Below are 144,179 nucleotides of genomic sequence, written 5' to 3'. Positions count from 1 at the left end.
CTATCAAACTTTACACAGATGAAAAAAATGGCGCATATAGTCGCCGGCACTAAGCGCCGAAAAAAAATTTTCTGTATACTACACATCGACACCCTGCGCTACACGGGGAATGGTAACCTCCCCGCTAGTTACAACAGATGGCGGTGAGATAAAGTCTCTCAAGAGTGTCTCACACCAAGCTTCTTTCTTAACCCCATTGGCTTCATATCGAGTGCTTCGAACAGGGCACCTTCCAAGGTGACACCACTGCTCTAACTTTGATGCAATGAACGCTCTCGCCTGCCACTCTATTAAACAGGCTTGACTCTCGTCACAGCAGCCTCATAGAGGGCGCAGCTGTTCCTTAAAGGACATTTTATCACGCAATCCATACAGATGTTTTGCAACGTAGGCCTACGTAGTGTTAACTGCGAGCGAACTGCAGCCCTGAGCTGTAAGCTGCGTTCACGTTCACAGCATCAACTTAAGTAGAAAGAGAAGTAATAGGTAATTACTATTGCGTTTTTACGAAACACAGTCCAAATGTAAACAACAAAGGAAGGCCCGATCCATTAAAATAACCCATCATCACCGAAGGCGTTATTCTCTTTCGAAAGAACAGGGGGCAACTGCTGGCTGTACGCGCCGGGTACTAGCACAGCGGTAGACGGCCTGAGTCATCCATTATTCATGCCCAGAAAAAATGGGCTATGCCCTATTCAAACCAAAGAAACGGCAACAAGTCACAACGGCATAAGAAAGAGACAATGTTTTGTCTTTTTTGAGTGTTACATCCGGTAGGAGAAATGCGAAACGGCGAATTCTTTGCCCTGCTTTTCGGTTGTGGTGCTTGTTATTTTTAAGTGATAGCAGAATCGTCGTTGTATTTATTTGGGCGTTGCTGCGATGGTTCGTATGGCTGTGGTGATGTCTCTATGAGAACGTGCAACGGATTCCCCTAATTTAGGTGGGGCGCTGAGCCCGATGAAGTCCACGAAAGAAAAATAAAAAAACAGGGAAAGACAGAAAGGTCAACCAACGGCTGTTGCACCCGGGCAACTTTTTAGCTTCGTTTCGAAAGAGTAAGCTTCTCTCGTTGCGTGAGTTCGTTGAAATACGAGCGGAGTAAAATAACTCACAGCGAGGGCAATCACGGCCGCTCAGATAACAAGCGCTGGCTTAGTTTTTTTTCACTGCTGTAACCGTTGACGTTTGTGGCCGAGTGATATATGAGTGAGATAAAAGAGTTTCTTTGAGAAGGGCAATTGAAGAGGCGTCAGTTGTGGAGATCGCCCGTTGCCAGTAAGGAGTCATATAGTGAAGGACGTGTATGACTTCTTACTATATTTTTCGCATGTTATATATCATTTCATGTCCTTCGAACTCCCGAGCAGCCATCCTTATCCTCTGGGTCTATTCGAGGCTCGAGAGACGCTGACAGTCTTTAAACTATTCCTTCACCTTATCGATTCGTTATTGTTGCTTATATTGATTTACGGCTGGATATGCTTATGTGTTCTCTGTAGATGCAATACGAAGAGGCTTGTATCGTATTTGATCATTCAGATTTATCGATAAAGATCGATCACGTCTCGCTCAGAGTATCTAATACCGCACGTCAGCTATTCGTACAATATGGTACACACACCTAGACCGCTATTGTTAATAAAGGTACAAATATCTGGCAAGCTCTGATCAATAAACGGACAGCATATGTCAGAGGGCATTTCTATCGTTTGCAACGCCCATCGTTTCTACCTCAAACTGATCAAATACAATACAGTCTAGCTGAAATTCCAAAGAAATGAATGGGTGGATCTTCACTGCTACTTCCGAGAGTTTCCGGCCTCTTCCAACACGAAACGAACCGTGCGTCTGCGCTGGGTTTCGAATCTACATTACCTTGCTAGGTATCCAGCGGAAGACAAACTCATTGCCATTGCACCGTTAGGAGGGGAAAACAATTCCGCGGCACATCTGTCTTCTCTTACCTCAAATCATTACTCTAATTATTATTAACTTCTGGTAAGGATTAAACGGGAAACCCTTAATTGACATCTATTTATGTCCATTGATGTCCTTCAAAGCCTTACTGTTTAGACAGTCAAGTTACCCTAATATCATAGTGGTCCAATAATAACCTGTTACATTAATCCAATATAGTAGTACAGGATCCACTGAGCAACAAAGTGAAGAAAATCTGTACTCACAATTCTGATAATCAATGACGTATCGATAAATCGGCAAGCGATTACAAGTGACTTTATGTGACATATTGTTATAATAACTATCCTTATGGACTCGATGTCCCGTTCTCTTTGACGCTTCCTGCTTCCAGCGTCTTTGCGGATAAGCGGCGTGAAGGGTCACTATCAGACCCCATCACAGACGGACTGGCTAGCTTTAACAGAAGATATTGGCCCATTTATATTGCTCAACATAAGCGTGATAATTCTATTAATATTTATTGATTAATCACTGACCGATTTTGGTCATGTGACAATGTTACTTAACAGGAAACCCAGCTAAGAAAAACATTTTTTTATTTCTTCTGCAGCGATTTAGGGCTAGTACTGCTACGATTAGGGACGAAATAAACGTACTATCAAGATTAGAAACGAGGCTAGATAAACCGGCAACGTCTTCCTTAACGTGAATCGACCCGATACACACATGCTAAACAGAGTACATTATTTTTCCAAATGCTAGGATGTTCTATCTTTGCATGTAACTCTGTAAGCTACGCGATACCTACACCGATTTCGCCTAATGCACTTTCTTTATTCAGAGCTGTCAGGAAGGTTTGTCAGTCGAACTTCCTCAACAACGATAATAGACATTCGTTCGAAGTACAGTCACCGTCGTTTGAGCCGCCGGGCTTTCTATGGTTTCTAACCCGATCAAACCCAAACCCGATCCCAATGAAACTAAACGCTTACAAACCAACTGTTGTTCATTGGCAGGACGAGTTTTTAACGTAGCAATGGCAGAAGTGCTGACTGAGTGTTTACTGATTGTTGTATCATTTTGTCCTGTTTTCGTTGTAATCCATGAGAAAACTCTGAATTCAGTTGGAGATCGGTCAGCTTCTAATGTGCAAACTGTTGCTGGCCTCAAATCCTAGTCAATCTAAATAAATAAACCGTTCAAACTGCTGTACAATGTGACGTTGTAAGAAATAAACACCTATTCAAGCCACTAACGTAATCACCGGGAGCGTTCTGCGGGTCCTTGTTAGGTACCTAGCGTGCACATAAGTAAGCCATACCAGCAAACTATATGCATTTCCATTAATCCGCCTATATCAAAAATAAATGCTTCCCGAGCAAAATTGCTCTTCGGCGCTTCTTAACACTACTGGAATATCCCGTTAGTTTGACGTCCATTGTTTGTCTACTGTTACAATGTTATGCACCATGTTTTTCAATCTTCCGGCTACTTTTCCACGGGTATTCAATTAAAACGTAGACGGCAATATCGTTATAATTATCATTGCTATCATCTAGAACATCTCTATCAGTTATCGATACAGAATTAGATAACTACGGTGGCGCCGTATAGACGCATACTTTTAAATAGAGACTGTTTCAGAACGGGGTGCTCCTCTGTCGTTTCGATGACGATACTCTGCTGCCGTCTATGTGTTCGTTAATTCGTAGACACAATTAACTTCAGAACCGCGTTCTTCAGGTCAGTTTCACTCTTGTCTACCTCCACCCTGTAACATGAACTCACACGCATTTTCCACGCGACCATGGTACCGTTTACAGTGCCAGAAGCCCGCTATTACAGCTAGTGGTCATCGCATGACAACAACGCTCTCGGCTACTCAGATTGTGGCAAACCAAGGCCGGCTCACGCCACTTACTCCATTGACCGTAACGGCGGCAGTGACAGTTAAAAACGTAAAGGGAAGAAGAGCTGTTGTTGTTGCTATTGCTGCTTTCTTTAGTGAGTTAACCGCTGTTAGTCCGCTACTGTTGACTAGCAAACTGTGTTGGTGAATGCGCGCAGCCACTATTAGGACATTATTAGGCCACGGGGGGGAGGGGGTGGGTCGCCGCCGCTGCCATCACGTTATCGGCAACGTGCCACGACAGTAAAGCATCCACTATCCTACCATCATGGTGGCAGGTCTCTTGGTCTTTAGCCAGTGTTGAACTCGTTTACCAGTTCCTACAGCAGTCCCGAAGTCAAACACTGCACTATCGATGGTCGCAGTTTCTGCTACGATTTTCCCCTCTCTGTACCTTTCACTTTTTCTCGATTTTGTCATCATCAAATAGAAACGAAAAAAAAAAAATGACCGCGAACTCCAGCGCCTCAGGATGGGATTGAAGTTTGGAAGCTGGTAGAAGCGAAAAGTCAAACTACTCTTAACATACTCTACCTAAAATATGGTTGACATAGCGCTGAATCTGCGTACTACATAAATCTACTATGAGAGCATAACCGAAAGGAGTAGCGACGAAAAGAGTGCTATGTTGAACACAGCGGTCTAATTCCACTGCTTCTGTGCCTGCTACAAGCTGAAAGGCCTACAGACCGACTATTATTCGGCCTGTGGTCGTCTGCCATACTGTTCGCCGCGGTGTCATCGCCTGTCTGCGCCAATAGCTAGTTCCATTCTGATAATCTTCATTAGACTTCGAATTTTTCTTCCTATTGAATGGAAACGTTGTTTGGCTAGTCAATGAACTCCAACATCGTTGTACACTGCTATAACAACAGAAAGATTAGCAGAAGCAAGAGCGCCAACAGTATAATCCAAGAGGATTCTTTTTTGTGAGAGCCGAATTTGAATAGTTTCAAAGACTCTCTCTTTTCAGCTGAAACTCTACCGCAACTTCAGAACTACGCGCCTAGTAAACAGGATGCAGAAGCTTACAAGATTAGGAGTAAGCACCATTTCAAGAAAATGCTCCGGACGCTCACGAGTGTGGGAAAATCCAATGTATTCGTATCGACGTTTCAATGGATCTCTGGCACCCGACAATCCAGCGTTGTAATCTGTATCAAATCAAATCAAATCACTGTTTCATGCTTCCCAGCAATTCTCCGGAGTGATCGTTTGACTATCTGTATATGTTGTGGCCCTGTCAATATCTTCAGTTGTTAACAAGTCGTCTTGCAATCTCACCCGTCTCGTTTCATAGAAATACAGACACTGCTCGCTTACGCCCATTTCTCTGATCTCTCTCTTAAAAGGTATGGGGTCCAGGAGGTCCTTCTTGTCAACATCATTCTTTTTAAGAGGTTTTCGGGGGCAGGTAAAGGGTTTTCAAAGCTGAGTTATTAAACGCCAGGTGAATCTATGTACAACGTTATATTAAAACAAAAGAGTCATTTACTACAGCTAGAAGGACCCAGCAGAGCTTATTCAGTGCGGCACCAAAAAGGTCGGCGTTAGCTGATGCTCTATGGGGCTGTCAGCGATCTAGCAAAGTAACGTAATTATGTATAACGCGTATGCGTCTGAGGGCGTTTTCCTTTTGTTAAATGATGAATGACTATAGGAATACGTCGGTGAATCGTTCGGTGCGAACGTCGTTTGTTTTTTTATGAAATAATTTCTAGTTACCACGTTAATTCCACGACTCTGCTGGTGTCTCTCACTTTTGTCTATTCGAACTTCGTATTCAGCGGGCAGCAATCAATAATAATGGGATTTGTGTGTAAGCGACACGTAAGCACAAAGAACAGCAATATTCTGATGCTCAGTAAGTTTTTCACGTTATAAAAATACAATTTACAGTTAATAACAGGACAATACCATTAGTTCAGAAATGAACGTAACGTCACTTAGTTAAACTTCCGCCGGAGTAACGGAATACAGGCACCGAAAGCATTTGTTGCCTGCTCAGTGATCCGATGCAAGGGAAATACTTTAACATCCAGTAGCACTACAGATGTTCTGTAGACTTTGCATTTTCTACAACTTACTGCAACATCGGAATCGTCTCTTTCTAACACTCCTTGTTGATCCACACGACGGCCTCGGCCACTGATATTCAGCGCTATTGATTTGCATATCTTTTCATGTGTGACCCTTGCGCTTTCAGCGAAAAGAGGTAAAACTCTTCTCTTCGGGGCATTGTCTTCTTGAGTTTAACCTACACCTAGCTAAACAGGCATCTGAACGAGTGAAAGCACATGCTAACGTGACAATAGCCGCCACGCAGACGACAAAGATCATACAGATCGCTGCCGAACGTTATCACGGAGCGCGGACTACGTGAATACCTGTTGGGCACGATATAGCTGCGTTATAGCGAAGCGTGATTGTGTCGCTCAGTGAGACGGTGCGGTGGAAACGTGCGTGCCTGTTACACCTAGGGAACGTGGTGGTCTGGGCTCGAAACCAGGCGTAGATGTATGATTTGTTTGCTGCTAGATTGGAGTCAGCCGTTTGAAGCAATGCTTAAAGGCGGTACCGGACGTGAGACTCGATATTTTTGTTTTTTTAACCAAACGTAATTGTATGCTTAAGCACTATCTCAAAACCACCAAAAGCAAATTCAAACAAATATGAGCAAAGCTCGAACTAGATGCACAATGTTTCAGCTATCGTTGTCTCAATTATAACAATAACTGAATCGTGTTTTGTCTGAACGATTTATCATGGAGCATCACACTGATGCAGCGTACTTCTATGTTATTACAAAGGATTACTGGGCCCTCAGATCTAATGAAAGAAACAATGGTCACTAATGGTTTTTTCAACAATAGTAGCTCGGAATACGATAAAAGCGCAACTGCGTTGAGAAGAACCAAAGGTCGTTGTTTCAAGTCATGCTATAGAGACATACTGTTCAGCTTGTGTGAATAAATCCATTTAATGTTATTTATTTACTAACATTATTTATTCTTTATTTACTAGCATTTATATACAATACGATTAGTACTGTTTCCCGTGGCAGGGGACCCCTCCTGACCAGCATTCTATGCAGAAAACGTCCGAGGCCAAGGCTGTATCTGGAAGGTGTCCATTATCGTTACGTGCTTCGATTCGAAGCTGCTGTTCGTGTTCAATACAGATGGCGATGCGAGGTAGCAACAGTCGATAGGTCTGGCGATTTTCGTGGGGATTGGGAGGCGACATCAAGCAGTACGTAAATTACATATTTTTCTGGTGGGCTAAAACTTTTGAAGCGAAAGTCTTAATAAACGTCATGAACGAGATGACGATCAGGCTCCAAAGGTCAATAAAGCAACGATACACAAAACGTAGAAAACACGAAGATACGAGGCATATTAATGTTTAGTGAAATAATTACGTACAGAAAAAAAAAAAAAACATTTTGCAAAATGTCTATACTTTCCTTACAGCACGTTGGTCCTATTTAAGGAGCTTTTTTTTTTTTTATTTTTGGCACATCTGCTACCACTAACAACATTTTGCTAGAAATAGAACACCTATATTGAAATGTCCGTTATTGTTACGCGCGTGTCTTAACATTATGTTAAGTTATTTATTATTATATATATTATTATATTGGTCTTGTTAGATGGGAAAATCAATCTAAATGGTCGCGGCATTGTGCCAGCCTATCTCATTTCGTCAAGTAAGACTCTTCGCTTGACATACGAAAACAGGGTGACTCCGCTCGCCTTTACATATGTCCAGTTGCCATCGTTTCCATGGAGCCTCGTTTGTTTCTGTCAGAGAACAACATAACAATACCTACGCCATTATAGCCGCTAATCTTTCCTTAGCCTCACCTTTTCTTTGCTTCTAGACATGAGCAACAGTGGCGGCTATACCGGCAACAGCAGCAGCAGCAGACACAGCGTCTCAACGAAGGTGGCATTGTAACAGTGATGACACAGAACCTGTCTGCTGTATATCGATTTGAATAGGCATGTCCATACTACTTGCGTCAAATCATACCATAGCATGACAAAACATTCGTCTGACTTGCTGGCCAGACAGGATACTGCAGGAAGCGTAGAACACTTCTTATGCACATTCGTGCATGTCTGCATGTCGTCTGATCGGGATAATTCGCCCAGCCTGCTGTTGAACATCGGCGTCCGACTGCAAACGGGTTCTTCGTATTAGCGAGTGCTGACTACTGTGGAAGGTGTATGGCCTTTCAAAATAAGGATCCGTCCTTTGTGGTGTGTGAATGAGCCAAGTTTAAACCAAAAAAAAACGTCAGTTCTGTTGATTCTGCCGTCGTGGCAATACACTTACTTATGTCTATCAAAGAGCCAAACATTCATGATTGGTTTTTCCTTCACTGACTTTGCGTGGACAATGGTTTCTATTCGTGCGCGTAGCTCCGCATCTTACTTGGCTGCTCCCACTTAACAGAATCTAGCCCAACGTCGTCGAAGTTTCCCCCTTTTCCCGAACGTCTTCCATCCCGTCTGTTTTTTAAGTTATTTATAATTCAACGTTTAATCCCCTCTCAGCGAGGCCCTGGCCTCGCTCTAGGACAACAACGGTAGCAACATTCACCCCCGCCTGTCGCATTGATCATCAATTCTGTTAATTTCGTCAACACTGCACTGCCACCATCGATCAAGCAATGACTACCTAACTTTTGATATCGTTTTCACTGAGACAATAACAGCTGGACGATTAATCGTGTCAACTCAGTACCGCAGTCCCTTTCTCTCTGTTCCCTTTGGTATTATCTTTTCTTTTTGTTCAAGTTGTTGTCATTATAATGTTACGGCAACCCTTATTCAAAATCGACGAAATCTCCAACATACTTGATTGCCTCGCAATGTGTCCTTGATAGGATACGGCAAGGAAACTGACAAACTCATCATTCAGATCGAATGGACATGACAAATAATAGCCGACATAGTCAACTGGTGGTTGTAAAGGCACCGCTCACCAAGGACAACACATTGCGTACTGCAACATCCTGTTACTTTGTGTAAAGATGACTAAGTTTTTATAGCAAACTTTTCTCTCCCACACTTTTTTTAATACTTTCTCTTTTGTCTTCTTTGTGCTTTCGTGTACATTACCTAGGTATAATCGTCAGCCTTCTGTGTAGCAGACATCTTTTCCGCAGAGAAAAACTGAGTGAGCTGCACGTGCTAGCGTAAGATGTTTTTTACGTGTGATTCTGTTGTCGTCCTTTCTTTAAATGGCACCTCGAATAGCGCGGGTGCTATGTGAAGTTTTTTTCCTTATAACAATCTCTTGCCTTTTCACCTAGGTTGCTTTGCAACATAAGTTTTGACTAGGTTCGCAGACACGTATTCTCCGAGGTAAATCATTGGGCCCCGTATGAAGCCCCACGGTGCCCATATGGTGCAAGAGTGGTTGATACGCATGCTTGATTACGCAGCCGTACAGGTAGAAAAGGCTTTAAATAATAACGTTTTGCCTGAACGCCATAGGGCGTGTGCCCGATTACCAACATAGTCAAATGTATTGTGGATCTTCTTTGTTTTATTCTTATGATATTTATTTGTATCGTACTTAAAATGACGGTCATGACCGTGACGATAATGATTGGTATAACAGGTTCATCTTTTTCTAAATCCATATTTTGGGGAACAGGAAGGGATAGAACGTTGTGAACTGTGTTCGATATATAATGTCTGTCAACAGTAGCCTTAATAGAAGCTAAATTTTTTCATTATCAGGTTCGGATAACCGGTCTGTGAGGATGCGACATGAGGTTCCACTTAGCGTTTGCCTGGCAGTTACTTCTTCGAAAATTCGAAAACGAAAGAAATTCGTACCGCCGCGGCTGTAATTGTGTTCCTTTAATTTTCCTACACTGCCGCTACCTGAGGCAATGGTGCCATCGTCCTGCTGACGCCAGAGCTTGCTGCTCTCGCGCGACCTATGGCACATCTACAATCTCAATGATGAGAACAGATCGGCCGACAGCATCAAGGCCCAAGACAACAGAAGTTTTTTTAAGCAGCCATTAACGCTAGCACCAGACCTCGCAGCCTAGCAAGGCTAATCGTACGAGCAATGGCAATACTGGTCGTAAAACTCGACACATCTAGATACCACAGCGAATAGCGAGATATGGTTGAAAATTTCTGATGACTGTCAAGAAAGAGAAGCAGCCTAGGAGCGTGGAAGATGTGAGAAAAGCCTACGCAAATTGAGGTAAATTTAACGTGAGGTCCTTTTTCCGGCTACTATTACGTAATGGCTCCGATTCTAGAGAGGTAAGCATTTCTAGAAAAAAAATACTTATGTACAAATGGAAGAGCTTAGTACAATTAGACTACACGGTGTATATCATTATCGCTGTTAAAGCTGTTCCGTTAAACAATCGGTGAAACCACAAACGAAATCCTCATGCTCTTAAGCCTTAACATCAGTCCACTCATATAAAATATAAAAACATACACGAAAATGTAATTCGGTTGGATTTGATTATTCATGTAAGAAACGAAACGTTCACTATGAGAACGCTCAACAGAAAAGGGCAAACTTAAAACATAACCCCGATGAGAATTTCTCTTTAATGCTGCACAATCCGTATCTATAAATACGAAGAACTTATAATAAAATTACTAGATACAAAATCCTGACGGCCAATAAAGAACACCGGCTTAAATATTTTGCCCTTGTACGAGACAAAGCAAATTCGACCCTGCGCTTTTTCTGTGATTGCCATCCGCTACGGGACGGGGACATGGGATGGGGATAGTGGTTTGCCGCGTGACAAATTTTGTGCTAAAATGTCTATTAATAAAGGTGACGGCCGGCAGTGATGAAGAGCAAATCATGAGGAGAGCCTAGGGTAGGAAAAAGTAAACGAACCTAGCACCAGAAATGTTTAGCCAACGAATCTAGCAAGGGACCCTGCACCACGCTGGGCTACGAAACAAAGCTGTAGCCTTTCCAGCGCAGTAATTCGAACACTGCTGGCCCTTATGTTGCAGACCAGAAAAGGCCTTCACTGTAGTTTTGTTTGCTTGCAACGCTACCGCCGGTATCCCTGGATTGATTCCGCCCTGAACCTTTTCCATCGTCAGCAGTACTGTCCCGTAACGCGAGCACTGACAACGACATGATTAGCGAGCGGACAGCTTCCACTGAAAGAGACCTCCATTGGGAAGGCAGTATGGTGTCCCGAAAAGAGCCTTGCCGACTAGTCCATCTGTACATCCATCAACGAGAAACCTAACTAATGCGACTGCTGGTATTACGACGCGTACAGCTCAGTTCGGCTTTTTTATGGCGTTGTCGTGCGTATGCGCGTGCACGTCCAATGGTGCTTTTAGTGCGGTGACAACGGCCGCAAGGAACTTTGTGTCATCTGGATCTATATTTGACTCTGGTTTTCGTTTGGCCAATATTATGGCTGTGTGGCTTCTCGTCATTCAGTGTTTCGTTCCTGGTGGAACAGAATGGAACAACACAATGCGACAGCAACCGTTTCTACAGCTGCTGAAACAGCGACGTCAGACAAACCGTCGGGGCAGTCATACCAAAAGACAAGAAACATAGGTTTCTTGTCTTTTGGTATGACTGCCATACTGCCCGATCCCGAGCTGATGGAATTTCGCAACAAATACGGAATTGCATCTACTGCTGATTTTTCAAGACGAACACCTGTAGACGACAATGCAGATCTAGCTTAGAAGAGAAGCCGCTCCCATTACAGCCGACTTGCTGAGGCCAGACACAACAGCAATGCTACTCGCCTTTACCGCAGCCACAATCTAGAGCAGTTCAATTCTTGCTATTTAATTTTTATAATATGGCTAAGTAAGGATAGCTATGTTGTTCCGTATTACTGCCACCATGTGGCGCCGTTCGTCGTTTGACTCTGTCTGTCTGTCTGTCTGCGTGTCCGCATTATATCACGACGAGAGGACATTCGGATTAAATCTCGTAATCGACCTAATAAACCGAATGATACTACCAGTAGCGAAAGAATGGCCGTTTATAGACGCAGAGGGAATTAATCGTGAAACATTTCCAGATCATATCACTAAGAAGCCCATGTTGTTTTGCTGCAAAAACAAAAAAATGGAAAGATAATGGAGAAATGAAATGATGTCAGAGAGATAACAGCGGAATTACGACAATATATTGTGTAGCGATAGTGAAAAGACTTCCTTCAACGGTTCGAGCGTTTACAAAAAAAAACAATCTTTATATAAAACTGTATAGAACAGTATAACATATCGCCATTTTGCATAAACGTTCCCTCTAGGTAGCACGCGCCGTTCTGAGCTGAGCAGAAATGGTCAATAAGGAGGAAATCGCCAGGCACAACTGAATCTCCCTTCAGGTTATTTCCTATTTTTGATCGACGAATCGAGATCACCGGCCGCAGTAAACACCAGATATCGTAATAGTCAAATGAAGGGGGAAGCCAACGATTTCCTTGAGTCCAATGACAACTGACCGTGTTTTCGATAAGGAAATCTAAAAATTCTATGCACTTAGTTAACCATCGGTGAATCGCTAGTAAATGCAACATCAGATCCAATCAATACTCTCGCTAGGTTAGTAGCAGTGGTAGATCTCATCGATCGTCACATCATAGCGACATTGCACACCAAACGCACTACTGGTATCGGCTTCAGAATCGTCTCTGAAACACTAAAAGGCGTTGCTAGCGTCTGCTTGCTCATCTCCATTTACCAGCCTTTCGAACAGCGTAGAACTTTCTCGCCCGGAGGGGGCTGCACCCGCCAGTTTCAAACGATCCCCCGTGACGAAGACACATACATGGCTGGCCCCGAATTCTTTCATTTGCTTTGCTTCACAGAATCACGAGTTCTAAGGGTTGTTTATAGGTGAGTTGATGATGGCATGAAGTTTTCCTGGTTGCGGTAAAGGCAAAGCAGGTAGCAGGACTCAAACCATTAATAAAACTGATACTAACGACACGGTTCCGGTTATTGTTATCATGCAGATAGGAGAGGCCGCTGTAGCATAACCTGATTTTAGTTCTAAACGACAACGTCGCAGGTCTTGGAAAATGTATAATATGTGCTATTCCGCCGCAAGAGAAACGATCACCAAAGACTGAACGTTCCACGATGCACGGCCCCAGTGATAATATCGCGTAATGTACCCTGTATGGGGAGAAGACATAGCTGTAAGTATCCGCCCCTTGCTATAATGTACATACAGAATGAAATTGTCTTTCATATAGATGCGGGGTAATACGATTGAATGTCGAATTATACATACGTACACTTGGCAATTATGTAACGCTTCCGACAGTTCCTACTAACGCTAAGAGCTACAGAGATGGTATAACTTTTTTTATAGCCTTTTGAATGGAAGCAGTGGCACGTCCCGAAAGCCAGCATAATGTGATAATTTGTCTCTTGCCGTATAATCGCTTGAATATAGTTGAACTTACATTTAGAAACCTATGGTTTGTAAGAAACAGATAGTAACGGACCAAAAATCAAACGTGTTCGATTCTATTTAAATCGCAAACAACAGCATCTATAGCACGAAACTCCTCTTTTTCTGCTATATACAAGCATACTAAAGATAGCTTAATCTCTGATTTCACTAGCGATTGACACAATCTGTCGTTGGGGAACGTCGGCAACGGCGACGGCGAAAACGTCTACATCGGCAAACATTAGACAGGACTACGGTCCAAGCAACAATTTAGCTGTCGAGGCCAGTGGCGAGTCGACGGATGTCATCGCTATGGTGGTAATACAAATATTAAGCGACCACATATATTCAAATAGGCAGCTTGGTTCATCGACATGTAAGGAATTGCATCTCTTCGTATAGGTTGGGCATCTGTCGTTGGCCAACGTGTATGTTGCCACACGAAAAGGAACAAGCGGACGCGACCCACTGCAGCGAAAGCAATCTCAGCTCTATCTTGAGATCGTTAGACGAACAACGTCTGCCCTTTTGGGTTTTCTCTTCTTTGGTTTCTATTTGTAACCAGTGGCAAATTCTCCTGGTGCAGGAACAACACACAAGCCGCGCGCTGTATCGGCGATTCCCTCAGCAGCAGAGCACGGGGTAGTCACTACGACTCCGCGCTAGGCAGCAGCAACGAAAGCCCTTGAGCCAACGTTGTCGTCAGGCCGCATAGGGATTAGAAGGAAAGCAAAGGATAACTCTGAAAAGCCAATTGAGAGACACATCGCTAATTACAGCGGACATGTCTATTCTACGATACAAGCTAGTAGCCGTTAATAGTGACGAGTATTAGAGAGAGATAGTGCTATTGTGAAACACTGCAACGAGTAGAAGTACCGAAGAAATAGCTAAACGCAATAGGAGAGAGAGACGTCTTGAATCTTGAAGGTACCATTTCCTTCAAGAATTCCTTACTATCATAAATAGCACTCACGTACCAGTAACCTTAGTAGACGCTGATAGGCATCGTGCACGCAAGCGCAGGAACGCAATTCACTCGATGATCACTTTATTTATTAGCGTCTTATATATCGTGCGCATTAGACATTACCTTGATAACACTGTCGTACCACTGGCTAGCCTATGCAACGCTGCATGGTCTAATCTGCAAGCCATGGACGGAACCTCCGGCGTTTATCCCGTAGCATACAACAATGCATTTTCCGTTTCGCGTGGCGCGAGACCGAAAAAGGTCCTTAGCAGTCGGAAACCCGATAAGTGGGCGACATTACGATACCGCAAAAATTATTACAAGTGTTAGTAAAAAAAAATAGAAGCTGAACTAGTCACGTCTAGCCATTTCGCTCGCTATGACTCTTTGGACAGCACTTGGAAACGGCAGGGGCGCTCCCTGGCTAGACATAGTCGAGCAAGAGCACCCGTAAAGGTGAGATAAATAGGGCTGACGCCGACGGAATCGTACGCGTGGCGCCCTGATAGTAAAAACGCTCACCTTTATCTCCGATTATTACTGGCGGCAGCATTGGCTATTCGAATCAACATATGCGTGCCATCTCGACGCTGCACGACGACATTCTACCCGATCAATCGTCGTTCGGCTATCGTTGATACGACGCCATGTGTGCGAAACACGAGATCGAAGTGCTTAACAAAACTGTGATAATTATTAAGCGTTTATCACAGTAGTTCAGCTGCTGTTTCGGTATCAATGTTCCACGGTTAATGTTGAGTAGCGGGGGGGATGATGGGCATGGCCTTTACCGAGCAAACAATACTGTCTGTCCTTGTACCCGCCGTTGCCGGAGAAGATCGACGCTTGAATTCTACGAGAGCGATCCATTAGCAGGAGGCGGTACGATAGCTTGAAAGGGGGATCGCTTCATAACGGTCGGGATACCGGTTCGCCCGCTATATGCTTTTACGAACGTTGATTATTTTCCTTTAATTGTTATTATAGGCTATAAGCGTGGTCTAACCGGATTTCGTGTGGACAGATACTCAAGACATCTGTACCAAACCAACACTAACGCGATTTAGCTACTCGATAACCCCAGCTCCGTCATCGTCACAAAGGCTCATGATAGACACTACTAGTCGCCTGCGTTTTCGTATTCGACGCGAGCGGCCCATTAATATGAAACGTGCAGGAAGTGCGCTTAGAACTCAAGTCAATGGGGGGGCAGCCGAGTAGTAAATTCCGTCATCACCGTTATCGGGTCTTCTGGCCCGGGATTACGATCGAACGATCAATTGTCAACATCTTTTTCGGTTGCGAGATTTACGTTGACAAAAGAGCAGAATTGCGATCGCTAGCGACAGCGGCACGGGACAACGGCGAGAAATAATGGCTTATGGATAGTGCGGCTAAGCTCGAAAAACAAGGATATCAGCTTCGACTATAGGTTGATTTGGCAAATAGAGTTAAATTCGTATCATCTAATCAAATCGATATCGTCTGAGAACTGGGGGGAAGATGCGTAACGGGTGTAGGGTCACGTTCGGTAGCATAAAACATTGTTTTCGATGTACTGCAAAGCGCACTGAGTTGCCGTTTACCCTGTATCTCTTGTAAGACGTAGTAACTACCTGGTGAGTAATGCGGACAGAAAACAGCGACCCCTTATCCGCGATCACGTGTACTGGTTCAAATAGTTGCTATTGCGGTACGTATATACCAACAAACAATAGCCAAATGACAAATATAATAGTTGGAATCATTTCGCACAGTAATTATGACACACGTCGTGGAGGCAACTCCGAATCAGAAACTCGTTTGGCTTAGGAGAGCAGCTTTTCCTTTCGAAAACGCGCTTACTCAGTGTGCGTGCCCATAAGAACGATGACGAAACAGCCGACGTCGCTGCTGCTGCCGCCGCCGCCGCCGCTCTAGCTCATTTCGAGTGAAGACTATACTTCGACTAAACAGAGTACTAGCAATACTGACTCGTTCAATAGCCGACCTATTCATTTTACTAAGCCTGGGCGTTTGCGGCAAGCAACTTTTGCGCCAATGAACTTCTAAAAGAATCCTTTCTTTGCCACTACATTGCTGCAGGAACCCCACGGCAATAAGGCGCTGCTGATGGCAACAGTGGCGATAACCACACCTACGATAATGGTGATTGTTGCTACTGCCTCTGGTACACCGGTGAAGTAGAGATGCACCAGGATGGCTGACTGGCAGCGACTTAGCAGACGATGTCGGCAAACCTAGATTAGGCCAAGCTTCGTTTCATTCACGAACAAGAGGCCGCTACCAGTCATGACTCGACAAGACGGTCAGAACGGCCAAGAAAATAACCCGCTAAGCAGACAGTGGACTGCAGCGGCCATGAAGCCTTTCGTCTAACCTCGCTTGGCAGTGTTTCACGCCCGAAAAAAGGTGCCAACAGATCGCGCGTCGGCAACGTGCTTGGGGAAGTAGTTAGAAATGATGCGTTTTAACCTAGTAAAGTCAACATCGGTGACGATGCTAGTCAACAGTCGCGTTACTATCTCAGTTGTTGTGGTCGTTCTGGCACAGTAAATGTTCCAGTAACATCCACGCTCGTTGAGCCTTGTTTCCCTCTCTATCAGACGCGCGACGACCCAGGTGTTTCGTTAATACCAGGGCGACATGAAGAGTCTGTAGCCGGCTGCGTAATCCGACTGAGATCATCGCGGTTAGATGTAAAAAATTGACTTTCAATCCACTATTAGTCGAATATACTGGTACTGCGAAACAATAAAACGAAGAGCCCGCTTGGTTCGAACGCTTCAGGTTAAAAGGTTTCATCGGGAGGGGGAGTTTTGCAAAAAGCAACGTGTTCGCTTGCGACCACATGGTAGGTGCCGGTGATTCTGTACGACAATCATTTCGATTGGGTTTTCTTTTTAATCAGATCGGGGATACAAGAGTCCTGAATAATATCGCGGTATTGATATATTACTAACCTTTCTTGCCCTGGCAAACGAAACGGAATATCATAAGCCCTCAACCTTTATGACGTATAGAAAGCGACACGATTAGGAGTCCCAGATCAGGCAGCTTTGAGGTGATATCGCGGTTTATTAGATCGGAGGAAAAGTAGTTGCTAGTCGTCTAGGTTAAGGTGCTAAGTGACACTTATAGGGTATGGGCCATATTTAATCATTATTCTGCAAAGGAAGAAACAGCAAATAACTGTGAACTGGGATTGCGGTACTTGATTCTATTTGACATACAACGTTAAACACAGTTGCGCTCGGGCTGTGTTTATAGTTGTATAGTAACAAAGTAAATTCGGAAATGCTGGTAATATAGTCGATTATCAGGAAATGTCGGTTTCACAATACGTCCAGCAAACTCGAGATTAAATCGCTTTATCTTACACAGTATTAAACAAAGAAGACTGATGATAAGATAGAGCATTTCCTGAGGAAGTATAAGCATGCCAAATGAGACAACGTCCTTTTCAAGAAAACGACGATAACAAGCATCTCTTTCCCTGAAGAGAATTCGACTTCAGGGAAATCTCTTCATTCGTCTTCAGACCATCAAAAGATAGAGGGCTGCTAGCAACAAACCTAATAAAGCAATCATATATTTAATCGATAATGCCCGTTCATTGGGTGACTCAAGGTTGGACTGCTCAAAGCACCAGTAATTTATTCGCTCAGATTCACACATGTCTGAACGTCTCATACAATTAGCTGACTAGGCAAACACAAACCTAAATAGGTTTAACAGCCATCCATGACTGACTTCCACATATTTCAAGAGTTTCTGGCTCCACCCCCCAATCGACGAGAGTCCCGTGCGATACAACGGTGACCCATTCAATACACAACCTTTTAGTATTACTAGACGTAGAAGCCTGGCATAAATAAACAAGGGCTCGCATCACCGGGTCAGGCTAACAACGGCCCTTATCTGTTTTTAGATCATGACGCTTCTAAATTCCAATCCAATGAATATAACTTGTAAGCGAGATATACCGCCGTCCGACCTTTCCTTAGCTGTGTTTCTTTTCTCTCTGTGAGAGTTTGTAAGAATTGTTGAGTGTTCGTGCATGTTTTCCCTTCTTGCCAATATCGTTGGTTGACATAGAAACAAAAATGGCGTCTCATATAATCCCTAAATCAATGTCTGATAAAATATACACGTATAACTCGACATACTTGGCATGGGTTATGATGTCAATGTGACAATGACGCCGACTCGACGCGACCCAGGCTACCTGAGACATGTGACTCCGGAGCCATCTAGCTAGAAAAGGCGTCAATAATTTTTCGGTCATCCAATATGATGATTAAATAAGGAGCTAATAACAGGTTTATGCTTAACTTTACTCCTTTTTCCTTGTATATATGCAGTTGACGTTGGACCGCTATTCAGGAACTCTATTACCTGCCACCTTCCCCACTTGGACATCGGCCGTATAATTGCAGCATGATTCAAAAGAAAGGGAAGGTGGACAATGTCACACCTACATGTGTCGCTAATCTCGCATCTGTATACTGTAGTAACACGCGTTCTTCAGTATAAATTGTCGCTACACTATATTGTGCCCCGCCATATCGTGGGATATTTCCTTTTTGTTATAAACGTCAAGAACGACCCTGGTCTCCAGTCTGTTTTTGGCTGTTCTGAAGATTGCCCAGACTCTACTAGCGGTGCTGCGACTGCGGCTACGACAGCTTATTACTCAATTCGTTCAACCTAACGTAAGCGACCAACCCAGGCTTCCCCGTCGGGCTCCCCATAGCGTAGCGACAGGCAGAAATAGCTGCCGCAGTGACTCGCCTCTAATCGTACTCCTGTGAGATACTTCCGTGCTATTGCGATGCTGAAACTGGGAAAGAGAGCGTCGACCATGACAACTTTCCCTCAAGATCGGCACAACGGATCGGGTGGAGGATTTAGCCACGCTGCACCTACCAAATGCCTACACGCAGACATGCGCGGGGCAAAGTTAAGCTAAGCGAGTAGTCTGCTGCCAAGGACCATAGAGACAGACGTTGTTGCACTGCGTGTAGTTGGCAGGCATTGCAATACGATGCGCTCGTGTATAATAATATAAATTGACTGTTTTCTGACTCTTTTTTCTCGCTCTTATGAATGTTCTATAGCCAGGGAAGTTGAGTAAATCATTCCACTGCTCGACTGGAATCAGAGCCTTACAAATCGTCGGAGGAAGCTCGCTACAGAAGACCGTCTAATGATGTACTCAAGTGGTCGAGACGAACCTGGCAAAAACAGCGTTGCTAAAAGAGCGCACTTATTTGCAAGGATGAACGTTTTCGCATGTATAACCACTGAGCTAACCTAGCCACACTTCACCTAGGGCCGCCGAGCCGGATTCTAGGCAGATTGCCCCTCTTATAGGGCTAGTTTTGATTGAAAACGAATGTCTGAGCTTTTGCACGCAGGGGTCACCATGCCCTGAGCGTATGTTTCAATATTTTTGTGCGCTTTTTGTGTGTGTCTGTTTATGATCTGTACTAAACGCATAAAAGCCACAGTACGTGGGACGTAGGGTAAGTTTCAACGCAGACGGTATACGCCATAGGTGATAAGGCATCGGATATGGCCCTAGAATCACTCGGTAGCTAAAACTGACGTCCACTGGAACCGGCAAAAGGCCGTGCTCAGCGAGTGGAAATTGTAGAAGTACTCAGGAACTTTGTGGTCATCGGTGCTGAAACCTTCATCAGACTTCGATAAGAACATGGAACAGCTATGTCGCAAATGCCAAACCTTGAACACCCACAAATTCGTGCGTGTGTCTTAATGTACGTGTCATGCACCCTCGTCAGTAAAGGCTACATGACAGGAGGAAGAAAAAAAACATCAGGAAAAAGTCAAAAATTACAGATGCTACGGAAGCAACGCCAAACGGTGGTGACGAGACACCGCAGTAAAGAGGACAAAAAATTAACCACACGAGAAAGACAAAACAAAACACTTTACATTCGCCTGGTAATATTCGTAACACGTTGTGGTCTAAGTTCGAATCCAGGCATGGGCAGGCATTTCGTTTCGTGCCGAAATGTTTAACGACGATCCCGGACGTAAAACTTGAAATACAGAGACTAGTTTGACAATGGTTGATAGCGTAGGGCTGTTGTTGTGACTGTTATTGTTAAAAAAATGCTATTGGATAAATCGTTCTTTGTTTCAGAGAGGAATAAGAGTAGCGCTGCACGAGGAAACCATAGCCAATTTACTGAGAAACCCACTGTAGAATACATTTTTTATTATCCATGTATTTACAGATAACAAGATACACTCTTATCATGCGTTAGACTGCACTGGACAGAATTCTTATCAGTCAATACTATTCCGAATTTATTTAATTTTAATAGTTTATATCCAATAACAACCTGTATATAACACTACTAGACGAATACTACATCAAGAACGTGTATATAGCGGTTGGCCACTGAACGTAACCAGGGACGACGACGACGACGGCTGAGTTAATCGATCTCACATAAAATTAAGTTATTATGGCTTTCAGCCATTAATAGACGAAAGAGGTGCGTGTAAACTGAGTATGCGTAACGTGCGTGATATTCAAGCTGACGTTTTTCTGCTGGTGGGATTTCGTTAATGAGGTCCAAACGGCTTCTTCTTCCGTTCACCAGTTACCGCCCATGACGACTCTTGTTTCAAATGCAATCGAGTCCGTCACTTTCGTGCACACCGTCATAACACACTTTGTTTAGCTAAACTTAAATGTACCCCAAGCAAGCTATATTCTTACTCCAAAGGGCCGTTATTTCTCACCGGAGAAGAGCAGTCATTCCCTATCATTGATGATCTAATAGAACAGTGTTCGATAAGACCACGTAAGAGTTCCTTACTAGCACGCGGCCTGCCCCAGGATACCAACTGTCACAAACGTACCGCCGCCATAACAGTAACTTCCGCCAACAGCGAGAGAGATCAGACAAATCTGCGACGTAGTTGTGAAGATTTTCAATATTTGCTCACCAGCATTCTTATCATGATCGGTACGACTGATGTAATCACTCTGCTAACTACCTACCATTCTCAACGAAATCCTCTAACGACCGTCAACGCTCATATTTGGATCCACGTCGATGGTCTTCTCATTAGCATGAATCCCGTCACCGACGATGGATTAATGCCATGGAACAACGTTACGGCATTGCCGCCTGCCAGCACAAAACATCCAGCTGCCATTGCTGGCGCTGCTTGTCAATAAACTATCCCTGGCAAATCGTCCGTCCCTTTTTCGAGGTTTTGCCGATTCCGCTCGTCTTCCATCGCTAGACACGAACAAACACTCTGTAGCCCTCGTCAGACGTCCACTTAATCGTTGTTATTACTTGGCCCAGTAAGCATGACCCACCTGTTCTCCTTATACTTAGTTCGGTTAATATGGTCACAGTGACTGCTTGTTGTTTCTCTCAAATCAGGCGTCTCTTTTATTCGCTTCCATGGAACGTTTTGACAGAAATGTCGCTGCTATCACCTATGACGCTTTGCTAGGGGTCTCGCTTGGCCAGACAAAATCCATGGTTGCTCACATACCGTCTCGAAATAAACGTTAGTTTACCAGCCAGCAGCTGCAGAAAGCAAGGGTCGAGAGTTTAACCGGCAACCAACGGGTTGGCTGCTACAGGGCTCGAAAAATTCGCGAGAAACACAGCATCCTCAATCCTTTTGCGTCATATCATGATATCGTGGATAATTTTTAAATTTAGTCGTAGTTGCGGCTATCTTTAAGCAAAATATCATACGTCTTTCAACCGGTGCGCAAAGGATTCAGGTTGATGAAAAACAAGGAAGGAAGCACGTGCGATCCGACGATCGAGTTTTGGATACAAAAGAAGGGCCAATGCTTAACGAGACTGATAGTATTAAAAAAATAGCTTAAGTCCGAAACAATTTAGAGGTTATGTTAGGTGAAGTAGCTATGGTTTCTGAAGGCTGTTACGACAGGACGGAAGCCGTTTAAGCAGGATATCATTTCATAATGTGGCGAAGTGAGTGGAAATTAGACGCTCAGGACAAATGGCCTTGTGTGGCCTCAAGTGGCGTAAAGACTTCGAAACAACCTCTTCGCTTTTATAAATAATAACGCACTATCTACAATGAGAATATACGCGGATCGACTTGTTGCCGGTCTACGTGACAAAGAAAAACGGGTAATGGCACGTAGTAGACCAATGGTAATATGGCCGGTCAAACTTCTATATATAAGTAGTATGGAACAAGCAATTTTGACTAATCGTTTCATAGGTTACTAGCGTTTAATGTTCAAATTGTAATTGCGGGAACAGTGAATCACCAAAAGATTTTAATAGGAAATATTTTGTTATTGATGAGGATGAAACGTGCACAATTTTCTGGTCGGTACTCTCAGAAAGATTGGGTTTCCAAACTGCTCCGCTTTTAGGTGGCTCGTATAGCTTCGTTACTGTTGCTCTTAAGGAGGACAAAGAACAGCAAGTATACACTTTTGCCCATTCTACGTAACTGTTTTGCTCGCCTGCCTATCTGGGGCAATGCACTTACGCCGGAGTTCTCTCTAGTAAGCGGAATAAATTCAATATTGTCAATACAATTGTCGCACGCATAAGGGTTCACACCTTCGCTTGAATTCACAAGGCGTACCCAAGCAAAAAGCAAATGAAGCCATACAAGCATACAAAGAATCGGCTATAGATATATAGCTCATAGCTTGTTTAGCGGGCCTCTGAATACGTTTTTCACGGTGCAATACACACAATAAATGTATGGTTGAATTTTTGTTTCTTCTTTAACCTACAGGATTTTTTGCGTTGCAAGACACGGTATGATGACATCCTGACGTAGAATATAACATACAAAGCTTACCTCTTTTTCATTTACAGCGTTCTTCATCCGAATAACGTCTGTTTATATGTTTCTCCTCTCGGAAATAATTTGGGGGGTAAATTGGGACAAGCTTTAAAGGGGAGCTTGTCGTACGTGCATACGCTATGTTTGTAATACTTTCAGAACAATAATACAGAACAAAACCGTAACCAGGGGGGGGGGGTTCGTGTGCTGGGTATTAGCGGAGATCGTTCGCTATTAGGTGCACTCACTCTGGCCTAATCCGCGCTAAAAATACAAATTCGTTTGGCTTTCAGAAATCATCGCTGTCAATCCGCATGCAACTTTCGAGGAGTTTTACGTAAGTTAAAGCAAAATTTTCGTAGATGTCAAGATCACAGACTTTTTTTTGAAGGAATATATGTTGTACATCACAACCACTTCGTTCTTCATTGTCCCAGTGTTGTACTGCTGTTGTACGTGTGTCTTAAACTACTACGCTTTTATCGTATTAAACTTCATGAAGTTATGTGTTGTTGTTCAGTCCAATCAAATATCGCTTTTGTTTCGCTTCGCAAAAAAGTTTTGTTTTTCTTTTCACTGGCTTCTGTAGCTAACGAAGAACGAAATAGGGAAAGACGTGCATACTGCCGCTATCACGATCCTCCATCCATTTTAATAAGTCCCTAGGACGTTCTCGACCTGATGGCTATTACCAGCTCGTGTTACTGAAAGAACCAGGAACTTCTACTCCAGCACGCTTTCGGCACTTCTAATGCAAGCAAAAGCGGACAGCTAACTGGGGTTCGGGAAAGGGCATTTAGGCGTCTGAATTAGGTACGATCAGCTGGGACACACGGGAGACTGTGCCTTCATTTAATCACTGCAATTAAAGCGGATTAAGCCAAACTCTTGTGAGCATTATGAACGCACCCCTTCTACAGTGAGCATCCATAGGTAGCCAGTAGTTACGAACTAATTGCATTTTGGTCAACTTTGGCTCTTATTCCTTTGCATTACTTCTTCCACTGAAGCTCTTCCGTAACGACTTTTCCGTTTGTTCCAGATCCACTCCAGGGGTCGCAGAAGGTGAATGGACTGGAGATTAACAAAGATGCAATCGAGATCAGACGAAAACCGCGGACTTCGTAATAGGGGTGGGTCTAGGTGAATGTGCAGCGTAATTACGTTCGCGCAGTCTATGGATCTATTGAAGACGAACGTTTGAGATAGACTGCTTGCCTCGTGGCTATGACCACGGGTGGCCAAAGTTGCCGGTTGCTGATGGGCGTTCATGCTCTACCATTTTTTAAATAGGTGGGTATTAACAATACGTGCAGCAACGGTGAGACCCATGCAGCTTAATGAAAACGTGCCGTCGTAGATGCAACGAAAATTTCTTGCTGGCAGGCTTTAATAATTCGAAAAGATGTGCATACACGCCTTTTTAGGTGCGACTAGATAAACATGTAATATGTACATGAGCGCGTCAAGCTGACCGTCCGGCAAATAGAGTCATAGGCCTTTTCTGTTGCTGAGTCCAACCTAAAGACGATTCGGCGAAAACGGCACTTCGATGGGCACAACCAACCCAACAAACATACAACAGTAGCAGTCTGGACTACAAGCTAACCCCGTAATCGTCCTGCCTGCTGCTGAACTGTACCGATGGGCCTAATGTTTGAAAACCGCTGCCTACTCTTCCTTGTTAACAGCCTTGGCCGGAAACGAATTGAGGAAAGCAGGATTCCTAGCAGTGGGCGCATGCTTTTATGCTTACGATGCCTGCAACGTATAGGCGTCACCTTTAATCGCTGTTGTACGCACGTGCCAGCCACATAATACCGCTCTAGTGGCTGTGATCTGCTAGAACATCACCAGTGATAATACCACAGCTGAGATAAGCCGGGAACCGCTGGCTAGTTCCCGGTGCTCAGCGCAAAACGAACGCTTGTACATATTCCGAGCAGCACCGTTGTCCGGCCAGCGTAGCGTCACCACGGGTCGGCGATGTTCAACCGGGATCGCCTTCTCAATGGCGGTGCCGGAGGCGTCGTGGCAAAGCCTTGTTATATTATTGTTCATTCGCTAGTCGCTGTGTGAGTCTTAAGGTTGATGAGCAACAATTTCTTATGACACGCTTCTGGGAGTTCATTTACGCCTGCTCAGGGACAACAGCATAAACGAGCGCAGCCCACGTGGAGAGTACGGCCGCTGAGCGAATCCGCCAGTGTCGCGGGCGGCTGCCAGGAAAAGAACCATATCCCGATGCTGTCGTTTCCATTGTTACAATTGTTGTTAATCTAATCACTATTATCATTAATAAGAAATGCTTTAGGATGACAGAATAGCAATGAATCAACCGTGAGTGAACCGGAAAACACATAGTAGTACGCAATATAAACACGAATTATTATTACGTAATGAACTATCATGTGTCTCTAACGAATTGCCCACTACTATCAACGTACATCCATCAGTCAACATTAAACGTACTGAAAGGAGCCAATGCTACTTTTTTCGACTGGCAACGTGAAACGGCCACTTATCACTTCCTCATCATTTACCTTTATACTAGTACCTACTTCTGAACCATCCAGTAAACCGAAAAAAATTCAACCATTTTGCCTTAACATTTTATGAACAGATAAAGAACAAAGGAATCGGTACGGTCAGTCAACTCCGCTATCGAATCTTCGAAACCAAAGCCCTTGTGACCATCCGATTACCTAGATACTACAGAGGAGAAATACGACTAAGGGCAAAACAGGTGTTGATGTCTGGCCAGCCCTGTATCCTCTAGCGACACGAACTGCTGCGCGTTACTATTGCCGACTGAAGCTTCACAGGGGTGGCTGCTAGCGCCATGAACCGCTAGCAGCAGGCGTACTCATCGATGCGGCATGAGACCTATTATGAACGCACTAGTCAACGCTAGCCTAAATCTACACAACCTTGTGTTCTCTGTCCGGTCTTGGCGACCGGTCAGAGTCAGACTAAAGTAACGCTTGATCATCGAAGCTGGGCTAAAAACGCCGGCCAAACTGGTGGCGATGCAGTTTCCATCCGTTGAAGGTGATTACTGCCCAGTGCACGACGCAACGTGCTTTATAGTGGCGTAGGTGCAGTAATGAAGATCGAGCACGAGCTGTTTGTCTCTTTTTGAGATAGAGACAAACGTGTCAGACGTCGATTGCTGATGGTCCGAGCTGGACTAACGAACAGAAGTTAAGAGTAGTTTCTACGTATAAGAGACTGTATATCGCTGTGTATATTATTTATGACAAGTTTACCCTCGGACTGTTTGAATGTCGAATTCCCAATGTACGTATGTGCGTATGATCATTAGATACTTAGTAACTGTATGAGACAAGTCTAGTATAGCACAATAAAACGGTACTCAGCTTGTTGGATAGGATCAAACATCATTTACTTCTGTTCGTACGTGGATTCTCCTAACTTCTCTACAAATTAAATAATGTTCTATTTTGCCACAACAGCCTCGTCCCGTGCCGTCACTGAATGTATCTAATGATTTACTAGATTTACTTTAATATTATGAGCTTAATAAGATACCTAGCAGGGTCACGCATGGGCTACCACCATACTAGTAAAGCAATGACCACCTATATCGTTGTGATACCTCTACTGCGTTCTACCGAAGCCATCGAATAATTTCTCGTGTTTATCATTATTTCTTCTCGGTCTAATTATCAACAGGTCCGTTTGTCCAGCTCGACCGGCTGTTTCATGGAACTCTTGCGTGCTAACGCGGAAATGACTTGATGGAAGGCGTACATTTTCTAACAATCCATCAAACGTACTTAACAGCTGACAGTCGTGCGTCTTTGTATCTCTTCTCTCAATCCCAAGTAGGGGCATGAGAAATACAAGCAAAAAGACATTTGGAACGGACGATAGATAATAAGAAAACAATAGCAACCATAGTAACCTATCAGATATACCCGGCACTTCGCCCAACGCCTGTTTCCTCATCGGTTTATCTAATTGACTCATTAATATTATACCTAGCTTAACGTAAGCCATGAGATGAAGCAACAGCTATTCCGTTGCAATTACCCAATCTCATCTAACCCGTTACCTTTTTGTGGTCATCTCTGTAGTCTCTTCTAATACGTTCATCAGAAAATTTAGCCAACTCTAGATTTATTGTAGGTTGAGTTTTGGAAGGAATTTTACGAGATCACGCTTCTTGTTTGGTGTTGGCTGACTGACCTTATTTACGGTACACAGGTAAACAAGGTCAATCAGCCGACCCCCGAGGGACGTAGAAAAATCGTGTGGCCGTGAACGAGCCTATCGACTCTGCTCCTAGAATGACATTAAGACTTTTTTCACACACGATACTGAATAAAGGTCGACATCGTTCCTGATACAATAGTGTACGAAATTTTTTATAGTTTTAAAGTTTTCTGTAGCAAATATATACCTACTCCTTATGATGTTCTGGTGTGTTGTTCTGAGTTAATTTTTGTTTGACAAAAATAGGCTCCACATTAACTGTTCCAATCTTTCAGGTGAGACTGAGATTCAACCGACAAAAGCACGCTCGAAACACATTTATTTCGCCCCACATTTACAGAGGCAAACCGATATGGTACGATATTAGATTAATGGGTACAACCGTACGGTGTGGACATTTGACGGGCCCCGCGCCTGTTTTGATATTAAACACATTCAGGTAAAAGACTATAACATACACAGAAGACTACTTCCAAGAAAAAGAAACAAAAAGAATGAAAACCGCAAAAAGGTAACCCATTTGCTTAACAATACACTCAATGGAACGCCGGAAAAGACAAGACCTGCAAGAAATCCGACCATTTTAAGAGGTTAACTTGTATCAGACAGATAGACGAATAAACAGACACAAATACATGTACGCACAGTGTACAGTAGCTAAATTGACACTTTTTACACGTTGTCCCTAAAACTTGCACATATACTTCAGCCAAATTTTTCCCAACAATTCCTAAGAAAATTCCTAACAATCATAGCTACTGAAACGCTACACAAGAATAATTTCAGCAGAATTAAATTTTGGCCTGTTAGCAGTTCAAAGTGGGGTCAAAATTGACAAAAAGTCCAAAAGATGGAAAAGGCGCAAAAATCTCAAAAAAAAAATGCCTATCATCCGAGCCTATGTTGACGTCTCGATTGGCAATTTTCGATGATAGCTAGTCTTAGCTCAAATTTTCAAAACGACTGACTGTTCATTGTTATGACGAGTTTATTGCTTTATATAAAAACAAAATTGGCTCTTGTGTGGTGCTAGAAGCTCTACCACAGAGCTCTCCAAAGTCAACTCAGATTTAGACACTGCACTATGCTTATATATACTATCTATTATTGACATACTTTACGTGATCAGTTTCAACAAGAATAAAAAAAGGATCTAGTCCGGGATTTTAGCCAGTAGCTACGATTACCGATTTGATTCCCAAGTGTTTAAGTCGAAGCTATAGGCTTCAAGACAGACTGGGGCCAATTGCAGAACGGGCACTGCGCTTCTGCTCACTAGATCTGTCGTTATATACAGTCGTTACACGGCTAGGGCTAAGGTGGCGGTTGCGGCAGAGGCGAAGCCGTGGGAACGTTAGGAAGATAAAGAAAAACACTCACAATCACAATCAACTCAGCGCTCACAGCAGGAGTATAATACTGCGATACGAGTCGCCTAGACGGCGATAAGACCGATATTGACTCTGTAATTATGCCACAGGCTTGTAGGATTCATACCAGTATATATTACGTACATATAGTTATATGAGCTGGATAACTTGTACTGCCATTCTTTATAAGTATTTACCTATAATACGTACACTACCACAATACAAGTACGCACAGAACTAGGGATAGTTGTGTTACATAAAAAGTGTGCTTAAGAAGCCTTTGGCTAAGCACACCTTTTACACATAGCCAAAAAACATAGAACCACTTCGCGTTCGCAGCATACCATAAAAAATTGTTTAGGAAAACGTGGTGCATATATAACGAACACTCAATATGTAAAAGTTCTGAAACAGGTGACTTTACGAGTCCAGAGCAATAATTGAACAGTGGTTCTGAGGTGTCAAGTGGACTGACTCAAGCCTTATATGACTCTTTAGCGCACATTATGTCAGGGTGTAAATGTTATTATATGTATATATATATACAGACAGATATATATACTCGTAGTGCTCAATGGAATTTGCAAAATGATTCGTGTTTTCTGAGACATCAGGGCTCCAAGCTTAACTGGACCTAGCTACATGCTCCTCATAGGAGTTGATTTCTATACTTTGCATTAATTAGATAGGGGGACTTGTAAAGCCATACAACAGATTGGAATCGATTTCGAACAAAAGGACGATCGTCTTTTTGTCCACTTCAACCTTCCAGAAGGCCCAACACTCGCCTCCGTTTATATGTTAGCACTGTATTATTGTCATTAACCCATAAAGCCGTTGGACGTTAGCCATACTAGTGGAACTTGTCCAGTGTACCCAATGACGGGTGCCAGAACATGACCGGTTCAGCAGTAGTTTACGAACTGCTGTAGAAACAGCTCCGGTTATGACGGCTTCTCTGCTCAGACTCAACGTAAAGTTATACCTACTGCAGATGTCGAGCTTTTTGGCGGAGCAAAGAGAAGGTTGCTGTCTCTGTCGCAGGTAACGACACGGACTGTTTTTCACTAGATTCTTACCGACTCGCATAGATAGAGTTCACGATTCAGCTACTGTGTTATGTAACACCTGCCTAGAACATCAATGTTGCCATAAGGTAAAACATTGTTAGCGTGAAGAGCTACTTAGATTGGTAGAAATGCCATTTCCTACTTGATTACCGAACAGCGAACGCTTTACGTTTAGGAGAAAGAAGCCCTTTTTTAGACCTGGCGTGATAATCCGAAACTGCCAAACGTACACACCTAGCTAGGCGCTAAAATTTGAATGAGTTGTAAATCCATTTATGCCATCACTAGATTTAAAGCTTGTCATTCTTTCATCTGAAAGTAAAATTTTTCACTTTTTGGTTACCATTAACTAATCTTGATTTCATAAACCCACTATCTAAGTTACACTGGTTATTGTGAATAAGTTTAATGTAAATTTAATATTTGCTTTATATAAAAATAAAAATTCTGCTGCCAGCTGTGTAACCGGTTTCATTCAAAAGCGAAAGCTAAACGTCGTACAGCCTAAATGTTATGCCTGATTGAATATAATTACGTGTTAAATTACTTCAAGCTAAATATCAAGTTGTTCTTATCGTTGCACTCACCTTCGCGAAGTTGCCCTTGCCAATCGTTTTGAGCAGGCGGTACCTCCCAATATGTGGCTCATCCGATCTCGGTTGTGTTGATCCGGATCGGCCGGATCCGGAGGTGCGACCGCCTGCTCCAGTTCCGCCCCCGGTTGAGACTGCACCGCCTCCGCCTGATAACACCTCCCGAGTCCCACTTACTCCACATGTGGACACAGGGGCAGCATGGATCGGTGGCTCGGACTCAGAAACCGTCGGTAGCGGGGGCGGCGCGGGCGCCGCCCGCACGATACCGGGCACCGCGCTCATCGCGACAGCCACAACAAGTTCACCAGTATGAAACTGTAATTAAAATAACGACGGTGAAGGGCACAATGAGGACGAGATTGCTGAAGAAAAAACGTCGTCAGAATTGTCCCTCACCTCTGTTGAGATCGACGAGCTTAATGACCTACCGCGATATTACAGTTTTTCTCTTGTTATCTCCCACGTGGAACGCTTATGATCCTCCTGTTGAACTGGTTGATTCGGCTTGTTTCTTGGAAAATAAATTTTTGGTGCGTAAACCAACCGCGCGCGAACTCACCACCTCCAATAACGCACTAGGCAATAATAATAACAATGCTTTTTCTACTGATGTTTGTGCACGATAACTGCTAGACCGCTATCCACAAGTTGCGTGCCGCTCTTGCTTCACACTATTGTTGTTCTCTTCTTCGGCACATTGGTTTCCTTTTCCAAAGGAAAGTTGCGCGGAACACAATTTTCGTAATGGCGGCGATACCACTCCGTTGTCATGTGCTTGTGCAATTCTCAGCAGTAGCGCTACGAATGCCGTCTAATTGTTGTAGTAACGGCAGAACGAATTGGTCGCTCGTTGTACTTTCTGTCAGTTGGTTTTCCTCTTTCGGCCAGTGCTGGCGATCATACAGTTGAGTAGCAGTTGCTGCTAAGTCTCTCTCAGACAAGATGCTCTTTTAAGGAAACCGAGCCCTGGTTTACTTCAGGGAAAGGGGTGGAGTATGATTGCGCGAATCCTCTTCTGAATGACGCGATTCCAAGCTGAGAAGCTCGTACAGCGAGCTTCCTTTTGCGTAGCTTCGCTTCCGTAGTCGATTCTACGCTTTCTATGTTCGACGGAATCCAGGCAGACAGCAGTTCTTCGAATTCTCAAAGCGTGTTCAAAACTTCACGCAGTAGACCTTCCCGTTGTCTCCTAGAGCCTTTTCCGATGTGCGGCAGTAACCGGCATCGCCCCGGACGAATTGGACACCGCACCACCGTAATCCAGATCTCCACTGACTATAACGACATACGAACTGCACACCACTCTCACACGTCAAGGGACAGTTATAAGCGGGTAATGTTAAATAGCGTTCTCCTGTTATAACTGGCGCGTTCCGTTTGACCGCTAGCTTCATGACGGGACTCCAGACTCGGATCTTAACTGTAATTTCATTAGCAGTGCGCTCATCTATGGGTCAAACCGATTCGTTCCCGTGGCTTTTTCTTCTTTCCGTTTCACGTTTCCTCGCCAGAAACAGGGTATTTGAATCCTTCGTAATTTCCGCGCACACAGTAATTCCTGATCAATGTATTATTAGATTTCTACGTCAAGTGAAGTATGGACAGTGACTTGTCTAAGTGTTGCTGAAATAGTACTTTCAACGCTAGCTAATAATAAACGATTTTGCTTGTTGTCTTCAGTGGTCTGAAAATTGGCTCCGTGAAAGTTTAGGCTATAAACAGGGTAGTTTTTCTTTCCTCTATGCAAACGAATTCTCCAAACGGCTTGCTTTTCAACAATTATTGTGTCATCAGGCCTCAGCTTCTTGGAGCTCGCTTCAACGGAAAAGATCTAGATTACGTAACATGAGTATCAACTTTTCAACGCATGACCCAGCTGTCTTTTAAGCTGCCCCTCTTTTTTTTTTGCCGCTACGACCTCTATGCCCGTCGTATGCTACTGCTGTTGATAATGATAAATGCACTTGCTGGCTTTGGATTTCCGGCGTCTCTGCGCTCGATTTCGCCGTTGCAAGTTTACTTTCTCTATACACACTCCCGGTCACGCTTGTTGTAACCAGGGTAGAACTTTTTAGTAGTACTACTATTGATCTTCTCGTTAATTACTGTAATTAATATTATTGTTTTGTGCTGTTACATACATATTGTCGAATAATAGTTAAAGCTACTTTGTAGTTCCAGTCGTTGCAGTTACGGCTAAACGTCGCTCAGTTTAGCCTTCTGCTGGGCCTGCAGCCATCTGTAGGTGAATTCTGCTTTGTTTTTTTGTTCCCGCCGATAGCTTTCTGACGTCTGCTCGAGGCTAGCTTACGTCCCGTCGTTTTTCTTTGCAGCGTGACCTCTGTTTGTTTGACCTAATAGAATTTCGCTTCTCTGAGCCTCCTACCAGAATTATGTACAGCAATCCCGTTGCTTGAGGAAATAGCTTCTGTTCGAGAGTCACGATGCCCGTAATGGCACCTCAAGATGGTGTCGGTTGTGGCAAAATTGATTTGGGCTTCCGCAGCGTCCCGGTGGATTGCCTTTCCTTTGTATTTGCCTCGTTCTTAGGCAAAAAGGAAACGTGATTGGAAGTGCTTCTGTACCTAATGATGGTCATCGGAAGGAGTCCTGGACCACCACACTAGGCGCTGTCACAAAACACCAACCCGGTACTGATAGGCATCGCCCTGAAACCAGAGACAACAAACACATCTTATTACTATTTAACATTTTATCGTCTGTCCTTGAGGTTCAGCTGCATATACACGCCTACTACTGATAGCCAAAGCAAGCTAAATGAGCCAATATCAACAATCTTGGACAAGAAGGCCCCGAGAATGTTTCTCAGCTATTTTCAGGTGGATGATGTACTTGATTCATATTTCTATTTAAAAACTATTTTTTAAACATTTTTTTTAAGAGTCTCTATTTAAGTGCAAGGCACCTCAGTGAACACGACATTGGCAATAACGAAGCCAAGAACACTGCATATAGTTTTTTACTCTACAAAAAATATAGGCTGTTCAATCCGTCCGACAAAAGGTTGCGTCAGCATTGTTAAGATGCGTGAGTGTGTGTGTGTGTGTATAGGGTCTTGTAGCAACTGATGTCGAATCGTGCAGTATTCCAGTCTTCATAATTCTCCATATCCAGCATATCTATAGTATATACACAGCAAAATCAAGGCTTGATAATCTAAATCTGTTATACAACACGCAACAGTAGCGACACAGGAACTGTTATCCCAACCCGAGCCAATTTAGATCAAAACTGAGGTGCAATTAGCCTGAAGCCAAGGATGCATTTGCCAGTTGTTAATGGTTAGCTGAGTCGGTCTTCGTAGAGGTCTTCCATGGGTCAATATCTTAAGTTTTCCTTCACTGAACCCGCATTTAATTGAAAATCACTCGAAAAACCAACTTTGTTGCCCCTCACGGCTTCTATGCTTGCCACATAGTGGCCCAGAAGGTTCAGTAATGCCAATGACCCACAATCAAAATACGGCTCATGCAATAAAGCTGCTTCTCACTAGTATTTAACTACTGGCATGTTTTCCTATCAGAAACAATTTCATTAGTTATCAAAAACTACGGAGTGTTAAGCATTTTAGGTACGGATATGATAGCTGGACCTTCCTGCTGTACAAACATCACCGATAGGTGTATAGAATTGATATTGGATTGAGAAGGGAGCCAGGAGAAATTCAGGTTGGCAAGAAAGTCGTTTTACTCCATTCGGCAACTATCGACAAACGATAAACGGGCGCTCACTAAACGCACTCTATATTCGCGCCGTGGTCAAACGTAGGGGGAAGGGGTCGTTTCCTCAATCAGATCGCATAAATTCACCTTTGACAATGACGGCTGGGATTAATTCAGGAAATTCACGTTAGTACGCCACGCAGAGCATACTGGTCACATTACATGCTATTAAAGGAACGATTAAAAAAGAGGTGGTCTAACCTCCTGGAGAGTAAATTCCTACCAATGCAGGGGCTTCCACGAGTAGCTGTTCGCTACGGTTCGGCTACTCGTCCACATGAGGCCTTGCCCCCAGTTGCAATGCCTTCGCTAATAAAATTACAGCGGGTGTAACGTCTCGAAGCTAACTCGTAGAAACTCGAAGAATCGTAGAAAGCCATTTCGTAGAAAACATAAGCTGTAGCGTCACACTATGATGTGGGCACTGTATGTTGCCGCAGCAACTGCTCATAGAAACCCGTACCATTTATTGTCTAGCGGATGATTGCGTCAGAGTACAGGACGAAAACGAAGACCATTTCGGGTTTTTAGCCAAAAAAGGCAACGATCAAAGATAATTAAATATATACAGCTAAATACGCGGCAGGTTTCATTTAAAATTAATCGCTTGGTATATAGACGGTCAAAAACCTCAATGTGACAAGCCCAAAAATATATACATTCGAGTACGGCCATTAAAGGTTGTCGACAGTCAACACTCCCTCTATTTTAACTTCTATATATATCCCATTCGTTTTTTCCCACCCTGATAATTGCTTGACATGCATAATTCTTGGCATTTTTCGTCGTGGACAAAAAATGAGACAGACCTCATAAAACACAGAATCCGCATGAGTTTTCCGAAGAGCTTCCATACGTGTCCATTACGCTGCCGTCTCGTCCCTGCTGGCTCCCTATCTTAATAAGCATTCGGACACAAAAATCATCTCCCAGCTCATTCGTAGACCCATAGCCGACTGATATCTTTAGCACTACCTGTTTTGGGTATCGTCTATTGTTCGCAAGCAGCGAACATTGAATAGGTGCACCGTAACTACAATGTTCGCTGTTAACCGCTACCGTTGCTTCGACTGGAAGGTCGAAACGAGCTGATATGCTGATCCACGTAGGAAAGACGTCAATAAGACCATAGTCTATTTCCTACCAACATTTTGTCCCTGGAAATCTTTCCTTTCTGTCTAGCTATTCCTCGCGTTGTTGTCATGCTGCCATTGATACTGCTTTGTTAATGCCGCGTTTGGCTGCCACTGTTGTTATTGCGTCGTTACCGCCGCCGTCGTCGTCGTCGTTGTTGTTGTTGTTGCTACAGCCATTGTTGTCCTGAGGCCAAAAATTGGATTTGTCGAGATGAAGGATCGGACATGATGCTTGCAACACCTCCTTTGAAAGCGGTCGGCTCTGACTAAGCTTTAGACTTCTAGTCTAAACAGTCTCTGAGCATCGCGAAAAACAGATCGTAAAGAGGACAACAAGCAGCGATAAGATACGCAGAATCGTGTCACAGTGGGTCATTGTTATCATTGGCTCAACCAAATGCTATTTATCGTGTTGATGCTTCAGGCTACCGGCTGTCGTAGTTATCGTCGATTAAAGCAAACGATTGATGCTTGGTTACAATGATAAGTGAGAGAGAAACGGTGCTGAAGAACGGCTGATGCAGCAATTTTGATTATTTCATAGAGTCTTCGGAGACATTTTTAAAAAAAAAATTACATAACATCATTAGGTGAATGATGCAATGATAATATGATGTCAGATGACACAAGTCACAAGTCGTGCGAGTCGCACGAAGGGTCCTCGTCTTTGCAATTTAGGCCTGTGCAAGGATCCAGCGAAGTGCCGCAAACTCTAGGGGCAGTAAGATGTAACCCGGATCCACACGTCATTGTCTATATATACAATTATATCTCCTGGTTGTGCGTCATTTTCTTTTTCGTTTTTCACCCTTGTGCTCAACAAATAGCGGTTGAGTCTTTCCCCGATCTGACCTATGACCTATTCACACAACCATCGCTACGCTAGCACCGTGCACTTTCTCAGCTAAACGCCGGTGTACTGGCTCTGACGCTAGCCGTCGAAACAACACCAAACTAGATCAGCTCTCGAATCTGCCGCGGAAGCTGCCGCACGGTGGTGCGGGTCCACACCCTATCAGCAGACCTGTGTCACCGTGCCACAGCAGCGACACAGCACGATGGTCGCGAAGGCCCAACCCAACATTCTGAGACAGCTCTTAATTTCGCTAACACGCTGGTTAGAAATGTGAACATTTGAAGATAATTAGTGTCACTGGTACTGCTAGCCACTGCAGCGTAATGATGCTACGTAAACAGTTACAAACGCAGCTAAAACTGCTGCGGCACAACTGTATAGCGTAGTACGATACAGTTGCATAGACCGGATTACGGTACTATCACAGTGTGTACACTGCACAGGCACTAGAATCGCTCTTAACTCTTTCTTTTTCTTTTCCTTTTTTTCTTCTCTCTCCCCACCTCTGCCTTCCCTGATCCCTCATTCGCTCTACGAGGTATTCCTCAGCCGCATCTCCTTGACGCTTCGTTGTCGTGGTCGTCGTCATCTTCTAGTTGTGAGAGGTGATAATGTCGTTTATACGTACTACGCGACGACGCTAAATGTGGAACTCATTTCTTTTAATAGTTGTATGCGCTATAAATGTGCGCAATAAATGCAATCTCACAGAATCCCGTCTCCCGCCATAGTAATCAGTTCTTTCCCATGATCGTCTGCTACGAGAAAAAATAGTTATGACCAACGAGACACGCACTAAAAGCACTTTGATATTAATTGTCAATTTGGCAGTGAAAGACTAATTGCAATTGGTCCGTTGCAAGCGCACAATTCGTTTATGTGTCTTTTGCTTGATAGAGTTAGTGCTGACAGACCCACAATTAACCCTGGGGGGGGGGGGGGCAGAGAATAGAAGCTCTTCGAGTGCGCGCTGTATCATCTGCCTGCATGCATAGAGTACAGTATAGCTAGACCAGCTAGTCAGGCTAGCTGGTCCAAGTCAACCTCTCCTAAGACTACCCAAACCGGTAGAAACTGCATGGATAGAAACATATGCTATCATTACATTTAATAGGGACCGCACGCCTGCTAGAATCAAAGGCCTAAATGGAGACAGGGAAAAAACCAAAGCGCTTTCGTACACAGATGCTGTACGCATACGTGTTTTCACAGTGTGTTCGACGCTGACTGGTTATTGAAGAATGAGCTTGTCATTGTTATTACTACTGTTATTATTAGCATTAAATTGTTTAATTACAAAATACACCATTATTGGGCATAATCGGTCGTTAGCTTAACCAGTGCACCTAAATCCCATTTCATCTGTAAACAGCATGTACATAAAACCTGGTAGACAGTTTGAGGTGTGCCGCCAGCTTGCTCACACTGAAACTACATATGTAGCTAGCGATACACTCGTATATGCAAAGCCTAATGCTATATGGTGAAATCCGGGCCCCGCCAGGACGAGCAGGTCCGCCGTAAGCTTCCCGCCGGTATTGGCTGCGACCTTCCTACCAACAAATCACTATATGCTCACACCCCTTCCTAGTACTGACTCGTAGTGCGGCCCTGCAACACGCCCAAAATAGATGCATGTACTAGCTCGTCGCTGAATTAGGATTGTACTGGCCACGCTGCACAGAAATCTTTTGGCATTAGTAGGACAAGGGTACTACTAGTGGTGCACTATTGATCTGGTAAGGTATATCGCTACAGGAATCCTAACAGCAACACATGAGCTGAATTAGGAACGAAGGAAAAAGATACGAATTTGTAGCCTGAAGCTACGGCCCGTCTGTCTGCTTTCCCATATACGGAAAGAGGCATAAAGCACATGGAACATGCAGGGTAGACGCGCTAAGACAAAGCGAAATAAAGTAAATGGTTCTTTCTAAAGACGCTAAGTCGACGGCCCGGGCTTTGCCTACTCGCCATGTAAGAATATAAAAGTAACCTGCTGATTGACACGAATTGTGTACAATCGTATATACTTCTAGCAGACTGACAACAACTGAGACGTAACCGCCCGCTGTTGCGGTTCAATTGATGCGATGTTCCGTATGTTACTAACCGTATAGTTTGTTGTTGTTCTTAATCTTTGCGCGGTTTGCCAAACAGTACGCAGCAATGAATAACAGGTTGCTTTTTAGACGACCTGCATAGCTAAGTTAGGGTAATGTACATTTATGTAGCAACAACGATAACAAAAATTACATGTTACCTGTAGTTTGTGATAATGAATAAGCTTTGGTACTTAAAGGCCTTTCACGTCTGGCCAGTTCTACGGAACCGTCGATGAAATTAGCTAAGGTATCAATTGCAAACATAGCATCTGTTGCAACAAGTTACAGAACAAAACTTTTTACAATTTTTGCTGCATAAAATAGTATTTAGTCACCTGACGTTTACAGACTCTGCAGCTCACATAGAAAATTGTAACAGCTCTCAATGTTATGTCTTGTCCATCGTCTTTTATTAACAACAAAACCCACTTGCGGCGTTCAAAATAGAGAATATTTTCTTTATTGCTCTTGCTACCACGTCACTGCCATCCAACAATATTAAGATTTGTGTGGGCTAGATACGTACGTATCTGGCCCATGCAAAATACGACAGTATACGTAAAAACAAGGTACTAATCATGACTCAATTCACTGTGATCACAGCAAGTTGCGATATAACTTAAACATGAACAACCATGAGTGCCCAATTGTCCAGTGCCAGTCAAACGGACCAAGTATGCAAAGCCAATGCATAGAGTTAAACATTCGTCGAATTACAGATACGAATAGATGCCCCATGGGATTAGCACCACCTATATGGTGTCTAAGTCGTTTGTGTTAACGACGGTAATATGGACAAAAAAGCGTTCGTGGGCAGTGGTACGTCTGTTGACTCACAAGCAGAAACTAGCCAAGTCCATGAAACTAACAAATTCTTTCGTTCGAGAGTGTCTTAGGATCAACTCTACTACTAATACAGAGAATGACTAGTGTTCGTACGCAAATCAACAGACATAATGCAACTTCCTTTCCAAAGATAAACACACACACACACACACACATATAAACATCCTTCAACTCACACAAACATGCAGGAAAGTCAAGAGGCCAAATTAGCCGCTAGTGATCGCTGAACCTGCACGCTTTATGTGTCATATATTCCATAAGCATGTATATATCTATAGAATTAGATGTGTGGACAACGACGGTGACATCACGATAATCGGTTACCCGCTTAGCAACAGGTTTGTTAACAAATATACCATAGTATTCTCGCACGAAAAGAAAATTATATGTGTGCCTTGCTTGTGTATATATACGCGTCTCTAGATACATGTTTTTAGACACGTTTCTCAACTAGCCAACGTCTTCAGTGATTTATCGGTGAACTTTTTCACTCAGCATCATTGGCTCGATAGCTGCTATCCCAGCGGTAGTCTCGATCCAACTCGCTTAGTCTAATAGGAGTTCGAGTAATAGGAGTAGATGCATCACTTGCCAAGGAACAATGGCGTCATTCTGGTATCGATAGCAAGTGCGATGGCATCTGAAATTATGGTGGCAATCTCGAGACCTAAGAGACATCTTGGTGGATCGGTCGGTCAGCCAGCCGGGCCGAAGGATGAAGTTTAATAAAACACAGACGAAGGTTTCTTCTTTCGTCTTACATCGAACGGCCTGCTTCGTCCGCCACGGAATCTATCTCTTTCCCAATCCCGGTCACTCACAAGAAGCATACACCGAATGTTGGTCGTAATGTATTTCTAATAGATGTTGTCTCAAAAAGAACAGAGTCCTATGATGGTTTTACAACGGTAACGTGATAATTATATAATGGTGAACAATGGCAACGTTTCTATCTAAGGAGATTGGGTCGTGAATTGGATTTAAATACCGGGAGTAGGTGGGGGGCCAATGTTCGTGCTGGGAGGCCACTGATGTAATGAGAGTCAGGTGGTTTTGGTTCATGTCAAAACCTGAGCTTTTCATTTAGTTGTAATTAACTAAAGTTTGGAATTATAAGTGGATGACGGGTTTCGCGGCGACGAGTAAAAAATCTGCTCGTGGCAAAAGCGTTTGCTTTAATCACGACAGTTTTTGTCAAGTTTTATCACTAATACAATTTTTTTTTAAGAAATTTCGGATATCGCCAAGTGCTCTGTAGAAACCTTATCTTAAAAGCGGGGAGAACGGAAAGATTAGTAGCATAATGTATATCTTAGGTTCATTCTGCTTTTAGTTAAATTAGGTAGCTTTAATAATGTCACTGAACATTATAATACAAAGCGGTAATGTCAAAAAATCATAAATTAACCAAATGGTAAAGCCGATATTGTTTCTCATGCTGACTGTCTGTCTGTTTTTAATCCAACAGGTGAGCTAATTGCAAAAAAATTCGCTATAGCAAGGACGGACTAACGATATCTCTAAACGCAAAAAAAACTTGTACAAATTCGACGCTTTATAGAAAAGTCGAAAAAAATTACGGAAAAATACCATACCATGAACGCTTGCAACAACGGTACACTACCGATCTGCGTTTCAAGGCCGCGCTGATTAGCCTACGAAAATTTCTTCAACTATCATTACTGGATTTCAAATGCCCCCATGGACCAGTGTCATATTTCTCGTGTCCTGTTGCTCTCAGTATCCTAAATAGCCAATATTCTAGTCATTGCCCCCTTGTTTATCTCAAATCGAAATCTCAGCTAAACTGACCACGGCACCCTCCAAACCTGGTAAAGCTCAGCGATTCGTCGATAAGTTTGTCGTATTCTATACCAATATTACTCTTTGCCTCCAATAGAAGAACAAATAAGTACCGATAGAGTAAAAGTCGTAGGCGATTGTAACAAATGAAAAAAACAGGGACTGTCTCGTGAGTACTATCCTTGAAAAACGGAACCAATGCATGATTAGGTTAACCAAAATAACCAAATAGGTATTACTGACTACAGGCCATGATAGTGACATGGCATCTCGGATGCTGCGACATTTAAAGAGAACTAGTCCAAGAATAGTGGGTGGACGCAAGGGGAGGCAGACCATTTAAAGCATATTCTCACCATTCATCTTTCTTGCGGAGGCTAGTTTTGTTCCCTGCATTGGCGGCACGCTTACGTCTGTTCACTTACGAAGATCAAAAGGTTAGCCAGCCACCGTCAGTTACCACGACGGCCATAAACCAAAGTCCGCCATACGTAACCGTTCATTTGTACTGGTTTGTCGAGCAGGTGGTTCCAGGCCGATTATAGAAGGTTGGGAGTTGGACACCTGGAGGTCTATAGGTCCGTAGGCCGTGTACGGTAACTCTTACCTTACACGATGGCAACCCGCAATCCCTTTTCTTCTTTCGATTAATATCATTCATTTTCACTAGTTAGTTGCTGCTATCGCCCATTAGTTTGATGTCCTATCATGTTTTGTCATTTACTCTATGCACATAACAGTATCATGTGATAAAAATCACGTTTGTTACGTAAATCATGTCACATTCTCAAAAGGCCAAATGAAGAACAACTATCTATGGCTTGCAAAAAGTGGAAATTTAATTGACTCTAGTTATTGTTGACCAGGAGAGACACAAGATAACCAAGGACTTGAACGGTCAACATTTGTTCACCTTTTTCGTTATAATGTTGCAAAAGCTTCAAAATCAGCCATGCATATGTTCGTGCATATCTTCGTCTGCTACGAAACTTAGGGGCAACATTTAACGAAAAACTGGACACAAGGTTTGTTTCGTAGTGCAGGAAGTGTGCTGTTTAGTAAAAGGCCAAAGCCCTTTTGAAACAGCAACCTGTAGTTAAGACCAGGTGTTGCACCAGGTGTTAAAACTGAAACATTTCTTTTCAAGTCCCTAATACACAGGTCAATTCTTAATACGAATGTAACCTTCTTATTGTATTATCATTTTAATTATTTTCATGATGTGTCATTGTAGTGATACTTTTATATAACTTTACTTTTGACCTAAAAACCATCTATTCGTGCCACTGTTTCTATTAGAGAAGCTCATTTCGATTCCTTTCGACTAGGTACCGTTGCAGCGGTTACTGTAGTAACCCCCTTGAACTAGCTGTGGCCTGCTTCCACTGACGAACCTACTGGCCTCCCTTTGCAGCAGCTCTCGAAAGATTGGTCGCTGTCGCCGTGAGCAGTCTTGTCTTTTCTTGCTGTTGCGCTGCTGCAAGCCACCATTACTCGTTATAGTTCTCTTGCTAACAGGAGTTCCGCGACTGACATAATCACTATGGAGCAAAGTGACAAGGCATAAACGAAGCTTCCGGCATTATAACACTGTCGTAAGCAGTAGCGAAAACCGCGTGGCTAAAGTCCTTTGCCGGCCAACAACGACGGTAGCCATTGAAAATACCCTCGTTAACTATAACATAGTTGTTATTAAAGTTATTGTCGGCAAGCAGTATGATGATTTGACCATAATCGGCCTATACACTACGTAGATTGATGAAAGGCTGAGGCCTAGAGGCATCGCTAGGGTGGTTTAAATATATATGTATATATTGGCATTTATGAAGGCATCTGACTTATCTAGCTCAGACCAACTCGAAAATTTACATGCTTGGTTTCATTCTTTTACTGAGTTAAATTGCGACCTTTATATGCGATGCTATTGCCTCGGTTAAACACTATTTCAAATGATTCCAGCATGAAACGAAGTGTGTCTACGCCTCAACCGCTTGTTAAATTAAATACTTCCCCCAGTTTCCCCTGCTGAACTATTACTTTGGCAATTGGCATTACGTTCGCACAACTTCGTCGGAACGACTGGTCAGGTTCCCAATGAGACTTGCAGATATATACCTGATCTGCGCGGCCCGTCATTGAGCCCTTCTAAAGCAATAGACGAGGCCAGTCGATATGAGCTGGAATCACACCGATTATGTGGGGATATAGTCTACGATGGAGTGTTTACTCACGTTGAAATCAGGAACAACCATTTGTTGCTGTTGGCCAAAAGTTGCCGAACTGCGAGAAAATGGCCCCACGCCTTAAAGTTTGTAGCTTTTCTTTAGGATTAAAATAGGCCAGCTTTAACAAAGCTTCAGTTTGATAGCATTGTAACACCAATTTTATAAGTCGGGGTGTAACTAAAACTTTTTTCACGTAAATTTTTGGTAAAAATCTCTTTTAGGCTTTGATTTTCAAGAAGTAGGATACTGACTTGCATACAGCAAGATGCTTTCCTTTTCGTGTACTGTCTTTCGAATATCCACATTTGCCTTAGTGGCTGAAAAACTTCCAAAGCTTTTTATGACACTTGACTAGCACGTTCGCCCACCTGCATAAGTTGCAGGCAAGGGTTCCACACGATTGATTGAAAGTGACTAAGAATTTCTAGCGGCATTTCGCGAAGTTCCGTGCTTTGCACCACAAACGACCATCTGAACTCCCCGACACCTAAGCGTATCAGTCATCACTGCTACTTGAAACAAAGCCACTATAGCCAAATCAGTAGCAACTAAAAAGGCAAGAGCGACAGTTAAAAGCAGTATGATCGAAACTAATTGTCACATCTTATTACATCCAATGGAATATGTGAACCGGTTGGCCGGGTAACCTACCACGTATTCGATAAAATTATATTTAGTTCTCGCAGTAATTTTTTATAATTTACCGCCCCGCACAAAAGACGCATATAGAAATCTCTGATTTGTTTTTTTTATTAAAATAGACCGATTTATTAGGTTGAATAAGAGGTTTCCCCCTAACACCGATGGATTAGCTAATCGTCTCTAGCCAAAGCACTTCATGATTATCGTTTTAGCTGTCGCATGTGTAAGCCTGCTGCTGCCGTTGAAAGTGGTGGTTCGGTACATTCATCTACGGGGGTCGGCATATCGCGCATATCTAACATTGTCTTCTTCACTCAAAAGTGCTGCTCACACAAAGGACATGTTCAAGTTCGAAGGCGAACTGGCCAGTTTTGGTTTATAACCTCAAAACCGGATATTTTGACTGGAACAATAAAGCACGCTCCGGATAGTCACGGGAAGTAAACGACAACAAGCTGCAAGCACTTTTTAAGTAAAATACGGCGCAGTTGACCCGAGAACTCTCTGTACGGTTAGGGATGACCCGATCACTGTTACATGCAATTGAAAAGATTTAAAATAAAGGAAACTTGACCTGCATAGAGTCAGTAGAAATAACAAAAAACCCTCTAATTGCTTGCATGATAGAAATCAAAGTTCTTTCTCTACAGGATCGCTATCCGCAACGCTGATAGTACTACTGATCTTTTACGTCATCCCTAAGCGTAAACCGGAATGGTTCAACTTTTCCAGTTCAACGTCACGAAGAAATATTCATGCTTAAAAGCTACATTTCTGCATATGGCGACATGAGAAGAGAGTGTTACATTCTGAGCTACTCAAAATTCCTGAAGGAGACTGCGGCGCAAATCAACTCGTCCATCTGAAACACGAAGTCGACCGAAAAAGGCCTTGGACTGGCGCAGAGCGTAGCAACGTGATATTGCCGCATGACAACGCTAGATAACATACTGCTTTGTTGACCCAACAAGCGCTAACGAATCTCAAATAGAAGACTGCTTCATCCTGCGTATAGTCCTGACGTCGCTCCATCTGATTATCACTTGTTTCGGTTAGTGCAGCATAGCCAAAAAGGCAAACACTAAACAGAAATCAAAGTCCGCAAATATGTCGATGATAAGCGAAATTGGCGGTACCTGTAGTTTTATAATTCTGGTTGTTACAGTCAACCGAAGTGGCTAAAAACAACAGGAATTTCCTTGCTTAATTTAATAATTTTGGACTGATATAATATATGACGAATAGAAAACTTAGAAGACGAGTTCTTATTTGCACTTCTTAGTACATGGCTGACCTATGCAACGAGAACAGTATGTCCATGTAGTTCTCATATTATTTGCTTCGAAAATTACTTGCCCTCGACGCCTGTTATGTGCTTTCAGCAGCACGCGAGACAAAGAACAACACTCCCATTCCGATAGAGCCAAAGAGCCTTCATTCAGGCTGCGTAACTTAATCCCGCAAATAGACTTAGAACTTGGCGAATCGCTTTAAGCACTCGCATTTCGTTCCCGATACTGTAGTTCGTAAAGGTCTGTTCATGGCGCACAACCTGTTACTGTCAACTGGGTCCGAGGTTGTCACATTGAAAGCCTATCACAGACCATTGCGAAGTCGGCGACGCTCCAGACTCCAAAAAGAACACAACTCCAGTAGATGCCACGCGAATTTAACCGGTCCAATTCTACTAAGCCCGGACAGGTGGCACGATGGTTACGTCGGCACTTACCGCTAGCATGAAATTAAAAGTACGTTTGTTACCTTTTTTGTTTGTCTGTTATCTTCGACAGGTGTTGTTACATCATGTCTTCGTGTAGAAGAGCCACTAACTTACAAGCTGTTGTCAAGCAGACTTACTAACTTTTATTATATATGACATTCTTTGTGGCGATACCATTATTGTAAGCATTTATATTTTTCTCTCTTTTCTTTAATGATGCCCAGAATCCAATCACAACGCTAGCTTGATCAAACATCGACCAATAATAATCCTCCAATCATTTACAGCAACCAATGATTATGCAGCATTATCCTATTTTATGCTCATTGCGTCCGAAACTACTGAGAAATCCCTTAGAAATGACGAAACATCGCCATTCACGATGATAGTCGCATTCGTCCATCGGCCGTTTTAGTGTGGTCATGGAACGCAATACGTCTGTCACGCCGTTACCTTGCTTGCCGCCTTGTCGTCTTACCGCCCTTCTTTACTGCTCGCTTTATTACCATTCTTCGACAGCTGGTTTCCATGAGACAACGGCCGAGCGGACGCATCCCCATCATGAACGATTCAACCGGTCTATTCGCAGGTATCTCCTGTCTGTGCACCGAATCGGATTGTACAGCAGCTTACCATGAACCGGAGGTAGCGAATCGGGCGGTGAGCAGCATTGAACGTGACCCACCCGACAATACGCTGGTGTTGCGAAGAGAGACAGTCCAGTTGTGGCGCCTCCAAAACGTTCGACAGCGACGAAGACGCTTATGGACTAACCGTAAGTGAGGCTAACAAAGGCAAAAAGAAGAGACAGAACTCGGGTGACAGATGGAAGGAGAAATAACAATACAACAGAAATATGCCGTAGAAAAAGGTGAAGATTCGAAATAGAGTAGAAGCGTATAATATTTGACAGAGAACATTACAGGCTGCGCAAATTAGAGCAATCTAATAAAAATACGGGGGAGTCAGGTACGGCTCGGTTCGGGGTTATGCGGAATCTAAACAGTTATGCTGATGCAATTACTCAAGAGGAAGTTGGCACCAGCCACGATAAACAACAATAGCAGCAATAACAGCGACAGGTAACCAAAATTGATAAATATGATTGGCAAGACACCATCAAGGCTCGGCAAGCAAACACCAAACCGCAACCAACTGAGCGTAGTCGTCCGTTAAGGAGGGAGCGTGAACGGGAACCGCCGATGTCGTCAAAGGGACAGGTAGACAGAGGCACAGACGAATATATACCCCGCCTTCCTCAAATGCTTCTTCCTATCTGAGTAATATCTATAAAATCTTAAATAATGTGTATCACGCGCCCGAACCAGCAAATGTATGTATTGCTATTATGGATGGCGCCAATTGTACAACAAGCCAACGGAGTGCAATATACAGAAGCTTGTCATCCGGGAAACAGTTACGTTAGAATACGACACTGGCCGACACTGAAAGCATTATCAGTCATTTGCAATCATGGAAGAGCGAACAATTTCTCCACCATCTTCGCTATGTTAATTTAATAATTCTGTCTGCCAAAACAATAAAGCAAAATGTGAAGCATGCTGGTAAGCGTGTTAGTCCCAGCTGGCTAAAATCCCACGCACATCAATTTGGGATTTCAATATCGGCTTCGCCTAGCCTCTCGAGGAATCACTTCATGACACTGCAAACGTGACGTGAAAGTTTGCTTCACTTGTGACTAGGGCACCGTCAGTGTTATCATAGCAGTACATAAAATAACGGTGAACAGTCACACATACTGCAACTCACAACATCCTCGTCCATTTGAGAGGCAAGGAGAGTAAACCAAACAGAACCAAGATTACACAGGATACGCCGATGATTCTCCACAACAAAGATAGTAGCAATAGCAAATGGCACCAAAAGCGTCTACCGGTATATTATCGCATTCGATAGTAACCAAAAATAATAGTGACGATAATGAGGATGGGAGAATCACAGAAAATCAGACAAAAATACGTTTTTGTCTTTAAGAAAAAAGCAAAAGCCGCGAAAGCATCTACAATGATGACGACGACAACAATGACACGGTAACAGCAGTAACAGATAAATTATAAGTTAGTGGAACGATTACTGATTCTAGTGCCGCGTATAGCGGAGTAGGCCACAGCATTTCATAGGGCACCGGAATCTGACTTGTCGTCAGTCGCTGTCGTTATTGGCCTTCTTACACTGTCAGTTCGCATCATGGTATTTGTCAGTCCAAATTTTACGTTGCCATATTACGTACTTCTCGCGTCGGCGTTTCTTAGTTGTTACCGACCTTGCCTTCGGAGGCCAAACGGAGGCGCTGAAATCAACTATACAACCAAGCCACCTCTATTATTTGCATTTTTAGCATCGACGCATCTCTCGAAACCCAACGGCTGATGATAGCGCGATATCTGGTTGGAACCGTTGACAGCCAACAACAATCTGAAGGCGGCAACACTTAGCAGACGACAGAAACAAGATTACGAGGGTCCGATCGGTTTCGGTCTCGGCGTACAGTTTAGCACAGTTCAGTGCGTTCTAGGTACGTTTAGCGACGATGATACCAACAGACGTAAGTAACGCAACGGGTCGGGATATATTTCTATACCTCAGCTGAATCGCTTCCTACGAAAAATCACGGAGGAGTGTGCTATATAGCTGAGAAAAAGTCGCAGGCCACAAAACAGAACTTCGAACGTAACTTAAATTCTCTCTTGGCTGCCTGTTAGCACTGCTCTGACGGCGACGAATATTGTTGTTCTTTTCGGTGTCGACTGCTACCGGCACACCAGCGAGTTACTATCACTATGGTCATGATCATCATCATCAATGATACAAGTCGGCAATACACGGGCGAACTACAGGAGAGGCAACAACAGACGGTAACATTTCGAGTCTCCACAGCGATCGCAGTCAGTGGAGTTGGTGTCAGCATGGATGTTCCTTAGCGATATTCCTTGGGATCCTCTTGCTGGTGCAGCCATTGATGCAATGGCTGTCCCAGGTTGAGAGCAACCATTGCCATAGCGGGAGGGCCCCGACTTAAATTGGGAATCGTCTATTGGCTTTGCTAGTCCCGACGGCAGGACAACGTCACCCCACGCCAACGGCGTGTAGCTGTCTACGTGGAGCGCTGGCTCAGTGGCGGAATTAGGGAAGAGTCACGACCCAACGCTGATTTGTTTTGTTGGCTTGATCCCCATGGCCATCATCGAAATATCTCAGTCCTGCGCTTTCAGATTATTGGTTATTCGCCGTTATTATAGGTAGTGGCTGTCATACTGTTTTCAGTCGCATGACAGACTAGAATCAGCAGGAGTGTGGTTCTAGCGTCGAGAATTAAACGTGGTCACTACAGAACACTGTCTCGTTGGTGTCGGCCGCCGTTCCGTCGACCTGGTGATTGCTGGTGGCCGAGTCCTGCTTTGCCGTCATGCCGGTGTCAGAGATGCTGTTGCTGCAGGTCAGTCAACGATAACAATATAACAATGAAGAGAAACTATCGATGGCGCTGCTGTTGTCGCTGCTGATAGTCGCCGCCCTCTAAGAAGTGTTTGAACATTGTCCGTTTCAAGTCGACTGTGTCGTGTTTTTAAACAGTGGCTGTAATTCTGGTGACACTCTGTAGTATAAACAAGAGCAGCTGCTTTGATATATGTATACAGGACAAAACAAATGTAAGCTTATAGTGTAGGAAGATGGAACTGTAAAGATTGAAAAGGTATGCTTAATTAGGGAGAAAGCAGGTTTCTTATTGGTACGCATCCTTTTTTCAAGCGTAAGCGAGCTGGTTTTTCAAAAAAGCAAATTTAACATTCTCTAACATCGTACGTGTTCTTTCAAACGTAAGCCCACCTTTGCCTGATTCTGTATGTAGAAATATCGTCAGCTGCAGTAGCAACGCCAATAACCGCCACTGAGTAGGATCAGCATCGCGTTGCATACGCTGTGGGTTTTTACCTGCTACGTTGGTGCCAGAGCCGACGTGCTTTATGAGCTGTCTGTGAAGCGTTAGATAAGTATCAATCTGTGAGTCGGACTGGATCCTTGGGCGTATATGGCCATGTAAGCTTGATGCATCAGAGAAACAAAAGTCAGAAAAAGAAAAGCGGAGATGAACCTGAGTTACTTAAATAGGCGACAAAAATAGCAAAGGAAGCAATGAGAAATATGAGGATCTGGTGAACGCTGAGACGAAATAGGTTGTGACGAATCAGCGCGCGATCACAGGACGAAGAATATATTTAACGTCTTAGCACGGCGAGCCATGGCGAATATGTCAGTGCAACAGTGTGAACGCACGCATCCACTGTTATGAACACGTGTTGCATCCATATAAACAGTTTACTCAAAAGCAAACTTGATGATGATTCGAGGGGCACGATTTTGTTGTTACCGTCCTGCCCCTACTTCGGAAACACTAAATAGGCGCTAAGAAACAGAAGTATATGAACTTAGCGACGCGGGATGAGCAGCAATTAGCTACGGAGACAAGGCAGGTGTACAAAAAGCAGTCAGATAGGATAAAGATCAGAATGCAATACAGGAACAGACGTGATCCGCCGCTGATAATTACCCTGTATCAAGAGATCGGATATATAACTCCAGGGGCAGTTCGTTATTGTTATTTTGTGATAATCATTTTTGGTTGTTTTCGATACTGTCTATTTTGACCTTGTCATTGTCCGTTCGCTATATTCTTCTAATCGACAGAAGTTGTGTAATAACTCAAATTGTAAAGTTGACGTTGGAGAACTTCACGCCACAGGATTAGGGCACTGGGCAGGCAGGTAAAGAAAAGTAAAAAGCACGTGACGCTAGAACTTGGGAAACGTGCTCAAGCTGAGGGGATTACGGGGCGGAAACGTCTCATGGAAAAAACACACAATTTTTAAACGGTTACCCAACGTCAATGGTAATATCATCGCTGTTCCATTACCAAGACCACAGACAGCTACAGTAGACACGAATACAACGGCGTGTAAGAGAGAGAGAGAGTGACGGGACCCCCGGAAGTTCAGAACTATTGTGATAAACAACTATTATGATAGGAATAATAACAGTACACAGTTCTATTTGACAATACCTGTTAAATGTCTCGAGTGTTACCTTTGTTACCGATTTAGTTAGGCATGCTGACTCCTACCAGTCTGAAACAGTGCCTATGAGTGGTTTTGAACTTCATGGTATCCCGTGACCCTCACCGACCACCTTCCATGGTCAAACAACGATGAGCGCGTACGACACAAAAATTGTTCTCGGCCCTTGGGTCAACTCCGCAATGGAAGTTAAAACCATAATTAAGTCCTAAATGCTATAGCCCTTTTAACCAATATTTATTGTGCCTAATGCTTACAAAACCATGTTGTTACTAGAAATAGTTTCTGTCTGAGGCATTAGTTGGTGGCTTGTCTTTCAAATGGCCCGGATACCTGAACGTTTCATTGAATGATTACCCAAATAACTAACCGATTGAACTGCTAGTAAAAAAACGACATTAATGAAAAAACAACATAACGGTACGAGACATTATGTTAGGTTAACGTGAGACAGTTCGTTAACTTGTGACCATATTCTATAAACATACACGCAGGGATGCCTCCGTCTAGCGGCTCGTCGTCACCAACGCCCATAGTGTCACATTTATCTGTCAAGTTCCCTGTCACGGTGCAATCAGCTTTTGACTACGTTCATACCCGAAGGCCTATCAGTAGGTCATTCCATTTGGTTTGCGAGAAGACCCAGCCATTCATAACTCGGCCACAGCCTGCTGGCACACGTCCGCCCATCACAACCTTAAATCCAGCTCCGATTTTATGCGCCGACGTAAAAACGTCAGTGATCATTTAGCTCCTCAACCTTGGTCCTCCTGTAACGGATATGAGTTTTTTTTTTCAGCAACATTGGCCAAGAACTGGCGAGAACATCCGAGAAAGAAAGCATCAGTCACTTTAGGGTTGACCTTCACGATTCACAAATAAAGCCAGCTGCTTGATGCGAGATGTGCAGAATTTTAATCAGAAATACTCCTTCGGATTGATAGCAGATCTGCCAAACCCCTTAAGCAACCCCTCTCGACAGTTATTTCCTAACTCGAATTAGCGCAGTCTACTAAACTAGTACAATCGTAGTTGTCCTTCGGCACCCCGCAAGGCTCCGCTAATTGGTACCTTGTCTGAGTCAAGGGCCGCTTTTGGAGTGCTTTATAAAGCTCGCATTAGAGCAGAGCAGTATCCGGAAGACTTTCCAATTTTTCTACATTAGTAAATTTAGTATACCATAGCTAAATATTACTGGCTTTTGAGCAGTAAAGTCGCCCTGTGTAATTACTATAAGACTCAAATGCGCCAGGTAATAGTCAGCCGTTTACTCGTAGGTAATTCAGTCATTCTACAACAGTTACGAAATCACGCATCTAAGAACAGAGCAACATGATCACCAACAAATAGACTTATAATATACGCTAAAGTAAAATAGTGGCGGTAACAGAAATTGTCGAGAATATCCATAGCGGTTTCCATAGACGTTCGTTCGGTAGAGAGCGATAATGCCGTTAAGCTGTTGGTCCTCTACCCTAACAATGGAGCAGCGCGTTCCGCCGACGTTGTTTTGCTATAGACGAGATCTAAGTAACGCCAATCTATGCCAATAGGACCGCTTGGGCATAATTGTCGTTATATTCACTATTCTGTAATTTCAACTTTAATTTAGCCAGACAATGATAAGACCGGCACTAGCAAAGTAGTTGCACAATTGTCTTTTCCCATACTTATATTGAATATGAAGTACCTTCAAATGCCGACAATGCAACGCAATTAGTTACTATTTTATACTGTTCAAATCTTAGCAACGGACATAATCTGTGTAGCAATATCTTTTATATATATATATATATATATATATATATATATATATATATATTAATCATTCGACGTATACTAGTTAAGTTCTATAAACGCAAATGATTTCCTCTTTTGTGCTGCTCAAGTTAAGTAAGTTAACAAACGACTGCAATAAAAAAAATGTCAACAGCAGTTTCTTTCTACCTAAATGTTACTATTAGCATTTTCCATACTTCATATGCAGCGTCGAGATTCTAATCAGCAATGGTGGATGTTTCTATAATGTAACCACCTCCGCATGAATATAATTGGTCTTTTTACTTAAGTCAGACAGGTTGGCAGCAGACGAATTAGCCAGCAGCACAAACAGTCAGCTGATCTTTAGTCGCTTACGGCCAAGCCGCCTTGGAATTGAAATGAGGACCTGGAGTATTTCAAAATCATTATTGTAAGAAAAACTGGAAGTCTAGTGATAGGTAGTGCTCCTGACGAAAGCAAGACCAACGATCGGGGCTAAGCCCACACTCAACCTATGTAACATAGACTTATGCCCTGGTGGGGTCCGGTCATACATAAAGTGCACTACTATCCTCGAATCATTTTAAAAAACAACAGAGCGAATAACGGAAAAGTAATCTTCCAAATATAGTGAATCCGTCGCAGCATAATCGCTCAGATGCATTAGGGTTATCGCTGCTCGATAGAGTCAAGGGGTATACCCTACGCTAAATATAATTGAATAATAACGCTAAAGACACACAATGAACAGGCGGCATCAGTCAAACACATCAATGCAACATGATTGTTCCGACCACTCTAAAATGTTACGAATACATAACGACACCGGTAGCCAATTACTGCAGTAGGAATGACCGTCGATTAAGCTGCACTTAACATAGCTATTAAGATCAGGATGGCGATGGTGAGACGTCATTGAAGCTAGTAAATCGCTTCGCGGGTTTTAATTCTCCGCCCAGGTTTGACCGAAAAAACTGACCATATACTCATATAATATTATTAGTTATTATTAAAATTGGACGGGATGTGACAAAACAATACAAAACGTAATGATTGTTGACAGTAGCAAACACATAACAATGCCAGTCACAGACAGACTTAGCTGACAGAAGAAAATTGGTTTTCTTCTGTCAGCTATAAAACGATTTCTATAGGATATATACATACATTCTATACATATGGAGTTTTCTATAGGACGAAGACAAAAGCCACTTTATAGCCTCGTAGTACATTATACACACAAATGTGTTATGTTGTAGATAAAACCGTATTATATCGCAGATGTGACCTTCCGGCGATTCGAAATCGAAAATACTCTAGAGAAAACCCACGCTACGCTTAAAGCATGCGTTTCGTTTGCTGTTGTACAAAAATCCTGTTATACAAATTGTTGGAATTGCAGGTCTACTCGGCACTAATCAAACTATTCCCAGATGGTCAGTACCAAATTGCGTGTGTCGGCTTCGACGAGACGGAGAAGCCGGTGCCGCTAATTAACCCCTCCGCTTATTCCGCACCACGTGCTTACCATAATCTATACGTTCTGCCTACGCATCTTCTGCCCAACAGTTCATGAGCGTGTTATTACTGAATAGATGTTTCGAATTTGACTTACGTTAAGCGTCAATTTTTCGTCAGTTACGCTCTGCTTCAGATGGCGAGCGACCCCTTACAGCACAAAACGCGCTTTGGATTTGTGACAAGTTTCGAATATAGATTATCTCACCTGCTTTTTAGTATAGTAGGAAAACCAGTTACCCCTGCAAATTTCACAATATTGTTATTGTTATTGTTATCATCAGCGTTTCCGCTGCTACTGCCCCAATACACAAGACTGGCTATACGCTATAACAGGAGTCATGTACTTGCACCATATATGCTTGCCTTGAATATTAGGAGATGGATAATCTCTAGACATATCGTACATACCTATCTCTACCAGTCAAGTGCTTCTTGGTACAAAAAGCGCGTATCGAAATTGTAAATGCTGCTAAGTCCTTTGATAACTGATTGTCATGACAAAAGCGGCAAAAAAAAGGAAAGAACTAGCGGGCAAACATGAGATAAAGGAATGACCTACACTTAACGTCGAAAGAAATTTCGCCAAAAGTGGCACCTTAAAATCTAGCGGTAGTTGAATAAGATTCAGATAGAGCGAATATACACCCACATAGCCACACGAACACACTACGTTGGATACTATGAGCTAACGAGGTTGGCGAGAGTGACGATTACGGAGCCCGCGGGGGAAACGCGCATGAAGCGGTTCCAATGCCGACGAGTGCAGCGGCGAGATGACCGCCGACGAGCGGCGTCGAGAAAAACCCACACAACACGAAATTGACACAGCCGTTTCAGCATAACAAACTGCCTGTAACTGTCGTTGATGTTATTGTTTCTGTTGTATGTGAAGTCACAGGAAGGTCGATACTGTTGCCAGCGTAATGTGAAGCAACCGGTACCGTAAACCGGGAACAGTATGGACCAATATGGACTGCATTGTTGTCGATTAAGTATGTAAAGTACTATTACATCAGCTAGTCGATTAGTGGATTGATGGTTCACTCGTGATGGAAATCTAGCGGTAATTCGAATGGTGTTTGATTCGAATCTTCGTCTAGTCAGGTTGGATCTGGCGATGGCCATATCCTACCTCGTCTTTTTTACCACCACAAAGCTGTTCTATTATTCCGAGGGCAAGTAACATTTTGTAACAGCCGACCACCGCAGTGACGTCGGCTTTGTTCAGCTGCTGATTTGCTGCTTGTTAGTTTTAGTTGAAACAAAAAAGAGCGAACACTCAAAGATAAGAATAACACCGGAGGAAGGGATACCTTCCACTATATAATATACACATGACCAGGGGCATGTAGACAAAGGCAATAAAACTGTAAAAAACAACGGTGAACAATCAATGGCTTGTCTCATCCTACAAAACACGCCCGAATAAGTAACACACACAGGGTCATTAACAAGGTACAACATAGCACATTTTCGGTATCACTTTGCCGTATCTCTCTCGTTAACCACTCCAACTCGCCAACGATGTAAACTGGCCGATCATGGAACAATAATGGAATCAAACTTCAAACAAGCTAAATATATTTTTGTTCTGTTTATTTCTACTAACCTTCGAAGCCGGGATCGGCTCCGTGTCCCGGAAACCTGCTCTCCTTCCGCTGTCTAGAAACAAGTCGAGATTTTCCCTTGGCTGGCTTTGATATCCTCCTGACTGGGATAGTCAGTAGTGAACAGAAGGCCACGACTACCTTTTTACCTTTTCTGATCCGAGAGCCACTGCAAGGCCTTGTTTAGTTGACACGACGTCGGAAAGGGCCAAAAAACCGCACGATTATTATCCAATGCACGTGGTGAAAATCGTCACTACTAAAACAACAACTACGACAGAAACAAATTCCTAATGCGAATCCTGTCGTTGTCGTTTCTGTAGTAATTGCAATCCACTGTTATTGACTGCTGTCGCAGCAGTCATGGCCAAGCTCACAGACACGGACGAAGTTAACAGCGGAGGCAAAATATACCACACATGAACACACTAAGAGACACCTCAAGACGATCTTGTGAATCGTTAGTGAGATGCTGTTGACTCAACAACGTCGAAAAACAAGCGATTTTTGATCGGTTTCTCCGATTTCTCTCGTGAATCTAGTTGCTATCCGAGATTCTCACCTTCGACGTTGGTTAGCAACAAATCACAAACGTGGTCATCATTATCACCATGATAAAACCCCGGGGATCGGTAGCACACACACGCACGCGTACAAATATCGAACACTTCACCGGACTACTCGAAACTACTGCTTCTCACAGCTGAGGATAATAATGTGAGCCTGTTCTACGTTCCTGCCATTGGTTGGTTGCTTGCTTGGATGGCTGATTTTTGGCCTGTTTTTCTATATTCGATACGTGCTGGTTGCAGCTGAATGGATTAGAAAAGCACGGCCGGGCAAAATTCTTTCACCGAGCCAACTCGATCAGCATTCAATGATAGCAGTAGCATTCACTAGTTAAAGTCGATACGAGTAAGGTCGTTACAGCGACGAAGCGTAGTTTCTATTTGGTTTGAATTCGAAATTATACCAACAATACAATGACACGCGCTGTTGCTGTTGTTAGTTGTTGCTATGGCTTCCGTTTGCTATTGGTGCCGTTCTTCTTATCTTACGATTGTTGTTGTTGTGACTGCTATTTGTCCTGCGCGATGAGGATCTTGTTATTCGTACGATTTCGCCTGCTGCTGACGATAATCCGGCTGCAAGGGCCGTTGAAGTTACCGGGTGGCTAATATCACCTTTCTCGAGGCAAACGATTCACCCGACGCTTTGGCAGTACACGGTGAAGCATACAATACACACTCTGAACAGCGACCGACTGAACCGACGGTAACTCAGCGTCAATAGCATCAACTCGACGACGATCAATGACACAAATGTGTCAACTCATGAGCTCATCATCTTAGCAATTATACGATAGCCGGGCACCCAGGTAAACTACCCATCGACCTATCGGACGTCGCTCGGTTAAGCTCAATGGCTGCTTATTATGGGTTGATGCTGAAGCGGCGACGAGCTGCAGGATTCAGCCAGTAACCGAGCGACGTCGTTGATGAGTAAAATTAACACAGCAACTAAGGACCGCTACAGCGACAGCAGGCCGGTAGTGCCCAGGCCACTGATGCTGTCATAAACCTTTAGCTTTGGTTCTGTTGTATGTTGCCAGAGCGACGACATATACTAATGCTGAGCGTGCTGTATAGCTATTTCACTTGCTGCTATAATTGCGCAATGGTGCTTGCTGAAAGCAACCGCCTGCTGGACGAATAGCTGGTTTGCTCTGAAAGCAGCTCTCACACACTTACATTTACACACACACACACACAAAGACACGAATTAGATTTGGCAAATCAGGTTATTAACACGGGGCCAGCAGCATCGAATTGCTGAACCTGCTTAGAGGCTATGGGACGTTAACGTACCGTAACGTCGTCTCGGCGTTTGAAGAACGCGATCACCGCTCCGATGGAAACTGCGGTCGCCGCTGCACTTGCTACACAGCCCGCCCTAGTAAAACACACTTGACCATTAATTAGGCAACGAGTGCGGCGGTCCTCGCTAGTACCACCGCGGCTGTGCTAAACTGGTTATTCCATACTTTTACGAACACCTCCGTTTTCTACGCAAGCAGACAACGCTCGTCAGTGTCGTTCATGTTAACCTCGCTGAACAAACAGTGGACAACTATTCGAGAACGTGGACTGCCGAGGCAAACAGCTCGCTAGAAAGCTAGACGGTATTACCACCAGCAGCAGCACCACCACCACCAACAGCAGCAGCAGCAGCAGCAGCAGCAGCAGTAGTAGTAGTAGTAGCAGCAGCAGCAGCAGCAGCAGCAGCAGTAGCAGCAGGACGGCACCGCATCACCAAACCAAGCAATACGATTCGGCAGAACAACCGGCAGTCTGACCAGCAAGATCACCTTGTTATTCCCGGATTCTGCACTTACAAACTAGTCGTCTGATCACCGTCGTTACCCTTAAAACGTAGCCGTGCGATCGGCCTCTACGCTGCACAGTCCGTTGTCGCTACTACCAGTAATATTAAAAGCAGAAACGACACAACAGAGCATACAGCTCCGGTATACGGATGTGATTATCAACGATTCGAAACAACGGCTACCGCAAAGAAAAGCACATCACCATTGTTGGCCGTGCTGCTGCTGCCACCGTTCTTGTCGTCGACAGCGACGACGACGACGCTATATTCACGTTACTGGTAAAGATGGAACGGACGGATGGATGAACATCCCCGTTAGGCCGAGCAGTGAGCCCCACTGACTAACTGACTAACTATCAGGACCACTGCTCCTACTGGCGGCGGCAGCAACAACAACAATAACATCAACAACAACAACAACAGGAATTGGCCGCGGGCGCTGCCTCAGTCGACGTTGTCACAGTCACCGACGTTATTTGTCGGTTTATGCGGTAGTAGCAGAAGAACGTGCGGGAGAAATAACAAAAACGGTGGTAACTTTATTTTCCTGCCTTGTCGTCGTTGCCGTTGTTGTTCTCGTCGTTCGTCTGTGGATTCGTTGCTGTTGTTTTTCAGAGGAGTCGGTGTCGGTGTCGTCGTCGTCGTCGTCGTCGTCGTCGCGAGTGCTCTGCGGCTGTCCTCAACAGGGGAACGAGGGGGAGAGCAAGGGGTCGCCGCGACGGGTGTATCACAACAGGGCCACAGAAGACACTCGGTGTCGCTGGGTTGGTCTGCTGCCAGTAGAAGATTGCTCACTGCACAACAGTACGAGCGGCTAAATGGTGCTGCTACTGCGGCAGCACCAGTTGTACGAAATCGGACTTGTAGCGACACTAGCGATAGAAGAATACAGTCGTTTAGTGGCAGTCGACGCACAGCACCGCAGCATCCAGCCTGCCAACTCTGTAGCAACAGCATCTAGCTAGCTCTCTAAGCTCCTGCTGCTGCTACTGTTGGTGATTCTGGTGGCGAAAACCAACAGCAAAAACTACTATCACGGAAACGACCGCTGCTTCAGCCGTCGACGCTAATGGTGCCTCGGCGGCAGCAGCAGCGGGCGGTGGCAATGCCTGGCCCAGCTTCTGGCAGCAGCAGCTACACGCACACACACACAATGTAATATTACCACTGGTGATGCTGATTCTGTTGATTTGTTGTGGTTACTGCCGCCGCCGCCGTTTTCGCTGCTAACGGTGTGGCTCTGCTGTCGCTGATGGCGGCCATATCCGCTATAACCTTCGTTCACAGACTTTCGTGCTGTGCTGTTTACAGCCTGCTCCTGCTATGGCGACGTACACAAATAATGGTAGTATCGCATCCTTTACTATTTTTGCTGCCGCTGCTGTTGCCTTCGGCCATAGACGGCTTTGGCAGTGGGCCTTGCCGCTGTTGCTACTACCGGTTTATTTGTGCTAGGATAGCCATGCAGTACAGTAGTAGACAGTAACGTCATCAAAGACAGTGGCCGCTGAAGCCACTGCTAGCACCAGTTGGAGCCACCACCCATCGCGCTCAGCGTGAATAGTACCGAAAGCAATACAAAAGGAGAAGAGAAAACACGCAGTTGTCTCTTACACACTCACGATGGCAGCTGCGCTACTCAGTGAGCAGTCAGCACAGCGCCGCCACCGCCGCTGCCACTAAAAGAACACAACAAGGACTTCGGCATCAGCGGTGGCAGATAGAGCGAACCAAAATCCGATCATCAATGAACTTGTGGTACTATGACAGTCTACGGCGGCTACCCGCTTCCGACCGCTTATTCCGCTACTGTTAAAAAAGAAAACAAGATGGCGGCACAACAGTTGGCGGCGACGGCTGCGACGAAATGATTTTGTCTATGGGTGGATAGGGAGTACGGGCGATTCGCCAGCTGGCTGGTGTCAATCCGAAATGAAGGTAGGTGTGACGATGTGACAGTACGACGATAACGAGCCCAAGGGCCATACACAGTGGTTAGCGGCGGTGCGTGGTGCCGTGAGGTTCGCGCTGAGGGGGCGCTGCGGCTGACTGAAGATGGAGCAGCGATAACAGTAGCAACAGCAATAGTCAACGCTGTGGGAAGCTGGGCTGTTGGCTACGCTAGAGGGTTAGATGGGCTTATCATCGTCGTTACCGCTGCCGCCGCTGCCACTGCCACCACCACCTTTCTTTTCGTCTTGTTAAAACTATCCGATGGGTGCGATGGCAGCGGGATGCGGAGGGGCGGAAAAAGGCTCCCAATAAGAAAAAGAGAAAATCTAGAGTGGGGGGCGCAAACGATGGCGCTGACGATTACTGGATGGTCACGCCGGGCGGCCCACAGGGAGGGTTGCGCTAGGTATATGGTGAACTAGTTAACAGGGCTTAAGACCTGGATGGAAGGATATGACAGAAAAAATAGTGCTAGCGGTGGCGTCATCGGACATGCGTTGCATTATAACTAGACTGCTGCACTGCCAGTACGGCAGTGCTTGCGAGATCGAAGATTGTATAGGCATGGTACAGTTGACACGGTCAAGGAAAATGGTTAACAATAAAGATCTGTATAATAGTAATAACATTGTGAGATGTTGCTCCCAATTAAGATTACCCCTATGCACAGCTTTTTTTTGAAAAAATACGTTATGCGCTATTCAATTGAGAATAAACCTTTTGATCGAAAGGCCATCGGAGCAAGGTATGCGTTCGAGCAGAATCGACCCAGAAGTCTATTTGTGGTATTAAAAGTTCTCTATCACTCTTAGGATAAGTAACCCTTCAATGTCTTGACAACACAAGCTTGTTGTTTTTGTAAGTCCTTTAAATATAAAAACAAATTGTCATACATTTTATTGGTATGAGCTTCTTTTTCATTAGGCACGCCTTGTACTTCCAAGAAGCGTACAGCTAACAAAAACAGTAAGTTATTCCAGTAAAAGAAAACGGATTACAACAACAACGTTGATCCGCTATAAGCGCCTTCATTACGACTCATCTGCCTACCCTGTGTGACATTTCTCAGTTATTATATCACTCCAACCAAGATTTACATGAGATTACTATCCTATACTCTACAACATAAACTACAATATTTCGTTTGTTTTATTCTATCACACTACTTAATTTCTTTTTTGCACCTTTCCTTTACTTGGCCCTTATCACATGTTTCACTAAGTCACACCCGTTACACAAACCATAATATTTCAATAACTTGCCAAATATTGTTTTTAAGACTGCACTTCAAGACAAACAGAAAGGATATGCAAAGATAAATTACTGAAAATCAAGATAAAAGAAAGGTGAATCTTCGTTTAATCATTGTCAATCGGAAGGTTTAAATGCCCATAGGGATGCAAATGCCACTGCGGGTAGCCAACTTAGAGGATATAGCCTTAATGAAAATTCTTTTTATATACGGAGAACGAGCCTCAGCCTTGCCCTGCTACTTCACTTACTATGGGAAAAGCTCCAGGTGCCCTAGATAATGCATAAATATGCTTGTCTTGATTTCTTTAAAAAAGGGATGATAGTACTTGCTATAATGCGATGACAGTACACATGGCTTTATTATGGTCATATTTACGTTAAAGTGTATGCATGTCTAATTGTTTTAGGTAGTCTTAGACTAATTTTATCTCCTACCTAAAAGCCCAGTACTTGAACCGTTAGCATTCCCTTAAACCACTTGCTCTCACCAGCACGAACCGAATTTCGGACCCACGCCACTTTACGTATCCCTCAAACTTAGCAGGAAAACGGCACCACATCAATTTTACCTATTACCTACTTACTATTGTGCAATTATGTGCTCTTCAAGCATTATCCCTACAGATACAAGTACTTTTAAAAATATTGATACCATCAAGTATCCTTTATTTTCCTTTGTTGTTTGCTCTTTCACTGTAAAGGAGTCTGAAGAATTCATTTTTTACGCTACTACTGTATAAACAAGAACGAAAAACAAAAAACCCTTAAATTATATACAAAATGGAAAGCGCAATTCAATAAATTAGCTAGGTTTCTAAAATATATTACCTATTAAGAAAGTTGGCTAGGTTTTCCATAATCCCCACGGGCCAGAGTTCAGTGGTCATTTACATCTACTAAGAAAGCACTTTCAAACCAACGCTCAAGGACGCAAGATTTATGGTTCAGTGGGTGGGAATCCCATGCTATTAAACGAATACATTAGCAATAAAGTTTGATTTGGATGATACATTAATCGCTAGCTTTCCAAAAAAAAAACCCTAACATATTTGTCTACTGAAGCCTATGAGGTAAGCTAGATTCGAGACCACTGTTTGCTTCATTCTGCCAGCGGCTTTTAAACTTTGCTTAAAGGCATTAATGGTCAAGGAACTTAAAACGTTTAGTCAATTAGAATTCAATAAAATTCATCCTTTAGAAGTGAATACGTGTGTGCTTCTCGATGCTGCAAAATATCCAACGATACTTACGTACTTGATCATCTTTTTGTCGAAAATTCCAGTGCACATAATAGATTACACGGATCACAACAGTGGCAATGTTATTCTGTGTTAAAATGTTATTCTGGCAATGTTCAGAGGTTTCTTTGTCCAGGATATGTACATCCTATAATATAACGCTGAAAGATGACATCTGCTTTTCCCGCCTGAGTGAGTTCAGGATTGATTTGGTCAAGGCAGTATTTTCCGTAACTAAATCACGTCACGAACATGGCACTTATATTCGAGTTCTTAACGAGCTTAGACAGGATGAAAAACTTCACTGCGACGTTGTTTGACAGTATTATATGGAAAGCGGCATCTTATTCCGGCCGCCGAAATTGCTATTGCTGACGATGTTAAGTTATCGTTTGGTTTCTAGCTATAAAATTACTATATGTATATTTTCCGTTAACTTATATCCCGTAGCAATTGATGTTAAGTAACTAAATACTAAACTAAACACTTTGACCGGTCTAATCTTGGGTTCGATGATCTTAATCGTCTACAGCAGTGTTGTAAGCACAATCGACCACTACTTTATTTGAACATTATTCATACATATTTGAACACAATGGCATTTTGGGTACCATTTACTAATAACATGGTAATCTTTTATAGCGAAGCAACGTTGGAAAGCTGGAGACGACTAACTTCTCAGCCTTTCGCTGCTTCAGACATTCGCGCATTTAAAAATGGTAGCCACGCTGTTCCAAATATGTCAGTTTTTTTTTTTATAGATGATAATGTTACATTACATATTATTTTTTGGTCGTATAGCTACCAAAGAATTGTTAATTACAAATGAATATGTAATACATATAATATGAATTGCCCTACCGAGGTGTCCAACTTCCCTGTGACTTCCGACTTTTATGAGATTACTCGTTTGTGCAACGACGGAGTCTCATGCAAACAACAAGAGAGCCTAAGGGCTCATACTCTTGTTATTTACATGTTAAAAAATACTTTGAACCATGTTATATATTTATATAACATGGTTCAGAGTAGTTTTAGACGATTGTTGACCAACGTCGCAAGACCTATAGCACTGTGTTATAGAGTGTGAATGGTGGGCACTGGTGAAAAGAATGCTGATAAACTAGTAAAGGCCTTGCAGAGATGCAAGACACTAGAATAATAATCTGTAATTAGTAAAATACAGTTGATACGTTATATCAACAGGTTCCTATGAAAGACGGTGTTGTACTTTTTGGTGCTATCAGCCTGATGTTAGCTTTCATTCGCGTTCGTAACAATTTACGTGACCGGTTCAAAATTTGGTTATTACCATGAGTCAACTTTGCCGACATGGCTTCAATCGTAGTCAGCCATTGATGATATCAGCCGGATGATGGTTGTTAAACCATGGTAGTAATAGTAGCAATAATCGATTGTGCATCCACGCTAAGTCGTGGCCAGCTCGCCGTCTGAAGTACCGCCTTATCTTTGTACCTGCAAACATGACTCCGATACGAGTCAAAAGATTAGTTGAAGAAAAAGTTTAATGATTTCCTGATTGCCAACAACTTCAGTAACATATTTTCAAATTAGTGACAGACCGAGAAACCTCATCAAAGGTGTTTATCTCGCGTAAATATAATAAAAATGAGATCAATTTTAATCGCACGTATTAAAACGAGTACGACTAAAAATTGACTTATTTTCAACTTAAATACGGAAGAAGTCAGTGTAACATTACGTTATATTAACTCTCTTGTATAGGCCATATTCGATCTTATTGATCTTCAAAATGTGACGTGGCCTTTTACCGAGGCCATAATCTATGTTATTAGAATGTACTTTGACGTCAAGTAGACTCATAGCTTTTTCTATTATTTGCTTAAGATTATTGAATTTCACTATAATAATAGAGATCGCTATTAAAGCTGCCCCTCTGTGCTGATGTTTCTTCTGAATATTACTTAACGTATATGGATATATTTTTGGCTGAAGTGTACATCCCACCAGTTTCAGCTCAGTCGCGCGCAAGGGAGTTAACGTTCTATGGGTTTAGACACCACCGCTCGCCTAAACGCCTATTTTAGCGTTAAAGCCCCCTCTAGAATTATATGGTGAAGGCTTTAAGCTGGCTTGGACTTCGTTGCTGTCTTTTATGACTTACTTGCGGAGGGGTTCAAATGAGAAGGTCACAGTCCAATTACTAATTATTTCTTTGATGGGTTTTCCATATTAATTTCCAGCTAATCAAGTGAACTTTCCAGTATGGGTTTTTATTTCTAATTGGACGCTGTTATACTATTTTCGAGTAGCATAATACAGTAGTAAATATTAAAACGATGCCGATTTTGGCTGAAGTGGTAGGGATAAAAGGATAATGAGCATTTATTGACGGTTATTTGTACAACCACTGACCGGCCCTCTTCGCCACTAATCCAAAAGGAACCGCCCTATTTGCACCATATTATTATTGACTAAGGCAAACATTATGTATTAGAGTCAGTTTAGTGGGATTTCTTTTCGGCATTACATTCAGCCTTACTTGTCCTTGAGATCAATACCGAAATATCGTTAGGAGCCTTTATTGTTGGCCTGGGAACTTGCAAACTAAGCCGTTGAATGAAAAAAGCCCGTGGGGGCTCCTGGTTAGACCTTCACCAACTACATATACTAGACGATGAGTAATCCTTAACTAGGTAAACAATACTTCATTGAAGACAATGAAGCTTTGGAAGAAGGTGCTTTACAATAGGGGCTGCGGTATTTGCATTTGATGAAACACAAATCAATACGTAACTCGTTTTTCCACTGAGCCATTTTACCCTCAAGCACCCATGGCCTATTGACCACCATACTGGCCATTAACGATATTTCTTGCAGGTAATTTGAATTAAGGTTGGCGCTATAGAATAACTCTTGCTGAATCAAAGCGCCGAATGCCCTTACAGTTATCTATTTGTCTTCTCCTTGATGAGTGCGCTCGCTCACTTAGCAAATTCGGTATACTACATCCGTAACGTTATTTCAATAACGGTAGTAATAATAATAATTGGTTTGGCGTAGGCAATCATAGGTTCATAATACTGCGGTATGTACTCGTAATAATCGCACCCGTTTTAACGTAGCCATTCACAGATACCATGTGTGACAAGGGCGTCGACCCAACAAGAAAAGACTGTATGGTAGTAGGCAGTCACGTCCTTAGCCGTGGCGTAATAGTAGTATCATTGCTCGTTAGCCTGGCAGGTCGTGTTTGAGCTCAAATTCTTTAAAAGCGAATCGTTCGTTATCTAGCAAATTGATTCGCCTAATCGTGGATCTGAGCAGATGACGAGGAAGCCCCCGTATACCCAATAGGTAAGATACAAAGAAACAGCAATCTATATTAAGCAGTATATAAGTCGCACCCAATGCTTTAGTGCATAGTGTTGAAATCTTTTTACATGTACGTTCCGCGACAAAAGGTGTGCGTTCTTGACCTTTTCTTAAATTAATAGTGAAAGTTGAACTTCTCAGTACTCATCTATGTTATTTGAAATTTCGGACAATGCAACCGATAGATAAAGCTTGAGGAGTGACTTGGCGGCCCGCAAACAACAATAAACAAATAATCATAAAAGACGTTCCTTTAATTCATGCTTATCGTATGCGTTTAATGACTTTCTTAGCGGTCCGAAGAGGCGTCAATCAATTGGATATTGCCTCCAGCTGTGAAACTGGGCATCTGTTCGAGGAACTAAGTAGGGAAGTTCTACCTGCTCCACCCAGTACCCGACGCGCTCTACGCAACGTTTTTCAACCGTTGGAACAACAGGTCGCTAAAATTGAGCTTCTGTGCTGTCAATGAAACGGCGAAAGCTATGAGATGATGTGATTCGAACCGTAACATACAGAAACTGCTGATGACCATTACGTGAATAATTGCTACAATTTCTAATACACTCACTGGAAGCAACATGCCGCAGGCCGTTGGATCCATAAATGGCAAAACTTTAAAATAGCTTCTTTCGCTCGGAGTGTCCTAACTGTTCTATTATCATATACTAACAAAACTACCTGTGTAGATTCACGTGTAAATCTATGTAAATGTTGCAACTAAACTGGCAAGCCAAGTGATTTCCGGTAAAGCGGTTTAGTCGTTGTCGTTCTTATCGCATCGATGACTGCCGGTCTACCATCTTTTTGTTTAACCGTAAAGAAATTCTTGCCAGGTGGTAGTCTCTCGAATCCCTGTGTGCGCGTGTAGACACCAAGTGTTACAAGGTTTTGAGTTAGGATCCAAGCCTGTATCCGAGCCGACGGCACAGCACTCTGACCTCCATGTGACAGCTAGTTCTAATCAGTTAAACGGTACCCCTTTGTCACCAGCATACTCCAAGTGAAAAAGAAGCTTCTCGGGTAAGAGGAGTCGTCGGCGCGAATTTCGCTCAATCTATGGGATGAAAACCGCATTATAAAATGATTTAGAATAAGGCGTCAGGATTTATGCTCTTGCATGAGTAAAGAGAAAGAGTCGGCAATATTAATGCTGCTATCACTAGGGCCTGCTAAGCCTAGAGACACGTAAGACGGTCTCCGTGTGAAGCTGGGTCTATTGATGGTTCAGTGCTAAAGCGCCTGCCCACTAAGCTCAGGGACATGTGGTTGTTAAAGTTCAAATCCGGGCGTAGACACACAACTGGTTTTGATGTTGGAAAGGCCAGCTGCCTGAAGCAATGCTTCTGAGACATTTCCAGACGTAAAGCTCGAAACATTTTTAATATTTAAAGCCGGATATAATAATACGGATAAGTGCCAGCCGTCTGAAAGAGTCTTCAATGGCAGTATCGAACGTAAAAAGCTCTTTGAAGCATGACCGTTCTCTCAAAGCTTCGGCTCTGATTTAGCAGTCGGGGGTAAGCTATGAGATCTGTACAATGAAACATACGTAGAACTTAAATTCAGTGAGTTCAAGTCACCGCTCTTCTGGCGAGACAATCTGCCGAGGTCGCGAGTGTATTTGATGACGAAATCGTTATAGATGTACAGTGTACATCCGCCGCAGGAGGAACCGACCGTGACAACAGCTGAGCGATATCACTACATACTGAATGATTAAGAACGCAACGAAGTTAGGCGCATAAATTCCGTCATTCCCTTTGGAAGGAATCGAAACATACTTCTAAGATATATTAACTGTAAGCTAAATAAATAAGTCGTTGGTTAAATTTATAAAATATTGGTGTATGACAGAATACGCTCCTGGGAAAATTTCCTGTCAACGTCATGCAATTATTTTTTATTCCTCGTCCCAATGCTAGCCAAAGTGTTTTTCGGCCCTTTTACAGCGACCTTTAATAAGATATTTTTAAATATAATATCTAGATAAATGGGAAACAGCCAGATAATAGTAAGTTTTTTTTGCGATCTTAACGTTCAACTCTGTATCTTATGATTAGAATTTCCCATGATGCAAATAATCATATCCTGCTTTAATATTAAAGGATCCATTGTACTATTCTGAGGGACTTTTAAAACAAGCACTCTACGCTCCAGTATACTCCAAGTCTTTTTTCTTAGCTAAATCTCGATTACAGGGCCTACAGTACATTAATAAGGTTGGGTGTAAGGAGCCTTTAGCAATACATTGATAAAGAAAAAATAAAGGACTAGACTTTTGATATCCGATACGTAATTTCCAACGAAATATAAACGATAAATAGTTTCAAAAAGTTGTTACCACAACAGAAATAATATGTAATCTACATTAGAATTATTACATCGTCAAAGTTCTGCGGTTCTAGAGACATTCAGGATTATCTGTTGCCGTATCAGTTACGCAATAGATCGATAACGAAACCTCAAATGTTCGTACCGCCCCACCATATTTATAGAGACATTTAATAATGGTAATTTTTACAGAAATAGGGCTACAAAGTTGGCAGATCAAATGTGACAAGACCAATCTGTATTTACTCCATGTTTAAAAAGGCGTTCAGCTAAGCCACGTTTAACCCGTAGAGAGTCCTCAGAGCACAACAGTTTCAAGAGTAACAGGCAAACCTATTTAACTTTTTGTCCATCTTAACTTATATGACTCAGTCTTACATTCATGCATAAAAGACAAGAGCGGATCGAATCTAAATACGGTCACTTTGTGAAATAATCATATATTATTTGGATACAATATAGAGTTCATAGAGCAAACGATTACCTTTTGCTATTACGCTTTAAGTTACCGCTTTATCCACACTTTCCTTATTACGCACATATTTATACCATTAATAAAAAGAAATCTGTTTTTCACAGCTTGGGAAGGAGACTTGTTGAACTCTGTTTTATTTTCCAGTATTAATTAATCGTCAAGCAAGTAAGCAATAGAAAACGTACTTACATATTTGCAATTTTTTGGTAAGCATGGCTAATTGTCGTTCCTTTTTTTTGCTAGGTGCCAACATGCAGAAAATGTCTCTGTGCTAAACCGTCTAATCACAATAATGGACACTTGTATGTATATACATTTAACATTTTCGTCATCCTATAGCTCACGCTATCATATTTGACTGCCTGTGTAGTACACAAAGGTTTAGAGCTGACGATGAAGTAGCTATGGAGGACTCGCTTTACTCGCAAATCAGTTCACTTGATCCGGTCCATCCACGATGATCCACTTGATACCTTCGGATCAGCTGGGATTCGGCCGTTCATGTGACGTTATCCTGCCGATAGATCCAGATTGACTCAGAGTAAAATAATCTGTAAAACCAAGTTGGCTGGTGACGACCTCTGTACTTCTGTTCGAATCACTCTTCCTCAATCCCGTACTCCTAAACGACTGCCTTCTCGCGCTGGCATTTACTTTGAGAGTTTGTTACTTTTAGAGATATCTGCACAATAGCTTATAACAACAGTACTGCTATTACAAGTATTAACACAAGAACCCTCTATCCCTCAAGCGCCTTGTCTTTCTATCTGATCCTTGCTACCGACAACCGCATTAATCAGCTTCACATTATTGAGAGTTCTGCCGCGCATTTTAGAGAAGGTTGTGAAGACTACAGATAGGAGAATATGAAGTGAGTTTTCTTGTCGAAGGTGAGCCCAGAGACCCTAAAAAGAAGTGTACTGCTTTCCAGTAGAGTTGAAGCGCCGCATGCAGGAAAGATTTCATTTACGGGTATTCGTACAACTAAAGATGTGCTATTATCGAATATCAGCTAACTGGCCTTATCTTCCAGCCCCGAGTTTAATATGTCATAAGAAGGTTGATGATGATGATCGTAATTATACTGATTATTATTTCTAGTATCAAACTGAGTGATAGGATGGGAAACAAAAACAAGACTGTTTCTCTAAGCAATGAGGCAACGTAGCTTTGAAGGCGTTACGACCGGAACACGCTCTTACACTACTACATTTATTTAAGAGGGCTATTGCAGTGCCCGCTGCAATTTGAACTGCTAAGTAAAAACTGAAAAAAAGTTTATGAGCAGTGAGCGTGTATCAAAGGTATGAGATCTGTCATGAGTAAATTTAGATATAATTACAATATTTAGGTTATACATAATACATGCATGCTGTGGTACCCGAGTTTGAACGATAGAGAATTTGTTGATCGATTCCCACAAAGGCAACGCTCCCTATTGGTTTATCTCGAAGGGCTTAAATGTTTATTTGACAGTCCTAACTGTTTCGTTTTTTTGTATTCTCGTTTCACTGTTGGATTGAATATTTCTATCACTAATAGCCAATACCAAACCGAAACAACATGGGTACCTTATATTTTGTGTTTCGCTACATCTGCGGTATTACGTGATGTTATCGGAACCTGTCACTATCGTCGTTATATAGGATTTGAGGAAAACAACATTTATTTCAAATTTTGGTTTGTTTGAAGGATATAAAAAAGTTCCAATAGTGACGATATAAAAAATTAGTCAGCTACCAAATAATGACCTAGTAACATCACGCCTGTCGTCAAAAAGACCCTTGTCATTGTTTAAAAGGTATATCACGATATTGGCATATCGACGAAGTGTACCTATCTACGACGTGTTCGATTACTGAATAGTTAGAGTAGTGTGAGGAAATGTTTGTGTCTTCCGGATGACTCATATACTGTCAATGTTAGATGCCTATAAACGGGAACTAGAATTGGTTTAGAGCTGTTTAAGAGCTTTTCTTTTTTCACTTCGAAGAACGAAATCGTTTTATATAATGGAACGCAAGATGCCCCTTGATTACAGTCAAGGTAGTACAACAACAACAAATGCTAGCGCTCTTCAGTCTTCAGAGTGGTGCGTTCGAAATAGAGGTTTGTTTCAGAAGAAGCTAATTTTTGTCGGTTTACAATTGTGACTAACCAGTTTGTTTTTTGTTGTGCGTAACCTAAATGAACACTTTTTTTGATATATAGTAATGCAATGCAAAATGTTTTATAAATGAAAAACAAAACGATACGCGAAGTATTTGTCAAATACTTCGCAATATCATACTTGCAATATTGAACCGATTTGATTGAACCTCTCAATACTATTTAATGCGTCGTTTCACCCGTCGGTTGACAAGTTACTGCACACCTCCTGAAACAAAGCGTTTGGCCGAAGTTGGCCAACGCGACAGGGTTGCAGACTTCCAAGTTCCTAGAATATTTTTATCGATGTTAACCGTGTCGTAATCTAAGTGCCTGTTTCGCGTGGCATTAAAAATACTAACAAATGAGCCGGGGGGTGACTATGCCGAATGATCTTAATCACTAGTCGTATACATGGTTCAGTGTGATATCGACCGGCCAATAATATACTAATTAAATAGCTGGGTTGTCATGCGATAAGATGGGCGACAAAATTACTGTGGGACGATTATAACGGAGTTTCGTTCGTGTTTGAGACGCGGTAGGGCAATGGTCTCTGCAGTAGAATTTTGCTGAACAAAAGTCATTCGTAAGTGTATCACTACATCGAGAAAAGAAAAACAAAGACGGCTGCAAACTGCCTGAGTACGAACACTATTTTTAAAATTAAGTTCACCTTAGCGTAATAATCATCGTAGATAAATGACAATTGTAACTTCCAATCAACACGCTTTCGTGATTCGTAACTATCGCAAATATCGTCAAGTTTTTTAACCAAAAATCTAACTTGACTTCAATTATGCAACATACATGATTTATAGTCGAATCATATAACTTACTTCTTTTGAACAAAATGCAGCCAGGCGTTGGACTGTTCGAAGGCAATACTAAACTCGCGTGCACTACAACAATATACAAAATTTCTTATTAAAATACGGACAAGTAAGCAGACATCTTTGAAATACATAGGAACTGTCAGCACTAGACAAAATCCATCAAAGAGAGATAAAACCTGCTTGATGCTCGGTCAACAAATGAAAACTATCAAGCTTATAATTCACCTTTATTTTTTTAGAACATATAGCTAATGTCAGTCACCTATAATAACTTCAATCAACTGGCGAGTCTTGGGACACCTGCGAAACCGCGATACAGCCATAGCATGCCTTTTGAAAAGCTTTATTTTGTAAGCATCTTCAGCCGACATTAAATTCATTGTATTTATTTCATGCACAGAAAGTACTGAAGAGTTTAATTCTTCAGTTAGTAATATGCAAGTGAGTAGCAGCAAGGAAATCATTCAGTTTCTTTTTTCTAAGATCCCTTTTTCAGAAAATAATGACTCAGTTGAATTCCAGGATAGCTCGTACGTGAGATACTATACACTAAATATGCTACAACAACGATGGACAGTTTTTCGGAAAGATTTGTTCGTAAGTATAATTTCACGATAAGTTACAAATGGTACCGATTGTCCAACATACGTACGGAAAAACAACGATGATTCACAATAGAAAGCGTCCGCATATTATATAGGATGTATTACTGAGTTCGTACATCTCCAATCTTACATAAGGTTGTCTCAACCGTGTGCTCGCTAGTGCAGCGGTTGTACATGCGATTGCCGATTTGTCATTTTTTTACTTGTGCTGAAGATGGTGAATGCCCAAAATGAATTTCATACGGTACCTTCTTCATAGAAAACCTTGTTCAGTGACGAAAAGTTATAGTCCTATTATGAGGCTGTTTACGGAACGGTTTAGCAGGGCGTTACGAACTGTTCACAATCGGCCGCTACACACCTACAATCGATTACAAATATCTGTAAGTCATTCGAGAAATCGCTAATGCATTGCATGTGTAAATAACAGATTGTATGTATAAGTGCGCCATACGGAAAAGGCACGATATCTATTACATTTATCTGATATGAACACGGTTGTCTCTATAATGTTAATTGGCTATGTTAAAGGAAGAACCGTAGGCGTTTGACCCCTAACGGATGGATGGATTGCAGGACGTTAGAGAATACTTATTCACATAAGTTCGCCACGTTTACTTATAATTACCCTATAGGCAAACGTTTTGTGACGCGTAAGTTCGTGCGTTTTGGAACTGTTCTTTTTACATGAAGACTATACGTATAGTTGGAATCAATACTGCCCGTGGTCGGCAGATGAATTTTCTTCTCACAGCTTACCCACATCGATGTTAAACTTTCCTGCAGGCGTTCGTTGTAGATCTTTCTCTTTGAGCAAACCCCGCTGCAGGCAATTTTCCTTCACGTTTGCTAAACAAAAGTTACCATGAAAAATTCACAGCGAATACAGTAGAAGCAACAATTCATACCCGGGGTCTTATCTGTGGAAGGAACAGGCTCACTAGAGTTGCCATCACTGTTCCCTCCTCGCTCTTGATTTCTGTTTGCATCTTCCTTTGCTAATCTCCGAGCCAAGCATAGCCGTAGATACTTCACACTTATGAATAAAGAAGCTCTTGCTGGTGAAATCTAGCCGTGTCAGGCTGATTCCGTCGGATTTCTGCAATCAGGTTCGGTAGGCGGGTTGCCTATACGTTAAGTGAGATGCCTACTATATAACAGCTTACGGCGATATTCGTGTGTTCAAGATTATCATCTTTCGAAGATTGTCATTACGGTCAACCGGCATGGCGGGAATCCGTTTCTTCCAGTTAACGTGTCACTCTCATGTTACTTTATTTTGAAGATTTGTTATTTCTATCACTTGATGACCTTTATTTACTACGCATGGTGCACGTCGATGTTTCAGTTCAATGACAGCTGAATCTAAAGCTTGCCTAGTAATAACATTAACCAAAGCTGTCACCATTGTATTTGCGATGGAAATAAAAAAAATTGCGACATTCATTTGTTTATGCGAGTCGCAAAGGAATACATGTGCCGTTGCATTATCTAATATGATAATCTAATATGAGGTTATGCCTACTGGCTTACACGCAATAATATATTGAGCTATTATTATTATATATAAGCCGTTATTCATTGGTTATAGCAGCTGAAGCGAGCATCCACGGTACAAATGCGACATCTGTATCTAGACAATGCGGTAAACACTCCAGCAATGAGCGGTCTTCAGCCGTCTTATTCTGAAGATTTTCTCTAACACTCGAGCATGAAATGTTTTTCCTCGTTTTCATTTTTTTATGATCTGCTTGAAAGGGTTCTACCCGACAAGTGCGACAAGTAAATAATTGGAAAAACGTCAGCGACAACATGATAGATTCTGACGTGACAAATTTGAAATCGGGGCGAACAACGGTACCAGCTTATCAACCATGTTAGTAAGCTAGTCGTTGTCACTCACTTCATTGATGTTAATTAGCCCACTGTCAGAAAGGAAAAGAAGCTTATTCTTTGAATTATCTATTTCTTGCTGCAGTGTCACTCAGACTAGTGGCAAGAGTAAGTTCACAAGCCACGAATACCACAATAATAACAACGTAAGAAGTTCACTGCATATTATATAATACGTTATCGTATAATTATTGTGTACAACTCCCCCACCCAAGCGATAACTGTTGTTGTCTTCGTAATAGCGGGGTAATCACGTCGGATGGTCTAGGCTTCAAGCTGGGCGTGAACAGACGTTGCCTAGCGCTGGATGAGGGAGCAATCGTCTGAATTAGTGCAGAAACGTAAACATTGGACATAGAACTCGAAGCACTATTTTAGCGTACCGAGCCTGCATTTCAATTGAAGTTTTTTTAAATAGTGCGAGAGTTCGCTGGCCAGTGACCTATACGTATCGGTACCTCCGACATAAGTCAAAACAAAAAACAAAAGGTTTGACTAATAATGCAACCACCCGAAACGCGCGCGAAAAAATGTTAGCATCTACAGGATGTTGAATGCAGAGTAACATCGCCAGACGAATGCTGACACAATTTTTTTTTTTGAAATACGTTACACTATGAAATATGTTGAAATATGTGGGTATAAAATAAGAAGGTGATGATTGTTCTAAACTATTACAGTTAATAGAGAGTGTAACATTGTTTAGGTCACTATTGCAACCGGTTCTTGTCCAACTTAAACGATCATTGAAAATTTATAATATAGTAATCTGAATGAATAGATCTAGCTGTAAAATCAGCTTCCGACCGAAAATTGATATCTGTTCCTTTGCAGGCTTAGACATTTCACTGTGGACGGTGGCCGCTGAACTGTTTTCTACGCGCATGTACCACGTGGTAGGTGATACAGCTCAAAGTTAGGGATGATATAGCGTGATGCCACGACGACTGCATTAAACCGTCAGCCAAGCAGAGCAATTGGAGCAAATAGGTGCATACGGCTCCTCATTATCGCCTAATAGCTAAAATAATCAACGTTCTTATCGGAAAGCAACAAAGCTCGGGGCTCTGGTGGCCTTGTCGATGAAATCTACGGTAAAGGGCACGTGGCCCTTTGTGCATAGTACAATTACATTAATGGTGATTGCGATTAACAAAAAAGTCGATTCATAACATATCTGAACGATCAATACTCAACGTTCGAGTCAATCGAACACTGTAAAATTAGTTTTGCTTTCCTGTGTAACTTAGAGAAGTAAAATTTGAGTTTTCCGAAAATTGTTCGAAGAGCCTTAGAAAACGATTGTCACTTATGTTCCTCGTAAACGATGTCTATTATGGCTAGTACAGGGCGTGTTCCGAGCAAAAAAAAAAAAAAATGACTATTGTCATCGAAATCTTCCAGGAAGCGTATAAACCGAGTATGCCGATTTAAGCGAAAAAGATAGCGTAAAGTCTCATCAGTGAGTACTGGCAAGTTGAAATAATTTTGCCTGTCCACTGTATATTTTTAGACATTATGGACCAGTTTTATTTTTAACAGTGTAAGGGTAATACGGCATTATTTTGTAAAATGTAAAAAGTAACTAAGATTTTTTTGAAAATATAATCACTTTAAGCGGAATTAACCCCATTTTCCAACTCGTAAGTAGTAGATATTATATTACAAAGAACAAAAGCAATCCCTAGTAACATACAACGAAATCAAGAGTTGCCACGTACTTATTTTGCAGTGTCAGTCTGTGGCTTGATTTGTAGATATATAGAAAGTTGGGACATTTTTCATTTGACGTAGGTATAATCGTAAATAATTAAATCGAAATAACGGATAGAATAAAGAATAAAGAGGAACTGAGTAACAGGAATAATCAGATTACTAAAAATACGTGAAATCTAGAAGTCGGTTGAATACAATGAAGCACCCGATCTTCTTCTTGTCGATAAGAGCAACAGAAATGGCATTGATATTAGCGGAACGAACTCCTAATCGTTTGTTGCCAAAAGTCGCATGAATTTACAAGCGGACCTAAATATTCCGATTTCATTCGTATAGGAAAATTATTGATCTAACGACTAGTTTGGTGGTATATTTAAACTGTATCAAGTAGTATATTAAAGCAGTGGCTGCAAACTAAGGACCTCTTCTGTGACTTGAGTGCAAGCAAACACCTTTTCGTGACGATATTATTATTATTTTTATTGGTTTCAAATTAAGTAATTACGATTTTGCCGGTTCGACAACAAACATGACGAATTCCTGAAGTTCAAGTACCGAAATTTATTTTACATCTCAAACTGATTGTTTTATGTTTACATGTCATTCGTATCGATTTAGATCGCAGTTCGTATAGAGTAAAACAAGTTATTTACGAAGGATTTATTCAGCTCTTGGTAAAATCGCCTTGGGTGATAAGAGCTGGATAAAAGCGCATAACTACATGAACTCGAAGCTTTTTTTTTTCTAGGATGAAAGAAGGATATTCAATCGAAGGAAGGCAGCAAAAAATGCTCATTTAAAATTACGGTATATACTATTGCCTTCTGAATACGGTGCAAATTCTGTTTTTCACGTTTAATATATCCTAACGTCTAACCTTTCGAAAGTCTGCGCAGTCACAAATAGTATATGGTAAATCGCAGCCAATGCTAATCGTACAAAAGCTACTTACGCGCAACTCAAGTGACGTCTTTGTCACTTGGCATATTATATAATACGATGTAGTTAGCATCATTGGCATAATTAAATTGGCTATTCCATTTCGCTAAGACATGGCCTCGACACACCCTGCTCATAACGGTTGTTCTTTCCGGCAATTGGATGGTCTCTCATAGTGCCCAAACTTTAATGCCCTTATGAGACTGTAGTGGTAACACATTTACCTAAAACCTGGGGGCATCTAAGGTGGCTTGGAATCAAAATACCGAGCAGACACCTCGTTTCAGTCGTCTGAGACAATGCATAAAACGGCAGTAAAAACATCTGGCCAAAATCTCAACTTATCGAAGCTACTTCTTAAGATTAACAATCGTATTCCTACTGATAAATATGAAATAGAACAAAAAATGTTTAATCTTCTTTGTCACTGTTAAACATACTGCGTGTTTGGGTAGTCAGAGCCCTTCTACCCAGCCCTATAATTCCAACCAATAGCACTAAGGTAAGAATCAATAGCATAAGTTTATTTAGTTATAATATATATTCTACTTTATTTCACTTTATTATCGCCACTGTAATGATCGATACCGATCATCTTTTTCATCTAATTTGTCAAAATTCTCCATATATTTGTCATTATCATTCACTCAGCCCTCTTCCGCCATTGCTGTGCTTCCAGTATTTCTACACTGATGCGAAATCTATAGCCCCTCTTGCTTCTGGGTCGCATCTCGTTCTCAATTTACTTGGAATAATAATTATTAGTAAATATTAGTATTACTTTAGCATTATTTTCTAGTTTTCGCATCATATAGGCTTTTTCAATGTTACCTAGGCTCGATTCTTTCTTAGAATCAGTTGATCTGCTCCCGAGGAATTAATATCACAAAATATAGACACGCTGCTATATATTGAGTGAGCCAACATCCTTTCTTTGCTCGCCGCCATATAAGAACTAGGTTTTGAAACGCGTTCACGTGATAATCGGCTGCATTCTGTGTTTCTTTAGCATCCTGCTTTTTCTGCAGCTGTAATTATTTTCGCCGAAATTGAGAGCAAATCGGCGATACAAACGTGTCTCGGCGCGCTCACCTTCGACTACAGCAGTCACTGTTTTCAGTCGTGCTATTATTATTAACCGTATCTATATATATGTTCAGGCAGATCTTGTTGAATCGCTCATCAGTATGCGGACTTTTATCAAATTCATTTTTCGTCAAAGCAACTAGCGATTCAGTTTACGAGATTCAGCTAACACTGAAACATTCACTGAAATTTGCCGGTCTACAAATGTTTCGTCGTTTTTATCGTTCGTCCTATCAAGTCAACGCGCCTCTGTTGTAAGATCGACGTAGTTTGATCCTTTTATATTTCGATTTTATTTTATTGCCAACTTTTATTCACTTGCTCTCCAGTTTTCCCTCCTGATTTCACAGTTCTATAAATGTACTATGTATTTCTCCTTTTCCTACTCCATACTCACTCCTGAATTATTTTTATTGTCATATGAACTATTCTCGTACGCCACAACCAGCCACAGTTCTTTTACGACATCTTTCGAGCTCGAACTCCAGTAACGCGCAACCACGCAACTGATTCACGTCAGCTTTCGCAGCCCTCCGTCGACACACAGACAAAACTATCTCATGTGCACCGAAACGCTCAAATTTTTAAAAGACGCTTTCCTTAACCATCCGCAGATTTGATCATTAATACGAATTTCCCTTTATTATACTATATAGCATGCGTATACTATATGCGTATGTACTTATGCTTCTCTAGGACCATTGTCAAATCGATGGGCTCTGTTAGAATCTCAGTAGAACCTGAATTGTTCATCCAGTTCGAGAAAAATTAACACAATTTTGCTTGATTTTTGAAAGGCAAGCGAGTTTCCATCGCTTATGAATAGATTATAGGCTTTGCTGTTATTTTTGCCTACATTTTCTAAGATACTAGACAAATTTAGCCTTTAGAAGTAGCCCATTATCTTAATAGAATTGTTACTAATTGTCATTCTCCCTAGTAATACATGTTTACAGTAATGAATTTTTGCTTTGTCTTGTATCCTCCTTTCGATGTTCGCTGTAATAACATTGTGCACCGATTGTTATCATCTCATAGGAAATTACCCATGTAACTTCTCGTCTAACTACGGCCATTGTTATCGATATGTGCAAACGAAGCGGGTACGCACCCCACCCCAGCATTGATTACTGATCGGTCGAACGCATCCGGCAACGCTCACATTGTAATCACTGCATCGATTGATTAGCGTGTGATACGTGACAGGTTCCATCGTGTATATATAGTCGTGTTGTCTTTTTATTATTGTTAACATAATTTTCTTTGTCAAACTGCTAACAATACGACTCTCTTTCATAGTATTTATTTACACCGCTCACAGAATAAACCTACATTGATATAGAAATAACAAATGAAATCAAACAACCAGTAGTGGTAGCTTTCGTAGTACAAACACTAGCATAAAAGACCAGGCTGTGAAGACTTGTCAAGAAAACTATTTCGTTGTTGACTGATTGGCAGAATTCGTTCAATCCATGATAAATCTGTCCATATTCGTGAGGATTAGAAATGTGTGCTCGGTGGATTATCAAGGAAAAAGAAATAGCCATAAGATATGATACGCAAAACAAAAAAGTTATTTACCTAGCAGGAGGACAATTCGAACTAATCTACTAAAAATTTCAAGGAGGATCGACAGGTACAATGTCTTGTCATTACAATCATCACCATAATCACAATAATATTCATTATTATTATTATTATTGATTGCTATCATTGTCGCCGTAGCAGTAGTTCATCGCTTGTTTTTCACGCTGGTTTTCAACCGCTCGATCAAGCTATCGTATGAGATATGTGAGCAATCAAGAGTGCGACGTGACTATATTTCAGAGACACTTCTGCTAATACCGCGCGTGCATTTCGATTACTACAACGAAACTTAGCCGTGTCGCAAAATACATGCCGAATTTCTCTGCCAATATGCAACCGCTGAAGAGGGCCTGTTAAGTTGCATTTGATTTAAACGTAAGAAATTTATTTATCGGCGCCAAAGATTCAAGCTATTTTCAAGGAACACTAAAATAAGCAATCACAGTAAAGAATTCGCGTCAACTTAATAATGGCTTTTTTTTTACTCTGCAGTTTGAATCTTGTCTTCGAAAACAGATCTATACGGTTTGGCTTTTGTTGCCGTTTTTAGAAATGCATCTGTAAAGTAATACAGTTATTTATCATAATTTATGTTTTTAACATACAGCCATTAGATATAAGCAAATGACGGGGTTGTCTCGAACACCTGCCACCGTTCGTGTTACGAAGCGTCTTTTTTTGCGATTTTTTGATACATTATCCATTTAAATACATTGCTGTTATCCGCTATAGTCCCGCATGTAGCCGACGTTGCAAATAATACTACCGCACGTAGTCGTATATAACTTATATATCCATTTCTTTGTGAGTGGTGATGATGCAGGTTCCAACTACGACGACTTGCCTGCTTTGCCTACTCGTCATATTTAATATTTTGTTCTCTCTGTGCCTGCTTTATATTTAGTAAGAACAATAAAATATGATAATCACAATAATATCACCTACGACGTACTACATTGCTTGTTCTTTGTTTTTGCTGTTGTGCCCACTTGTAACATTGCATCCCTAATTACACGAGTCTTAGGTCTGGTGTCATGAGGTAATAAAATGTTATGGTTCGCCTTACCACAGGCTTTTCTGCTTTTGTCGTTTCTTTTCCTTTCCCCTTCTGCTCATCCTTCATCAATATCGATCAATAAATCGCCTTACAACGCCACTTCCCCTTCTGATTAACTATTCTTGCAACAGCCTCCCGACTGTGTCGCAGGTACGATCTTGATGATAACCTACTTAGTTCACGGCACGCAATTCAACCCATCCTTCGCAGGTCCATGTGTTTCGTCCCGTCGAAATCGTGACAGACACAGCCGGAGCCCTGGGGGACGCCTGACTCGTTCCTTAATCGGCCCGCGCTGGCTGTTCGAGCTTGCGTTCGTGGCATTGTGATGGTGCCCGGCATCGATATGAGTTTTCGTCTGTAAAATCCCAGCACGGACGGATCGATGAACGCATAGCAGCATACGCAACTTATAAGATCCTTTGTTCGTGCGTACATTAACCGTTAACGGTTCTCATGCGGCTACTTCACACGCATTAGTCGACGAAGTCTGAGCATCAGTTGTATCATGCGGCGTAATCATAACCTGTGCGATGCAAATTTCAATAGAAACATTGACAAATCATTACTGACCAATACTATTAGTTACTGGAATTAACGAACGCAGCATTGACGACGAGTATAGCTAAACGAAATAGGTGAGTTCGCAAACTAAGTTACTCATTAGACTGATATTATCGTTTAGTTAGCACATTAACTGTACTAGTTAGTGTACCAGCTCAGTTACAGTTTATAAAATCGTGCTTGCAGGTCAACAACGTACCGGTGTTTGCAAGCGTTGGCTAACTATTACTTGCAGGGACTGTTGTGCCAGCCGGCCGCCAATGTCAAAGCTGCAGTTCATGCTGAAGCGGTCGACAGCGTTGGATGCCACTCGGCGAACATCAGGATCCTTGTCGCCCCAAAGTTTGTCGAATGCGTCGGGCAGGTACGAGATACCGAGGACGGCTAGAAGTTGACGACGTTCGGCCTCATGGGCGCTCGAATCGCTGTCCTCAGACCCGCCCCGGTCGGTGTGACCGTGTTTTAGGCTTGTACCATTGCTCCCTTGATTTTCACCACTACTACAGATGTTTCTGTCAGCACCTGTGGTCTCATCGGTCTTTTCCTGCTTGTTTCCATCCGGCTGGATGTTCACACGAATCGGACATTCAGCGAGAGCAGACGACACCTGCTTAGCAGACACGATAATGGTTTCTGCCGATGTAGAAGACGTGTCCGTTGCTGTTGTGAGGGTTTTTAGGGAGGCGGTCGAGGAAGACTCTTTTGTTCCTTCGGTAAATTTACCTGTCATCTTGCTGGTATCTCCTATCTTCTGAAGACGGTCACGAATTTTCGTGCGCGGCGCAGGCTTGACTTCGGTCGCGTTTACACAGTTGTGGCCCACAAGCAAAGGTTCTTTTTCCGTTTTGACAAGCTTTGTCGACACTGTGTCGTTCTGAACGGTGCTGCTATCGTCTTCATTGCTCGCTTGCTCGCGTGCGGCGTCTGTCCCAATTACTGGCTTTTCGCTTTTCACATTGTTGTTATTATTCTTGCTGTCTATCGCCGGCTGTTGCGTGTCGTCATCATACTCAACATCACCGTCATCGTCAACGTTGTCATCTGTATTATCCGTTATGCTGAGCTGCGCCCCACACCCGAATGCGCCAGATAAGTTTGACGCTGCCGAACCCAATTCGGGATCGCCTTCCCGATTTTGTGGATCGCTGAACTGATTGGGAATGACGTCGGCTCTCCGTCTGCGTCGCTTTCGACGCCGTAGACGCACGCTGTCAAACGACTTGACCGCGTCGCTAAGTCGGGCTCGGCAGGGTTCGCACGTCCTCCGATGTTCCATGAGCACATCGGCGCAGCGCGCCGCCGTGTTCGACAGCAGCGCCGCTACCTCGAGTCGAACGTTGGGGACGCGATGGTCAAGCAGCGCCTCAACTTCCGGCCTAATCAGCTTCATCACCAATGCCATATTCCGCAGTCCCACACTTTGACTGCACAATAGGGTTAACCCTTCAGTGGCGCGGGCCATCGTTTGCTCGTCAGCGCCCGCCAAAATATCAATAGAATCAGGAACCTGCTCGACGATCGAGCTCAGAAGTCGTGCGAACGCCTGCCGATGTTGCCATTTTGCCCACTGGACATCCATGTTCAGCTTGCGAAATACCAGCTCCATTGCGTCAAAGTAGCTGGGTATATCTCCAGGATTACGATAACATTGATACTGCTGCTGTTGTTGTTGCTGCTGCCCCTGTGTTTGTTGTGCCTGCAGCTGCACATCGCTCTTGATACTAGAAGTAGACAAAGATACCGAAATCGCCGAAGCATTCATCACTGAAGACGAATCACCAATTCCCGTAGTTACCGTTGCTCCGTTTGTCACGAATGGATTTTCACACCAGATAATAGGGCCAAAACAGACTGCCGCCGAACTTCTTACCTGGGCGACTTTGTCTTGCAGTAACTTCTCCAGGATCGGAACAAAATAACGCAGGCGATCGCCAAAGGAGAAACAGCCTGCAACAAGGGCAATTTGTCGCGCAAGTTCGTCCCGTAGCCGCCACACACGTTCATTTTCATTGCGCGCAAACTCATGGAGAGCTTCTAACAGCAAGCGGCGCGATTGCGGTTCAAGATGTATACACATTTGGTGAAAGTTCCGCAACAACGGAAGTCGCACCTCATCGACGTCGCGGCATAGCGTATGGAACAGCGGAACCAACAGTTCGACCGAGTCTCTATCGCCAACGATGATCACCAGGCTGTGCAAACTCGACGCCACCGAATGGCGTACCTTCCACTGGACACACTGGCTCAACTGCGTAATCAAGCGACGCAGGTGACGCTTCCAGTTTCGAGGGCCCAGGGCAAGTGCGACGGCTGGCAGCGAGTAGGCACAGTTACGCGGCAGATCAATACAATCAACCTGTCGAGCGAGCTGGGGATCAAGCATCCGCTGAAAGTGTTGTAAAAGTTCAGCTGGCACGCCGCAGACGTTTGTCTCGTACAAAAGCATATCGCGCTCCGTAGGCGAATCAGTATTTTTATTATTGCTGATGATATTATTTTGTTGCTGCTGTTGTTGTTGTTCCTGTTGCTGCTGTTGTTCTTGTTGCTGCTGCTGCTGCGGAGGCCACGACGCATTTTTCTGCGCGCGATACCGCGGCGACGTCGTCGAGTCCGTAGCAGCGTCGAACATAACACTAGCCCCGCTTGGGCCGGTAGCAAATGTAACGGACTTTTTCTTTGGGGAGTCATTGTCCAACTTTAAATTTGCTAGACCTACAAGCGTTTCGTCTAAATCCCCATCATTACAAGCGGCAACCTGACACCCCTCGGCTGCGTCGCATGCAGAAGTTTTTTCGCCTTGGCCGTGTTCTACTACGACGCCGGCGTCATCGTCATTGTTATCGTCAACATCCGTTCCTATGGGAGCGACGCCGCCTCGCTCGATTACGGCGCCAGCGGTCACAACATCTTCAACTTCACCGTCGACCTGGAGCTCGTCAACGTCAGGTAACGGTGAACGCCAAAACATAAAGCTGTTGAAGTTCACATCGGTCGAGTTCAGATCGCCGGCAGCGTTGCCTTGGCCTAGTGGTAAGCCCCTACGTGGCGGAGAGCGCTGCTGTCCAAATACCAACCTTCCAGATGAGGCGATCGTTGTTGCCGAGCTGAAGCCGGCTGTGCCCGCTGTAGTCGATGAACCATCAATAAGAACACTGTTATTATTCGTGGCATCGTCGTAGCATCTACCATCCGCTGCCATTGTCGATGAGGACAACTGTGCTGCGTAGATCGATGCCCGATCGCTTCCACTAGACATTCTTTCTTCAATACTGATTTCTCTTCGACACTGAAATCCGTTGTCGGGACTGCTGATGTTGCGCATGAAGTTCTCGTGCACGACGCCAGGTTCATGTAAGGGCGCTTCGTAGTCGGGCGTACGCCGGACAGCAGCCTCCTGGTTGACCCCTTCCGGCCGAACGAGCTCGAGACCTGTCCGTTTTGGGTCGGCGAACGTTGATATAAATGGGCCCAGGTTTTGGTAGGCGGCGGCAGCCACCCATTTCGCGGGATCGGTTAGTAGCGATACGAAGCGCGGGGCTAATGCCTCCAGCCGAAGTCGAGGTTCGACCACGCAAGAAATTGCCATAAACGATTCAGTGCAAGCCTTTCGAACAGACCAGGCGTCGTCCTCGCAGAGGGACAGGAACGTAGCTAACTAATGGATCAAAACAAAGAAAAAACACGTCAATGACTGTGAAGTGGAAGCAAGAAAAAACCACGTGGTACACCAATGCATTATCTTCATTCGTGCCGTGCATGGGCCTGGAAGCACGAGGGTCCCTACACACTATAGGGTATATCTTGTGCCAAGCGGAAAGGGATGTGTCTAAATTCATTTAAATGTAACTGACCAGTGAGCTAGGTCGAGTATGATTATTGCCGCTAAATGTGAGCTTACTCACATTTCTGGCGCAAATAGAAAGCTAACACATTCGTGTGTCCCCAATTACCAGCTACCTAATAACGCAATCACTCTTACCAAACTGTTCTGGATGCACTGAGCGTCGAGCACTTGGCACAACTCGACCATCGCGACAGCGCACGCCCTCCGTACGTGGAACGATGGATCGTTGCAAAGCTCGAGAAACGGAGGAAGTAGCTCAGCTTGAGCTTGTTCGCGGTCCACGTACGCTATCAACTTCGGCAGCAACTATTCGAATCGGTAGGGCCCAGCGTCGAGCAGTAGCATCATAAGGCAAAATTTAAAATTGGAATGGCACAGCGGAGCAGATGCACCACAGACGAATTAAACCACACAGTGATAAAAAAAAAAAGAAACAAGAAGCATACAGAAATGTTTACGTTAGGTAGGTACAAAACTCGTTGTCGTTACTTGTTGTTGATGTTATAAGGAATATATCTCAAAAATGCACTCATACAAATCATGTTCATGTGTCTGGTCGTACGTCCATCTAGATTATACGTTCCGTTGCAAGGACACATGCAACTATTTCGAAATAATTCATTCGCTGCATGCCACACAACTCAATTTCAACGCGGAAAACTCCTGTAACCCCGTCAAAGACAGGCTAGTGAGACGAACTGATCCTTATAAAACATCTCACTACCCTTGTCTTTCACAGCGTTAGCAAGTGCCATTCATCATACTACTCTTCATAGACAAATCGGCATTAATAAACTGACAAGGGCGAAAACATCTAGCTCATTGTCGGCACACCAGGCTAACTGTGCAGCCTTTTCTGGCGTGTCTTATAAAGCACAGGGCAATGATGTCATTCGAGCCGTCCACCTCATCAAAGCTGGCTGTGATACGAATCTTTGATTTAGACGTCTGCACAGCCACTTTGGTGAGACAGACACGGGCTGCGATCTTATAGAAGCAGCGGGCGACGTTTTGTTTGTTGATCGGAGCTTCTGCAGTTGGGATATCCTATGCCAATTTCTCTCTCTCCTAACGCAGCCCCTGATCCTTGGACAGGTACCTAATTATCGGTGAGGAACAACACCGATTTTAACAGAAAGGAACTTCAGGATAAAATTTAGTGGATATGAATGCTTGGATTATACCTGTTTGAAATATAGTTCACTGGTCGTGTTCGCAGCTTACCAGACAAACGTATACTCTACGCGCTCTTCCGTAAGTAAACTTAAAATGTTGAAATATATCAAGCAATAGAAACTGCATGTCAAAGGTTTGCTGTTTCACCTAAGGGAAATAGCTAACAAAAATGTTAATTGTGCTGCTAAAGCCGTAGATGACTGACTTCTTTCGGAGAATGCAACCACCTCCCAAGTCATCAAAGATGGCTGTGATATGAACGGTTCTATAGGTACAGACCACAGCCAACTCGATGATTAGGCGACAGTCCAGAAACTTTTCATCATAATCATCCTTGACTACTAAAAAACAATGTTATACGCAATAAATGAAAATATCCGTTATTACTATCACTGTATTACCACAAGGCTCAACTTAGTTCATGCTATCAAATTCCACTGGCTAATATTTTAGCAAGTTATCATATAGCAAACAATTATAATTGTTTATCGTATATTATATATATATATAATTGTTTACCGCATGTTTGCAGTTTATTGGTCACGAAAACATTAGCTAGTGGACCTTGACGGTATAACAGGAAACACAAAAATAAAATTGTGTTCCACTACTTCCAGTATTCTTAGTTGAAGCTTCTTATTCTAATTTGCTTATGTTCATAGTAGAAATGTATTTAGACGGGCACTACTCGCTCATCGCTGTCGATATACGGCGCCGAAAAGAGCTCATCAAAGGTGGCTGTGATGCGAATGACTTGCATGAACGCTGTCACAGCCACTTGATGGCCTCTTCGACGTCAATCTTATTTACGTAGCCTCGCAAAGGTGCTCTACCCTAGGCACTACCATTCATTGGGAAACTCCACGGAGTCCCTCGGATACCGTTGTTTGTAGCTTACAACCATAACCACAGAGTTAGTCTGAGGTAGTTTGGTGGTAGTACACGTTATCTTCAAATCGATGACATGAAGCGGACCCTCGTCAAAGACAAGGTAGTGAGAGGATTCAGTTCGTCCCCTGCGGTGCGCTGTAAGCCCCACCGTGTTCAAGGGGCAAAACCTAATCTTAACGACGACATCTCACTACCCATGTCTTTCACGTCAGAACGCTAATACGACCTCATCTTGCTATTCACGGGGTACTTGACTAGTCAGAACCACGAGTAGCACCGATTTCCTGACACTCTGCTAGTAACGATTTACGTAAATACTGCCGCTTCCTGTAAACCTTAATTATTGATATCATGCCGCTTTCCGCATGCATCATTAGGGGAAAAGCCCGCTGCATGAGCGAACGTGCAGATAAGGTCACATACCACTTTGAAAAGAATTTGAATGTTTTCCTATGTATTGTATTTTTTTCTACTCACCGTAGCGGCTTCCTGCCGTTGGTCGTGAAGATCTGCTGAAAGTGCCGATTCGCCCGTGTTCTCTAGCGAAACTCGAGCCAAATCAAGGATCGTCGGCAGTAGTTGACTCGATATCGTCGATGGAGTGACCAAGCGTGCGTCCAACATGCGAAGTAAGACGCACTGCGCCCGCTTACGGACCTGTAAAGTCATATCACGCATCAGCATGGCCAGGCACGGTAGAATACATGCACGTTGCAGGCGAACTAGTACCGGGCTTGGCGGGAGCGGTGGCATGAATGGACCAGAAGGCCGGAGACTTCCTCCAGAAGCTGCCGTTCCATTAGCTGTCGTCATAAGCGCAGGTCCGCCTGCTCCAGTAGCGGCATCGGGCCGATCTAAACAAATTCCTGCTAAAAGACTCAGCTGTTCAAGAAGTTCAAGGCGGACGTTCTGCTCGGAATCGCGCGTCAGTAGATCGATCACCTTTCGTATCTGTTGCATTTGCTGTTCTGTGCAAGCCTGACCCAGTTCGAATAGGCATTGCGGAAGACAGCGTGCTGCTTGTTGTCTGGAAGAAATTCAAATTATTCGAAAAATAGTTAGTGTGAAACTGAATAGTGAACTTTTTTCTAGTTACGTTCCCCATACGCTATGCTTAGTGCTGTACATATGAAGCAACGTAGATTACCTGCTCCCCCTTTTCAATGTGTTTAGTATTAATAATAGATTTTGATGTACACAAACTGAGTCCAAAGAAACTCTGGTTAATTTCTACTTTACAAACCATTCTCAAAAGATTTCCACTGGCTGATCTAGAAGATGGGCACACTCGTTACCGCTCATTCATTTCATACATCTTGCTACCACTTTGTATTTCTCTCTTCTTGCTATCACTTTATATGTACTCGCATTGTATTTTTAGATATACAGCTGCAAAGCTACGTGTACGCAAACGACCGGCTCACTGACTGAGTGACTAGGCTGTTGACCGGAATGGTGGTTGTCGCGTCCCAATGACCTGACGCCAAAGACCATTCCTGGTACGGAGCTGACTTTTCTACCAATTGCTGTCTGTTGCTGCTTCAACATTTCTACCAGTACAGACATGAACTGGCTAATTCTTGCGACGCAATTATTCATCACGTTATCTTGGGCTCAAAAGCCAACTCTGCTCAATCGCTGGATTACAACAATGGCCGACTCCAGCGCTCGTTGGCAAGCCATGTTTCAGCAACCGAGGCAAAGCTTCCATGGGAATCCGAGGGAAAGCAAACCGAGTCCATCCATAAACTTTTCTTAGCAAGCGACTTTTTTTTGCGTATTGCAAGAGCGTCTTGTTATTTGCTTTGGTGCAGTTCGTCAAGTCGAGCTGCCAGTTGCTGCTGACGAGGCTGTTCTTGTTGCTGCTGTGGCGAGGATAAACGAAATCGAGTACCATAAGATGAATAGATTAAACGGGCAGCAAACAACGAGTAAATATTAGGCCACTCTTTGGACCAAATTATCATCATGACGTCGTAGCTTAGGGTTGGTTGTACAGATGTGTGCTATAGAGGGCAAAGTTCCCTCATGTAAGCTTTTGCAGGGCTGTTTGGTGTCTGTTTAGGATCGGGTGCCACGTACAGGATACGGCCGGATTGAACAGACGACACCTGCATGACGATGACTTTTCCCTCCAACAATGCTTCACGTCAGAAAGCGAGTTTGATGACGCGCCTTTTAATGTAATTGACGGAACAAGGTCATCAAGGGTTAAATAGTAAAAAGTACTCACAATGCACTATTAACTATGAAACTACTGTTGCCTCGACTGCCGGTTCGAAACGTATAGGAGGAATACCCTGAATCACTCTTTCGATTTCAACCATTTGTTATTTCTCCCTGCTCCTGCGGATTTTTCCTGGTGGCAGTAGTCTTCATTCGCAACTGCGACAATTACCCGCGTCGCCGAAGCTTCCAACGGCCGTCAGCGGAGCTCGTGTGTCTGGTAGCTACTGAACGTCACAACTTTATTAGCAGAAACATCAGCAGCTATGTCAACAGAAACAAATGGGCGCCGTTGTTATTAGCGCGGGTCCGTATCTTCATAGTCAATCGAAAGGCAGATAGATATAGACAAACATAAAACGAACGGCGAAAACGCCAGCTGCATCGAGCTGTCAGTAAACACATAAATTTAACCGAATGGACGGCAAGAAGACAAAAGTAGGGAACGAAAAGATCATCGATCGCTACAACGGCATCCAGGTGCTTCCACATACCCCCGCAGGAAACTTCAATCACTGAAGCAACAACGTTCGACTTGACGATTCAGTGTTCAGAGAAAAGTGCTAATACAAACTTAGGTAGCTGAAAGGAGCCATATATACACGCTCGCATTGGGTCGCATCTTGCGTAATCGCGCGTGCTGAAGACATAACTAATAATGTCCATAATATTCTGCACCAATAGCAGTTTGACAACAGCCAGCGTTGTTGTCCCGAAGGCGTGTGCGAACATCACCGACGGAATAGAAAGGCTCATGCCAGTGGAGCGATTGAAAGTCATGTCAGGAAAAAGTATACAAGACAACTTCAGGAGAAAGCATCGTTTCCACCCAATGAATAGCTTTCTAGACGTAATAACTAAGCATGACGTCAATTGCAAGATATTTAAGTTAACGGACGGAAGTTTTGTCAACGTTGATAAGAACACATAACAGACAGGAAGCATTAGAAGCTACGGGTATACAAACGGAAAAAAAGTGAAAAGGCCGCTTCTAAAGCAGCCGACGAAATCTCGGTAGATTCGATAATAACAGCTCGATCTTTCAAACGTTAGCTTATGTACTAATGGAACAAAAAAGTCTTCGTGCATTTTTTCTTGCTTCACACAGTTGGCATTAAACTTTTCTCTATCGGCAACAACACGGGCATATTTAGAAGCGAAACAAAAATTGCACACCCATTCATAAACACTCGCTTCTTGCCTGAACCACATCGCACAAATTTATATACACAGAACTAGCCATAAGCACATTTTTCATTTCGATTGCTCCGACCAGGTGACATTCATTTTAACTTCTTCATTAGCCCATTCATTCCCCGTCACACACTCACACAAACATGCCTGAAGAATACTCTTCCCAAAGAGCATATCTTAAAAGCACAGCCTTCACCGCAACTACCAAGACAAAATATCAAAATCTGAAACACAGCATCGAGGTACCATTTTTGTTGTCCAAAAACAGCATTTCCTTGCATGAAAGTTCCTTAACTGCGTCTGCGTGCAGCGCGTGGCCGCTTACGCGATGCGTCCGTGGGCTGTGTTGCAGCAGTCGCCACTCACTCGTTTTGGCGGGCTATTTCAATATAAAAAAGCGTTGAAGCGATCGTTAGGCGGATCCACAGCAATCTATTCTAGGATCCGGCCGTTGTTCCGTATCGTATCGACAAGCATCGTCTCATACGCACCATATCGCGTAGACGCCACTTCACTTCGTCTTCCTTTCACGCTATGAATGCTTCTGCTGCTGCTATTGTGGCATTTCAGGTTGCCCGCCGCCGTCTTGCGGCCCCCCGTTTCCAGAGATTCAGCACCGCGCCGCCATTTCAGCTAGCAGCGGGTGAAAAGAGCGCGAAAGAATAGGAATCCAGAAGATGATGCTTTTTGTTGTCCGGGGAAGGGCCAGAAATAGGAGAGGTGGCTACCCCCGGGAATCGAGTCAGGATGTTGAGATGGCGGCAAAGCACTAACCGCTCACCACTAACCATCAACCTTCCTCCATCACAGTATCATCGTTTCTGGTACGCTCTCTTTTTCAATACACCCTCGTGCTTCTTTTCTTCGTCACCCTCCTCCCCCCCACCCCTCCTTCGCCTATGACCCCGTCAGCTACTAGCTCTTCTGATCAAATCGATCCTAGCACCAGACGAAACCAGTACAAGAATCAACACAACTGAATTACGAAAACGACTTAAGAACGAGCGAGATCCGAAATCTGGTTTGCGGTGCTAGTCGCGAAGACTGGTAAAGCCGGCAGAAGCAGTAAGAAATAGGCCAGCAAAAAGCTGGTCTTAAGAAGCACGAAAGAAAACCAGGGGCGCCTGCATTAACACCGTCACCTTCGCTAACTACCGTCAGCGAGAGAGCAAGCCAGCAAAGCCAACCCTAGCCTAACGGAGCCCCTTTCGCCATACTAGCATCAAGAAACTTCCAAATGCAGTTAGATGCATATCGACGCAGATCACGCCAACCTGCTAGGGCCAGTTCCGCTACAGCTGCTTCTGCCTATAAACCTGAGATCTGCTGCTAACGATTCGTGCGCGCGAAACAAAGCAAGAAACGATAACGACGATACATAAACAACCTCACACTACTATGATCACCCCGCCGAAAAGTTGAGGAAACTGGAGTCAGAGCTCCCGTTACAACCAGTTTCGAACGGTCCATCTGGTTTATTCTGTGGGCCCTGCAGACGAATACCAGGCGACAAAACTCCTCGGTCGCCTCACAACGACAGGACATGTACACACAAATATACATGTGTCAAACTGGAACATTAGGCATTGGCGCTTCGATGTAGCGACCCATCGTTCTGGGGTAATATGCATTTCCGTGAAGGGTAGTTGCAAGACAATGACGATGCCCTGCCTTGGGTTGTCCCCTGTCTGGCGAGCACACCAAAACAATAGCAGGCTCTTCTCAGTTTTCGGCTGTCGGTAGCATAAGCTATACTTATGTCTTCGTTCACCACACAAATCAAAGTTCTGAGGAAAGACTACAACATTATTTCTTTTTAGCGTCGCTGTCCGCCAACAGGAACAGGGACGGTCAATAGCAATTCAAGAAATCAGCCAACATCTTCGCGCCAAAAATTTTGCGCTGATACTCGGTGACCGACTAGTGGTTTCGGCCTTTTTCTCGTTTTCGAAATCGTCGTCCTTGTCGGTGATGTTCCTTGAGTTCATCGCTTACAAAAGAAACACTTGATTGTGCAAGAGGTCGTGAAAACAGCACCCCCAATGGAACAGTAGACTAGGTAGCAAGTCCTCTGTTTCGAGGCGAAAAGGGCTAACTTAAAATGCTGCATTAGGTTCGAAATATTACGATTTTTATTGATTATCGGCAAACAGGTTGGTGGATCATGGCGAATAACTGGCATTATTAGCTGGTATACCTTACTACAATCCTTAAGTGCAGAACAATCGAATAAACTTCGAAACAGGCTGTTACAAACACTATTTTCTAGCTAAGAATACAGTTATTTAAAGCCAACCTGATTGCACACAAAAAAAAGTACTCTCACAGCGATCCCGAGCCGATCAGAACGAGTGTATATATATGAACGCGATACTCAAAATTTAATTTTCGTCATCACGTTTATTAGACGATGACTAACGGATTAGGTACGACCCACAAGTCGATATAGCCTGGCTTTACTATTCAGCCCCTTCCTATTCTATTAACTCCCTACTTATGCGTATATCTCAACCTTGTGTTGTCCAAAGCGTTTAACATTGGCAGGCTATAGATTTGCCTGGCGATCGAACAACTCTTGTGATTCCAAGTACGACATGCCAGCGTGGCTCACCATGCAAATCTCCCCCGCCTGCAGACGCTAAAAAGGAATTCAAGACCGGCAAGTCGAGTAGAAAAGAGCTACCTGTAAAAATCCAACTTAGAAAAGCAACAATGGCACCCATAACGAATTACAAAAAGACTTCTCCGAGTCTTTTTATAGTTCGCTAATATTTTATTTAATTTTTATAATAATTCTTATAATTTATAAACTTTTTTATAACCTTTCAGAAATTGGTTCATGTTCAAAACGAAATGTGTTTTCTTATCAAAGGATATCGAAGGAGATGTGAAGTGATAATCACTCCCTATCTTTTTTATTTGCTCTTATGTAGAGTTGCTTAGTTTGCGCCTTCGGCACCTCTAGATAGTACTGCGATTCATACAGTTAGAGAGACGTTATGAAGGCATTTTTAGGGCAAGCATCTCATGTAACCTCGTCATTATAAAGTCCTTACCGCATATATTTGAAGACACCACACCTTGAGAGGGGCAGTCGAATCTACTAGCATGTAAGTAACAACTCATAATATAAAAATATGACTAAAATGAATCCTGTTTACTCACAAACGCACTCTAGAAATTTATCGTACAGTTAGCTCAACGTCCCATAGCTTTAGCTATAGCCATTACTGCGAGTCTGCTTCTGCTTTGAAGTAGATCGAAACCTTTGCTGCTTTGTTATAGGGGGCATTTCCCTTTGGTATCTTCACAGCTTCTGTGCACAAGCCACAGTGCTGCCCCTTACCTACTAATATCGGAATGTTGACCTGTTAAAGCATTCATTTGCTTTACTTATAGATTTGATATACGCTCTTTCCCTGCCCGCGCAACACACTGCGCAAAGCTTACGCATTCGATCTACGACTGTCGGCCCAATGGATAACCACATGGTGATTACACACCTAAGAACTATGATAAAGCACATTTCTCGATGGACGTTTAGCTTTGAAAGAACCTATCCTGCAACACCACTCCAAAGGCTTGTGCAGCAAATCCCCATTTCCATGTGTGTGCACTCTTCACATTATGAAAATATAATTTCTGTCGAGCGCCTTATGTGTCAACATAACCGTATACTGCCGTATCTAGGTATTCAGAGAGCCAATATATTCGTTGTCGAAAACAGTGGTTGCCCGTTAGCTTTGATTTTTGATTTGATGTCTCTTTCTTTCTAATAGCTTTGTTTGAGACATCATGATAATGGGCATAATAATTTACGCGACGTCTTTGTTGCCGTGGCTTTTACGTAATTGTTTCTTTTTATCGCCGTACTTAGTTTTCCCTTTAATCATTTCGTTATCATGATCGAGCGCGCTCACGCCCATCCGTACATGCAGGTGCTTTCAGACAAAGACGACTTTATACCGCCTTGCTCCAGTTGTCGCGCAACAAAGAAATTTTAGAGTTCAGTTGACTTCTTAAATCTCGGTCCACAGTTGCTTCACCATTATGTATAATGACAGCCGTTCGGAATTTACCGTACGGAAGTGACGCCGACCACTTATTCAACGCTGCAGTTACGACTAACTCTCTATGTTGTTTGTACTTTCGCATCCAGCAGTTTTGCATTTTCCACTCTCCCACCGTTTCGCTGTCTGCTGTACGCGCACATCGCTAGTGTTAATGGCTCTACTTGTGCCGCTGTTTGCGTTTGCCCGTCTGCTTCTGCTGTCTGCTACTGCACTGCACTGCATTAGACAAAACATCTTGTTGACGCCAGTCGGCAAAGATGCCAAACGTTTAAACCTCGATTACAGTTAGCTGCCTTCGCCTGAATTGGTCATTTTATCAAATGACACACAAGTTCATTCAGTTGTGCGCTGCAATAAGAGCACCATGTGTCTCCATAGGACAACGCAACATACAGGCTAACAGACGACAATGAGAAAGTCTCAGATAGAGCCACCCGGTTACAGCAGCCAATGACAAGTGGCAAGCACGTCGCAACCATTGTCTAGTGAACGTCCATAGAGACGCCTGGAGTACGTAATTTTCTATTCTCGCCATTGTCCTTGTTGTTTGCAATGGGCAGTGTCCGACGTGTGACGCGACAACGGCGCGTCGGGTCAACACGTGACCACTAAAACTCCACGAATACCAACGATGTCACCATTGTTGATTTTGTTTGCTATGCCCGTATCAAGTACTAACTACGTTGCACACTGATACGGTGATGAACGCAATAGAAAGAGGCCTTTAGCAACTTGTATCTCGATTGTTGACGATTAGGAGGCAACGGAGCTATGAAGGTACTGTCGAGCAGCACTAGAGCATCGTAACGAAGTATATAGGCCAAGTAAAGTACTTTTCTTGAAAAGTGGTAACACGGGGCCTTACGCGGACAGAATCTCTAGGTAGGCAGAACTACATCATTATTACTGTTGCTGGTTTACCACAGAATCTTATAATATTCCCGTTAGGATAATGTTCTCTTAATGATTTGCTTTTTTCTCCTTTCCGCTGTCAATCGACGAAACCACGCAAGGAAAAGCATCGTCCCACGTTCAACAGCGCGGGCCTGTCGAATTTGACACGGAGCAGTAAACCAGGCGCTCCAAGAAGCATGTTCCATCCTTCACATAAAGGCAAACACACACACACATCCCAAACAGATGCGTACTCGATTAGCATAAGGGTCCGTTTTGTGGACAGGGGGTTCAGTGTTACGATGTCGGTTTCATCCTTCTTTTGAGAGCAGACTATCCACATCGTTACGGTGCTTCGTACTTTACCACATCTTGTCTTGATGTTCAGCTCCGCTAGTACTGAATTGTCTGTTCATGTATTCAAGCGTTACTCCGTTGCGCATTACTCCTTAGCTCGTAAAAAGAAAAAACTAACTCCCTAAAAATGACGTAGTTAACCATTATGGAGACCAATAAGAATGCGCGGACGTTAGATCAAGGTACAACGAACACCCGTATGGCCTTCATATATATTCTATAGAGCGTTGTACACAGGAAAAAAAATTCGAAATACTTAATATATTGATAAATACGCTGTGGGGCGACAACCAAATAGCAGTCCTAAATCTGAGTGGAGCCTTGTCCAGAGGAAAGTTTACATCATAGAATAAGCAGAACGTCACTGGTGCGCTAACTGGCAAATATAGTCGTAGAGTAGTGTAAGCAAATAAGAAAACGAACCAAGTTAACCATACATCATTATAAATACATTTTCGTGGTTTTGCTTTTCGCTAGCGGATTTGCGAGAATTTCCGAATGTCCCCATCAACACGTGCGATGTCGTATCATACAACATAGCCAGCTGAATACACTGCAGACGCGCCGCATGCCACGAGGGACATATGAAACACTCGTTCGTATCTCTTTGATCCTCCAAACACAGCAAACCTGCTTTCACCAGAAATTCTTGAAATCGTTGACGAACCTTATAAATGTTAGCATCTATTTGTTCGAGCACGCTTGGTTTGCCGCGCTACTATACACCACGAACGCAGTGGATGAGCAGCCCCAGGAATTGTTTGGGTGAAGTGCAGCTCGTTACCCATGAAGGGTTCGCTCACATCGTTCGAAAATCAAACATCGAAAGCGAGCTAACCTCGTATGTCTCTGATTGAATTTCCAAAAAAATCGCGTCATGGCACCGCTGCGGTTAGGCGATGCATGGCCCCAGAAACGGTGACTCACCTAATATTATGGCTATGCGGGGCAACATAATACACAGTAGGACGAGTTAGCGAGTGAGCTGGTTTTCCAAAGAAATTCTGACTCATAGATGATAACACGTTACGCCGCCTACGACGAATGAAGATTATTACGACCCATCGCGATCCAAGTCGTAGAGCAAAAGATAGTGCGACCCACACCAACCGGCAAGATCACTGTACCCGCATATGGTATAAAACACCCGACTGCGGTGCATGAATAAATGAAGTGACAGCGTGCTTCGTTGTCAAGAAAGCTGTCGAGAACGAATAAATACTAGAACATACAACAGATATAGAGAGAAAAAACTTATTGCAGTTCTGGGTGGCTGAATAGATTGAATGAAGAGGGAAATACTACGGTTAGAGATCAATCGTATCTAAGAAATGGCCTCACAGACGTCAAACATACATGAATTGATAGCTGATTCGAGTACTCAGTTTCCGAATGCATCAGCTTTATTTAGCTAAGTCCAGAAATCACCCGGCAGAATCCGAGATCAATCACCGAAATATCTTTGTCGTGTAGTCAAGCCTATTAAATCCAGCCGATCAAGATTGTCGTCACTGAATCAATCCGTTGCTATCCGAGCAGCGCAGTCATCGACCACGTTTGCCGCCATCGACTACCAATCCCTAATCAGCAGGACCCCCTGATGTTTCTCATGTCAAGCAAGCGCAACCGACCGGTAAGTCGTTTTTCTTGCGGGTTCGTCTCCACATACTCTAAACTCAACCACTCACCAATAGAAGAACGCACACAGATTCGTATAGACATACCGAAACCGACGCAAAGAGCCGAGGAAGCCTGTTGGAGGTTCTAGCTTCCCTGATTAGGCTAGACTGAGTTCGACGGGCAACTGAGTTGGCTTAGCCGATTCAGCAAACCGACGAAAACAGCTGGTATCTCCGCAACACTATACTTTCTTTCTACTGTGACTACTACACATTTCACTACTGGGCTGCTGGCTCTACAGCTTCGAATATGTTTGTTGGGGACTGTGGAGGAGCACACCGACGAGGGGCTAAAACAGGCAGAGAAAGTTGCTGCAGCAGGCCAAACTGGTAACTAAATTTATTAAACGCTTAACGACTAAGGTGTGTTTTACCCCGTTTTTTGATCCTACCGAAGTGCTTTTTGACCTACATCAAATGCAGGAGACAACCGACCACAGACTGGCTGAATCTAACTGGCCATAAAAGAGATTGACATAGTTCGCGCGAAAGTGCTGCGTCTTTGTCGCCGACTTGCTTGTTACGACCGTAAAGGTGTCGTAGTATCTGCCGCAGCTGTTCCTGCAAACGGATGCTGGTCATAATTAAGACGAATGACAATAGCTATTGGTTGTGCTGATTAGTGTAGCTAAATTTACTAACAAAGGTAACTTTCTATACAGTTACTAAATCAGTTCTTTACGCCAACAAATGCAGGGACCGGTGTTCTTTATGTCTACAGACTAATAGAGTTGCAGATCTTCAGATTGCCCTGACCTCTTAATCCAACGCGACCACGTGCTTTTAACAGTGTAGAGAAACAGAGCGTTTTCCAATAAACATTGGGTAGTGCATTATATCTTCGCGTTGCTAGAAAACTATTGTTGATCAACTACTTCATGCAGCAGCGATGATATTAGTCACACGTACTGAGATCGCAGCCGCCAGCGTGATACTATACACGCTTTTGTTCGTAGATTTGCGGACTGTCGAATGCGATAACTGGCTAACTATCTGGCTTGTGTTTTATTAACAGTGATAATTAACTCTCTGCAGGCTGCGTCTTGTTCCTGCCATCTTTCCTCCCAACTTCCTTAAGATGTTCATATTATTTGTTGGTCAGCAGTCGCCCGCTGTTTACACGGTATTACGCAAGTGCTTCGGGAACAGCACATAAAAACTGGTGTGTACGGATAACCCGGTCTGGAACCTAGGCCTTATCACGCGGGCTAATGTTAGGAATTTAGAAGGTAGTTTAGAACAGCGTGAGAGTTTTTGGAGCTCCACGTATACTTAGAGAGCTCAATTAGCATTTATTGCTGCGAAAGGCCAGTCATGCCAAAGAGAGAGAACCATCACCCATGAGTTTAGTAGAGTATTATTATGATGAATCGCTACGGCTGTAACGGCAGTCAGGCGGTTGATGACGAATCCTCGAGGCAGTTCATGACCCTCGAAGAACCTAGGCACTCAAGCGTTAACAGCAACATCGTGCACTGAAAGAGTGTATGTAGGTAGAATGAAACCGTTTCGGTATGTGACTGCACGTGAGTGGCGTTGAGGGGTGTTTCGCTTGAATTTTTCAAACAGCGAAATTAAAATCAGGGATACAGGGCCCCAGCCGATATCAATGAATGGTCTTTATCATAACAAGAAACGGCATGTCGGCAGAGACGCTTTCGAGTTGTGGCACACCAAGTTATCCTAAATGTTTGCTTCAAAATATTATTAAAATGACAATTGTTCGTAGTCCATTGCGACTGTTTCATGTGCTCCGTCTTCTGGAAGCCTCCTGCTCTAATCTTCCCGCTTTTCAATGTGACATGATATGCTTTGTTTTAACAACTACATTAAGACCGTTTGATTCTCGTGTACCTTCAGGTGTTCACAGCGTCACCACCTAATGAGTCAGTTATACTTAAAACTAAGTGGGTCCAATGAGGAAACATCAGAACTAGCACCTTAAACGACGCAGTGATCTCCACGGCAGCTTCGTTGTTATTTCTAACTACGGTTAGGCGATCGCATACCGATAAATAGCTACCTTACGATAGCAATGACATTGTAAAGCTGTACACAAGTCTACGAACAACTCCAGAACGTCGTATACAGTACCAGATTTGTATGTCATTATCCATACATTATTTAATAGACATTTTTCTACGTATACTATACTACGTACTGCTATTCACGTTCAGATATACATATCTGAACGTAAATAGCAGTTCATCGCCATAGGAGCGCATGTTACCCGCGTGGTTCACTCCTCCGTTACTTTCACAGCAGCAGATCGTCATCAACACACCCATTGTAAACCGAACTTTCGCTATCAATAGCGCAATCTACATTCTTTCAGCAGTTACGTCTTATCTACACAGACATCAATTTTGTTAGTAAAGCCAGACCCATCCAGCCCAACTCCCCCAAAAATCTCTTACAACCCCAAATAATGCGTTGAACTCCGGTTCTTTTCCGTTCGTTAGCAGCCTCCATCTCGGTATCTCTACTTAGCAGCACTTGGCTGCCCCACCATTGTGGCCTGCTCTTTCGCCTGCTGCATCACTGTTTACTATTCTATGTATGGATTGACACGTAAGTCGTAGCGGCATGGCCCGTTCGGTGCGGCTACTGCCGCTACTACTGCTGTCCCCGTACTGCTCACTTTCTCCCGACTCCTCTCTGTTCCTTCTTTCGTCCGCATCGGTGGTGAGGGCGCCACGGCGCCGACAGCAGCAGCGGGAAAATCCAATATGGCGAACGGCTGTAACGGAGTCATGTTCGTCATTTATGGCGGAGCCACCTGCTCCCTTCGCTACGGCTATCATCTATCCTTGTAGACACAGAGCGTATTCGTCGGTGAAACCGCTCGCTACGGCAATCATTTATAATTACAAAGGCAGAGTGTGTTCGTTTATGGAAACATGTTATAGTCAAGCAACTTGGTCCAGTCAGGCATCGATGGTGATGACAGCCGCATCGCCAATGGCCCGCTGCGAGTACCTATAGAATAGTACAGCTATATTCTGCCATATGGGCGCCTCAGCAGCGGAGCTCCGTTGCTATTCAAGCCGCCATAGCAGCGCACAACGGACAACCGGTAAGCCGCCAACCGCCAACAGCACTAGCAGCAACCTACAACGATGAAAAAGACGGCCAGTTTCCAGCGATTCAGCTTAACACTGATGTCGTCGCTACTACTGCTGGAAGTGTTCACAATGAGCGGCTGAAAAAGTATTGGCGGGGGCTCGGCAGCACAGAGCGGCGAGACTTTCGTGTTGGAGAGAAACGGCGCTCTTTCCGTCACTGCCTCCCAATACTCTCACCGGTAGCAGAAAGAGGCCACGCGCACCGGGCTAGCAACTGGCGGCCAAGTAAAAATATGGTCGCTAGTTCCCTTGTTTTGCTGCTGCTGCTGCTGCTATTGTTGTCGTAGCGCACAAAAGCGACCAGTAGCAACAAGAACGCTCAGGAAAGCCAAACACGACAAAAACAGTGAACCACGAAGGGGGATTGAAAAAAGAATAAAGTTTACTAGACAACGGCTTCTTGCTGGCGACTATCTTGATGTTCGTTTGCGTTCGCCGCTGTCCCTTTCTTGGTCGCTGGCATTTCTTCGGTTAGTCCTTCCTCAACAACCGTCGCGCAGTAGCAGCTGCTGGTGCTGCTGGATGTTGCCGTCGCTTGTGTGTCTTCTATGACCGCCCTTTCCAGTCGAATGCTATGATGACGGTTGCTACTCCTGCTTGCATCGAACGAAAGCGTTAGTAGCAATAGCCGCCTGACCGCCTCCTTCTCAATAGTCGACAATTACACACAGACAAAGCGTCAAATGAAAGGCGAGAGCAAACGCGAGAGAGAGAGAGAGTGGTGGTTGGGGGAGTAGTAAGCTACTCCGTTTGAACGAATGCGGAGAAAGTTGGGGCGCGCCATGGTCGAGAGGGTTGTCTAGGTTCGAATCGGGGCGTAGCCACAGTTCGCTTAATGCTGCGAGACAGCCGTCTAAAGTGATGCCTACCGCCTTAAACACAAAAGAATTCGGAATCGTCAATTGCGACCGTCATAAAATAGACTGCCAGAGATGGACAGTCGGCGACACACAGCATCAAATCGCACGACCTTCTTGCCATAAGGTAAAATAAAATAGAGCTATTGTTGGCTGTTGGTTTGTAAAGCCAAGAACTACCGTTACTGTTACTGCCACAGCGATGGGGGGACACGCGTTGCTCCGTGCGCTGACCGACGACCCGCTCCTAAGTTCAGTTGGTTGGGCAGTTCATCCTCCTATATCAACGCTGATTCTTGGTATGCTAATCGAGCAGTGAGAACACTTACCGATTCAGCAAGAAAGTCTTGCCTGCTTCTGTTTCTGTAACCGCCCTTCTTGTGCCCCTCCATCGATGGCAGCAGGTATCCTGCCAGACCCGAACCCAACCAGGTCAGTTAAGTTTTAGCCAGTGGCGTCTGACTATGGATAGTATGTTTATTAATGCACGTAGCGTACATATTATATTTAGTTGGCAAACGATGCCGATCGTTGCATCGCCGCTGCTCCACCGAAATCGCTGCTGCTGTCGCTGTATCCAGAAAACAGGGAACGCTACTGTAATCTAAAGTAGTACCCGAAACAGTAGAACCTACAACACTTAAAACAGTATGAAGCGTAATGGTTCTGCAAGCATTACCAGCCGCTGAGGTAACAGAAAGCATTCGAGGCAACTGCTATCCTTCACAGAGCGGCCACGTTCGCAGTAAAGCGGTATACGATAATATGACAATCTCGGAACGGTATTTCCACCCTCTCCACGCACTTTTCTGAGGCCGCGAATTAATGCGGACCCTGCCCGCTGTTGGGGTTATCACGATGAAGAGAACAGGGGTGGCGCTTATAGTCACAGTAACATAGGTGGCGATAGCAGCAGCACACGGCGATGGGACGGGTTCGTACTGCTGCTGTTCCTAGATTAATATATGAGAGCATCAAAAAAACAGAAACGACAGCGAACTGATGTGTCAACGGCGGTACCAAGTGTGCAATCGCCGCAATGTCGAACGTCGAGAAGTTGTTGCATATGTATTTGCGCTACTCTTGATAAGAATTGGTTCAAATTCTAGTGAGGGTTGTAGTAGGAAAATAGTCCGTCGCAGACGATTGAGCTGGCGCGATTGTGTCTGTCGAGGCTGGTTAAGTAACTGACGAGCTAAGTTTTGCCATTATAAAAATGGTAGCAATAACATCAATAACTAACAAATTATTTCGACGGCGTAATTTGTCAGTAATCTAGACATTTGTTCGACTGCCAAGCCGTTTGTCCTAGTAACGCGTCTAAGTCTCAACCTACTGGAAATCGACAAACTGGTAGACCAGACGTCAGACATGGATCGACTAACAAAAACCAAGCAAGTAATACGAAAAAGAAATGGGCTGCAGCAAATAGCTGCCGCCCGAAAGAGTCAACATGTTCAAACGACTCTCAGCAAATAAACAAGCTCGAACGGTGAATGTCCGGAACTTATCGATCCTGGGCGGTACAATGACATCAAGGAGTCCCATAGCGCCTACATAACACGAGTGCAAGCACCAGGCAGAGTCTGGCAGCCAAAATAATCGTGGCACTCAGTCGTCGATGCTGTGGCTGTTGTTTCATTTGTACGCTCGTGTTTCCATGACTGTACAGTGAATAGCGTGTTTGCTTGCTAAATCTAAGGACCCATGAGCAAATAGAGGTTCGAAAGCGGCCGTAGACATTTCGTTTTGTGGGACCCACTCGTTTGAATCCATCGTCCGGTACCGTACGTAAATTTTGTATACCCTTGTACATTTACGCACAACGTTTGTATATCAATTTTCATAATGTGAGTGCTCTACTCCGACGAGAACGCTGTTATTGGTCGTTGTCATGTTGAATAATGGCTGCTTTCAGACACGTAAACTCCCAAGTAAGAGAAAGGATACCATTTGGTCAGGAGAATAAATTGCGTAAAACAGTTTCTACAAAAGGCTAGCTTACCTCGTCCCCTATGACTTGTAGCACCGATGATCACTAGACGATGAATCGATTAGGCAGACAAAACACTTGTTCTAAATGATGTGTGTTCAGTGGTTATTACAACAAAAACTACTAATCAACTGGAGAAGTTCATCATTGAACTGCAAAGCTCGGCGACGCGTGCGACAACGTTCATGGTTGTCATCGTAATGCTGCTGTCCAAAAACAACGTGGCGGGGGTAACGATGGCACTGTTCTTAAACGTCATCGGTGTAGATGGGGACGACGTTTTCGTCTGTTTTTTTGAGCATGAAAATTGTCAGTTAAATATAGGAACATGTACAGCATATCGATTCATTTCATCATAAGACCTCGATTGAGGCCAAGATCCATACCCTACATAAACCCTCTCGGATAAAAAAAAGAGGTACCATTCAGTTAAGGGAACAAATCTTGTACCAAATGATAGTTCACCTCAGTAACTGCGACGTTCGAGTTATTATCTAATACAGAAAATACGACGGACACTTCGTCCTTTGGTCTATATGCCAAACTCCTAACTAAACTTAGTACGTTGGTCCGATCATTTGCTGCTGCTGCTGCTACTACTACCACCAGCGCCATTACTTACGTTGTTATTATTGTTTATGTATAATGATAATTACATATTATGTAATTGTGACTGCAGTGCTGATCACAGCTCTATACCGTCTACGATGCGATAACAACCACGGCAACCAACAAAGTACGGACCGATCGTACACATGCTCCCCTGTTTCTTTTCTTGCCTCTATGGCTCGTATGAGTCTGCCGTCTTGATCATCCATTTTTTCTCTACCCACACCCCTCTCTCTCTATTAATTTGTACCGCGTCCTCGTGGCCATTGTCTGTGATCGAACTAGCCAACCATCGTCACCGCCAGCATCGACACAGCGGAGGCTTGTCGTACCTCTGCAGCGGGAGCAGCCTCCGGTCGTTGTACCGATGCCATTCGTGGCTGCCGGCCCGCCGGGATCCCAGTAGTGGCATCACATCACACCGTCTCTATTCCGCGCATACGTCGCTGGTCATTGACCGCAACGACGGTGGCGCCTGACTGCTAGCCCAACGTCGTGGCAATAGTCGGCAATAACCGCGCCGCTACAGCAGCTGCCGTGCAGGGAGGGCAGTAGCAGCAGTAAACTCGTTGCCGTGCTGCCAACTACTTCGGTTTGTTTCGTCTTGTTTAGTTTCGTTTCACCGTAGCCATTTTGTGCCACCAAACATTGCATTCGTTTGGGTTGCATTCGGGAGCCTGCTGTTTCCGAAGCAACAGCAATAGTACCGCGTTAACGCTAAGCTGATCAAGTGTAATGCTCCGAGACACCTTGCGGTCGTCTTCGGTGCGGCTGGTGACAGCGCGGTAATCGCCTGCGTTCCTCTCTCAGTGTTGACCGGTCGTTCGGCCTGCCTTCTCTCTATGGCCGTTTTTTTTTTCATTTCCGCCGAATGTCTGTTTACCGGGTGTTGGCCGATCGGGAACGTCTGATGGGATAGGGCTGATTCTGTTGTTGTCGCATTCGTCATTCGTCGCTCGAATGGTTCGTTAGGCTGGCGGCACGCGGTCATTGAGCTCGCGCGTTCGTAATAAAATCCCGCCAACACCAGCGTACCGGTGCTGCCGCGGCTGCTATAGCTAGCCAACTTGCTGTAGCTACTGCTACTGTTCGCCGATAATGTTGTTGTTGTACGCGATGTTGATGAGATGTATCGGAGGGATGAGTAGGGCCAATGCGTGGAGTTGGCTAGCGGCTAAGCAGGAGACACTGACGGATGAACGGTATGCCGCAAGGTGAATAAATGTGGCATTCGACCTGCAGTTTGCAGTAAAGCAAATATATACTTTTTTAACTTTTTTTTTTCAGTGAGCAAGCGTAAGCTCAATAGGCTTTGTCCGACCACTCTTCGCCCAAAAGTTAATTTTACCTTACCACTGTACTTTCTTAGTATTCCTTGTTCCGGCAAGCTATGATGACGTTATGCGATACTGACAGTGCCACCTATCGGCAATGACTCAACGGTAAGTGCTCGTTTTTGGCAAAGTGGCATAGTTAACCGCAATTTGCAACGGAATGTTCACTCTCATATGACAACAATGCGGCGGTGAAAGCCGGCGACGCCCGATGTAAAACACATTCCCCAAGACAAAATGCGGAGGCGTGATTTTGACGAATAAAAGAGTGTGCCGTAACGAAGTCTATCCTTGCGCTATCATCAATATTCTACAGTAATACTAGCAGGAATCATACTATCAATTGTAATAGTATACCGACCACTACCAACGGCTTTCGTCGCCGCCCGCCATAGCACCCTCTCCATCAACCCTCCGTTCCATGCCACTCATTCATGCTGGCTATTACCACCATATGACCCACGGGGAGAACTCCGTATGAGCCTACAGCGCAGCATGAAACAGCCCTTGCGATCCCCACTTACAGTGCTATTGTTGTAGCTGCGGCACGAGGCAACACATGCCGAAGAAATGGAGGCTCGTTAGGATTGCTGTCGTTGTCACAGGCGTCAACGTTGTCATTCCTTTTCGCCCTCTTGGAGACAGCCCGACCAATCCTCGACCCGCTGTGAAAAGGGGCTTTCATCCTGCACAGATGCTACAAGCATCATGGCTTAACCACGAACTCTCAAAAGATTTCATGGGATTCGCAGACGACAACAGTAGCGGTACTGAACAAACAAGGGCCAATCGAACAGGCAACGCCTGCTAGAAACTGCACCAAGTTAATCGCACGTTAATGGCAATAATTAGTTAACGCGCGGAAAGCTCGCATGGGAGGGGCCATCTGTGGAAACTCGCGCTGAACTCTGAATGCGTCCGCCCATCGTGAAACCAACCTACGGTGAAGAAACGGTATGGATGGCATTTTTAAAAAGCCCTAACAGATGAAGAAAAAGAAGGAAGGCCGAGGGCAAAAAACCCGATACCCCAGAGAGAGGGGGCCTCTTACGAAAATATCATAGCTGCTGCTGCTACGCTTAATTAAGAAGCCTTTCGTCATTTACAGTATTTCGGTGAAAAGCCGAAACTCAAATTAGGGTGGCCCGCGTTTCATTATGGAGAACAACTAAACCATCAGTCTCAGTACATAAAACATGTAGATTGATTTTACAAAGTATGACATATCTATTTTTTTTTTCGCCTTAGCGTAAATTTAGCCCTAGGGCCGTTTTTATCTAACATGGAATGGGCAAATAATTTCCGTGGTTTACATTTTTATCTTTGAAAAACTTAAGTTCTCGCGTGCGTTTTCGTTTATGTCGTTCATTCCATTTTACCGTGAACTCTGCTCGACCAACCTCCTGTCAACAAACGCGTTCTTATTCATAGTGTTTGGTAAAATGCGTTTGTTATTGTTATAGGTGTGAAATAACAACAGGTGATACTGCTTTTACCGAGAGCTTTATATTGTTCATACTGATACTTGCGCCTACAGTAGCAAGTCGCCCCACCCACCATAAAGTGTGTTGACGACAAATCAATAGATATTGTGGACAGCCGCATAGAAGCCGACGGGAAAACGCTACTGGTCGGTTTATAAGCACAGTGTCAATCGGAGTCTCGTACCCGTTGTCAACACCAGCGAAGATGTACCACGCCCTCACTGACATCGTTGGTCGCACCAGCAACAGCAAGCGGACGGTAACATCAGAATGGCGTCGAATACGACAATTAATTCGGATTCTGGTTGCCAGCAGACATGATCATTCAACCAGCGTTTTCACCATTGAATTGCTTTTTTAGAGATTATGCGATGTTCCCTTGTAGTTCGATACAACGCCATTCAGGCTGCAGCTTTGTTGCTCACGTTCGCACGCCTGTTAACCGGCTTGGAGCACTCCGTGTTTACCCCCTTTTCTCACTCGGTCCGAGTTAATTCGATGGTCGTTGCAGCCTCTACTACCACCCGCGGCAGCAAAATAGTCAGCATCAACGAGTTCCGTCGTCTGCTCACTACGAAGCGAACGCCGCAACAAAACAACGTCAGTCATTCCTCTTCGTTCATTCGTTTGATCTCCATCGGCGTCGTAATCAGTGACAATAACAAAAGGTTGAGAATGGTGTCCATCTCAGCGACGGCAATACAAGTCGCCCCACACAGCACGACAAACCTGACTGGGTAAAGGAAGCGAAAAAGAAGAAACCCAAACCTTCGCGACCGCGCCGTCTGCGAGCTGATCGCTCACACCTCTAAGCACGATGGTGGTCGCTGGACGTCTGCTTGCTCGGTTAACTTTTTCTCGGTCGATCGGTCTATCCTCTTGTCCGCCCCGTCGTTCTGTGCAAGAGCAGCACACAACGCGATGCTTGCTGTCGACAACAATAGCTTTCAATACGAGTAACTGTGGCTGGGTGGCTGAGTCGCAGTAGACCGCTATTCCTCAACAGCTTTGTTGTTGCTGTTGCTGACATACTGTCTTGACTGAGCTACGTTGCTCTTCGGCTGCGCGCGCGCTAATGTTACTTTGCTACATTTCTTCCCTGAAGGCTCGTCACGACGGCTGCCGACGTGCTAATAACCGCCTGTCCCTACTGAGTATTTTTGCAGTCACTGCCACTGACGTGACGTCGCTTCCACAGTGACTAGCACATACACTTGGGGACATCAGCAGCAGTCACAAAGTGCTGACAAGCTAACAGACTCGACTAGCAGCTGCCGTTGCAACACGAGCCAACGAGTGAGCGCCAGTGGGGCTATTACCACACGAATAGACATAACAGTATCCTACCTTTGCATGCCATTTGAACCGACAAACGGCATGAAAATACGTTAAAATTGACGACATGATGCCGACAGCGGCGACAGGGTTCAGTAGGAATCGCCGATGCCGGAGCAACAACTATGGGCTGACGGGCACTGATTCCTCGGCATCGCCCCCTACCTTGAAGTTACTCGCCTGGCGTCCACCGTACAATCTGGTCTCCATCGAGTTGTTTTAGGGTTAGTTGGCAGGTCGAAGGACTGTTGGCGTATGCTTGGCGGTTACTGTTGCTAGTGGTTACACACAAGGCATGGGAAGTCAACACATGCTAGAACACAATCGCAGCCACAGTCGAGCTATGAAAAATACGATATGGCTGAAATATGTAACTTCGGCGTCGTTTATAGCGTCGAAATTTATAGAAACAAATCGCGAGAACGTGAAACGAACTGTTCTGAAATAACAGCAGAAGCAATAGTAGTAGACAATAAAATAAGCACAAACTACGCCGGTTACTGTTCTCCCTCATCTACTGTTGCTGCTTGCTACAGTCGTCATAACGGCAACAACAGCGTTGCCTTATCCATCTTCGTAGTGCTGCTAAATATGTTTCTGTGTTTAAAGTTTATTTAAACCGTCTCCGACGAGTCGTGGTTAGGTTATGCGGCCGAGAATGACGGAAAAACAAGTTCTTTGCTGATCAGACAATGTTTCTAGCTTTCACCAGGCGAAGCGAGGCCCTTCAGTCGTTATACAACCTGCAGTAGTAACGATGCGACGGTTATGGCAACGCAATGGATGATCGCAAATATATACACACATAATACAATATTCAAGTTGAGAAACTTCACTATGATTTGGCACGACGTTGCGGCACGAGAGGCTAAAAAAGAGAGGGTAACTCTAAACCGCGCGTCATCGCGCGGTCGTTCAAATTACGAATGAAACAGGCGAAAATTGCACAGACACCATTAAACGCAGACGCGAAGCCGAAATCATAGCCGATTCCACGGCCATCGCTCAGAGCGGCGTTACGAATTTACAGGATGTTGTTTAGCACACCAATATAGTTTTATACCTGCCCCTTTCCGTAAAAGTCTCCGTAAATCTAGTCTTGTTGAAAAACAAAATGTTTTTCTTGAGAGACCATTGCTGCATTAATGAACTGCCTATGACAAGCAACATCCACTGTGGCACGGCATTCACTGGCCGGTACCCACTAGTTGATGGCACTAATGCTGCCATCCTGGTACAACCAACCAAGCTGATAGTAGTTCATCATTTAGTACACATACAGACAATTTGGCGACGCTCAACCTTATGTGGCGGATTGTTCGCCAGTGTCCATATTTAAATAGCCTCAATATTAGGTGTATTGCCTCCCATAAACACACTAGCTAAGCTGAACTCGGTCGCTTATATGCAACTGTATTTTATAACAATCTGATGTGAGTTAGAACATTTTAAACACCTCAAATCACGCCGTTATTTTTATTGTTTTTGTTAACAGGCAAAATCATATGTAGAAAGTGTGCTTGCCGTCTACTCTGTAACTGATGTTATGTTTTCTTACTCGAGCTCATTACTGCATTTAGTCACCACTCGCTGACGCTTCACGCCAATATCAAACTACTCATTATTACTGTTATGAAAGCTACGACTTGTAGCAGAATAGTAACTGAATCTAACAAGAGGCTGCAAGCTTCCAATCATAAGCTATAACCCATAGTAGAACGTCACCACCACAACCACAACAACGCTGTACTCTGTTGGCCTCCATCAACATTCACTTTTCCTGCTTCATTTGCTGCTCCTTCCCATTGTTCACTCTGCGTTGTGTTTTGCGGCCTCTGTGTTGTTGTTAGTTTTATTAACGTCTGTTGCTGATACTTTCGGCCTCTATTCTTAGTGCTGTTAGCGTGTCTGCGTTGTTAGCGAATGGATGAGTTGGAGGCGCTAGTCGCTGGCCCAACCCAGCCAGTCCTCTCCCGTCTATCCAAAGTGCACTTCTCGCGCTCCCGGCAAAACAGGCGAAGTGACCCAACGAGCTTTCATCATCAAACATCTAGCCGCTGCCACTGTATAAGTTCCTGAGAGCTAGAAGCACGGATCGAGCTTGCAGCCAAGCAGACAGTCAAACAGATAACCACTATTAACCCGCCACAGCGGTGTGCACAGGCTCACACAACTAGGCCCAGTACGACTTACGCATCTATGGCAGCATACGACAAAACAACGGAAGGCACAACACGATTTTTTGATGTTGCTGACGTAACTAAGAACGTGAATGACAAAGCACGTTGCTTGCAAATACCATGTCGCTCACGAATTTTAAGCGGATGTTCAGCGTTTACTTTTTTGTTATTTCCTAGAATTTTAAACTTACATAGAGAAACTTGCAAGAAAACTATATGAATACCTGAGAGAAGAGCACCTAGAGTAGTAATGATCCATTGAGAATTAATGATCAAAAAAAGAATTTCCGTTCTCATTGAATAAGATATGGTATTGTCTAGCAATCAAATGCGTCTAAATAGGACTCAACAAATCAAGAACCACAATATGTAAGTCAATGTTGGCCTATAAAGATGGCATTTTTTTCTATTTGATGGGAGAAAACCGGCCTCTCTATATGATTCGCAATGCATTGGATCTGCTAATGGCGTACTGCGCCTCTATATAACGGCGCATCAGTTAGGATAGCGCGCAAGGAAGTACGTTTTAATGGACAGTCGTCCAAGCAATGATGCCATCAATATCAACATAAATGGACTATCTATCCAATGAAATCCTTCCCCCCTCTATATTCTCTGCTGTACACTATTGCTCCCGTAAGTAGCGATCTTTGCCTTGAATTCGACGATAGCGTTACGATCCTCGTAGTTGTCATCCGTGTCACCGCCGCTGTGGCTGGGGATTTGATGCCGACGATTCGGGACGCATCGAGTCAATGCGATGTGACACTAACGCTTACAACATGTCGCTGCTTCATGACATACCCGAAAGAAGCCAGCAGCAGCAACGTGTATAACGCGGAATACGCCACGAGGCGGGTTAGCATGCTAGCACACTAAACATAAAAGAGCATGAAAGACTAAAAAGGACACCTAAAGAACCGAATGAACCTGAACGAACCTAGTCAAACGCCAACTAAGACAGCAACGGTAAACGCGCCTATAAAACTAACAGCGCCAAGAGCACTACAACCGTACCAGCAATAAAAACAGTGGACTACGGTGATCGTCATCGAATCGAGATAGTCGCAGTGACAATGGCAGTGCAGCTGTGGTGGTGGTGGCAGTGGAGGTAGTGGTAGCAGCAGTTACGCCAATGGGCCGACAGACCGTTGGCTTGCTATCCGGCGCCGACGCTTTGCGTTGCAGGTGCTCACCCCTGCTTCACCCGCTCTCCAACGATTTCCATTATTACTACAATTGCTCCTAAGGCTACGGCTCCCACTGACAACGAATGTTTATCGTTGCTAATGCTCTATATATCTGCTTGTTAATGTTGCCGCTCTTTATCTGTGGTGATCACAGCCATGACTTCGCGGCCCGCCACGCCCGACCGACCGCCCACCCAGCACTCCGCCACAGCGCGACAGCCATTACAGCGAGTGCGAAACGTAAAATAGTAGTAAGCGGTCTATTTTTCACTTTCTCTTTTTTCTCTCATTCGCACAGCTCCGCCATGCACGTACTCGACAAGCAGATTGGCATGTACATAAATACACACGGGTAACGGAATGAAGATACCGGGTGAAAGAGAGCGGGAGCGGGAAAGAAAATGCTGCCTGGAAGAAGCGAGAGCTGGAAGCAAACCATCTAGCAGAAGCTTCACGGACACTGTTTTCTTCTTATTTGCACCGCTCAGCCGCACCACTCGCGGTAGCGGCGGCGGCGCTGTCGTCAGCCATTGACGGAGAGCGAAAGAGTCAAAAGGAGAAAGAGAGCGGGCGGAAGAAAGATGGCAAGGGAGAAAAAAGAAGGAGAGGGAAATGAAGAAGACAGACGACGAGATCGTATGGATCATCATCATCATCGTTATATTATGTATACATACATGTGTGTATATATATATATATATATATATATATATATATATAAAGAGAAGGAAGAAATATTACGGGAGCAACGTGTATAGGGCCATCGTTTGCGCCCGCCACCAGGGTTTAGTGCCGTGCTGACTGCTGTGCACGTGCAGCCAGCCATGCTGCTACTGCGGTCTCCATTGCTACGATGATGATGCTGAGGATGATGACGATGATCACTGTGGTGATGGCGATGATTCTGCTGCTGGTGCTAGCAGCAGCAGCAGCAGCATCGAACATTGGCTGTGGCTTTCGCAGCGGCAATGGCACTCATAGACGACAGCAAAGAGCCAAGAGTTGAGAAGAGCGCGTGCACCACGCCCCATGCCCATCCCGTCTTGTTGGCCTCGTGCACGCTGGTGCCGCTACAGGGCTTTGCTTCGTTTGGCTACTAATACAAATAGATAAAACGAAACACCGCGCGCCAACGTTTCGACATTGGTTGACGGCATCTCAAATATAGATCTCAAAGATCTCATAGATAGGGACAATTAAGTAGGTAAATAGTAAGTAAATAATGGTTAGTTCTGCATTCGTGTAGGTGCAATACTTTTGTCGTGCATCTGTTCCTAGAACTTTTAAAAACGTACGGCTACCTTCGCCGTGACCGTTGCCTCAGCGCTACTCAACAGTTTTGCGATGTGGTGGATACACATACTTATATTACTTTTGGAAAATAGGGGCACTTAAGCCCCGTGGTTTTTAGCGCGCGACACACTCAAATCGTTGCTATATGACTAGAGAGCATGCCGTGCCATGCCATAACAAATACACGCCAGGTCTACCCTTAAACTAGCTGTAGCCTCATACTAGCCACATGGCGAGGGAGGCGGCGGTGATCCACTACACCCTGATCGAAAGCGCCTCGATTCTTTCATCGATGCATCTCACATCCCTGACGAGCAGCACGAGCGCGGTTCCTCCAACAGTCTTTTCAAAGGCTAATACAGACAGAGACGCTTTACGCTGACGAAGCCCCGTAATAACGCCGCCACCCACCAGCTAATAACTATTTGAAGTCTGGGTGAACCTGGTCGGAGAATAGATGCTGCACCGTTGCTGGTTGCCGTAGATATTACCAGTGAGTATGGATGGGCGTATTCACACAGCGGACATTGAGAACGCCGCCGAAACTGACGGTCTCCCCTAAACGAACGATTATTGACATTCTCATCGCACACGCTAAGCGACATCCTTAAATATTCATATATCTGGGGCTATCATGTCCAGAACTCCTCATTTGTTGGTCGGCTGATTAGATGGCTACCCTGGTAGTATTTGCATTTGCAGCAAACTATTACTGGCTAATAATTACGCTCGTATGAAGCTTCCGACGCGTCATGCTCGTCGGCCATATAACCGACATTGCGGTTGAACGAGCCGAGACCTCATGTGATGCGATGTCAGAGATACTGTCACACCGGCGTGTCGTTCCGACGTCGTCGACTTCTCATCGTACCACAGCGTTTTCTCCGCCAACGCCGATGCCACCGCGATCGACGCGGTTCCCCACTCCTGCCTCCAGTTAGAGCCACTGTCACAGTCACGAAACTACTTCCGCTTCTACATTTCACACTATGACTAGCATATACTATACCCACACGAACACAAGCACAATGGCGCATCTTATACGATACGGCATTATCGCATACCGATGCACGCGAGAGACTCCCTCCCTGTGTCGAGAGAGTGTCGAAAGACTCACCTCGATGTGCGGCGCCAAAACGCCGTTTTTCCTGTTCCTGCTGCCGCCGATTCTGCCGCTGGTTTCCCACGTTTTGGCGTCGTCGATTGCCGCTTTGGTGAATTCGTTGAGTGGCGTTGTGCAAGCGCAGCTTCCTGCGTTCACCTCCGCCCTCAGTACCGATGGTGATGAGGCTCCTTTTGACCTCGGTTCGCGTCGCCCAAAGCTACATCAGTACAAAACGGTTTCGATGAGGATGGATTGCCTTTCGTTGAGGACGACGATCTAAAGATGATCATATCACCATCAGCACCCGCTCTGGCGGACACCAACACCGCGACTTTTGGCTGCATGCGTGCTGATGCCGCCATCGGACCGCTACCACGGCTGCTGCGGCCAACAGCGCCATCGAAGTGGCAGCAGCAGCACCATTATGGCAACGTTGGTCACCACGCGAGCGCTGATGGCAGCGGCGCGACAAATGCCAGTGGTCGTTACCGTTGTAAGCCACGATTAGCGGATGCATTTTCGCTGAGGTCGTCGAGCGTTTTTTTCCGACTGGCTTTACACGTTGGTAGCGTCACGCGTTTTGCTAGTCGCGACCACATACAATCTATATATATGAACATTAAGGCGTGCCGTGGCCGCCGGGACGCATTCCTTTTCTTGATCCGTCTATGCTGAGACAGGGCGACCTCACTCACATTTGTTTTCTTATTATTGCGATCGCCGATTGGGTACGCGGCAAGCAACACACGCCACAGACACTCAATGATGTCCACTGATTTCGTTGTCCTGCAGCATCACCACGACGCCACTATTCATCGACAGTGACTACTACTTATTGCTATTGCAAGTTACTGAATAGAGAATCGACGCGCGATCAGTGCAACCTTGCACCAGCGCCAGTATATTCACATTTCTTTCACCACAACGAGCCTCGAGCAGCAGCACAACGACAACGATCGTTCGTCTAGGCTCGTTCACCAACAGCACCGCACTACTCACGAGCCTTTTTCACTCCGTTGACTCGTCGTCGTCGGTATGTTCTTCCGCTGGCTCCTTAGCCACTCGCTAGGCCAAACCAAACCTGGCCACAGACAACAGCCTCGCCACCGCTGCGTCCGGCTCGTCGCCACCATCACTATTGATGCTGCTGCCACAAGGGACAGCGGCGGCGGCGGCAGCTTAGATGCCAGTAGAAGCGGCGAAACGTTGAAATCACTTCGCTATCGTTGTTGCTGCTCACTTTTTGATGCCGATGGCCGAGCCCGATCTTGCTGCTGATGCAGTTCAACTCAGCCCAGCGGGCCAGCACTAACAGACAAACGAGCCTGTGAGCGAGAAGGAAGCAGTACCACCACGACCAGGCTTTCGTCGAAAGGGCAGCACAGCACCAAGCCTAGCCCCTTAGGCTCACTGCTGGGACTACTTGCCTTGTTGCTGCTATTGCCATACGAGTGCTGGCCTGGAGGCGGCAGTAGCAGGCGGAGAGTCAACCAGCCAGTCAGTCAGCCAGCCAGCCAGAGAGGGATCAAGCGAATAACAGCAGCGGCCGCGGCAGCAGCAAGAACGCAACACGACGACACAGACCTACCGACATCTACGAGCAGCACGCCAACACTACCACGAAGACTGAGTTGCAGCAGCAGCAGCAGCAGCCTGCAACAGCAACACTTCAACAGCCCAGACTGCTGTGGTGGTGGAGGTGGAGGTGGTGGTGGCGGAGGTGGTGATGGTGGTGCTAGCGGCGGCAGCGGCAGCAGCCATGCTACGCTGGTCCTAGCTAGCTTCTGGCTGTCTGTGGAAGTACGACAGCTTGTCTGTGTGCCACATAATGAGAGGGAGAGCTGTCCGTAGACGACGCTGCGCGGGAGCATCGATCGATCAGAGCGCCGTCTATCGGAGCCCAGTGGACTCCGTCCGGAAAGAGCACCGCGCGAAAATTCAAATAGCAATAATGGACCACAGGTTCTGCTTTGCTATGTTGATGTCAACGATTCTGCCGCGACGGCTTGTCTCGTCGTAAAAATTCATTACTGCATACATTTATTAGTATTAGTACGACTACCAACTGCTAATCGCACTAGCTATCGAGCTATTGCTTACTGATACTGGTAGCTGGAACCAAACGTATCTAAGCTGCATTATTATACCGTTCCGTGCAACGATGATAATAATGCACCCACCATTAGAAAGAGCGGAGTAGTAACATGAGAACACTAATAGGCTGACAGCAACACCGCGAGACAGCTCGAGGCGAGTGCTTCGAAGCGGCATATAGAAACGGTAGAAAGAACAGAAGCAGTTGTAGTCGTATAATAGAATGTGTTGTCACTGCCGTTGTTGGTCCTATTATTACTGTTGCTGTTGATGGTGATGGTGATGGCGGTTGTGGCAGTGTTACGAGAGGCCTACTTTAGAGGTCGCTAATGGGGAACGGGAGGGAGTGGGAAATACAACTTGCCACCGTCACCAGTGGCTAAAACTTAGGATGGCTAGGAGTGGTGCCACTAATCCATAGCGCTCTGTGACACTGCACGCCGTGAATCGATAGGCTTGGCCGCTCGTTACGGCTGGAGTATTGGAAATTCGACTGAAAGCAAAACCTAGCTGGTGCTGGTTGCCCCAATGGAGGTAACATCAAAAGAAACATCAGCATGCGCGTCCTACGTAGGCAAATCATTTTTAAAAAGAAATAGATAGGACAAAAACGTCTAGAGCGGTCGCTGGTTCTTATGAATGCTACAACAAAAATGTCGCTCTAAGGAGCTCAAGGGACCACAGTCTGCCAGTTCATGGTTGTTCTTCCCTGCCGTTGTTGTTGTTGTTTTCTCTTTTGTAGATAAGGAAGTTTGGCGCAAATAAATTGTTATTACTAATTAGCGTTCCGGTCTTCATTTACTCATTGACTGGCTTTATTAATTTTTCAATTTTGGTGAAATCGTGCTCAATCTTGTGTGGCAGGCAGTCTTCGTCCGAATTCGCTATTAGGGATAATCCGCCCTATGAATTGAGCCTAATTATAACGTGGCATTCGATAGCTTCCATAACTATTCGTTACGTTTGAGCTAGTCCTGGTGAATGGAAAAACATAGAAGGAAGAGAAAAAAAAACCTTAATTTGACACATACATTGTATAATTCTGCCAAAAGACGACAAATTGTTCTTACGAAATTCTGCCAGTTTTAATACTAGATCAAAATTATTTTCGTCTTTTGATACGGATTGGGCAGATAGATATATCTGCAGATTTAGCCCTCGCAACCTTGGAGTAACACTTAGTTCAGAATCAACTGATCTATAGGACAAGCACTGATACACACACACACGCACAGGACAGAGGTGTAAAGATACATGCTAGCTGAACTTGTTGTAGAAACAACAACAACACAATCATTGATGGCAATAATGCACGGTAGTTGCTGCTTGACCGTGGGTCTGCAACAGGCAAAACTGATTTTTCGGCTCCCTGATTTGTCTGCGAATGCAAAATTACTCATTTGAATCTTTTACGTTTAAGTCGTTACTTCCAACCCAAAACCTCACGCAGTTATAGCACCAGCGATCGGACAACGGCAACAAAACACTAAATACGGTTACTACAGAATCAATGTTTAGTATCTTGTTAGAATCAGGCTGCTGTACCACCACCACTGCGTCAGTTATGAATCAACAAGCTGCATCGAACCCAGTGAAACGGTCAGTCACCAAGCAACAGGGAGTAACCAGTTTGACGACGAAAACAGTATGACGTTACAAACGTGCTGTAGCCACCAGGTACGGTAGCATTAACAACAACAATAGCAATAGCAGCCTCAATGAGACTTCCCAGCCAAGACGCAAGATACTACCAGACGCAAGGTAAATCCCGCAGCGAATAGTGACTGGAACGTTGTTTGTGTCATGGCTAACTGGTAGATACACAAGCAGCGATCGCGCTCATGACAGGTTTACGAGAAGAGGCATGGCGACCTAGGTCTGGTCTATAAGCAGTGAAACGAGGCTGCAACAAATACAGTATACGCGGCTGCAGTGGCATTTATCGCAATAAGCAATACTGGGTAGAATGTAGTTAAAGTTGACTGATTACAGCATCAGTCAACTTTAACACTCGCGACTCGCGAATCACTAGTCGGATTGGTTGGCTTTGCTTCATTGGAATAGTCAATTGTTATCAAACAGCGTAGAATCGATCGTGGTTGTAATCGTAGCAAGAGAAGCATTTAGTAGCAGGTTGACGGTCAAAAACGAGACGGGACGCAACGTAGGAAAATCACGCGGTGTTACAAAATAATGGTTGGCACTCACGAGGTCGAGTCTGGCAAAGGTAAAAGAAACTGTGACGTGAGCAATGACGTTGCAGGATGAGCTCAACCGGTCACCACTGGCTATGACCGAGACTAATAAATGGCATATTGTGTCGTCTTCGCCGTGTCCGCAACAAGACTTAGGTGTTTAATTTTTAACGTTTGTCTGTCTGTTTATTATCCGGAGGACAACTTTGTCTGTGCACGACAAAGTACGATTGGTATGTGACGTATAACATATCCAATGCAAAAGACAAGATTTCAACAGGGCTGATACACGACGTTGACTAATAGAGGTAATGCAAAAATTTCACATTCTTCAAAAGGGACTGTTTTTTAAGTAATATATGATGACCCAAAACTCATTAAGTCACTTTTGTAACTCTTTACTATAAAATATGTAAATAATTTGGTTTCTAAGCATCATTAGTCAACTATGGTTATCCCGTACGTCTTTTTGCTGTCCTAATAGTATCGCGAAAAAGGTATTTTTTTCGATCTAACTATCGTACTAGTTTTTCAAAACTGGTAAATCGTCCGTCCAGATCGAATTTCTCAAGTGATAAAAAAAAGAAACAGACAAGCAACAACAAAATATAAACTAAGTATAACATCTTGAACTGCAACATTTATTGCGGTACCTAGCTTGTTAGACTTTACACATCGAATCCTCTTACTCTATGTAAATTAGCAGCAACCACCGTTTGTTTAGCTCACAATGTTCTATTAGATCGACTCCTAAAGCAAAAGCTTAAATTTCATTTCAGCGCTGAAAAATCGTTTTTGCTACGGAATCGAGCATTCCCCGACATCACACAGAACAATGACGACGTGTAACACCTGTGTGTGCGCGAGTCACTCGCGCCAAGCAAACCACGATACCCACAAAACGAACACAGGCTTTGAGGTAGTTGGAGCGAGGCAGTAAACGAGCGATTATGTCACATCGCACGGTAATGCTGCATGATACAATCATTCTTTGTATCTACTAATATATATGGCCGATTGCGCACGCAGCTAATTTCTCGTTTTCCTTTTTCTCACTTTCTACAAGATTCGTCTGCTGAGTGATAAACACAGTTATCGTTGTATGACGTCGCCTCAGTGAGTACTGCAACAACAATGTGCAGTGTGATGTCACCCAACAGAACCACCCCTGCTGATGACGTCAGTTTACGACGACGGCCAGAGTGTAGCGGAATACAGTGAAGAGTGCGGGAGGTTTTGCTTGAAGCAACGTTGACGCAGTTGTGGACGTAAAATTCGGAGTATTCACTTTAGTTTTTGCTTCCGATCGGGAGCACAAGAAAGGGAGATCGGTGACATGGTTTTTGAGAGGCATCTGAAAGTACAGATAGGCCACTCCAATTGCTGATATCAAACAAGAGAGCCAGTTGCGAAAATGGATTTCGCGCACCTTATATTCGTCATAGTGTATGGTGCGTGATAAATATGTACCGTGGTAGCGTAACCCGGTCTCGGCGCTTCGAAATGCTTGAGGTTTATTTTGGAGAATACCATTCAACTTCATATGACGAATATGTACAGGTTTAGCGTAACAATTTAGCTTTTTAATTAGTAATAATCTACCTATTACTCAGGTATCATCTGGAAGTGCAAATCACGTTTCGTATTTCGTTATAGCAGATATTTTTGAACAAAACACGAAATTTAGGTTTCAATGCTAGGAACGGAAAAATGAGGACTGAATATTCAATTACACATACAGTGAAAGCTTAATAATCACTAATAGTCAACGTAACAGCTCTCATAACCTATTATACATGCAGTGGGACGCGCACATACGTGAATATTGAATAGTTTTCTTCCGTAATATTCCGATTCTGTTTTTCATCGGGAAAGCGTAGCTTGAAATACTAAAGCATCGCATCCGAATAACATTGCTGTTTGATTACGCAGTCAAACATAGGTGCGACCGTCGTTCTGTTAATGTCATAGGTACCGTAATAGATTATCGATCTTTTACCAGATCTCGAGATCATTTGATACCATGCTATAATGTATAACAGATCTTGCGGTTCTGAAGCTTTTTAATTCTCATAGCAGACGAACGTAGCAGTTGATATTGATGCGTCCTTCAATATGACCTCAGTTCACAGAAGGGAGGACTGCTGAGCGCACCAGTAACTGAGCTTTCATCCTGCTTATCAAGTATTGTACAGCTCAGGAGCGAAGGAATGTAACATAATGGTACCAGTAAGAACTTGTCAAACCATAAACAGCATATTTTTTGTGAATTCATTCATTTTGCCAGCAACCCTCTTTCATTGCAGATGCGTCGCTTAATTTGACACACAAGAGATTCGTAACACAAAACGTTCACGAAATGATAGTCACATTTCATCGTACAAAAATAACAATTTTCCTAAGCTTACAAGGGACTAGGCATCGAGACTAAAATGTCTCTACTGAAAACGACAAACGACGCGCTACTATCCGTGTTTGCTAATAGTAGGATAAATTTGCGAAGTTGTGCTATTTATCCTGGTAGATTACTATCTTCTAGCAACAGTTTTCGACTCATGCGTGCGGTTGTCCTGCCTCCAAAACAAATGGGGTGGGGTCTCGGCAACAGGAACGAAGCGTTACAGTGCAACAGCTCTGCACAAGTATTCATAAACTCTCTAACACTACGTTGAAGACCCAAACATTCGCAAAGGTGATTTATGCAGCGACTTTCTTTAGGTAGAACTCAATTCGATTCCCCCTACGCGTTTAGCTATATATGAAACCTCTGTCTCCATATAAAGATATGCATATCTTATACTAACCTCGCGCTGCACTTTGATGAATAAGCTAGTCTGATGAATTTGAAAAGATCGTTCCGAAGATCGTCATCCTCTTCGCCGACGTAACCCGCATCCACCTGTAGACTCGAATCATCATCGCCGTAGGAATTCTGAGCGAGCCCGCAAAATACAACAAAGGCGTCAATAAGACTTAAGAATTTGCGAGATTAGTCACGAGAAAAACGTTCTGTATTTATTGTCAGCCATAATTAGTTTTCATTATTACATTGAACCGCGTGAACAATGACTTACAGTCTCCTTTCTTACGGTCGCAACAGATTTACACATGGTTATACTTACGGTTAAATTTTTAAAAGGGATATTTGATGGTCCGAAAGATGGTTTCACACTAATAGTTTTATCTTGATATATACATTATCGGGGTATAGAATACATGCTGAGCCAAAAAATATAAAATGAATCAAAACGGGCTCGTTTTTTGCATAGATTTATATATATGCTCCAAATTTCACAGGTTTTGAACGCTCTCCCATCTATAGATCACTGCTTGAAGAGACTACACAACCAAGCAGACAACGCGACAAAAAATTTGATTAATCCTTGTCGTTGTAATGCGCACGGCTCAAAACACTTGTTAGGTTAACTTTGCGTCCACCTACTTTTTTCTACTTTTTCTTACCATTGAGAAATTAAAAGAAGTAACCAGGAATTGCAAGGGGTCATTTGCAAAGAAGCGGATTTTAAATTGTTTTCCCAATTCAAAGCCTAGTTTTCCTAAATAAACAGTAATATATGAAGGCCGAAAATATACGAAAATAAAAGTAATTTCATCTTGAAGCAGCTAACCTGCGCTATTAGCGGGTGATCATCGTTGTTTACATTTCCGTGATCCCTCATCGATCCTCTGACCACCCACGCGAGCTCTGGGTATAGATCTTTTTGAATACTGAGCGAACTACCGAAATCTGTTTCGGAAATAGGACAGAGCTCTTCATCGCCACCATCGGTAGCTACTGCCTCAGCCAGTTGGCCTATACTTTCTCTGAAAGCTTCCTCAGCAGACGAATTCAACAAGGGGTCGGTCACAGCATTGGTAGATTGTTCTTGTTGTTGTTCTCTTTCCTCCATATTAAGTTGTTGGTAACTGTGACTGTTATTCGAGCCCGCATATGCAAGAGTAGATTGTTCGTGGTTTTCCGTTGGATTACACGTTGAATGACTGCAATAACAATTGTCCGAAACGGTATGTAATTAGGCTTATTGGTTTGTCAGAGAGATCGTGGAAAATTTTAGTGGTACTTATATTATTATTATTACAGCCGTAGTATGTTTAGATATTCAGGACAACACGTTTACACGAATCTGTAATTCAGAAAACCTGTGTATTGAAAAATACCTAAAATATAGATTTTTTTAAATAACAGCACAATGCTAATCCTGTCGCTACTGAACCGCTGTGAAACGGGACATCCAGGTCAGTTGTCATCCTCAGTCTGATTCTGACCTGGTGACCGGATTAGAACCCATGAGTAAAACAACCCCGTACGTCGGAGTCATTTACACGTCTCCTATTAAAGCCTTTTATTCATATCCTATGTGGACAACATCACCTTGTTTGAATGTATGTCGGTCTGTTCGTAATTGTTTATATATTTATGCGACACAAGGTGCAATATATTAGCTTAGCCCGATAGGAAATGCTTGTAAGTAACCAATGTCCAAGTCTAAAAACTTTACATGTTTATGCACACGTTTTGAATTCAGAATTTCTGCTGCAGTAGATATCCAATTGACCGGATTCAGCAAAATGACGCAATCCAAAATAGTGTTAAATTAATAGAAACTCACCGTCGTTACCACCGATCTCCTGCTCAATATATTCGAGTTGTAAAATAAGATGACAGAAATCATGTATGAAGCTGATCCGAATAGCAACAAATTCGTGGAATAAAGACAAACGGCAGGCTTAATAAGAAAAAATCTTAATGCAACAACCTCAACTATAACCGCGTAGAATTGCGGATTACATATCGAAGCAATAATCCAAAATCTACTGAATCCAAATAGTCATCATTAAACATTTTACTGCGAAGCAGGGAGCAACAAAAATCTTCATTTCGTTTTGAATTATAATTTGCAGAATTAAAATTGACATGGAAATCGTACCATATCCAGTTCCGTTCAGGTCAAAATTGAACTACATTATATGGTCATACGCACCAGATATCTAATACATGGTCGTAGATAACAAAAAGGGTAAGAAAACATTTTTTATAACTTCAGATTATTTCATCATATATATTTGTAATATTGCGCTGAAAAAGCGCCAATTTTCTCTGTACTGTATTCATTACACAGTGTTGAATTCATTCATTCAGTTCATTACACGATTCCTTGCCTACGTAAAGCCATCACCTTTTACTACTATTAGAGACAACCGGTCGCGATTAACAAGGCCAAGATTCATTTGTTTAATTACGCACTTCTTGCACTTAATGCCAATGGGCTTTATGAGTTAGCCGTATGCACTTGAAATGCATTCGACCTCGTTCACTCTTGCATTCACTCGCCGTTTCATGCTTCAATAGGGTAGCTGAGTAGCTAGTCCTTTTTTATTGCCGTGTGCTTTCAACACTCATACGGGTCAGATATCGCTACTGAGCTGGATTTATAGTAGAATTACATTTGCGTTTCCTTTTCTATGTTATTGTGAACGTATAGTATCGTTCAATATATCATTTCGGCGAAAAGTTCTATCCCTTTTTAATTTTAGCAGATAACTGCTACGGGGATTCATAGAACACTTTCGATTCCTGATAAGGGGAACATCCGTATCATCCGCACAGGTTCACGTGTATTGGGTGCGCCCGTATGATATGAAAGCAAAAGCCGTGACGAATTTTCGATGAAAGATTCTAAACGTTTTCCTTTTCTTGCATAGATCTATTTTACGCGCGAAGCAGATACAGTCCAGGAACTTGTAGCGCTCTCTGTCAAATACACTAGAGCCTGGCAGAGATATACACTTAACAAAAAGGGTAGCTTTTACATCACTTCATGGGCGCCAAAAAGGCATTCAAATAAGGTAGTATTTTTTTTTTATAAACGAGCATGTTATACTGCACAAGTTAAAATTAAACGAGTACGGTAGTGCTCTTGGCATCAGCGCAATAGTTTGGACAATAGCTTAGCTTCTTATTATAAAAATGCCAAAGTCTATAAAATTTATCCGCGCGAGGCAACAAAACATCCTTTTAAATAAAGGCGTATATTATGACTGAACTGAATATCTTAGCAGAGCGTATGCAAAGAAAATATCGTTCGACACTTGGTAGTCGTCTAGCCAGTGAATGAAAGGTCAGATATGGCGATTCTGAGGCTCAAAAATAACGAGATTTCCTCAATCTAAGGGACTAGTGACAGCACCGACGCATTGAAAAAACGATTTGTGACAATGCGGTTCGCCGATAATGTGAGGTAATAAATACTAAGTCGCTCACACAGGCTGACATTTAGATTTCGCATTTCACAATCGCTAGATGATACACAAATAGGCGAACGTTTATTCCAAGTGGACTCACAAGTTCGACATTGAAATACAAGTGGTTTTCTTAACAAAGAACGACTCTTTCGCTACAATTGCTCCAAGTACCCGTGTCACCTTGCATAATACTGTGTGCGGTTCACTAATAGGCCCCCACCGAGCTTTGAATTAGCTACGCATATCTCTATTTTTTAATTATTTTTTTTAATCTTTATTTACGATCATGAGGTTAAGGGACATTTGTTGGTATACATCTAAAAGTAGCATACAAACAGCTAGTCCAGAGGTCCCTAAATCCGTAGGTTCATCCCTTCACTCACTGCAACTACTGCTATTTCCTCCCACTTCCAGCGGCTATTACAATATTTGCCATAGTTGTTTACTAAATGTTTAGCCCTGCAATTTTTTTTAAGTACAGCGAAAATAAAACTTAATACTATTGAGATCTGTGTTGGTTTGAAGTGGAGCATGAGAGATATATATGACAATTCGTCATGGCAGTCTTCGCGACAGAACGACGTGCAATGGGCTGAATCTCATACTCGACAAACATGGAATATGTTTTGCCCTGGTGGAGTCTTCATGCAAAAGTATTACTCAAACTTCCATAAAAAAAAAAAAGGTACGGTGAGATAAGAACCACCAAAAAGGAAACGGAGAAAAAAATCGCCCTGACAGGTAAAAACGTTGCGGAATATGCAAATAGCGGCACCACTGTTGTTCTTTCACTTCAGAACGTTTCTCAGACTCATCGCAACGGTCATCAATGTTCAACTTAACTAAAAACATACTTCATTTTAACTAGCAGAATCTGTAAAGTTCGCAAGACTCTCCATACATCAAAGGACGAGGGTCCATCTATCTCCATGTGCCACTCATCCTTCTGTTTGATTGGAGCGATCGTAGAAACTGCAGCCGCCGTGGCATATTTGTTAGCGACAGCAGCAATTTTCTTAGCGGCAGCTAGAACACAACGCTTACCTTAACAGGCGGCTGGTGCTATCTTCGATGTCCATATTGCTATTGCTGCTCCTGTTACTGCTAGTCGCCCCGTTTCCCGCTATCGACGAAGCGCGCAACGACGGAACCACGATTGTGGCCTCCACTGTTATCGATGTCCGATCTACGCTATCATCATCGACTTCTGTGGCCTCCGTTCCTACTAGAAACTGGGAGTATCTAGCGGCATCCGCTTCCGTCTGCGACAGTGGCGCAGGTAGGGGTTGTGGCGGTGGTTCCGGAGCAAGCTCCGACCTATTCATCGTTCTGCGACACGCGAACAAGCAGAAGAACAAAAAGAAATTAAGCCACAGAGCACTTCTTCATTAGAAACCATCATGAGACGACTAGGTATTCCGTGGTTCATACTAAACCTAGATCTCCATATCTTTCTCTCACCATATATATATATATATATGCCTAATTTTTTTTCCTGTTCCTTAGTATCTTATAGAACAGAGTCTGAACGAGAGAAATGAGTGGGACAAAACAGCAGTTCAAGATGGCGGTCACCCCCAAGTGATATAGAATATTATCGCTCTTAGTTGTATTATTTAGATTGTGCCTATCGTTATTATTAATACATTATGAATGCACCGTTACCATGAATTGTGGGCCTATTAATGACTTTGCTGTTACATCGTATGTATTGGCTTTGGCAGCGTGGCTGCCGTCTTATCTGCAATCCTTATTCACTTATCTGGAATACGTTAATCTGCTAAGTTTCAACATTATCCGTCCTAACCGCATCAGAACAACGATGATTAGCATTGCAATACAAAATATTTGTAACTGTTGTTCAACCAGAGGTTTAGCCCGCGCAATATGAACGCGACGAATAGATACGATGAACTACGCAAGAACTTCGTGCTTCAAAGCACGAGGTAATGATGAAGTACAGCCCATTACAGGATCATACAAAAGGGTTTCAACCTTTTTCGATAGATGGGTGTTTTCACACTCCTTGGTTTGAAAGGAAATGTTTGTAAAATATATGACATTATTATTAAAAAAAGTCTTATTAGATTTTTTTTGTTGAAGGACCTCGTGTTTTCCTTATAGGCAATCTTACTGTCACCTGAATTGTTTATGAGTTTTACAGGCCAACACACCCATCCCATCGTATTTGCTAATGAACAATAGTGACGAAAAGTAAAACACGTAAAGTATATAGAGGCTCCCGCGTACGTGTACCTAGTCTTATCGAAATTTATGTATATGAAGAAAATCAACCATAAGCTTCAGAACATCTTTCCGTATACAACAAAATGGTCATATAGAAAAAGTAAAAAAAACAAGGCTATACGTGACGAATTAGTTTGTAGCCCCTAAAGAGTGCTGACTGTCCCTCCACCGTAAGCACATGGACAAGCATTCTCGCTGTTGATTGGAATGCATGACGTTATTGTCAGTATCGATTATACACAGTGTTACACTATTCCGTAACGGCTAACGGTAAGTTTTGTTCGGTGCTTACGGCTGAAAAACCTATTTTGACGTTAACGACGTCTCAGTTGTATCTGCTCAAACCAGTCACGAAAATCTGTGAAAAAAAAAAAAGCAAATATGAGCTGCGCGATGGCATACCCCCGTCGTAAGTACTACACGCACCATTAACAATATGTGCACAGAAAAACGATGAAATGCCGAGGGAACACACGTATTGTAGAAGTAACCTCATTAAAACGCTGGGTAAATTCCTGCACAACAACTCTGTATGAGGAATAAATAAATATCAGTAGCAAAACAACGCGACAGTACTTGCTAAGCTCATACCATAATTCGCACTAGTAAGTGCGTCGTTTCAGCTGAATAAAGCTTAAACGAGTTTTTATGCTGGATCTAAGCTTCTGTACCGTTCTATAAAGTTATGACAAATAAAGCCGTCAACAGAGATGGGTTGGTAAAAACTGATAACCGGTAAATTTAATAATAATAACACATGAGTATTTCAAATTTCCCAGCATTCACCTTCCGGTTTTTATAAGGACACCACCATATTCGAGTTACATTTTTCGGCGCCTGTACCTGTTATTCGTCACGTTGGTACTACCGCTATCACAGTGTTAGTTTTGTGATAGCACTATTTATGTTATCGTATATGTTATTAGCGACTTTACGCGCACACAGCCGCCGCGAGGAGTAACTCAACAGCGCGCCAGTTTTCAGTCGCTGAGTGAACGAGCGCTCGTCAACGAACGGTATGAACACGCCAAGTTAGTTACGCGGTTAGTAGCTCTGTTTAGCGTTCCACAGCTCATTCGGCATCCCAGCGTATCGCCTCACCGCCACCGTCGTTGAGCTATTGTGTGCCCTCCCCCCGCCGTAAAGCGTAGCGGAAACAAATAGCAAGCAGTTACTAGCGTAACAGTTATGACGCCAGCTACCGCTGATGTTGTTAATGCGTTAGCAACGGAGCTCTTCCCGTACGTGTGCATAACGATGGCCGGTGAACGATGAGTCTGCTACTGCTATGAGAGATAGAGCGAAGTGCGCAGAAGCTACGCATCTGACATCAAATACAACATTCAGCAATAGCTAACTACAGCCGCAATGAGGTCAAGCGAATTTTGTGTGTGCACAAACACAGCAAAAACACTCTCAATCATTGAGATCATTAGTCAGAAATGCCTTAAGCAAGCAGTAGGTAAATAGTAGTATAAGCCTATCTAACATACAGGAACAACTTTATTACTACTACTACTACTATATATATATATATATATATATATATATATATATATATATATATTAGTAGTAATATACATATATATATATAGTATTGGTTGCAATACTATATATATATGTATGATATACATGTATATATATCATATCAATTGTTCCGAATACAGTGGACGGCCAGAAGTTGTAGAGAGAACATGTAATTTTCTCTTTCATTCTGTCCCTCGTGAACTCAACCGCCGATAAATGTCGCCCTTCGCTGCTGATTCTACTGGGTAGAAACGCTGGAGAACGGAAGGGGAAGGGGATCACCCTTGAAACATCGGTTAGCGTCAACCATGTCACAAGTGTCTGTCCGTTTGCGTCTGTTTGTGACCTATCTCGCCGGCGTTGGATGTCTCTCGAGAATCTCAGCTCAATGGGCAGTTAATGGGAGAGTTTAAGGCACATCCCTAATGAGGAGTCAATCTACACAACTACGATGAGGACGGCGATCTAACACTTGAACTAACACTATACAGATTGAACACACACTATGTGAAACGCAGTGTGTACGTAGACGGCAGCGCAGGCAACCTTCCGTAACTCGCAATTCACTTTCAGTGACGACAATCGTTTGTGACTCAAGCACTATCCGGCTGACTGGCTAAATCAGCGCATCTTCTATTTGTGTATTGCAAAATAAGTTGACGATACGAACAAAAGCTGACATGGCAGTGATGGACACTTGCGGGTGGATGGACTGACGAATGCGGACAAAGTCACGCAAAGAGCAACGCATAAATGAATGGCTGCCAAAACTACGCCGTGTGACCAATAATAGGCTGACCAATGGAAGAAGCGTTGGCAGCACGGCCTAGTAGCGTTTTTACACCAGCAGCTCTAGTACAGACAACATCGCGATGGTAACCTGTATGATCTCACATTTGCTGTGGGGTTTGGCTATCTTCCATTAGTCAGCGTTTACTGGTCTCGAGTTCGTAACTCGATGGCATTATTTTACTTCTTTGATCTCAGGATGTCTGCTTATAAGAAAAACGATCTTGGTTTACGTTTATCTGATGTATACAGACACACATATCGGATAGAACCGCCACACGGGACCAGCAATAGTATCACGCAGCGTTAAAAACCATCAACGCAAATTAACGGAATGGCACTAACTCACTTCATCGAAAGACGTCAGGAAGAGAGACGCTCCTTTCTAGGCGACTTTGATCACAACGGCGATAACTGAACTTGCCGTTGATCGGGTTAGCTTTAGCACAAATCAACTCTGTATCGAATGGTGATATCATCTATGGAGACGACAATCGCATGGGCCCGTACTCGATACCCACACTGACTTAGTCACAGTCGTAGTAAAACTAGCACATTATGGCCCAGGCCAAACCGGGTCACACGTCGCCTACCTAGGAACCCATATTGTTGTCACTGTTTTACAGACTAGGCTGACTCAACAAATACGGCCCTAGCGATAACGATAAAATTATCGCTAATTTACCCTATCTTGATACCACCTTTCGTGTCGAGTAACCACTCAGTATTGCGCTTCTTGGCTAGCTGTCGCCATGTTGACACTGTTCGGATAGAGTGGTGATGTGGTTGATGATCTCTGTGTGCCAGTAGTCGAATAGCTCGCGAACTAGCAAGATGAAACGGGCGGTCCATGGACGCTGACAGAGTCGCTAATATACATTAGATATAGCAGTGCGCTTAGAATAAATGCGAATCGTAACTTTATTGTGTTGCTACGGCTCGTATTGCAGCAAAAGCACTACTAGGCATTCGGCATAGTTAATGCCATTTTTAGATCATTTGAGTAGGTATACAACCGAGGATATCTCGTTGTGGGGTGGCGAATTTTCAGTTCATCCCAGCTCGTGCTTAATTAAATATTGGCTAAGTCGAAAAAGCACTGACGGTTTTTCTAGCTAGATAGCTTTTAATTTACATATCTCAGGTGATACGAGTCGCACCGAATTGGGGTTGGTATTGTTTGAATATTGAGATTTACAGACAGTAGTAGATGTACTATAATTGTTAGAAGGTCTTTATTCAAACTTGAGATAGAACGCCTCGAAGAGAAGAAAATTCGCCTTATTTTACAATTTTATTGCGATAAAGGTTCACTGTTCAAGCCCATAAAAGAATTGTGCTGTTTTTGGTCAGAATGTGCTTTCGGAAAAAATAACCCAAAGATGGTTCTGTTGAGGAAATTTCGGTGCGAAAGGTGCTCATTATGGTGGCCAACCAATTACGAAAGAAGTTGATGAATTTATTACGAAAGATGAGCAGAACCAATACCTAAATAATCATGACATCACCAATGAAGTAAACAAAATGTTTAAAGCTGTTTGAAGCTGTGAACCATCAAGCAGCTTTAAACTACTTAAAGAAAGTCGTCTAGAGAAAAAAGCTTCATATTTGGGTACCACACGAATAAATATATAGGAATTTATTCGATCATATTTCTGCATGCGAGTCTTTGCTAAAATGCTACAATATCAAACCGTTTCTAAAAAAAATTAATCATTAGTGATGAGAAGTGAATTACATACGTAATTACATACGTAGACAGTAATGTGCATAGAAAAATCTGCTTTACAATATATCGCAAAGCCCGGATTGACATCAAATAAAATGATGCTATGTGTTTGGTGACGTTAGGAAACAGTCGTGCATTATAAACTGCTACCGCCGCTTGGAAAAGCAATTGATCTAGACTTCGACTTACAACAATAAACAAGATTACAACAAGTCATTGAAAAAAATCGAGCAAAACTACTAAAAAAAAAGACGTCGCCTTCCAAGACAGCAATACCAAATCGCATGTATATTTATCTATTGAGGAAAAATTGGAAGAGCTTAGAAAGGAAATATTAGTGCATCTGCTGTACAGCCCGGATTCTACACTATCAGACTATTATTTATTTCGGTCTCTGCAGAACTCCTTTAATGGTATCAGTGTAGTTTCAATAGAGGGATATAAAAATCAGTTCACAATTTTTTGCTAGGTAATCACAGAAGCTTTACTGTGATGGGAATATGGTGTTACCACATGATAGCACCATGTCAGATAATCATCGATAAAAATGGAGCATATTTGTTACGTAATATTGCTTTAAGGTTTAAAAAATAGTCTAGTCTGTGTTGATTTAAAAACCAGTACTATTAAAATAACGAGACAAGCAAGTTAACGACGTACAATAAGGGGACAGGGATAAAATATTAATTACCGCTTTTCATGGCATACTTTTTTCACTTCCATTAAAATTCCCGTGACAGAATCCCTTGAGCATATATATAATCAAAAGCTCAGAGTACAATACTGGCTTTTGACGTATTACATGTGATTTAAAGCCTCCTAACACCTCACTATCAAAACAGGTTAAACAAGCGCACACTGCCATCATACTGAATTCTCCTTAAGATAAAATACACTAATTATTAACGTCTTTATCTTCGTGTATGAGATGGTCAAATTAAGCCCCACACTAACCGTAAATACACCGAGTTGTTGTAGGTATCCTATTTTTATCAGAATAAATTGCAAAATATTTTAAAATTAATTTCTACTTGTTATGCTAATAATGAACACAGAACTCATGATGTTGGTTTATTTAGTCATAGGCCAAAATTATCAAATCCATTGTCAATCCGTTACGTACAGAGAAACTTAACGGTGATATAGATACTTTGACATTTTTATTCAATGCAAGAGACCTCACATCACATCACTACATCACAAGGAAGCAAATTCTGGTTGGGTATGTCTGAACTTAGTAGTTAAGTTCAGACATACAATAAGAGATAGCGATAAAAGTACTTATACATATACACACAAACCTTTCAGACAATACAAATTTTTATAAGAAGATGGCACACAAAAAGTGCCTTCACTTAATGAAAGCTTATTTATTACTTTTAATTAGCCGCAGAATTTTAATACCTGCCATTACCACAAGAACTATAAAAATAGCAGACAAAGTCAGTCTAAACTAGTACATAGAAAATAAATGAAGTTCAAAACCTACTCTTCATAAAAACGATATCAATTTTTTCTATTTTAGCCGAAGTGGTCTTTGGCCTTTTCGCACGGAAAGCCGTATTATTTACATACAAGCCTCCTAACAGATTTCTATCTGTAATTTATTTACACAACATATTCCATAATACTTTTTTTACTTATTCTTAAAAATTTTTTTACGGTATGGATTGCACTAGAATAAATATGATAATATTTCCAAAAATATATGTTAAGCATTTTTTGCCTATGTATATGTAACATGTATGCAGCTAACATGCAGATAATGGGTCTTTTAGCACGGACGTTTTTTATGATTGTAAAGTTTATCCATTTTCTGCAATAGATCTGTTTAGAGCATTTTTTGTTGGTGTGCGTTCAAGCCATGCCAACCCCGCGTCCACACGCAGTAGAAAAAGATATTTTTAGTGGATGTGTCTGGGTTCAGTACAAGATGTATGATATTATGACCATGCATTTACACTAGAAGGAAATAGTACAGAATTGTTTATTTTGTAATATACAGGATGAAAGGTATGGTTCCTGAGAGTTGTCAACTCGCATTGGTTATTTATATTACTATGTGATTGAGTTTGTTCCGTTATCCCACTTAAGCAAAATAAATCATGGAATACTCGCGGTTTACTGTCATGAATAATCAGTTAACTGGCACAAAGAATATAACAAACGTGACTCAATTAGAAAATTTAAATTAACGTAATTTATTTTTTCTTATTAACAAATATGTCAAGACAGAAAGACGTGTTCATCTTTAAAGGCGATATTGCCAGGGATATTTTCTAGAATGGGGCGTGTCAAGCGGACTTCTAGGAAGATCTAGATACTCTTTAAAAAATGTCTCGAAAACGATATTTTTAAAAAATATCGTTTTTGGGACAGAAGCAACTTAAGTCTCTTCGTCAAAAACCAAAAATTACTATAAGTAGTTTAAAACAAAAAAAGAGCAATTTTGTTTTAGGAATATAGGAATAAGAGATTGACATCTCAATAATTCAAATAAGCGGGTTTCCAACTATGTGGTACCGTGTGGTATAAATCTCACTAGGCACTCCCGTTTCAGCGGTTAGAACATCCCACACAACAGCAATAGGCTTGCTGAGCCTTGCTTGTTGTGTGATAACGACTTGTATTATACGCGTACTACAAATTTAGGGATTTTTCTTCTTTTCATCAATAATAGTTGACGAATGCTTTTCTGATTGGTAACTTCCTCACTTTGGAGCTTGATATGCTAAGAAGATGAATTTGTTTCGACAGTATTGTCTGCAAATGTGAACAGTTGTAAAACAAGAATGGAGAGTTTTTAAACATAAAAACAAATATTAAGTTTTAAAAGATAAATTTTTGTGCATTAGACAAAGCTAATAATTTTTTTAATCTGTCGAGTCTCTGGAAATGCATATATATATATATATAAATTTTACTCGTCTTGTGTATTAAGATTTGCGTAAATATACCTTCTTCCTTTGGCAACACGTAAGTCGTTTAAATCGACGCGTCTTCATTTCACTTATCTCTACGTTTACAGGTCAAGATGTACAACAATTTTGTGTGAACCTATTTGGTGTGAACGCACATCTTTCGTTAAGTCATATATACTCATAATCTAACCTAATTGTTTTCAATAGGCTCTTTTTTATGATACAATAGACCCCGTTTATAAATCTGCGCTGTCTTTTTCATCTCAATTCACAATCGTTCCTCAACAATACAACAACACACTGCAGGTGCACAAATTATGTTGGAACCCTTTTTTAAGATTCTCAGCTAGTATAGTCTTTACGTTTGCCTATTACAGTAAAAACAATAGCACAGTAGCTGGCTGTCTGATATATTATTTTAATAATCAGATGTAGTCACCGACATGTCCCTCAACTCATAGTCATGGAAAGCGCCAGGTGAAATGAGCCCCATTAGGTTGTTGCAGTAGTGTAACAGGTATAGGTGTTTGGCCAGGTTGTCTGAAATATAACAACAGGGTGTTCAAATTTTGAACAAATTGTGCGACAAAATACTACGAAAAAACAAAGAATCATACTGATTTTTTAACCGTGGCGGAGTACAGCGCTACCGGTACGAGAACAAAACCCTATTGATATGAAACCATGGGTCGTGCTTAAAAAAAGATTGGTGCGAAATGCTGTCATGGAACAGAAGAAACAATAGCTGTTTCTTACTAAACAAAAAGACGGACTTCAAAATACCTTGGAGCGAATAAATTGAGTTTCGCCTGTGCCCAGGTTTGCCGCTCCTTCGAACCTCATAGACGCAGTAGCGTTGGATTCCACAATCGAGGCAGACGATGTTTTGATGGTGATGTTTGTGTTGTTGTCTTGATGGAAAGACAACAGCTTTCTAGTTCTCTGTGCGTGTTTCTAAGGGTCCACTTGATCGGTTAGATAGCTGCGTTTATGTCTCTGGATTACCGTCCCTGCTGGATGCAGTCGCTTCTTTGTCAGGAGTAATGATGTCTTAACTGTGTCGTATGTAGATGGTGGTCTGTTCTTTTTCGTGTGCGTGACTGACCTTCGGCTTTCTTGTCATCTGGCGTTCGGAAGAGCGGCAGGGGAAGCCTGTAGGAAACTCGTTGAACTATTTCTGGCAAAGCTACAGAAGAAGGAGCGCGACAAGGTAGCACCAGATCGGCAAATGCCAATGTGGGATGAAAGCAAACTGCGTCGGTTTCCGGGGTTTTGCGAGTGCCAGCTACAAATTTAGTAAGAGTCGGAACACTTCAGTGAGACTGAAAAATACGCCTAGAAGCTAATAATTGCTAATTTGCACCCGCAGATTCCGCTGCATTTGGGGAATCCAAGTTGGGTTGCATTAGCGATCTCCAATCCAAAACAGATAGCAGCAACGTTTGAGAACCAATGTCAGACGCGGCTTTTATTAGTTTGTGTATTCGCGTGGCGTTAACTTTGTTGTTGGCAAGTGAAGGCGAAGTCTGAAGCAGCTCTGCAAAATGTTCGTTTACGAATGGGGAAATTGATAGGTTTTTACTAAAATCACACAAAATTCCGCTTCTTCCTTCAAATATCCAGTACTTCAATAGTTACTTCGCTCGAGTCGTTATGCATACTAATACTATCGTGGCGTTGTGCAGTAATACTATACCTTCAGCGGGAGGAAAAGCTTCACCTTCCTAGATAGCCAAATAGATCGTCCCTCTAACTATTAAAAAGATTTTTTACACTTCTCTTCGCTCAGGTGTTTAAAGTGATTATCAGGCTGTTATGTTCGCATACAAGCGGACATCATGGATTTGAAGGGAGAACTAACAGTTTATTCCCGCTTATGATCACCCGTCACCGTCATGCGCAGATGTTATTGCTGTTGCTAAAAATTAGTGAAAAAGCCACATTCTGCGTTAAGCTGACGTTGTACGTCGTGAGCAGCTGTACGAGATAACTTTGTCTGCCTTCAGTTCTATCGATCGATAAGAACGAGTAGGTTTAACAGAAGTGTTAATTGGTTCGTTTGGTCAAAATTAATGTGCGGACATAAAATAAGAGAAGAAAGCTGAGGCAAGATATTTAGTCTGGATATGTAGATGAGCCAGTGGAATTTGTTAAAATTGAATTAAAGACACTAGAGGTGATTAGGTACATGCTTCTTTCAGTTTACAATTATTTGATGCTTCTGGTACCTTTTTGACTGTCTTATCGGTGTTCGGCTGCTTCCTCGCAAACACCATCGACATTAAAGGCCAACGGTTTATAGCAATATAACACCCAATCTGGAAAGAGTTTCTTGTGACAGTACCCGAAGCCGGCGGTTTTCATGATAACTGCGGGTTATCGGTTGATTGTATGATTATATAAACTTACCATTTCGTCGGCCGAAGCCTTTGTGGGATAAACTTTACAACCACGGGTGCACCTACTATGATACTTATTGAGCTTTTTTAAATAATATTTGATAAGAAATATTTGATTTTTACTGAGATTTTTTTCGAAGATTCGAATCATATACAGACACAGTTTAGAGAGAACTTTGCAAGCGCATTTCTTGTAAAGTATCTTTATTGGGCCTTGTGAACTTGCTGTTTTCACGATAGTTCAGTGGTTGACGGCATACAGACATCCTTGTTCTACATTTAAGTAGTGACGGCTAACGTCGTCAAGTGATCCATGACTTCATAATGAAACTTTTACATGAACTCAGAACAGGGTTATGCCTTCATTTCCGTTTACGGACGAAATGGCCAGTAGATCATATGTCATATATTACGGCTGTAGTTCGATATAACTGTAATTTTATGAGATAATTCTGTGAGAAAAGTAGCAGACTCACGCACGTTTTGCCTTTATTTGCCATATGTAATTTGCCACTAATGGTGTTCAACAGTTACTTTATTATTGCCAGAAACTTCCAACCCGAGGTAAGTCACACCAATTTGCCCAGCCAGCAATGCCCAGGCATACGTGTCCATCGCAGTGTTAATCCCCCTCATGACTCAGCGCTAGGGTGACATTTTGCAAAAGCGCTTTGATGGCTGTCGTATAACCTTCATCACGTAATCACAGTACACAATGCATATTATTAAGGAAACGTACCCGGACGCGTATACCTAAAATATACCCATGTGAAAATACATCGATAATTTGTGGTTATTTTTTTAGGCTGTCTAACCATGAGCGGGACCAAGGTGTTGCATAGTTGATATCCTGTCTTCAGGGAAGCACTTTCGGTCCGCGCTGGTGTTGTTGCTTATGGCCCTGACGTGTAAACTGGTGGCATGCAATTTAGTACGTTGCAGGATAATTCGGGGCAAAAATGCAAATCATTTATTGCTGCGGATGGTAATGTGGTATTCTTCGTGGTTAATTTCATCTTCGAGCAATTTGAATTTAGTTCGACTATTTTTTCGTCGAACCAATTTCGGACATTCCGTCGCTGTTAAAAAATCAGCATTTTAGCTTAGCCAACAAAACAGCAAAGAATGTTATAGTATATTCCGTTTCTCTGCTGGTTTCAGATTGCTGCCACTCTGTGTCCGTCGGATAGCTTTAGGTGTATATAAAAAACTTATACTACTTATAACAGTAATAATAAAACTACCAGGTGGTACATCCACATCATCTATGCTCGATAAAGAGAGAAAAAATAATTCCCATCCGCACATGCTTACCATAGACAAATCAATTTTTGCAAATCAACAGTTATTATACACGTTGTGAGATTAACAATTAAGGAACCAAGTTAACATGGCTAGTACGCGGATCCCCGAGCAGAAAGTAAGTATATGTTTTTCTTACGTATATGAAATTAGTTCACTACTTTCCTGGTCAAAAATCGTTTCATGCCTATTTATCGATTTCATTTGCATAGTATCGCAATTTTTCCATATCTGTTAAAAAAAATATTCACATGACATCAGTTCATTCTTTGTTTCTTTCTATACAAATGAGTTGAGTTACGCTCATATAAAACATAGAAGATATCCAACTGTGAGTTTACTTTTCGGTTGAGAAGCCGACCGACACGCATTGTTTGATTACCTCGTCATTGTATTTCGACAGCCATGTTCCGTTTATGCCTTCCCCAGGTGATTCTTTGCGGCGAATACGGTGTGGGGAAATCCTCGCTGTTCAGGAGATTCGCACAGAACTCGTTTGTTGCGTCCTCGGACCGCGCCTCTACCCTTGGTCTAGACCATTTTGACAAAGTTTACAAGGTCACTGGAAGGGAGATTAAGGTGAAACAGCACAATTCCATTTTGGTTTTTTATAGACTATTACATTCCTGCCAGGCCCTGCTAGGTCGCACCTCCATTATACAAATGGCGTGGGTAAAGAAAACTATTTTTTTTTTCGTTAGCAACACTAGTGGTACATTATTAGTACTTGAATAAGGTCCTGGACGGCTGTGAACATCACGACTGAGAGGTTATAAGTCCAGCTCTCAATGATTATAGCACCTTCACCTGGCTTCATCTGTAATAATATTACATTGTTGTAATGTATTGATTACAGTTACAACTGTGGGACACTGGCGGCATGGAGCGAGTGGCTTCGATCACATCGTCATATTATAAATTCGCTGAAGCAGCCATCCTTGTATTCTCTTTCGATTCTCCAGACTCCTTTAATATTCTTTCTCAACATTTGTTAGATATCGTTAGCTACGCGGAAAATGCCAAGATTTTCCTCTGTGGCAACAAGACTGATATCAGCCATAGTCAGGTACATACTTCTACACATATAGCGTGTCGCAAAAATGTATATACGGTTTGACTTTAGTTTTCGATTTACATGTAAATAACATAATATTATGAAATATATAGGTTCTTCTATCGCAAATGTTTGAAACCATTACCGTTACAGTCAATATATTGCTGGAAATGACGGGTTATCGGTTCACAAACTTCAACAAACATTTAATTTGGTGTTGTGGCGCAGTCTTGCTCAATGGCGTCTTTTGAAGCTTCAAGTATCATCAGTTTTCTGGCGTAGACTTTATCTTTGAAACATCCATACAGGAAAAGTCCGTTGGTACAGAGTCCAAAAAGCAGACAATTTTCTGAGACATCTTCGTCCAACCCATCTGTTTGTAGTCTTTATCAACTCATTACGTATATATGCTCTTACATCACGATAATAACGTGCAGGCGCTCCGTCCTGTTGGAAATTAAATTCGCCGTCTTCGAAGTCCGTAAGATAGATTATTACAGTTAGCAGTTCTTGTTTTGTCAAAAAAAAAAAGGGCCAAAGAGTCCATTCATTGAAACGCCGTATCACACTGTAACTCTTGATTAATTTACATGACGTTCCCGTGAATTTAGAGTTGCCCACTAAATGCAATTATGTTGATTAATTGTGCCATTTACTTTAAATGTGCCTTCATCACTCCAAACAAATTTTACAGTTCACAGTTTTCCGGATATCATTCACAAAAGTAAATTGTTCAGTCCGGATCATCTTCACTGATAGCATGTATCATTACTGAAATGTAATTTCTTATTTAATGACGTTTTAAAACGCAATGAGTATTTCATTTGCTGATGCCAAGCTTATGACTTATATATATATATATATATATATATATATATATAGATTTTTAGAGTTTCTTGTTATAACTTTTAGTGCTCTTTTTTTCTGGTAAAGCTTGTTGATGCTCTTTATATTTTTTTTATCTTTTAGTTTTAAAGATAACCAGCTGTGTTAGTTAAGGCGGAACTACTTCTGTTGCTTAGGTTTATATGCGTGCTGTTTCGTAATGTTGAAGTCAGTGAATTAAGAACATGCCGTGTGGATATTCTATATTAAATAGAGAGTACCCAGGAAGCTGGCTGCAATGTTATTCTATTAGATTCTGTTAAATTTTCAGCTGGTAACAGACGCAGACATTGAGGCATTCTGCGAACAATGCCGCAATATGGTTTCTGGAGTGTACCGGACTTCGTGTAAAACGGGCCAAGGTGTGGAAGAAATGTTTGAGGATATCGCGAAGCATCTAGTACACGGTGTTCGAGTTAGGGACCTCGACGAAGCTCTATATAGAGACGCGTTTAAGGTAAGAGAGCATTAATCCTAAAAAAATTGCCTATAGGTTAATTGTAAACAACAAATATCTGTTAGAAGAACGAGCACTATAGGCCTTATCTCTGAGACTATTGCATATAGGGTACCGTTTCCAGCAAAGTCGGTGTTAGTTGTTTGTTTCATCAAAACGGCAAAAGCATTTTTTTAGCTATCTATCGGAATCTATTTCCGCCTCTTTAACACACAGGTACGTACACACGTCGCGTATAAATAAGCAAAGAATTAAATCAGGCCATGCAAACATTGAATTAAGTGGTAGAGGGCACACATTTTTGCGTAGAATTAAACAAATTAGTAATATGCATATAAGACAGTGAACTCTCCACAGTTCTGACGCTCTATCTTAAGATAGTTCACGATTGTATACTGCACCAGCGCTCATTCCTTTAAGCTATGAAACCACATTTATTTTCTAAACTTTAGCGAGTTACGTTCAATCTTAGCGGAAACTATATCTCGAGGCGTGGCATATATATACTGATATAGAAATATAAACATAAAACAAGCGTGCAAGCAAACAGTTGTGTGGGATCGCATGAAGAAAGAGCACCATTTTTTCCCGTGTTCCTAAAAGCGTGGGACCCACTCAAATTCATGTTAATTTTCAAGAACATACGCCGAGGTCGGCAACGATAGCAGTGACGCACATACGATAATCAAACTCCTATCTGAAAACAAACAGATATAACGAACAAATTGTACTCGCCCCACGAGTCTGTAGTTTCTAATAATAGTAGTCCCATTTAGAGCACGCACCACTGTCACACTCTTGCACCTTTCAGAGGGTTGTGGGCCTGTTGTATTATTTAAACTCGAAATAGAGCAATTTGTTTCAGGTAACGCGTGATGCAAATGCGGCTGAAGACGACGTATGCATGTGCTGATGCTCCAACCCAAGACTTGCTATATCGTAAAATAATATGCAGTTTGTAGACGTCCAAAATACAGGCAGTCGAGTGGCTTCGAAAAGACATTATTTTGTAAGTGGAGCTATAAGTTGACGTGATCGTCGCGCTCGTGTCAAGTGGGGAATCAAGCGGAGCTTCGAGACGGAGCTATGAATGGGTGAAATGTGTGTATAATAATGTGAACGGTACTTGATCAAAACTTGGGTGATAAGAAAAAGAATTTATGTTGCCATTGTGAGTCGCTGGTTTAAGTTTCCGTCTAATTTCTAAAATTGGCCAGATTTGATAGAGACCGCTGTCCTAGCATGATGAACGATTTAGAGGCAATGGAAAATTAGAGTTCGATAGGGTATTTTTAATGTCGCAGTAGTGATTCCCTAAGTGCCCGGTATCTTGGCTTTACGAAGCCTATAACGTTCGAGCTCAATGTAGACTTGACAAGTTAGTGACAGTGTTTCGAACAGCGGCAAATCGATCGGATGACATTTTATTACTACTTTTTGTTGATTCCTTCAATTTTTTACCGGCATTTTTTTCGTCATAAAGATGTGCTCGGTTGATCTTTATAGCGAAGGCTTTAGAAAAGTCGACCAACATATATATACCAGAAGTTGTTGCTTAGCGTGAATATATTTTTAATATGTTCTTATAAGGATTTCAGAAGGAGCAGCTGCTGCTATCATATCGAGAGGCCCATACAAGTTATTGTGGGTGAAAAAAATACTAGTAAATATGGGGCAAAAAGATAAGTCTATGTAAAAAATATTTTGCCAGTAGGAAAAACGAACAAAATTTGAACCTCTATCGTTTGCCGAGATACCCTCTTCGGAGCGTTAAGTACGCGAAGCCAACGGATAAAGGTTTTAATTTATCATGTTTTCGTTGCGTTACCAATGTGTATATATTATAGTAATTTATATTTGGCAATTTGTTCTTTGTTAAGTTTTTGTTCATTAGTTCGCTGCCCACCTTTTGTACAACATTGTTTTCTAGCGGAGACAGTGTTGTGGCAAAGTGATGCCTTGATTAAAACATGTAGGATGCGTGTCAAAATTTAAAGGAAAATGAAACTACTTTCGAGACTATTGAAAACAATGGGGTTGGACTGTTAGGTTCGAATGTGATAAATATATATTTTAATCAATGTGGAAAGAAGACTGTCGCTTTTTGTTACGCGACCACGACGTTATAGAGATTTGTGGGATTTAAATTGGACACATCACTTTATCGAATAACGTTAGAGAAGCTGATATATATCGCGCCGTGCATACAAGACCTTTAACAATTCTGTTTCTGTAGAAGCGATTTTGGAAGAACTCAATCATAGAAAGGTTCGAGATCTAACGTGTCATCAATACCGTATTCCTATAAATGCGCGCATTAGCACATTAAGAGATTTTTTGTTTCGAGACTAGGCCACGTAAAGCTTGAGGATGGCCAATAAAGTCCTAAATCTAAGCCAAACTGTATCTGACGATAGGTTGTACGGCCGGTGTGAATGTGTGTATTGTACATTTGCCATTTGGACAAGATTAATGGGAAAAGGAGGGCGAAGATTTGCTTGGCATACCAACTGGTTGAAAAATATTTTAGCACCAATTGAACTGTTGGTCGGCCGTAGCACCTGTGATTTCTTGATTACAGCATAGAGAACGAAGTAATAATAATAGTACTATTCACATAAACATTTTGTACTGAGATATAGAAGAACGGTGAAGACACAAAATAAAACAATCTATACATTATATTATTATGAACTTCGCTGTTGCAAAAGAAAGCGTTTGAATATGGCCGTAGAGGAAGCGCCTCAGATGTACGAGCCGAATGTAGCTTGTCTGGAAAAAGGAAAGGAATATATATGTACCATATGCCCAGGATGTGCGCTTTACTGTGACGATCAGACGGTATCGACGTAACGTTGTAAAGCATTTGCTTTTCTCAATGCGCACAGCCGAATGTGATTGTAGCATTGGCGCTAAGGAGCGTTTCGTTCTAGCAAAAAACAAAACGTTGAGTGTGGGTGTCTTTTGTTTGGAAGGTACAATAGTTGTTTATCCGATCGACAGTGAGTGAGCTGAAATTACAGAGGAGTGCTTTTGGATCGCTGGGGTTTAAGTCAGAACACTTTTCCGATGATTTGTGCGTGTGTGTGTGCGAGTGAAGTCGTGTTAAGAAATCTATTATTAATAATTCTCATTTGTTAATGACCATTTAACCTTCCACCAACCGCTAGTAATATATTTCTATAACTAAAGAAAAGTGTTTACCGAGGATATATCATAAAGGTGGAATGAGTTAAAACAGGTCTGATCGTTTTAAACTCAAAGCGATCCAAAACCTCCAGCAGTTCGCGCTCAATAATAATATTAGCTATAACAGCATAAGTAACTCCTCTAATTTTGAGAAGTACTTATTTATGAAAGGTACGAAAATAAAATCGTCAAATGTGTACGCGAAACATAATTCTGCGTATTCAATATTTTCATATATGTAAATATGGCAAAATAGGCATGTTAGATATTTCTAGAAAGTGTTACAAGACCCGAAGTCAGCCTTGGAAGAAGTGATAGAGCTCAATGTATAACAAAGAAATGATTTAGCTGAAGCTACTTCGGAAAATATTTAATAATGTAAGACTCAGCTTTGGTTAAAATGAGGAGGATATACGCGTCCAGGCGAAAATCTACGTGCTTCTTTTATATCTACCACGAATCAGTTGAATAAAATATCTAGTCGTAATAAACCAAGTGATAATAAATTTTTATTCGCCATGTTTACTTTTTGAGCATTAAATGAAATTTCTAAATGTTTATCAAGCAACTCCATCACTGAAGTTTATATATTTTCATTGTTGCATTTACTTAAATTCTAATTTCTAAATCAAAATTGAATTTAATGCTTCAGTTGAACTTAACAATTTTTCTCGAACTGAAACCGATCTGATTTTAGTAATACTAATGAACAATCAATTTTCAATAATAGGAAAATCTTATTGTCAACTGAACAAATAATACTTAATATGTCAAGTATTCAACAATATCTTACATACAGTATGCAGTTCGACGTATATATATTCTTAATTAGCAACGCTATTATATTGTTGGATTGAAGACTGCGTCGAAATAGACTCTAAGCAGACGATTATATGGACAGTTGTATATCCCGCATATATATATGAAAGATACAACTTCAGTCTTTTAAAAGCTGTCCAGGGTGTTTTTCAACGACTAGCAGGCACCGTGTTTCTCGGTTCCTGCTTAGAGCTTTTTACATTATCTGCATAAATGTTTATAGATACAATTTACTGAATATGCAATTTATTGAATTTGATACACAAAAAATATGATTATTTATTAGGTTTTGAGTCAATTTCAGCAATCCTTTACCGACACCTAAGTATGGCCAAAGCTTGGAATGAGTGACTCGTTGGAAGTCTGACTTGATTATAGTGGGCTATGTATTATATATATATATACAGGGCAGCACATTAATAGTGAAATTTTTTCGCATATTGTTTTTGAGACTGTATCTAAACAATACATGTACTAAAATTTTCGCCATGTGCTAAAAGCGTAGTCTGGTCGTGCTTATTAAACATAACCACCGTCGACCGAGACTACGGCTTGGTTACATTACCAATGACATTACCAATTATTCATTTCCAAAATA

The 144,179-nt window shown here is 43.0% G+C and overlaps 3 protein-coding genes across 20 annotated transcripts in view; 1 reads left to right on the top strand and 2 right to left on the bottom strand.

Moving 5' to 3' along the window:
* The window catches only part of LOC111271021 (serine/threonine-protein kinase MARK2), a 93,541-nt gene extending 32,983 nt beyond the window's left edge, over window positions 1–60,558 (bottom strand). For 2 of the 7 annotated variants that reach the window (XM_022851534.2, XM_086972742.1), the window contains exons 1-2: window positions 55,444–60,557; window positions 30,375–33,052 (exon numbers count right to left, since the gene is read on the bottom strand). In XM_022851534.2, coding sequence (XP_022707269.1) covers window positions 30,375–30,665 — 291 coding nt within the window. In that variant the 5' untranslated portion in view covers window positions 30,666–33,052; window positions 55,444–60,557. Of the gene's footprint in view, window positions 1–30,374; window positions 33,053–55,443 lie in introns of all 7 variants that reach the window. The other 5 variants (XM_022851532.2, XM_022851533.2, XM_022851531.2 and 2 more) reach the window with 5 other exon arrangements.
* A 16,534-nt stretch (window positions 60,559–77,092) lies between these two features.
* LOC111271022 (uncharacterized) lies at window positions 77,093–134,402 on the bottom strand. Of its 8 annotated transcripts, XM_086972735.1 has the most exons (11): window positions 134,260–134,402; window positions 133,920–134,016; window positions 133,513–133,612; window positions 129,176–133,318; window positions 125,308–125,592; window positions 121,629–122,001; window positions 120,804–120,931; window positions 87,260–87,809; window positions 84,851–85,021; window positions 81,071–84,526; window positions 77,093–80,665 (listed from the first exon to the last, which is right to left on the bottom strand). In XM_086972735.1, exons 4-11 carry the CDS (start codon window positions 129,178–129,180, stop codon window positions 80,486–80,488), a joined length of 5,148 nt encoding a protein of 1,715 aa, XP_086828861.1. In that variant the 5' UTR covers window positions 129,181–133,318; window positions 133,513–133,612; window positions 133,920–134,016; window positions 134,260–134,402; the 3' UTR covers window positions 77,093–80,485. The 8 variants fall into 8 exon arrangements, with proteins under 8 accessions (XP_086828861.1, XP_086828860.1, XP_086828862.1 ...); XM_086972734.1 differs by having other exon boundaries at window positions 133,513–134,016; XM_086972736.1 differs by having other exon boundaries at window positions 128,542–134,016.
* A 153-nt stretch (window positions 134,403–134,555) lies between these two features.
* Window positions 134,556–142,973, top strand: RabX6 (RAS oncogene family member RabX6). 5 transcript variants are annotated; one of them, XR_002686607.2, is made up of 7 exons: window positions 134,633–134,772; window positions 137,037–137,295; window positions 137,607–137,756; window positions 138,034–138,243; window positions 139,388–139,573; window positions 140,439–140,674; window positions 141,172–142,973. XR_002686607.2 is itself a non-coding variant. In XM_022851546.2 (6 exons), the coding sequence occupies exons 2-6, from the start codon at window positions 137,266–137,268 to the stop codon at window positions 140,484–140,486; spliced, it is 624 nt and encodes a 207-aa protein (XP_022707281.1). In that variant the 5' UTR covers window positions 134,556–134,686; window positions 137,037–137,265; the 3' UTR covers window positions 140,487–142,973. The 5 variants fall into 5 exon arrangements, 3 of the variants coding, with proteins under 3 accessions (XP_022707281.1, XP_022707280.1, XP_022707282.1); XR_002686606.2 differs by having other exon boundaries at window positions 141,164–142,973; XM_022851546.2 differs by having other exon boundaries at window positions 134,556–134,686; window positions 140,439–142,973.
* Window positions 142,974–144,179: the final 1,206 nt, after the last annotated feature.

This window comes from Varroa jacobsoni, unplaced genomic scaffold (genome assembly GCF_002532875.2).
Source record: "Varroa jacobsoni isolate VJ856 unplaced genomic scaffold, vjacob_1.0 contig00286, whole genome shotgun sequence".
Taxonomy (NCBI): domain Eukaryota; kingdom Metazoa; phylum Arthropoda; class Arachnida; order Mesostigmata; family Varroidae; genus Varroa; species Varroa jacobsoni.
Note: the sequence above shows the minus strand (reverse complement) of the source record. Positions and strands in the feature narration are given on the sequence as shown.

Excerpts from the sequence above, each read along its gene's own strand:
- LOC111271022 (XM_086972734.1), bottom strand. Across the intron at positions 120,932-121,628 it reads ATCACCCGCTAATAGCGCAG|AATTCCTACGGCGATGATGA; the intron begins GTTAGCTGCTTC and ends GGGCTCGCTCAG. Across the intron at positions 84,527-84,850 it reads AGTGCATCCAGAACAGTTTG|TTAGCTACGTTCCTGTCCCT; the intron begins GTAAGAGTGATT and ends TTGATCCATTAG.
- RabX6 (XM_022851546.2), top strand. The coding sequence starts at position 137,266 with ATGGCTAGTACGCGGATCCCCGAGCAGAAA. Across the intron at positions 138,244-139,387 it reads CTGATATCAGCCATAGTCAG|CTGGTAACAGACGCAGACAT; the intron begins GTACATACTTCT and ends TTAAATTTTCAG. Across the intron at positions 139,574-140,438 it reads TATATAGAGACGCGTTTAAG|GTAACGCGTGATGCAAATGC; the intron begins GTAAGAGAGCAT and ends AATTTGTTTCAG.